Here is a 124,003-nt window from a genome sequence, read left to right on the forward strand (position 1 = left end):
ATCTTGTAAATAGTTATAGACATTTTAAGTCTCCTTCAGTTACGTTTCACATTTCTTTGTTTTATTTTTCTCTAAATTTTTCCTGCTTAAATTTATCATTTTCTTCCAGTTTTAAATATTTTCTTGGTGTCTATCTTATGTACTTACTTATTGTTGTATGCATGCATACCAGACACTTTTATTGACTGTTGTAAAATGTGAGAAAATTTTTTTAATTGCATAGAATTCTTGTTTGGTGACCCCAATCTTCATCTTCATCATGTTGGTGACACCCCCCCCCCAGCCCTTTTGTGGCAGCTTTTGTGGCCTGGGGAAGGGTCTATGGGGAACAGGAATCCCCGGAATCCACCAGAAATTGTTATATGATTCCATACAGGTGCTTAGTTGCAAAATGGTGCTACATTTTGCAACTTTTGAAGTTTTTTAATTTTCAAGCTTTTCTTCCCATTTTTTTTCCGCTACAAACAACAGCAATTTCATTATTCTTACAAATTTGTGGCAACCCTCCAAAATCTTTAAGTGACCCTAAAAGAGGCTTGTAACCCCATTTTGAATACCAGGGGTCCATCAGATACATGACAGGAGCTGTCTCCTAAGCCATTACTGCTTTCAATTTAATGCTCACATTATGCAGAGCATATACTTGAAAATTACTTGAAATGAAAGTTATGACTTTCAATGTACTGCAACTAAAGCAGATTTGTACAATGTATAAGGAGCATTGGTAGGCTTCGAAAGCTTTCTTTTCTCTCTTTTCAAGTGGCCCCCCGTAAAAAGGTTTCTCCTTTTTGCAACTTTTTTCTTCTAATTTACTATGATTTTAACGAGTTTAATCAAATAGTTTTGCATGCAAGAAGCATACATACGGGTTAAAGACTTTCAATTTACTCACAACTTATTTTGGGAAATTAAAACACAATGCATAGAAGGCATCCCGACTTTACAATTGACTCACAATTTAGCCGATATAAGAAGGATGCTAGGCATCAATGCTTCTCCAGATATATTGTGCAGTTTGCCAGAGAGACTGATCCCGAGATAAAACAGAGCACAGGCCGAAAAAGAATCGGCCAGAACGCTGACCACCGGTTCCAAGGGTCCTGGCACCTTTCCGTCGGCGAGAAGGTTGATGACGACACCGAGGAGAACCGACATCACCATCGGATTCCTGATCATGCCAAGTATCACGTGTAGCACCATCTTCAGTTTGCTCCTGTCCGGAATGTTCTGACTCTTTTCTACTTCCAAAGCTACAAATCCAAACGGGTTTAAGCAAATCAAACTCATAGGTCCAATCAGGTAGATATACTGTAACAGTTCTGGGTAGACTGGTTGGTAGATAGCAGCAACTGTAAACGCAAAGAAAATCCAATCAAGACATGGAACGATTCCAGGGTTAAATTGATCATATAGACCATGTTTATGTAAAGCCGGGGGAAGGATTTTCGGTGGTGACATTCCTGCGGGGTGGGGTGATGGGAGCTCGGGTCTCTACCGGTGACAACCAGAAATGGCCATGTTAGAGTTATTTCTCGTCCATGTATTAATCCTGCAAGCGTGTTCTCTTACACCGTACTAGCGAGCTCTCATTGAGCTATTCGAATTACAACTTCAACTGCTGCTTAAAGCAGACCAAAACGTAGTTAAGGATAACTTGGAGATTTCGGATGTGTTGCATTAACTAGTGAAAGTAAATGTTGTGTATATCAGAACAATAGATTTTGAGGCTACCCCACGCCTTGACGGGTCTGTCAATCTGAGAGGAAGGGTTTGACAAGCTTCCTGTGGAGTTTAATTCTAAGGCAGGCCAACTATGCCAAAATGGCGTGGCCCGACATTTACATCAATTACGGAGCAGACTGACCCGCACACTTCAAGTGCTCAACAATGAACAACGCCAATTGATTTGAACCTCGATGCATTACACTATACACCCAGCATTCACACATATCAGACCAGGCACTTGCTGTCACCCAACAGGAATCAGAGGTTGGTTTGATGTGCAGCACTACCATTAATGGCTGTGAAGACTCGCGCAAAAAGAAACGTCTAATGCCGGTAATCTGACCTAGTTTTCGAATGAGGTGTAACAGAAGTGTTAGACACCGCCATCGATCCCAGAAAATACACACACAACTTGCTACCGTCGGTAATTAGACACTAGTATACAGTCAGTACATACAGCTGCAGTCAATACCCACAGCACAGTGTACAAACGATACAGCGATGGACATCTCAGGTCCAGCTAAAGATAACAAGGTATCATGATTCATTACTGTCTGCATTTTGTAGCGACACAAACAAAAAGTCACTTGCAAGCAACAGAAAGTCAACTTTTGCAGATGAACGCACGCGGTTTGGGGTGAGTCTTCAATGCCTTTAATGCCCATTACTATTAAACACGCGGCAACACCAACAACCAGCTGTGGTGACATTACAAATTTACCACCATTATGGAGGCTTGGTCCTCTATCGACCCCAAGCCCTGGGTTCAATACCTTGCTCGATTTCCCGTGTGAACAGGACTATAAATAGTATTCAAAATCCTTGACTGCAGCAAGTTTTTAAGTATAGAACAATTCGTTTGGAAAGAAATTCATAATTCACTTTCAAAAAAATACCCTGTGGTTGGCCTACTGTAAGTGAAGTTGCAAGTGAAAATTATCAACATATTGCATTCTTGTGCTTAAGATTTGTGCCCTGTAGAATCATCTAGAAATGACCTTCACATGCTTTCTCTTTTATTAGTACTGTAACATCGAATTACTTAAAGGACTGGACTATGTTGATACTTGTGATCAAACTCCACTTTCCAGATGTAAAACTTTCATCACCTTTGTTAAGTACTTTGAAGTGACATAAAGAACCAAGTTATTTGATCAACACTGCAGGTTCAGAAACCACGGTTTTATTTACCTTATGTCAGGTTGCGGTACCTTTGTCAGCTAATGTCAATATTTGCTCTTCATTGTAACAGCTACTCTTTAACAAATTGACTCTTCCAAATTTAATTGCACAGCCATACCAAAAGATCATCAATTTATGCCAAAGAGCTAGATATTTTTCTTTAGACATATGCAAATGAGTCATGTTTTGTACATAAATTGGATCAATGTTATAGGATCAAGGTAAAAATAATTTAGGCTAGCCATAGAAAGTCTCCACCATCAGTGAGGTACAGTAATACATAATGATTAAGAAAATCTTCAAGAAACTTTGAAGTATCCAGATATGATTTTATCCTGGAACAAGTTTGAACAAGTCTGAAAGGGTTGGTTTACTGTGGGTAATGTACACCTAAGTAGCTGCATCTTCCCTCAAAAATATCCAGATAGGGAATATTGTTGTTTGCGAAGGATAAATGCAAAGAAATTTCTTTTGAATAGTAAATTAAATTCCATCAAATATTTACCTAATTAAATTTATGCCATACTGTGATAATAAGGCATATATATGTCAATGAAGGGAATGTATTGATCTAACTCCTGGAAGGTTAAGAGTTTATTACATGGAAACCTTAAAGTGCTATGAAAATGTGAAAATGTTCATTGCAATAACTTGGGACTTTCTTTTATTATTGCAAAATGATCAATAAAACTACGGATAAATTCCTTACTTTTGCTTTAAAGTGATCAACTGGTCATTTATTCACAAAATGACGCACTAACTACGTTTTTATAACAACAAATTTCAACAACATAACATTTTGTGGCAAAGACTGGAACAAACAAAGCACCAAATAAAGATGATGGCATTTTAAGGCAACTCACAGATAGGATACCCAAGAGCAAAATCATTGCTCTGGGTAGCAAACATGGAGAAAATTGCAGCTGTCCCTAAACGTCTTGGCATCCCGACAATAAGGGTAAGGCCAAAGACCAGGATAAACATCATCCCCTTAGCAACCAGTATGGATGTCCAGAAGAGCCAGTCCACCGAACCGAAACTCAACGTGGCGGTCTTCTGGAAGAGCAATGCTGGTAAAGCAAAGTGGCTGATATATCTTGAGAACCCTCGGCACTGAGATGCCGGGATGAAATTCCATCGGCTGGTGCCATACCCCAGCAAGATGACCACAAAGCTCTGCAGAATGGCAGGGTAGAGGTTCTCAAGGATCACCAAGGGTGCTTCTCCCGAGCTATCGGACCGGTTCTGCATTGTTGAAGCTCGATCACACTGGAGGTTCGGAAAGAGTGATCATTATTGAGAAATAGTCGACATGAGAATATTTTCAGCGCAATGATGAGAACAAACATCAACTGGATCACTATTATAAACTAGAAGTTCATTATTTGGTATCTTCCTTTCATACATACAGAGCCAAACCATCAGCCTTTGCAATTTGAGAATTAGGAATTTTGTTTGTAGGGATGGTGGAGTGCCCACACAGTCATTGCACAGAAAAATGCCAATTTCTTTCAAGTAATTGCTAGGTCATCGAAAACTCAAAATAAGTCAGTGGATCATTCATGTGTACATGCACACATGATAGATCTTTGAGAATATTTCATTTGTTGAACTTGGACCTATAGTCACTTTAAAGGACATGTTAAATATTTATAATACAAGTATACAGTAGTATTAAAGTCTATATAACTTTACAGTATACATTTAATGCACTGATGCATGACTGAGAGGTGACAGCCTCAGTTGGCAATCTATATTTGGTGTAAACTGTTATCAAATCACAGGTACTTTCAATTTATTAGGTTATGAGGTCAAATATTTTCTCTATAGAGAGTCCTGACTATTGCTATTTTATGAAGAAGCTAGATATTTCCATTACAATTAACATGAAAATCAAAGCAGGACAATTATATACCACAGTATAACAGGACTCTGGTATCCTATGGTAAAATGTGATGTGCAATTTGAGCAAATTCAGGTTTGTATGTGCATTGAACCATAGAAGGCCTATTTTCATTGAGTTTTTTTTTTTTGGTTACATATTTCACAGAAATGAGTTAAAGTTGCCGCAGTCCAAGATAACAACCTCAGCTGTATAGCCTATATGTCTCTCAAGACTTTTGTAAAATATTCTAAAACAGAGTAAGTCTTTTATCATGAACTGTGGTGTTCCAACATTTAAAATATACAAATTCACAACAATTAACATCTATCAGCAGCATTAACAGGGTACCATACATCATGTTTCCACAGGAATTTAATAATCCAAATCAGTTATTGATCAACAATTTTTAATGTGATTACCATTGATGCATAACAAAATGCACTTTTCAACTTACCAAGTGTAATGAAAACAAAGGAATCTGCCTAGAGAAGTGAATTTTGCTAAAAGCTTCATTCACAAAATATCATGTAGGCTACTTGTATTGTGGTTAAATTTAAAAATTATCCAGAGAACATTCTCTAAAGGTAGCAGTAATGAAAATTGTGTGAAATTTTGACCATATTCCTTAATATATGTCCTGTTGGCTAGTAGGCTACCTTTGTTCCTTTGTACAAAATGGTACGGTATGACTATGACATATGAGTATCGCATATGATGTCCTAGATCAATAATTGACTATCAGTCAAATGCGATTCATCCATGAGTATCCACTATACTGTATGTCTGATACTGTAGCCTCCTAACGCAATATTTTGCAATAATTAAACATGTAGGTAAGAAAACGCAGTTGAGTATATGAAACTTACCCAATGTTTGCTTTAACTTTTGCTCTTCTTCCGTCAATATGTTAGCTAAACAGACTGCAGGACATAGTGCTGATCCTGGTCAAACCCAAAACAATAAAAAATAAAAACATAAAGCGAACTTTCATAGCCAAACACTACAGTTTTAGACTTGCCTCAGCTCCTCAAATAAAACAATCGAGTTCATCGAATCAGCTGTTCAATATATGCTTTACAAAATTGAAAGCAATGATGCAGGAACGACCTTGAACTCCAGGTCACCTTATGAATAGAAAACGCAAATGGCATTGTTTTATTTCAATGTTTATATTTATAGTACGTAGGTATGCGTGGTGCATATATGTCTATGTAGCAATTAGACATGATATAGTTTCTTTCGCACTTCAAAATATCAGTTTATACAGTTAATGGCGTAGCCAAACTAGAACTGATCAGGTCAATCTATCATAGTAGTTGGTCACTGTAGTTGGTTGGTTTGCGTCTATCTTATAGCAGAGTGCTCTATGTTCGGTGGACAGAGCGGAATATAGGTTGAGACTAGTTGAGACTATAGTGGAACACTATGCATGGGCGGCGATCATGGGGGGGGGGGGGGGGACATGTCCCCCCAATATTTTAGGTGGGGATATAGTATCTAATATCCCCCCCCCTAATATTTGGTGGCATAGATTTTTTTGTGTGGCTATAAATAGACAATAATGCGTGAGATTATTTATCCAAATCATATTTGGCTGTGGCTAAAACTTCATCCAACACATATGCTGCATGAGGTAAATGACACTTCGTGGTCGTTTCTGTGACCTGTGACCGTATATAAGTTGTCACTCATGAGTATTATCATACTATCTGTACATCTCTTGTGTATGAGTGTAAGTACGTACAATCATATATATGATCCACATCGATATGGTTTCACTGGGTTCCCATTTGGCTAGCTGTTTCCTACCAGATTTCTAACCGCAGGCGCGTAGCCAACGGGACGGGCGCGAAGGGGCGACCGCCCCCCCCCCCACCCCCCGGCCACCCCCGTTTGTCTTGAGCATATTTTTTGTATTTTTTCTGATAACGCTAGTAATTTCAAAATAGAAAAATGCTTAGATGCAACTTACAAGGCCTGGGACGTGCCATTTCCAGCGATCTGGGAGGCATTTTCGGCCAAAATTTTCTTTAACGCTTCGCGCCAACATCGTGGCGCTACGCTTAGATAGTTTGGCTACAAGCTCCGTCCCTCCCTTGGCAAATTCCTCGCTACGCGCCTGTCTCACCGTGGTGTAACCGTGTCAGGCGCTAATTTGTTACTAAATATCACCAAAAAACGTCACAGACTTTCGCCGAAAGTAGTTTTTTTTTCCGAAAATGAATTAGCTAGACGGCCCGCATCCGTAATGAAATTTGGTTTGCCGATCAAAAAAGGAAAATATGGCTGTAGCAACTAGTAACCATATAGTGTTCGATGGAGGTGACAAACGCCTACAGTGGAATTACAACCTTCCTTACCGGTTTCGAGCTTCTGGACATACAATCAGCGTCCATAGCATAGTGGTTAGGGTGTCCGCATATAAAGCGGGGGCCAGGGTTCTAATCCCGGTGGAGGCTAGAACTTTTTTCACTGTTCTTGATTTTCCAACTCATTACGATTTTCATTTATATATATACATATATATATACAAAATATAACGAAGCGCGCGAACAATTTTGGGGATGAAAGTTGCTACGCGCCTGCACCAAAGCAAATGTCCCCCCCCCCCAAATATTTGACACAAATCGCCGCCCCTGAGTTACACTAGTAGTTTTTACTCAGAGTTTCATGCGTTGAGCGTTGTCTGATGATCGTTCAATGCGTGAAACTCTGAGTATAACAGCTACTAGTGTTTCACTAGTCTCAACTAGTCTCAACCTGTATGGAGGCTGGAATTTTTGTCACTGTTCTTGATTTTCCAACTCATTACGATTTCAATTATATATATATATATATATATATATATATATATATATATATATATATATATATATATATATATATACATTTGCCTTTGTCGTTTACCTCCATTTCATTAACATATACCGGGATGTCTGTTCAAAGTATCTCTTTCGAGATCCGGCTTTAGGAATCACAAGTATTTGATCTCTAGAATAAGGCAAGATATGTCACCAAAACAGAACTGGTCAGTGGCGGAGCGTCCATACAGTCAGGGGGTGGATGCCCCCCCCCCCCCTGACGGACTCAAATGGACTGCTGGCGCCCTTTTCAGCTCTTCACCACTTTTTACTTATTCTCGATTATTGACTTTTCTATTGCGCTCTTTGTCACATTTTGTTGGTGTAATTTCGCGATGACACCTATTTATTCTTCGTTTATCTGCAAATTAGCCAGGCCCGGAAAGGGTCATTTCCGGTGATCTAGGGAGTATCTTTACTCAAAAAATTTCTGTACGCTACGCACCAATTAACCTGTGGTGGCGCTCCGCTTAGATAGTGTCGAAAGCGCCCCTACAGACCATTCTCCCCCTCCTGATCAATACCCCTAGCTCCGCCATTGGAACTGGTATAAATATTGTTCGATACAGGTGACAAACGCCTACAGTGGAATTACAACCTTCCTTACCGGTTTCGAGCTTCTGGACATACAATCAGCGTCCATAGTGGTTAGGGTGTCCGCATATAAAGCGAGGGCCAGGGTTCGAAGTCCGGTGGAGGCTGGAACTTTTTTCACTGTTCTTGATTTTCCAACTCATTACGATTTAAAGTTATATATATATATATATATATATATATATATATATATATATATATATATATATATATATATATATATATCGTCTTTTTAATCAGTCGGGGAAGAATTTAGACTAATTAAGTTCCATGACAGTAATTCATTCCTAACCCTACTTAAATCAATCAGGGGAATTAAGAATTTGGTCGTGGTCTTTGAAACTATGTGCACGTAAAGGGAACGAAACAGATACTAGGCCTGCAAGTCGCTGGGAGTATTGAGACGCAGTAAATAAAAGACAAAATCAAGTAGCAGGGGCGGATCCAGGATTTTGAGAAAGGGGGGGGGGCCGACATCCCGATGGTAGCACTTTAGTGATCTGCGTCCTGGGGAGGAGTCTAGGGGGAGGGGTTGTCTCCCTCCCCCTTGGAAATTTTTGGTTAATTGTGAGTGCTTAGATGCAAAATGGTGAAACATTTCGCCAAAAACTAGAAAAACCAGAAACGTTGCAGACACGCTTTTTGTGCACATATTTTTTTTCTCGATAGACACATATTTAAGAACGCTCAACAGTGCATGTACAATGGATACACTATTATTGCGTCGATTCGTTTTTTCTTTTGCGCGAAAATTGTGACACCAGATGCACCCCAAGAAAAAACATAAAACAAGATACATTCAATGAGATAATTATGACATACTTATTAATGAAAGGGGGGTGTAGGCGGTTTTACACTATCTAACGCAACGTAGTCGCCAAGAACCTGAAGTATTTTTAAGGGAGGGCCCGATAATAAGCGGAAACGGATCACCGACCGAAAAAATATCGGAATTTGTGGACTATTTCTTGCTTCCTATTGTATTAAAACAAAGCACCTATGTGAAAGACAAAAATCACATTTTGAAAATTGTGGAAGTCACCCCGTTACCAAAAGCAGTAGCACTTGCTACACTCGATGTCGTCGCCATGTATACCAATACTCCCCAAGAGGAGGCATTAGATATATGTCAAGAAGTCTATGAAAAGGCGGAAAAAAGCGAATATGGAATAAATAAAATATCTTCCATATCCATGCGCAAACTAATTGAACTTATTTTTAACAAGAAACTGTTTCGAGTTCAATAACCAATTCTATCTACAAAAGATCGGTTGCGCCATGGGTAGCCAAGCCTCTCCGGAAATCTGAAATCTCCAAACCACGCATTTGAAAAAAATGTACTTTTGAAACATTGGCACTTAATCTCACAACACGCGGACAGGGGCGTAGCGAATTTTTTTTTTGTGGGGGGGAGGTGTGGAGGATTTGATTTTCCGACGGATCTGGAAGTGGTGACTGAAATGGGGGAGGGGTCTAAGGGGAGGGGGTGTCCCCCTCCCCTTTGGAAAAGTTTTAGTTTTGAAACGTCCTTAGATGCAATCTGGTGCATATTTTAAGTCAAATTTGGCACCGTAGAATTTCCATTTCGATATTATTTTTATGGCAGTCGGCAGAAGAAGAATTAATTGGGACCAATTATCGAACTGTGTTTTCTCTTTCACCGATCGTTGAAATAGTGAAACTTCGTGATGAAAATGTTCAGAAAACTTTCCGGTAATGAGAAATAAAAACATTCATTGATATACAAGCGAGAAACGTTAAAAATTGTGTACAATTCGTGAGCTGTGTCCTTAAGTTTTCCACGGAGAACGAATGACATCTGCGATGACGTCATTCTGAACAGAGGATAATAACAACACGTTGTCACACGATAGCACGACTCATGGGCTGCGGCCTATACGGAAGCCTTTAATTCCATTTCTTTCACTGAGTTGCCGGCGATTCTGGCACTCGTCTAGCTGAGCCTGGCTACAGTAGCTATACTGACGGCCGTGACATTATCAGTTATTTGCCGAGAGGTTTTTAACTTGCAGGCGTCGGGTGATTGGATTGGTGAATGAGTTTATCAGATGAAGAACTGGAAAATCGGAATAACCGATAAAGAAGCTCCCGTTCTCCTTTTCTCTATTCAGCTTTCCTTTTTTCTTCCCCTTCCGCTCTCTTCACCTTTTCTCCTTTTGCCGACAGACCCAAAATTTGCCGACAGCGACCAAATTATTGGGGGTGTGACACCCCCCAAGGCCCCCCTCCCCGCTCGCTACGCCCCTGCACGCGGAATTATCCAAACTGTTTCCAAAAGAACCGATTCTAGCCTACAAAAGGGCCCAAAATCTCAAAGATTTACTTGTTAACTCAAGGTTTCATACTAACGAAGAATCAGCTGACTCTCAAGGTTCACACGAAGCTCTTTAGATGCTCTTATAGCTGCACTATGAGTCCATAAAAACTCGTGCACAGAAAAAAAATGCATTTTGAGAACGAGATGCCCAGGCCGAATATAAAATATTCAAAGGCTACTACTGATGAAGCTCCTCCTATAAAGTTTGAGAGCAGAAACCGGTCTAGTTGGTCATAAGAACCTACACTAGTCTCTCCTACTATTAACAGTACACTCAATTCACCTAATAGGTGCAATTATGTTTCACCACGAGGAGCATGCTATAAGTTCATGTTCCTCGGGCCCTCCCTTAAAAATACTTCAGGAGCCGTATCTAATTAATACGTGATGTCGCGTAGGCCTGATAATTGCCTTAGTTTCAAATTTGGAATAAAAACGATCGCGTTTCAGGGAAGAGCAGCTGGATATATATTAGGCTTTTCTTTCACCAAGTTATGCCTATTAGGAATTTGAAGTACTCCCACATAAAAAAAATCGCAACTGATTTCCAAAAAGGGGGGGCCGGGGCCGGGTCGGCCCCCCCCCTGGATCCGCCCCTGAGTAGTAACGAAATCTTGTTTAAAATATGAATAGGGCCTAATTCATTGCTACGATTCAGTATAGGACTACATTATGAACATTTGATATGGATAACTGTCGTGAACAACTTCACACAGCCCCCCACCCCCCACCCTCACCAGGCCAAAGCAATGTTATTCCCGTCTTCACACAAATGCTGGGGTCTATATAAATATGACATCATCGAGCTACACGTGAATTTCGTTGCATATTTTCTGTAATGGAAATTGGATTTGCAGGTACTCAAGCTAAATTAGAGTCGAGTTCCACAAAATGGTTAGTTATATAAGCTAAGTCTTGTAAAATGCCCTCTATTAGCTATGTTGCGTCGTGGTGTAATTGGGATTACTCACTGATCTGTACACTAACAGTGGAATTACTGCAGTGTGTATCATCATTTTACAGTGTTTCTGTCAGTTTGGTCAATGATACGTTATTTGTACCGTTTGGTAGTAACGGGACTTTACATTTTACGTGTTGAGTAGATTGTGAATGGTGATAAATGATCGTTGAAAAAAATTCCAACGTGTCTTTATACGAAATTACAAATGCCAGGTGTGAAGCTGTAGTATACTGTCAATCATCAAAAAGAAAATGGGTGAACCTTAAACTAAATGCAAAAAAAAATATGTTTTTGACAGACAGATACCTTGTAACAAACGTATTGAAAATATTCATTCAAGGAGGGTTACATGAATCGAGCAATAATGGCTCTTTATAACAAATCGGTGACTCTTGTATATGCTACATCGATGGAGAACTGTTCGTCAATTTTTAAGTAGTAGAATTTGGTTTGACTGGAATAAACCAATTATATACAGGCGCGTATCCAGGGGGCGTTGGGGCCGCGCGCCCCCCGGGTAAGAAAAAGAGGAGAGAGAAAAAAGAAGAAAAAAGGAAAAAAGAGGGGGAAAAAAGAGAAGGAAGGAGAGGAAGGAAGGGAAAAGAAAAAGAAGAAAGAGAGAAAAAGGAGAAAAGGAGGGAGTAGAAGCTAAACGCCAAGACTCCGGGAAGAGAAGAGGAACAGTCATACATACAGCGCTGATCACTATTACTGTTTATACACAGGGTAGCCAGTGACGGATCGAGGATTACGGAGGGGGCGTGCGCCTCACCCTACCCCTTACACCGACAACTCCATTTTGACGTTTCCATTTTTCCTCTCTTACTAATGTATATATATATATAGTCGTCGGGGAACATGACGCATTTCGGTATTAGACCAGGATCTATATGCGAACTGCACTAGACATATGTCCTTCGATGCAACACTGCCATCAAGAGATAAAATTTTATACACTCCGGACCTGAATGCTCATTGTTACCCCAAACCTAGTACCGTAACTCTTACAATGAATCTAAAATAAATTCCGCATGCGATTGGAGAATTGAGCACGTCGCCTGTGAATATCATGTAGTGGGTCCAAGGGCGTATCATGGGCATAGGCGTACGGGACCATTTCAGTTTGGGGGGCAGAACTTTTTGTGCCCGAAAGTTCCCGTGACACTATCTGAGCGGAGCGCCACCATCGGTTGGCGCGTAGCGTACAAGAAAATTTTGGGCACACAATGCCTCTCAGATTGCCAGAAACGGCACTTCTGAGGCCTTGCAAGTTGCATCTAAACATTCTTTAATTTATAAACTCACGTTATAGAAATTTACACTTCCCGAAAAATTTGGTATATTAGAAGAAGAAAAAATGGTAACATCACTTTGAAGGGGAAAAATGGGACAGTATATTTTTTAAGCTCCTATTTAGTTACCTTATTTATTATTTTAACACAGTACTCAGCTACCTCCAGAAAAACATACATTGTTCAACGACACGTAAGCGGGATAATGTCGCTGTGTCGGGTGAGACTGCAATTTGTCTCACAAAAAAAGTATAAAATATAACAAAGAATATGATAAACCCGTACTTCTATGCTTGTAGGCACCCCCCCCCCCACCATCCATGAAAAAGAAAATGTTTCTTCTATATACACTCATGTTGGGGATATCCAGGTCAAGGGCGGCGGAAGCACTTTTAATCTGGGGGCACCTACATCAAAGGGCACTTTGCAGAAATTCGATTGGACTGATGCAGCCCTATATTTAGTACCCTTTATAACTCTTATTGTATTATCTTATTTGTGTATACACATCACTCCATCAACGCCCCCCCCCCCCCCCAAAGGAAAATATGCATACTAGCACTGCAATATTCAATACGCAAATTGGGAAACAAGGAACAAGTTTTCTCTTGAGACAAAATGAGGTGAAATCATGCTAGTTGCTAATGTAGAAATCTTCCGAATTAGACTGGTTTTTTTCTTGTTAATATCTTAACAAATTTTCCATTCGAAATAGTTTTAAGTTTGACCCACAGAAATTCATTAAAAGTCACAGGCTTAGCCAGGATTTGCAAAGTTGTATGCACGACTATCTGAGCGAGGCGCCACCATCGGTTGGCGCGGAGCGTACTATAAAAAATTTTGGTTTTACAAACCCCTCAGATGGCCGGAAACGGCCTTCCCGAGTGTTCATTATGGTTCCCTGGCCTCTTGCTAACTTGAGGCACCTCAATTTTTATATAGAAAAAAGGCACATTTTTAACCTGAGGAAAATTGGGGGCGGGGGCACGTGCCCCTGTGCCCCCCGGTTCCGCCGCCGTTGGTCCAGGTAAACAATTGACTAGTTAGAAAAAAAAATTGATCTTGCAAAAAGCGTCGTAGCCCAGATGAACTGCGCTTACGGTGGTGTTACACGGAAATATTCGGGCATAATGATGCTGAATAAAGAAAATCATGGATTGTCGGGCAAAAAATTGAAAAAGATTCGGGCAAGCTATACTGCATATTTATATTCCAGATGACAAGAAATTCGGGCAAAAGTCCTGAAAACTTCGGGCAGCCTAAAAAAAATATATATATATATATATTTTTTTTTTCTCCTCTTAGGCTGCCCGAATTTTTCAGGACTTTTGCCCGAATTTCTTGTCCTCTGGAAATTTGGGGGGGCAGTCTGCCTCCCCTGCCCCCCCGCCTCGTACGCCTATGATCATGGGCGGGTGGGGGCGGACGCATCCATCACTTCTTGAGCTTTTTCCCATCTGCATGAAAACGCGCGCCCACAACCCTACGCCCACCCCTCTAATCGCTTCCCGATGAGTTACGAAACTTAATTAATGACCTTCGCCCGTAGTACCAAGACCTTGACAAAATCCGGCAACACACCACTTCATCGATAACAAGTGACCGGGTTGTGTATTATTAGGGACGTCTAGAGGTCGTGCACTGACCTACATGGAGGGTGATTACTCCCGATTTTGCAATTTCCCAAGATCTGGCCCGAAAAATCCAGGAAATCCCAAGGGCACTGCACTGTATGGATATCTAGCAAATCTAGCGATATCTAGGGATGAAAATCCCAAGATCTTCCCTAAACTGAGGGCAGATAGAGAATCGAAGCCTTCAGTGTGTAATGAACTTGAAACTATGCGTCTTTCGAAATGAAAAGAACATGGGGCAAAGTAGCGTAATTCTATGGGCTCGGACCGTGCTGAGCCGGTGGCCCCGACCAAAAGGGGGCCCGCTATACTGATGGGGTACCTCTTTGGATAGGGAGGGCCCGTTTTACTGGGAAAGAAAAACTCACACAAGACTGAACAAGACAATATATATATATATATATTTTCACGTGATACGGAATACGGACATCATGATCATGGGCTCATTGGGTATTAATGTCTGTAGGAGCTAGTTGTGTTATTTATTATTATAATGAAAATAAAGTACATAACTGAAAACCCAATTCCAGCCAATGTTGTACTGAGTACAACATCGGGACATATGATTTTTGAAAAATTCTAAAACAATAACCCAACACCCAACAAACTTGAAACTGCGTTCATTTGAAAAAGAAGGCAGGGCTTTCATATAAATATAATAATAAAAGGTAAGAATAAAGATGCCTTCGGTGTATCTGGTAAGTATAATAAAAGCACAGGAAATTTGGCTTAGATGGAGACAAAGTTTTTACCGAAATTAGGCCTATGCTTAAGTTTGATTACTGTATTTGTACAGTAGTCTCCATTTTACTCCATACAGTATAGGGGGTGGGGGCACCTTCCCATCCCCCTTGAAAAAAAAGTTAAGCATTTGACTTTTCAATGATTTCCCCCAACCAACAGTTCTCTAGACTCTAGTTATGTTCATTGCATACGGACCCATAACGCATTACTTAAATTATTGAAAGTCAAAATCCTAAGAAATGAGATCTCAAAATAACTTGTGTAATATAATATAAATGCAACTTGAACAGGAAGTGTCTTTTCCGACGATCTAGGAGTATTTTTTTTGGCAAAAAAAATCGCCGTACGCTCCGCGCCAACTGATGGTGGTGCTCCGCTTAGATAGTATCAAGTAGTGCGTTACACCTATATTAACTACTCACCCCCCCCCCCTTGTAAACATTTCTGCGGACACCCTTGCTTGGACCTCCTGATAGGGGGCCCCTTTGGGCCAGGAGCCCCTCCAGGCTCATCGTTACGCCAATGGCCGAGCATTGCACAATAAACAGATAATAGTTATTTATTTCAGTCTCATATCAATTATTCGAATGCTTAAAGCAAACAGCAGATATCACATCATATCAGTGAGCATGAAAATGGCGTTCCGCGGGATGAACAGCCTCCAAACTGTAGATGTGTGTAGTTTTCGGTTGCGGAAATATTTGGTATTTTTTCATATTCCTTCAACGAAGTTTTATAGTAGCCGTTAAAAGAGGTTTTAATATTTGTACACCAATAAATTAACTGTGTCTGAATTTTTGAAAATTCCCTGACCACCATTCTTCATCATACTTCCCTCTAAGCGTGCTATTTTGTTCGGTCTGTTAGGGGTTGAAGGAGGTTTTTCTATATTGGTTGTCCATAGATGAAATTTTGTGCAACATTATGGGTATGTTTTGAAGTGAATTTATTCATGAGAATTGTGAATTTTCAAATTCTGAACAAATAATGGGCTTAAAACCTTGACAAGTGGGGGTATTGTGGGCCGCGACGTAGAATCACCTACAAAAAGCAATGATCCACATGAGATGCGATGAGGTCGAACATGATGTGACAATCTTCAAAAAGGTTATGGATGAAAATAAAAGTATTGGGATATTCTTGGTTTTCAGGCAAAAGTGTACATCTGGTTGGTCATTTCAAGCCTGAGAAGTGCCATTTCCGGTGATCTGGGGGTATCAAAACCAGAAATTTTCTTGTACTCTGCGCGCCAACCGATGGTGGCGCTCAGCTTAGATAGTAATTCGCGCCCCCCGGGTTAGAAAATCCTGGATACGCCCCTGATATATGACATTATTATTCAGCATTTAGAGAACTGATAATTAATTTCCTATTATTATCTATTAATATTATTATTAATATTATTGATAATATTAATATTATTATTATTATTGTTGGGACGCCCCCAACTCTTTCTTAGAAAACACAATATCCCTTACACAGTACAGACAGTTTATCATCGTGACCGAAGTAGACAAATATAAATGTGGTGAAAAGAAACTTCTGTTCGAAGTATTTTCCTTTAACAGTGGAAATCGTTAACCGATATCATGCGTTACCTTATTAATAAAATAATCACTATATATCATATCCACAGACAGGAACAAAATCGGCTGAACCGTAATCCCTTCCAGACTACTATAACTGTACCTCAGCCACACTGTCTCTCCCTTCAGTTTGTTGCTTAGGAAGAAGCAAGGACGTAGGAACCGGGGGGGGGGGGCTGGGGGCGCCAGCCCCCCAGTGGAAAATGTGGAGGGGCGGAAGTATCATTCCGCCCCCCCCCCGCTTCCCAAGTCAGAAAACCCCTTTTTCATTTCCAAATTAGAAAAAAAAATCTCATTTGGAGCACCAAATTTCATCTAAGGCCAGGTGAAAATACAATATTAAGTTTACAAAATGGAGTGGGTGTTGAAGTGTGCTATATTGCACCAAATTGCATCTGAGGCCACCTGGAAATGCAAAAAATTCCAAAGGGGAGGGGGACACCCCCTCCCCTTATACCCCTCCCCCAAGCCGGCCATCAGCCTTCAGCTCCCCCCCCACTCAAAAGTACCTTCCTACGCCACTGGGGAGAAATATATTCTGTATATGAATTCCATTTAAATTATAGTCGGCTACATAGATTCTTCCTAGACCTATACCGTATGTAACAGTGAACACTGTCCCTTTCTACATCTTCAGAATATGATGCGTGCCGGCCTGTGGACTGCGCAATATCTGGGCTCGTATCACATATTCAAGAGTCGCATTTATATCCGCCGGTCGAGAAAAGATACCGAATTATAATATACTAAAAAAAGACAGAGAAAATGAGAAAAGCATATGAACAAGAACTAACCCAATGAAATTCCACAGAATATCTGATGAACATATGGTTGCAATTACTCTTTGAAAACAATGATGCAATTTGAATATATAGATGGATTTGTGTCATTACTGATGAAAATTGGCTTAATCAAATTGTAAAGTAGCAACGTTCCAAACGCAATGAAACTAGTTTGAAAAGGTTCGTTGACTCATTGAGCTTAAATATTACGGAACAAATATATCCCTTATAACTCCTCCCGATGTGCTGGTGTCTATGCTTGCGGTCTACTCGTCAAAAGAAAAGTTTCTCTCAAATCTCGCCTCTTTTCTATTCTAGTGCCTTTATAATTTAGTACTGTATATCAATCAAAGCTCTTCCTTAAAAGTTTGAAAGGCATTCATTGATTTCTCGGTCCTGGGAAGGAACGTCACTAATATTCATGATGAAATATTTCTCTTAACGATCTAGCAGAATTTGCAGTACCCATTATGATAACCAACAAATCTGTTGTTTACGTATCTGGGCAGGTAATAGTACGTGACCGTGAAAATTTGAGTATTTGCCACATCGTGCCCTTCTTCAGCCTACAAGTTGCGAATGCATATCCGATATACCTTTATTGGTTTGTCCATGTATTATTTTAGAGCATTGAACATATACACGAGGTCTGAAAGTTTGCAACAGATGATCTGCCATGCTGTAGTAAAATAGGCCTAATGTTAACACTTACACTAGTAACATTACTATTGTGTAGGCTATTGTGTTACACCATCACTCAGTAGGCCGTAAATTGTAGTAACTTGATTATCCTACACTAATACTATACTAGTAGTAGTACTAGGCTGGACCTAGTTAAAGTAACTTAGGCTGTCAATGGTGACATAATATCCATCCACTAGTGTGGGCTGAAAATCACAGGGTAATGACACTAACCTGGGTGGTCAATATCACAGATTGCAGAAGATCCAAGTCACAGAGGCCTATCCAAACTAGTTACACCCAGTATTGAACAGCTAGGATGCAGTAAGTGAGGTAGGCCCGGCCTAGTAGCATGGTCACTTCGAAGTTCGGACACCTAAGCCTTAAATCACCCCAAAACTAAATCTTCTGGTATAAATCACATGAAAACATACTTGATATGGTGGGAGAAATTTGTTTTAGTACGATACACGGCCAAACTTTCTTTCCTGCAAACTGTTTTTACGTTGTTTTCCAAGAAGATTCTTCGTGATTGTGGAACTGGTATTTCTTTGCTAGAGTATTGCGAAGTTCGGACACGCAACCCACAGTGTGGCGCTGGTGATAAAATTGGTGGCGCAATTGCTCTTTCAGTAATTATAACAGACTTCATAGATCTTCGTCATTTTATTGACAAATATGTAAGTAATTTCTTGCACACGGGTCATTTTGGAGAGAAAATAACTGTAGCTTAGTACTTTTTGGTGAAATTTGGCTCTTCCTGTAGGTTTTCATGGTGAAATCGTGTATTTCTTAGGGTGTCCGAACTTCGCAGTATGCCGAACTTCGCAATACTGACTATACTAGTAGAATGTGTACTACCAGTACCATAATTTTACTTTGTGCATAAGAGTGTGAGATTAGCAAGTGTTATGGAGTTTCCTAGGCCTAGGCTGATTCAGTTACCCATAACCGAAGCCTGCAAGTTTGATAAGAAGGTACTATGATAAACTGAGATTTCTTGAGAATGTGAGAAGGCATGTTAACTAAAAATGGATTACAATGATTTCCCCTCAATAATATTGCAAGTATGACAATTAAATGTAGGCCTAAGACACATTTTCATATTTGCTGGAAGTTAACAGAGAGGCAAGGATCATAAAGTTGACTATTAATCTCACTGTGAAATTCATGCTATTATTACTGAAAGCAGAAACAAAAGCAGATAAACCTTATTTTGCGGTCATAGAGTTATAAATCGCACTTGTTAATGTTTGTTTGTAGAGGACTGAAATTCATTGAACTGTGGTAATACGACAGTTCTGTTTCGGAGGTGAGTGTCGATTAGTAACAATTGAGCTGAGTGCTGGTGGGATCTTTCCTGTTGAGTGTCAACTTGATTGAGAGTTTCATTAGACTTAAGTCAAACAAGAGATTCATATAGAATTTGTAATATAAAATGTGTTTAAGAAGAGATGAATACAGAGTTTGTATTATAAAATATGCATTTACCTCTCAAAAGGTAAAAGCGAAAGTACTCAAATTTTTGGCAAAAGTGTTAAAATCGGACATTTTGAATGGCTGCAGTATGTATGGTACAAGTTCCTGACCGCAGTTGGCTGCAGTATGTATGGTACAAGTTCCTGACCGCAGTTGCCTTATCTCTGTGATAAAAGGAATTAAATCTTTAAGAGTAGTAATACAATATGTTATCAATAAATTTAAATTTGTTAGTACATGTGAATGTTATATGAATATATTATGTACAGTTTTGTTCATAGTCTTTTTTTTTCCATTTCCTCATTGTAGATATACCACCGAAGTTTAATCATTCCTTCATCTGAAGAACCTAATTGTCTTCCAGTTAAACAATGTCAGATAAAATGGATGTCGAGTTCGCTGGCGATGGACGGGTAAGTAAATATGCTAATTGTCTTTGTCTTTCAACTTGTATAGGATTGTAAACTGTTGGTGGATTGATTCAAACATTTTTTCAACAGATTGAGAGAGGTAAGAGCAGGGAGGAGAAGGGAGAGAGGCAGAATGGGGGGGGGAGGGAGAAGCAGAGTGGGGGGAGGAGCAGGGGAAAGGGAAGAGCATGGAAATGGGAAGAGAATGGGGTAGGCTAATAGGCATGGGGAAATTGACTTAGAATCAATTTGCTTAGAATGAGATGAAAAAGTATGTTTTGGGCTTCTTCCAAAAGGAATTTACCATCTACCTCAAGAGTTTTTTACCAACAAGAAAAAGTTGCAAAGAAAAAGTGTTGATGTAAAGTATGACAACTCCAAAGTGGAATACACTATGTAGCGTCTCACCTTACTTTCTTTGTGTGCCGTAGAATAGTTTGTGCTTCAAGGAATTCTGTGGGAGGGTAGTAACGATCAACTTTGACTAAGATTCTGTTAATGTCATGCTTTTGTAGATAATCAGTATTTGCAACAAATGGTCTTGCATTTTGGGTCCTAACACTGAAGGAACAACTTATCCACCAGCACCCAATGTTACTGCTGTTATTACTGAAGTATTATTTTAGCAACTTTTCATGGTACATGCAGTACCTCTACTTGCACCAGGCGTTTAAAGATTGTCGATGGGTAGTGGGTTGCGTGGTAAGATAATGACTGTGTGCCATGTAAGAGCATGCTTTACCTTCAACGAGCGCAACAAAGGCTCTGTGGTGATCATGATCGATACTTGGATCCAGTTGAGGTAAATTTTTTATCTGATTGTTTTGTCGTTCAATCATTGCTTATTACAGAGGTACTGCACTGAGAGCCCTTGTGCACTACTTAAGCGTACTGGTATGATAAAATACACATTTGTTAAAAGCAACTTGTTCCTCTCTCAGGATTGATGCTCACATACTGTATTCATCAATGTCTGTATTATGGTCATTCATTTATGATATATACTGATGATTTTACTATTGTTTACTGGTGCCATACACTAGTGTTACTCACCCTCGTAGCACCAGTGTACGCATGTCAGGACCTGCAAAAAAAAATAATAATAAATAAATAAATAAAGTTCCAGAGCATTTACGGGAAACTTCAAAGACTAGAGAAATTACTTTCACCATTGGAGCCTTTGGAGATTTTATAGATCCTATGAATTAATTATTGCAATTTGAACATACAAGGCTAGTACAGTCTGATACTGTTTGCTGTTCCTGACCACCATGTACACTAAAGTTGCCCAGCACTAGGAAGGATGGTGTTGACCTGTTTAACCTGTTCTCTTAATAGTGTTACCTATGAACTGTATCTGCTGTAAGAGTTACATCAATACTATCTGCTGCCATCACTTATTAGACTGGCAGTGGTATAACACTGTAAGAGAGCTCTATTGACTGTTCTCACTAGTGCGTTTGTTGTTTATTGATAGGAGGAAGCAGAGCAGTAGATTTACAGCTCTGAATATTTAGGAAGGTGTAGTAGCACCCTCAGACTTGTTTAAAAACAACAGCATAGCTCCCACAAGTACCAGTTGGTCCACCTGCATCGTCAATGGCAGCATGAAATTGGAACAAAGATACACATCCTACATTTCAAAATTAAAGACTTTATTTGATGTTGATTGCTGCATACTGATTGATTTTTTTTAAAGGCATGAAATCTATTGTCTTGAAGTAAACTTGGCCCATGTCAGCTCTTTTCGAATGGATCATGGTCATTTATTTTTTTCTAAATGTCATTGTTTGCATCAGTTAGATTTGACCAGTTGTGTCTGGATACATTTTTATTAAGCCTGTCCAAGATGGCATGAAGATGCTGCAAAACCTCTCATTATAATATTACACAAAAAGCTAAATGATTTACATCTGCAACACTTTTTTAAAGTTTATATTATTATTTTTTACAGAACTTTAATCAAAACAGTTTTTTAAAAATTGTTGGTTTTCTTCTACCAATAATTGATTGCATTACAAGTTGGTGTCTGGCTTTTAATGATATGCGTTCATCCTCAAATCTGTTCTAGCCCCTCGTTCGTCTTCTTTGTATAAAGTTCTCCTTTATTTTCGTTTTTTCGACTTTTCTTACGTCCCTGTGCACAACGTTTGATTTCTGGTTCAACTAATGAATGAAAAAAACGATGATCGATGGTGGAAGTTTCCATGGCAACGCACATTTAAGCAGATTAAAGTTTTGTCTCAAATGTGAATGTTGCTTTTGGTTGGATTCATCAGGTAATGAGGTTGAGCATTGAATTATTACAGAGATTTGAGAAAATACAAAGAGTACTTTTTTTTTGTGGGGGGGGGGAGGGGGGGGAGACTTTTCCTTCTTAAGGAGATAAATCAGACTTTTAGGTCAGTTCCAAAGATTTCAAGCTTTGCTGAATCATCACAACGGTTGGCCAGAATGCAATGTCTCTGAAACGGCAAAGAATTTGATTTGGCTATGATGGAATTAAAAAACTAGAAACAAATCTGCTCAGTTGCATACTCTCTCCAGCCCTGGCTGGTGATTACATGACACTTCAATGCTTGAGCGCCAGTCAGCAATTAACAAGGTACTTTCCAAGGGTGTGGGGAGGCCAAGGGATGGGTGGAGGAGGGTATTATGGCATGGGAGCAGGGAACCTCTCATGACATGGTGGGAACTTGGAAGTGGCTAAAAGGCATTGAAGACTAGCCCAAAACCGCGTGCCGCGCTCTGAAAAAGTTAACTTTTCGTTGCTAGCAAGTGAAGTTTTCTTCTTGTCGCTACAAAATGCAGACAGTTATGAAATTTTATACCTTGTTATCTTTTATCTAGATCTGAGATGTCCATCGCTGCTATGTACACTGTGTTGTGGGTATTGACCGTAGCATTTATGTATTGACTGTACACTAGTGTCTAATTACCGATGGTAGCAAGCTGTGTATGTATTTTCTGGGAACGATGGTGGTGTCTAACACTTCTGTTACACCTCTGTTCGAAACTAGTTCAGATTACCGGCATGAGACATTTATTTGTGCGCGAGTCTTCACACCCTTAAACTATACCATGTACCATTCAGTGCTATATAAAAACTAACAAGGACGGAAGTTCAAATGCATTGGGCTTTTAATAATCATACATGTGATGCAAGGAAACATGACGACAAAGCTTTAAACTCGCAATATAATCTTGCGAGGCGATCGTCCTCTATCAGTCATACATACTTTTGTTTAGACTGAAAGATGAAGTTTTTCTAATAGCCAAGATTAAGAAGGAATTTTGTACCATGATTAACTGGTTCTATCTACAAGAGAGCATTCCAATGGTGTGACCTTTAAAATGTCACATGAAGATACTGTAATGTTCAACGAAGAAAACAGTCTTTTCAGGATTGTGACATTTGTGTGTATTCCGCTATGTTGGATCTGAAAACATTGCTCAGCTTTGCTTGTGTGTTATATTATTATAGTATAGTAGTATTATAGTTACATATATATGGTATTATAATGCAGTCTGACCTCCTTGATAGTACATACACAGTACAGTATACATGGAGCTATAGAATGGTGTTCTTCACTTACCTGTTTACACACTATTACTGCACTCTGATCTAACATGTGCTTTTGCACAGGAGGAACATGGAGGATTTATCCCTGCCTTAAATTTGTTTTCTGTGTTAAAATTTTCCACAAGCTAGTGGAAATAACTTCTCAATTTGAATTTTAGAGAAATTTACTATATTCTCCTGGAATCTTAGGTATTTACTGTCCACCACGAATGATGCGATAAGGCACCATACAGTACCATTGGCAGTAGGGCACAGTATTTGTGATCAGTTTGTTGCAGGTTTAACATACTTCAGATTAAAACATGCTAGTGTTCATAAAGTACATGTGTTCCAAAGTGAGCCATATATGTGGACTTCGTTCGCGATCAGCAATGTATGTCCAATATAGAATGATACTTGAATTGTATGTGGAACAAGTAAATAGACCGTGATCATTAATTGCACATACTTGGATAAGCATCTGTGCTAATTGAGATTCTTTTTTCCTTTTCTTTTTTGATCTTTTCACTTATGGTGATGTGATGGCACAATAAATATTTATATGTGCCAGTATATTTCAAGCGCATGACTTAGGTTGTGCTGAGGGAATAACAAATTTGAACGCTGACACCCACACATTCATTTCAGCCATTGATGCGGACTTAACACAGCTCGGGTTTGCTGAGACAACATGTTAGGTTGGTACAACAAAATGATGTTATTCTGGAAGAAAAGTGAGTCAGTTCTAATGCAGGCTTCACAAGATACAGTACTTCATAATTGGATAATGAAGACAGATTGATCCACCTGAAAATTTGTAAAGATGCCACCAATTTGCTTGCATATCTCCTTTCACTCTCAAAGAAAATTTTACAAATTTTAAAATTGGACAACCTTATCTTTCCGGCCCCTCATCGCAACTCTTCCCCTTGGTCCCCTCCGTGCAACCCTTTCCCTTGATCCCCTCCTTGCAACCCTTTCCCTTGGTCCCCTCAAAATCCCTTCCCCTTGGTCCCCCTCCTCACAACCCTTCCCCTTGGTCCCCTCCTTGCAACCCTTCCTCTCGGTCCCCTCCTCGCAACCCTTTCCCTCGGTCCCCTCCTCACAACCCTTTCCCTTGGTCCCACTCCTTTGGCCCTGGCTGAGAATTGGACTCCCTTCCTCTGATGTTTCTGTACTTCTGGCTAAAGCCCTGGTATATATATACATAATACATGTTCCTAGTCTAGCCAGTAGATTAAACATTTTAAGTGAGACAAACCCAACTCAAATAATAGGGGGGCACATTCCAATTGGGTGGTAATGTTGAGTCAATCTGACCAAACCATGTAGAGTAATGGTCCTACATAATTGGATACCCCTCCATATACAGTACCTAGTCCAGGGTTCCAATTGATAAGCCTTTTACTATTAAACCATCATTAACCACCTACAAACATTTGAAGTTTATGCCTCAAGTGCTTTTTAACGGTTGTAGAAGTATATATTTATATACAAATATATATATACCTTTGGTTGTTTGGCGTCTATCTTGGCGCAGAGTGCTCTATGTCCAGTGGACAGAGCGAAGTATAGGTGAGAATAAGTTGAGACTAGTGGAACACTAACAGTTGCTACCCAAGAGTTTCACGTGTTTGAGCGAGCATCAGACAACTGTATATTTATATCTATTACATCTACTATAGGTACATTTTATGTCGATGGTAGTGTACGGTTCAAATAGGATGTTGCTTTCAGAGCTCCGCACCGATGTCTCAAATTATCTTTCGGTGTTCAAATTATCGATGAAGCTTTTGATTATGTTGAAAATTAAATAAGAGAAAAATATAGATCTTTTGCTGTAATATAAAATCGAAGAAACTTGTGCAAGAGTTTTCATAGCTTCTTTAAATTTATTGGAAGTGAGCATAAAAAGTGATTTGAAACTTTCAGGTGAAAAAGTTTTGATATGAGTAAAATCTATCCATAAATTTGTAATATTAAACCTCCCACTAGAAATTCATGTCAGGTAGGTAGCATTACTTGCCAGATATATCGATTTTCAGATGTACTGTACACGTTCACAGCTGAACATAAACAATATCAAGGTTAAGAGTGTATGAATTAGTACTTAACTGCCAATGGGAGAGGTTTCTTCATACACCTTATACCACACATATATATCTATATATACTCATAACTGTGATATATGCTCCATACATAATAACTCTCATAATAACTTACCATTAATTGAAGAGCTCTTACTCCGACCTTTCCTATCATCTTGCTTCAATCTACGGGCGTGATCTTGAGAACACCCACGTTGTACCTCGCTGGCGATGCTCGGCCTCTCCATCATCGTCGCTATTCTTAGCATCGTACGCTCTCAGAGTTTGGCTGTGTTCTGCTGCTCGTATTGTGGAGGCAAATCTGCGCCCTGCAACTCGACTCCTCTTCATGTTCTTTGGTAATGTTACTTGCAGTTCTACAACGATGGCAGACAAACGAACAACGTAGCGCAAACGACTCTCACTTGGAAGCTAAGAAGCTGCTCCAGATAGAAGGTCATTTTAACAATTACGTTGGTTGTTGCCGCGACAGACTCTTAAACATTACAAATGAAATCCGATGAGGCTCATAATTAAATTCTTTGGGCATGTAATCATGGCAGGAGGTGTAATTAGATTCCACAGTTGTTCAAAAATTATGTCAAACTGTTTACTTGGGTTGGTGATAAAACCATGATAAAGACAGCATTGTGTACACAGCACACTAAAGTAACTTGTTTCTCAAATGGGGGGGAGGAGTATCGGTGTACAGATAAAAATTACAATGATATGCAGTCAACATTGCTTCTTACAGTAAGCAGTGAAGGTGAAGGAATTTTCTATTATTATAGGCTTGACAATTAAGAAACTTGCCATGAATACCATCCATAATAACACTCTTGTTTCACTTTAGCATCATGTAATTGCAACATAAACTACCAGGTCTTTTACCACCCACTCCTCCTCCACCTCCCCCTCCCCCTCCCTGACCTTAAGAATTATAACAAGTTTACCCCAATTCCTCCCTTGGTATGATACCCTGACTGTTAATAGGATTATCAGATGCAGCACCGAAAAATGTATTCAGTTAATAACTGAAAATAGTCCTCAAAGACCACACCTAGTGATGATGAATAATAATATGCATTCACCTTCACAGGTTTGCAAATGAAACATGACAAAGCATTGGCTTGAATTTTTGGGGCAGCAAAAAGAAAGAAAGAAAAGGAGATATTTACTGCAGTGCAATGTAACTGGCAAGTAGGAGCAGCTAACTTTTTCGAAACCCCACAGATTTGTTAGTTAAATTTTGGATGATTTCTTTCATCCTTGCTTACATGTCTCCAGTCAACTTAAGTATTTTCCCATCTACTACAGTAACCTTCAAAAGATTGGTAACATTATAGCACCGCATCTCCTATGACCCACCTCCAGTTCACTGCCCACTTTCCTCCTGTTTTGGGGATATCCAGTGTTGTGCTTATTATTTCTAAAGTTACATTTATAATTACAACCCATCAGAATGATGTTTAACTCCCCTCCTTCTGCACACCTTGACTCTATTGTTGCACTTTCCAAACTACATAGCCTTTAATCTGTTAAGTTATGCTTGCCTCCAAACTTAACAGATTAAAGGCTATGATTAAAGGCTAAAATTATCAACTTTTCCAGTGAACACTATTTGAAATGAAAGTTGATTGGTCAATCTTGTTAGTTACATACTGAAGAAGTTTCAGTGTGTCATATGATAGACATACTGTACTGTATAGGCCAGTACTGTATAGGCAGTATATTATCTATCAATATCTATCATTTGCATTGATTCTAGAGATATTTGTATGTATATGTTTTTCATGTTTAATACCCATCATCTTAACCGCAGCCCATTACTTCCTCGACCAAATCATTGTGAAAATTAATTCCCTCGTTTCAATCACTGCTAGTTTCCACTGGCAAACAGTGCATGTCATTAATACTAATTATGTATCAAACGTGTTCTTAAGGGATCTGTTTCCCTCCAAAGCCTGGCAGTCTTTGAAGAAGAAAAATCGGTCCCGGATGTCTACGTCAATGGTTTCGACAACAACTCAGTTGGTTTGGTAAAAACTGCAAAGTAATCTCATAGGGATTAAACATGCCATGCTGCTTTAAAGCGATGTTTACTTAAAATTTGCATACAAATAAATGCAAAGCCCGATGCTGTCATTTTCCGTTTCCTTAACGATCATTTCTCAATCAGGTTGATAGTACATGCTCTGTGAACTGTGTTGGTAACCTATTTGTGTCTAAGCACTGATAAGCCATGGAATAAATCTTGTTCGCTTAATTGACTGTATATCTATTAAGTTCTAAAAGCTATTTTTGACAGCTGACTGAAATGTGAAGGTTCATCTCCACGAGATGGCCATAATCTTGTTTATATCCGAAGACGTTTGGAAATATCGGCTCAATGGCTTTCGTAGATCCGCATATCTGACAGATTAAGATAAAGAAAGCTGCTTCTTTGATGTAATATATGTTTGGTATTTTGGGATTTGAATAGCAGACCAGTAAATCTTCAGTAGAAATTAAGAAATGAATAATTTACTCATATGTATTTATATGACATCTGAATATTAAAGATTGATATTAAACTCGAGTCTCAAAATAGCGCTATTACTGAAGGTTGTGTAAAAGAAAGTTGGCCTGACGTTTCGATCCTACGGTAGCAGGATCTTCTTCAAAGGCTAAATGAGAAGCAACAGTAACAGAAGGGACAAAAACACACACAAAATACAGACGGGTTAATGAGCATGGTGAACACAAAGAGATAGATGTAAGGGGATTAGTAGACAAGGGATGGAGAGAAGATAGAAAGAAACCAACAGGGGAAGAGGAGAGGTAGGAGATAAACAGTGTAGGGACAAAGAGAGGATTAGGGAAGGGGGTAGGGAATAAACTGGAGAAGGACAAAGACAGAAAGGTGTGGAGAAAAATGAGTAGAAGAGAGCTATGAGAAGAAGAGTGACGGGGGGGGGGGGGGGGAAACAAGGGGAGAAGGAGGGGACAGAAGAAAAAGTTAGTCATGTCCTTCCTGAATGTTGAGCCCATGAGGTTGAATGGTGCGAAGGCGTTGCATCCACAGCCTCTCTCTGCTGATTCGTACTAGGTCAGGATGGCTACCTAAGGATTCAATCCCCTGTGGGGACATGTCGTTAATGGTATGTTTGGGAAGATTAACTGAAGGTTAACAGAAAATTGGCTATTATATATGGTTCAAACGAAAAAAAAAAATTGCTGTTTTACACTGCTGGAAATTTGACAATATTTGGGTTGTGACATGTGGACAATGTGTCAAAATAATGTGAAAGACAGTCAATCAGCTGAAGACATTTTCAACTATACAGTGGGGTGGTCTCAGCTGACGAACTTTTCCATTTGTGAGTGCATTTGTTGTAACACCTAACACTTGGAAATGGTTTAATTTCTGTAACTAATGTACACACACAAGTTGAGATGACATGTATTGGCTTCCCATGAAGTGAATGAGTCGACCGACTGTCGGGTGCAACAATGTAGCAGCATGAATTTGCATTTCAGCGATATCTTTGCGAGGCTAATTCAACTACGACATCGTTCAACCGTTCTGTTCCAGTTTATAGTTCATCATCTCTTAAAAACATTGATTTACTTTGATCACTCCTCTCTTACCTGTCTCCATTCTACATATGCACTTAACCTTTCTAGCCTACAACAGTTGGTAACATTTGAGCATAGATCTCTTAAAAACATTGTTTGTCATTGGAGCTGTAGCTGATGGCTCTTCGAATCACAAAGTAGTTTGTCAAGGACCTACAGATGCGAAAGACAACCACAGCTCGCTGTTTAATTATGAATTTTAGAAAATTTTATACCACTGCAAGTTGGAAACATTTCACTCAGTACTGTCTTGGGAGTTATTAAGGAAAATAGCTCCATGATACAGTTCATAATTTAAACTCCCATAGCTAAAGTCAATATACACTTCACCACTCACGTTTTCATATCCTAAAGTGAAATTTTTAATCAATCACATTTTCCAATTTGCATTTAATATTTTTTTATTTTTTTTATTTTTTTTTATAAGACATTGAAGCTATATCATGGAGAGTGTCTGGGCAAGGAAAACTTGGCAAAGGATAGAATCACAGTTTGGAATTTCTTGTGTATTGACCTTGGTTTGAGGGGAGATATCTAGAAGGGGTGTATAAGTGTACAACTCAGGTTCAATCTTATTTTTTTGAGTAATATTTTACTTTGTTTTTGAATAATTTATTGACCAACCCCGAAAACCCTCTGACACAGGTTGATTTGATTTGTTATATATTTTTTAACAGTTTATATTGCTCTGTTGGCAATGCATTAAGTCAGGAAGATAGCCATCAGCACGTAGGGACGTTGATTAAAGTTGCCCGACAAAGGCCTCCCGGAAATTTCTTTCTCGGGAGATTGAAATGTTTTATCAGCCTCTCGATTCTAAGATTATTTCTGTCACATGTCGAATGAATTAAATCCCGAGGATATGGATTTGTTTTTCTGTTTTGCTGTTTGTTTGGAGATGAACTGTTAATGCCATCCGGGATGAATTTGAAATCACCTGTGTCTCAAAAACAACTTGTAATACCTTTCTATTCAAAATGTCTGGGAGAGATTATCACAAGGCTTTCTCTTTACTGTCCACGGGGCATTTGAATATTTCAACATGTACTGTACTGTATGTAGAGGTTGCACGGTGGCTAACAATAATTATATAGAAGAATGTTAATAACAGATAATTCTTCCCCCCTCCCTTCCACTAATCCCCCAAAAAATGTAAATACAGCCTATTTGCATCTTACTAAAATTTATTCTATCCAAATCTTTAATTCAAAGTATCATGGAAATTTTCCCAATTTCAGACAAGATCTCAAAATTGAACGAGTAAAATCCAAAATGCATCATACTATACAGTTCACCAGAAAGTCTGTATGATTCAACTTTAGTTCAATTTAAATTCTTTCATGTTGTGTTTGTTTTGGGGAATGAGAGGGGTAGGGGGAGTGACTGGGTGGAGGGGTGGGAGGAGTGCATATTGCTAACTTCAGGCAGAATTTCAGACTATGCATATTCTGTCTTTGAAATCAACTACAAATCATTCTGTGGGGAGGACAATAGTACTGTAGCGGACTAGTGTCAGTAACGTTAGTATCATAGTGCTATGACCAGTAACAGCTCATTAACTATATATTATCACAATCTCCTTCTCTATAGATGCATCTTTAGAAAAGTTGATGCCGTCAAAGTTATAGTTTGAGCTTAAACGCTTGTGAAAAAATATTGCCAGAAAATATGATGAAATTTAGTTGATGAGACATCCAGCATAAAGAATAAAATTACAATGAGGTTCCAAGGCGTGGGTATTAACGAATGTATTATACACAGACACTTGTTTGTTGGTGGAGAGCAAGAATGTATTCTGTCTCCTGTATTTACAGTACCACTAACAGGCCAGAGTTACAGTACAAAGGAATGTTTATTAATTAGCATAGTATGTAGAACTTTCCAACACATAATTAGTCTGGCACAAATATACTTAGAGGTATATATATATATATATACATATATATATACATATATATATATTCTCCTGTAGGCAGGAACTCGCGAAGAAGCCTCATTGGCTTATCAAAGCCTCAAGCTGACCGAACAGTCTCTTACATTCATATTTAACGTCCATGATTATGAATTGTAAATTGTCAACAACTCTGTAACTGGACGACATACATTAATCTTGGAGTGACTCGAACCGGGGACCTTATGATTGGAAGGCACTGGCATTAACCACTGAGCTAACACTCCATATACTTGAATATATAATAATTTAAGCATGTTACAAAGATGGAATTCATGACTGCATGAGCCACATAGATGTTCTGTGTGTATTGCCACTTTGAACATATTTTGAGTGCAGTTCTTCAAGTATGTCCCTAATAAAGATTTATTAAACCTTTACTGAATATAAGAAGACCTGATTCACGGTACTTGCATAGATCTAGCTAAAAGGATAAACCTGTTTGTGATGTGGCCTGGGGCACTTGACACAGTTTGTTACTAAAAGTAATATAGAAAATCAGATTTGTAAATGTGAAGATTTATGTCTTTGCATCCTGAGATCAATTCTAAAAGCTTCCCTCAAGTGCTTCCATCAAAAGCTTATCTTATTTTTAATGTGGTCCACTCACAAATCTCTTTCAGCTTTTCCCCGAGGACTCTCTTCAAGTGGCATACAGTACATGTACACGTATGTTACATACCAAGTTAATTGGCTGATAAAGTTATTCCGCAAATTTTTCTCCAAAGATCTGTAGTTCCCGATAACTATATGTGTTATAGAAATGTCCTGACTCTGTCAAGACATCCTTGTAGACATCCAAAGTCCAAACCGAACATTCTTAGCTTTGAGAGTCACATAATCTAAACGTTATTAAAGAAATATCTCGTTTATATAGGTTGTATATGTAAAGAACAATCTGATTGACAGATTATCAATCTCAGACAATACCCTTAAAGGATGATACATGATAGTAAAAGTAAAAGAAAAGAGTCACAAAGTCCATTGGTTTTCTGGTTGTTAAATGTCAGGAGGTACTCGCCTCTTCCTAATGTGTCGTCTTACGTAGATATCACTCACAAAGCCGTCATAATTATCTACAGCAGTGCCGGGCACGCTTCTCTTTGACGTCACTCCAGTCACGATATTTATCGACGCTTGCATGCATGTTCTTTTCTTTTCATTGTTTTACATAATTTACAAAAGTGCACTGTATGCTCTTAATTATATACATCTCAATGCATGTGACGTAAGATACCTTCAAGGACGACAGCGATGACGAAACGAACGGAAGGAAGGAATACGTACAGCGCTCGCGACGGATGGAATTTTTCCTTTTCTTGACTTGTTTGACGTCATTAGGAGCTAATTAATACAATGCTGGATTGGACGTATGTGCGACATGAGTTCACTGACGATGGATATATATTTATGTAAAATAAAAGAACATATAACATAAAGGGAAAGATGACAGGCATACTTGCACAGTAGGTGACGTGAAAAAGAGAAAAGGACGTCTTGAACGTAACAGTCGATTTGGGCAATGGAATACGACAGTCAGCTGTGTGTAATTCTTGAAATATCAAAGCGAGCTAGAGAACATTTTATGAGAGATTTGAATACCGATGGCCGATGGGCTGTTTGTATAAGTTATATGTGTTTATAGAGATGTCGTGAAACAAAAGTGATTATTATGACGAATGAAGGAAAGGTTGACCGAATGTACTTCCTGAATGGTTGGTTTGTGATTTGCGACCTAGCTAGTCCCAAAGCTCATTTATAATTATGGCTTTATTGTTGATCGATGACAGACCTGCGTATGTATATTTGTATGTACAGTATATCCATAATATTGTGAGGGTTTTCAGAGTATAATACAGAGAAACTGAAAAATTGCGAATTAACTCTGAAAATCTTGTCTCTCGATTCAAAGTTGGTCTTTGGTCGAAACCATCATGTGCGCGCATGGCCAGTAGCTTATTTCCAACACGTAAAATAACACACAACACAGACGAAGCCCCTCAAAGGGGGGCGGGGAGAGGAACAAGGGAGGCCAAAAGGGACAAAACAAGTAACAGAAACAACCGACTACATGGTAGAATAGTGTAACGGTACCATACTTAGTCAAATATAAATTCCTCATATACAGTATCAACTATAAAAAGTCTCATTGTGAATTATTTTATAAAATTATTTGAACTTGCTCCTCTTTTAGAAAATTAAGAAGTTGGGAAGGGCTTGATTTAATTGGTTATATACCAGGGAGCTGAAAGAGAGCTCCCTGGTATAAACCGTACATAGATAATGTAGGTAAGGCAGTATAGTTACCACTGTACTGTAGACTGCTGTGTATATGTATGTACAGATAAATGTTTACTCATACATAGTAATATCCATACAACCTGCAGTATGCTGCTTTGGGAGAACTTTATAATGGTATCAATTTACTTCGCTCCTCGCTTACCTGTCTCCCCACAACCTTAGCACCCTCATTCTGCCGTGCCTAGAATGTCCTGGTAACCTTATAACCATGGGTCGAGGGCAAAGCAAGAATTCCATCATCTGTGTGATCGGATATATCTACAAAAGAAGTGACGAATATTCTATTTTTCATGAGTTTGGGAACTAATCTACAGTGTAAAAGTTGAAAACTTGTTGTAGCTTGTGTCTGTCTTTCAGCTGTTCTAGTCATTGAACCTGTCTCATGTACAGTAGCCTGTTAAATTTGCAGAGTCCTAGGCAAATTCATGAAGCCCCACAGTATATATATAGGTCTACATATATATAATAAACTCAATTTATTAGGACTTGCACACCAAGCTTTAAGGCATATTAAATAAATGAAAAGCACAAAATCATGCAAAAGGCTGTATAATGCCTACTGTGAAACCCAGTGTGTGCCGTCGTAATTAAATTGATCATCCAAGCTAGGGGCCCTGGCGTATGGAGGTGTTTCAGTGAAAATCCAAGTAAATATTGTTAACTGCACAAATTGACAGACATAATTGTTGTGCCGGAAGTTTAAATCTTCAGCTTGTTGTTTTCTGAAAGGATTTGCAATGTTTTTGTGTGACACAATACTGTATATGTACTGGCTTCACTATCGGTGCATGTTTCATCCTCGGGAGGCTCGTAAAGTATCGTAGTCTTTGACATTGTGGACCAGGACGAACTATAGTGTAAATGTGTGAATATTATGGAATTATTATTAAAAAGTAGTTATATATAATACTGTACCTATATAATACCTGTATCCGTTCTACTTTTGAAATTTAATGCTTAATCACTGTGCCGACTTATATCACATCCGGTACTCCACACACTGTCTCCCCCCCCCCCCCCCCCCATATGACCCTTCTTAATCTACCATTCAGAATTCACACAAGTCTACATCCATTTTCTTCACATGAATTTTCCCTCATAATTTTCACCACAAAGTCTCCTCTACACACTTACATGTATTTTGTGTACAGACCATTCCAGAGAACTGTTAGACCTTTTGAATATAGTATGTAACTGGCCTCCTATGGAGTCCGGCCTAATCTGGACTGCTAACCTCCTCATTGTACCCACACTAGTTGAGTACATACTTACAGATAAATTAATGTATTTCTTAAAATCAGATATATCCAAGTTGGTCTTTCCCATATAGATCTATCTTTCCAAGCTATCTTTATCTGTTGTCTGGTTATAGCTAGTTTGAAGTAAACATATCGAGAATGGGCTTTTTAACAGAGCTTCATTCACTGATAAATCATCATCTTAGCTGTGAATTTATTATCTAATTTACTTTACTATTCAAGTGATTAAATGTAATTAAAACTTTATTTTCAGCCATAAATTACGAAGAAACGCAGTAGTTATCTGATTGGTAAATTTCTTCACATGCAGTTACAAAAAGAGCCTTATAGAGACAGGCTGGTGGTAGTTTGAGCATTTCTTACATCATGTATAACACAGGTATGTGTTATAGGGCTATAGTAATATTGGAATACAATACATCAGTTGTAGATCGACCAGATGTCCATCCGTTCCCAATTTTGAAATCTGATTTTTCCGAAAGGTTTGGCACCTTACCCCATTTATGATGGATGTGTATTAAATTAAGTGCACATGAAACCTCCTACCAGCTCTTTGAATCAAACCATACTGATAGTTCAAGATATATATGGTAGTGTAGGGTAGCTCTTACGAGATCCCTAAACGGACGCATCGGACTCCTCCTTTAAAGCAGCATTTTGCGTCCCTTTCTTTGGTTTTTCTTAACCTCACTGATTCCACGATGCCATAACGACATACATAACTAGCTTATCTATTCAGATCTTACTTCAAATGGTGGTATAAAAGTCGAAAAATTTACTACTTTCAACTTTGTTTTTCTCGAAGATAATTTTCCGTTCGGATCCAAATAAACCTCGCCCATAATATGAATTAAATGCTACGAACATCATTGACCAATACGTAATACAACACCATGCTTGATTTGTGTAGATTGTCCATGGCAGTTGTTCAGTTGTACTGTTAGAGTCCAGCTGGCTGGTTGTACCAAGTTACCAACTCGACGTTTGAATCTATATATAGCAACAGCTCATAACTAAACCTGCATCTCTGATTGGTTGAATTCAAACTAGTGGGTTGGGGGAACTGTATGCGATTAATATTAAATGTGTAATTTGTCGGAGGACACTTTTCTCATTATCTGCAAATGTCCTTAATTACTCGCCAATTAAAGCTTTTGGCAGGGAAAAAACTAGACTAATATCTTAGTTTGCTGTTTTGTGATTGATATATACTGTATATGGAAAAAACTTGATGGACTTGTCAAAAAGTGGAAAATGGCGACAAAACGCAAAATGCTGCTTTAATAGTCTGAGCAATTGTAGCCTCATTCAAGTAATATTTGATACTCTGTAGGTTTGATAAGCTTGTCAATAATTTGGGTCGAATACAGAACTCACTCACTCAAGCTTCTCTTATATTGACCTACTTCGTTGGACATATTGACCCTAATTACATCCTAGAGCTGCAAAGGACTCAAAAGAAAACTTTAGCTATCTCAGGTATTCAATTGATTTAATTTTATCCACTACATTGGTCACCCCTTCAGTCGGTCGGTTGGTCATCCCACGGATAGAGTTTCTAATGTTATCCTCCGTTATTATTCCAGCTGTGAGGAATAAATTACCCAATCACATTTAAGGCCAGTTAGATTGGTCCACTGGTGTAAGCAATTCATTCTTCATTTAACTGGCTGAGCTCATTTTGAAATTGGACTTTATTATATACAGTACTCAAATCAGTTTGGCAGAGAAGGAAAACATGTGAAATGCCATCCAGGGCTGTGCAGTAGAAGTAGGTCACTGAAGAAACAGTCGGTTGTACAGTGGCATTATGCATACAGTGCCAGAATCGATATGTATTTGCAGCAATTTGCATGGGGCGCGCCAATTTCTGGCAATCTTTATGCAGCAACTTTCAAGTATTTTACAGAATAAGATAAAATAAATTAAAGTAAACATTACATCATGATTTGTAGTTCACTGATTATGCACACCTGTGTTGTGTTTTCGTTTCAGTGTTTACGTGTGTGGTAGGCTTGATCAAAGAGACATCTCAGGATAATAAACAATAATCAGTAAACACGATTAAGGTCTGAATCGACTCTGATTTATTGATATTTTTCTACGTCTGCTTAGGAATATTTACTTCCCAACAACTCCCAGAACGTGACACTAGCTGGGAGAACCAGCAAAGTTCCTTCCAGAAGCTTGGATCTGGGGGTCTCTTGCCCACATCACGTGACATACACAATAATGAATAGTTATGAATCAATAACCAATCATAATAGCAATACTGAAGATTAATCTTTGATTTTACCGAGAGGCATTGGAAATCCTCTACACAACACTAGCATTGACAGCTGTGTGTCACGGCCAGAAGTTTTTCTTGTTATTATGCCTATTGGTACAGAAGTGTGTAGTAGATAATAAAGCGAAGTAACGTTCTAAATCTATCTTTCTTATAACCTGGGCTTCTGGGGAGTCTGTGGGGGTCAAAGCGGTCCACAGAGATAAAAATGGCATCTGCAAAAACCGCGGGGGAATAATTTTTCTCACCTGTGTATAAATACTGTACGTGCCCCCTTACTTGTAATCTATTTGTGCAGGTGTGGGTTTCACTATACACTCCCCCCATCCTGGATTGCGAGTTGGTGTGTCGATCCGCTAGGAGATGTGGCCTTAGGCTGCCCGCTGAGTAAGTTGTGTTATACTACTTGAGGTATATTCTTGGCCTTGTCACTTGCTAGTTATGTACTTTTCCCCCTTCCCCCCTCCTTTTTGGGCCATTTTCTACACCGCTAAGGCCATTTAGTTTTGGAGCTGTGGATGGCAACGATTTAAAAGCTTACTGTAGGTTCTAAAGCCTACTGAGTGGGGGTGTCATAATGCTCCCACCTGGAACATTGGGTTGAGAATGTTCAATTCGCACACAAAAGAAATGAAGATGAACACCAATAATAGAGTAAAAACTACATATCTAATTTATTGACAATCTCTACATAATAATCTGACAAAAGTATAAGAAAATACTGCTTCTCTCCTCCCTAGCTGCAGTCCACCCTCTTCAAAAGTTAATTACACTCTCCCTCTCACCTTCCTTTTTTCCCCCCAATCTCTCCTCCCCAACAGGTCTGGACTTGTTGATTCCAAAAATAAACCAAAGTAAAACAATGGTGTCCTTTGTGACCATGTGACACACCATGGTCTAAACAAGGATGATGTAATAGACCCATGTCAAAGGTCACTAGGTTGTTACTATGGGCAGTTGTTTATCCTCTGCCCACCAAGGAGAAAACTATGGATGCCTTTAAGTGATACATCCTTACACCCCCATACTTCAAGAGAAAAGCTGTGTCTTTTCACAAAACAATAATACACAAGTTAGGATTATTTCCATTAAAATAAAAAGGGAAATCTTTAAAGCAAATGACAACATTCATTTAATTAAAGAGTACATGTTTAATTAAAAGTATAAAATACATGAGATATCCTTCCCATAAACTAGGCCTAAGAGGCAGACAGACAGTTATAAGCAAAACAATGCGGAAATGATAATCAACATATAAATGTACTACACTCCATAATGGACACCATGACAGTTACCCATTAACAACGATAAAAACGACTATAACTGAGTCTACTTCTAGTGTTTATGAACTATAAGTACTACGATACATAACATGAAAACTCACTTTAAAACATCCTAGACAAAGCATCAGCATTAGAGTTATCTGTGCCCTTCTTATGTTGTATGGTAAAGTTATATTCTTGCAAAACTATTGACCATCGAGTAAGTCTTTTGTTATGCAACTTCATTTGGTCAAGCCAAACTAACGGTTTATGATCAGTCTGGATCAAAAAGTTTCTCCCAAACAAATAAACATACAATTTCTGCACCGCCCATACAATTGCTAGGCACTCTTTTTCTATAGTGGAATACACTTCTTCCGAACGAGATAACTTCCTGCTTATGTAAATAATAGGATGCTCCGATCCATCTTCCCCTATTTGGCTAAGTACACTCCCAATACCTCTTTCGGAAGCATCACATTGAAGAATAAAATCCTTTTCGAAATCTGGACTTTTCAGTACAGGTTTGCAAGTGATCAGTTTCTTTAATGACAAAAATGCCTGCTCACATCCCTCTGTCCATTCAATAACAGTAGGCTTACTTTTCTTTGTAAGGTCTGTAAGGGGACTGGCAATTTGAGCAAAATCCGGTATAAGTTTCCGATAATACCCGGTTAATCCAAGAAACGATCTTACATCTGTCTTAGTTAGAGGGGTAGGCCAGTTAATAATAGCTTCGACCTTACTCTCTTCTGGTCTTACTTCTCCACTACCAATTACATAACCTAGATAAGGAACTGTAGGTTCACCTATCCTACACTTATCAGGCTTTACTGCCAATCCTGATTTCTCCAATCTATTAAACACTGCCTCCAAATGACACAAGTGCTCTTCCCATGTCTTACTGAATATAACTATGTCATCAATATAGGCCTTAGCAAATTCCTCACATCCTTGCAAAACATTATCCACAAGACGTTGGAAAGTTGCAGGTGCGTTACGCATTCCAAAAGGCATGACTAGGTATTCAAAAAGACCAAAGGGAGTAATAAACGCTGACTTTTCCCTGGCTGCTTGAGATAAGGGTACTTGATAGTAACCCTTCGTCAAATCAAGAGTAGAAATAAACGGTGATCCACTTACGTCATCGATGATGTCATCGACACGTGGTATGGGATATGCGTCAAACTTGGTCACTTGATTAAGTTTTCGGTAGTCTGTACATATCCTAATTGAACCATCCTTCTTTGGAACTGAAACAATGGGCGACGCCCAAGGACTAGACGATGGTTTGATTATTCCTGCCTCTAACATTTGCTCTAGTTGTGACTTAATTTCGGCTCTTTTAGCCTGGGGCAAGCGGTATGCTTTTTGTGTAACAGGCACTTCATTAGTTACATAAACATCATGCTCAGTACTTTGAGTTCTACCTGGTACATCAGACAGTATGTCATCAAACCTCTGTAGAAGTTTTGCGACATTATTTCGTTTCTCCTCTGTTAACCTCTCTGAAATATTTACACTTTGCCAATCTTGGGTTCTGATTGGTTGATACCCTATCTCTGAATTACCATCACTATTAGAGTCACTTTCTAATACCTGAGCATATAAACAATGCCGTTCTACCCACGGACGAAGCATATTCACATGAAATATTCTGAACTGCTTTCTCTTTGTACCCGTGTCTATTTCATAATCTGTATCACTTATTTTATTAGTGATAGGGTAGGGTCCTTGCCATTCTGCTTGTAGTTTCCCAGATGCTGTGGGCAGAAACACTAGAACTTGTTGCCCAACCCCATAACATCTACTCCTAGCAATTCTATCATACCACTCTTTCTGTTGGCCTTGAGCAGCAGCAAGATTTTCTTGAACCATTGCTGTGAGCTCTCTCATACGATTTCGCATATCTAGCACATACTCTAAGATATTCTCGTTACCACACTGATCCTCTGGATTACATATCTCTTCTTTCAATACATCAAGAGGTCCCTTTACTTTTCTACCATAAAGTAACTCAAACGGACTAAATCCTGTGCTGCTTTGGGGCACTTCCCTATAAGCAAATAAAAGATAGGGGATATAACGATCCCAACTTTCCGGTTGTTGAGTAACAAATGCCCGTAACATTGATTTTAATGTACCATTAAACCTCTCAACGAGACCATTGGTTTGAGGATGGTACGGACTGGACTTCAAATGGTCTATTTCTAACAAGTTACAAACTTCTTTCATTAACTTTGAAGTGAAGTTCGTTCCCTGATCCGAAACTATCTCCTCAGGAATACCAACACGGGAGAATAATTTCACTAGTTCCTCAGCAATTGTCTCCGCTTCCTGATTTGGAATGGGAATTGCTTCTGGGTAACGGGTAGCATAGTCCACTACGACTAAAACATAACGATTACCCTTCTTAGTTCGGGGTAAGGGCCCTGCCAGATCCATGCCAATCCTTTTAAATGGTACCTGTATAATGGGTAAGGGGTTTAATGGGGCCTTTGTCACATCCCTACGCCCTGCTGTTTTTTGGCAGTTAGCACAACTTTGGAAATATTTACCAACATCACCAAAAATTCCTGGCCAATAAAAATTATTGAGGATTCGATCTCTTGTTTTCTTGCTACCTAAATGTCCTCCCATGGGAATATCATGAGCAAGTCTCAAAATAGAATCCCTATGCTTATGAGGAACTAACAACTGATGGTATTCTTGGCTACCAGTGGATTTCTTTGACTGCCACTTCCTCATTAATAAGCCATCTTTCAAATAAAAGCATACACGGTGCTTGTCAATGTCAGGATATGGTACAACCCTGTCATACAAGCTTTTGAAATTCTGTTCATTTCTTTGAAGAAGTTTTACATTTTCAGGATCATTAATTAATTTGGGACCAGAAGGGTCATTTCCATCAACTACATCCTGAATCTCATTACTTATTTCTCCCTTTTCCACATCATGAGGTTCATCAATCGGTTTACTCTTAACCCCTGTCAAGGTAACCTCCTCTATATCTGCCTTAACCTCAGATTCTAACTCTTTTTGTTTACTGCGAGTAACTACAATACACCTAGTGGTTCGTCAAACAACTCATTTCCTAACAGGACATCTTTCTGTAGGTTCCTTGAAACACCAACATTGACCCATTTGGTCAAATACTGACACTTAAGAAAAACTCTCGCAATAGGAAAATCAATCGGTTCATTTTCTACATCAAGAAGAGTAATAGACTTACCCTTAACATAATACTTTGGGTCCACGAGTCTACAATTCACAAGTGTATGGTCACATCCTGTGTCTCGCAACATAACCACTTCTCTACCATTTATCAATCCCTCACACTCATAGCGATTAACTGCCTTATTACACAACAATGCTTGTTTCTTGTTATAACCGCTCCATTGACTGCTATTGTCCTTGTTGACTCTTTGAGGGCATTGATACGCAAGGTGAGCTGTATTACCACATATGAAACAGGCTCGGTTAGCGTTCCCCTTAACACTTGAATTAATCTTAATATCAGGTGCACTCTGTTTCACAACAGGCTGTTGGTTTGATTTTGAAGCATTTTGGTTAAATCTATATCTACTCTGAGATGGACCACTATACTTAATTCCTCTCACAGATACATATTCATCTGCAAGTTTTGTTAGTTCTGTCAATCCCTTTGGCTGTTTCTCCCTTAACCAAATACCCAACTCTTTAGGAATTTGTTCCAAAGCTTGCTCTATCAGGATTAATTCCTGGAAATCAGGGGATTCCCCGGACTTAACGCCTGCTGTATCAAGCCATCTCTCCAGAAAGCTTTTCAGCCTAACACCCCACTCTTCATATGATTCGTTATTCTCCTTTGTAGAATTCCGAAATTTCTGCCTATAGGTTTCAGCGTTAAGCTGATATCTTGCCAATATGGCACGCTTTAGTTCACTATAACTATTTAAGCTTTCTACAGGTAAAGAGGTATATGCCTCTCTAGCCTTCCCAGTTAAACGAGGCGCAATGTGACAGGCCCACGAATCCTCGTGTATGTCATGAGCAATCATGAGGTGTTCAAATGCCCTCAAATAAACATCCACATCATCCCGGTCACTAAGACGGGGTATATCTAATTTAAAGGGGGTGTCTCTTATCGGTTTCCCGCCCTCTAAAGCTGATATACGCGCATTCAGCTCTCTGCGCTGATCCTGAATTAATTTCAATAACTCTAATTGAATTAAATCACTCGGAGCTGCATTAGCACCGGCAATTTCATGAGGGCCTTTGAGCAGATCCTGCATGAAATTGTTTGGTTGGGTGGGGCCCTGATCCTCACCAACCCCTAAGGACGTGAAAGCATCCTCAAGATTCGAATCGGGTACCCCCTCATTAGCTTTCGATCTCGTAAACGGACCATTGCCGCTACCAGAACTACCTCTACTGGCCATCTTAAAATATGAAAATGAAATACAGTGTAATGACTTAATATATACTCTTAAGTCTACTGCCTAATGTCTGCCTCATACACTTAAAGGGAAGGATACTCACTCTTCCGCTTATATGATGAGCCTCTCAGTCTCAGTCTTCCAGTACACCGAGTCTGCCAGACACTTCCAATTCCACAGATTAACCCTCAGCTAGATTGCCATCGACTACCAGCCACACCAGAAAGGAGCCTCACTCCGGTATCAAGAAAGCCAATGCTTATAAACCCTGCACAATTGTCCTCGACATCACGCTTGCCATACACCCGTACGAAGCACGCAATCAGGACCAAACTTCCAAGGACTACCAATACTCCACGTACAACATAACGCTAGACAAATATGTTCTTGAACGAACATGTTCAGATGTACGAGTACGTCATAAGCATGACATAATATGAACTCCCCTTCACCGTTGTGATCAAGTTCATAGTTCACAAAACGAAAGTCTCACAGACTGTACAACAAAAGTTAACACCGTTGTGATCACGTTCATAGTTCACAAAACGAAAGTCTCACAGACTGTACAAAAAAAGTTAACACCAGTCATTTAAAAAAAAATTATGACCGTGTAATGATCGAATATTTGGTGATCTATCCATGTGTGCAGTGTGTTACCGATCTCCACTGTTCCATTGTATTAACTTGCACCATAATTCGATGTTGAAGGTGCCGTTCGGCTTTACCAGTTACTCTTAACAATAAGGTTCCTGGCTGTAAATCCCAGTTAGCTGCCACCATGTCATAATGCTCCCACCTGGAACATTGGGTTGAGAATGTTCAATTCGCACACAAAAGAAATGAAGATGAACACCAATAATAGAGTAAAAACTACATATCTAATTTATTGACAATCTCTACATAATAATCTGACAAAAGTATAAGAAAATACTGCTTCTCTCCTCCCTAGCTGCAGTCCACCCTCTTCAAAAGTTAATTACACTCTCCCTCTCACCTTCCTTTTTTCCCCCCAATCTCTCCTCCCCAACAGGTCTGGACTTGTTGATTCCAAAAATAAACCAAAGTAAAACAATGGTGTCCTTTGTGACCATGTGACACACCATGGTCTAAACAAGGATGATGTAATAGACCCATGTCAAAGGTCACTAGGTTGTTACTATGGGCAGTTGTTTATCCTCTGCCCACCAAGGAGAAAACTATGGATGCCTTTAAGTGATACATCCTTACAGGGGGGTTTATAATAATGTGAGATTAGAATGAATCAATGTGTTAAAGCTCCATGCAGGATTAATTGTGTCGATGGTTGAGTATCTTTGAACAGCTTACATTGTGCATTCAGTTCAATATCTCATGGATTATAGAAGGATTATGTTTGTATATATTTCTTAAAGACTCTTGGTTTGAGCTAGTATTGATCATTACTTGGATAGGTAAGGGTAGGGAGCCATCGTATTGATTTTGATTAATAGATAGATTCTTCATTTCTCTGATAGCTAGTCTCCTATTATTGTTTATCAATTCTTCTCCTGACCTTTTTTTCCTTATCAATAATTTACATATTAAATGTATTCTGTGAGAGCTATTGTTTGACCTTGTTAGCTTAAAATAATAGCTATATATAGACTATTGTTTAACTGCATGCATGTACAGTGCCTTGCATAGATGTGACTTTCTATAGTATCCTCACCTACCTGATCACATTCTGATAATGTCAGACAATTTTTGGAAGTTTCATTATTAAATGTCGCTCAAAACATGTTACTGTCCATCATCCATAAAGGAAATTCATTATACTGTATAAGAAATTAGAGTTTGGACAGTATGATTCTAGTTGCATACTGGACTGCATAGTTCTCTGTGGTCACTATATATACTGGATATTTGCAAGTGAGAAAGTTGCTTGTTTCCATTCTAGCATCCCTCCCTCCTCACCCCCCCCCCTCCCTGCCGTAGTTGATAAATGTAGACATAGAAGTTCTTTGTGAGGAGACAGGTTAGTGAGAAAGCAACGTAAGTATCTGACGTTAGAAAAACAAAAATATCGGTATGGAAAATAAGTTAAATATTCATGTAATGTGTTTTTTGTTGATTTGACGAAAGTTTTGATTGCCAGAATAGCATCATTTATGACAAATGTTCCTGATCTGGACTTGTTATTTTACCGTCACTACTTTGTCTTTGGTAGTACTGTAGACTCATGCTTAGTTTTTAAGATAAATATATAGATGCATACTACAGTATGTAAAATAAACTCATACACACTGTTTAGAGAAAAGTCAAACTTGCCGGCAAAATGTGACTTTCCATTTTTGTGACACTGTACTATACCAAACCATGATTGATACAAGCATGTCATGATGATGCTGGCCTTGGTATTCTCCAGTAATGAATCACTCTGGAATATAGAGGGCTCTATATGCCCTTGAAACACCATTCAATACTATGGATGGATTAATTGTACACACATAGTGGCACACACACACACAAGAGTGTCATACATATAACATGTAACAGTGCCAGTCATGTACTGTTTTCATTTTTCAACTGTGAAAATCCAGGGCAGTGTTTTCAGTCTCTTCACTGTGGTGAGGTGCATACGGACAGTGTCACTGGCACTGATTGTGTGTGTACTAGGAGGCAGTTTGTTTTGATAGCTCTCACAAGTCACAGTTCTGTTGTGCAGGTTGCATTGCTACAATGCAATTTGAAAGGGCTTTTCTTGTTTCAGTACCGTCCAGAAAACAGAGTTTTGACAATGTGGAGTGGAATGTGAATTCTTTCTCGTGGATGAAAAGGTGTTTGATTTAAACTGTTTTGTTTTTTTTCATTTTGGATTGAATTTTTGTGCTCCAAGGAAAGAACATTTCAAGTTATATTTTTCTATGGTGTGGAGACCTCTGGTTTGGTCGTCGAGATATCCTGCGGAAGGGGGAAGGTGCGAGGCCTCTATAGCAATACCTGGTATTGTTTACATTCTGCCTGTATCTATAGGCTGCAGAGATATCCAGCACTTCCTCCAATAGGCTGTGCAGTAATTAGGCATATGTAGCTGCCGTTTGTCAGTGTATAGTAGTACATGTGTTTTTGTGTTTGTAAATAGACAAATTAATTGACACCGTATATCTCATGTGTGCGGATGAATGAGCTGTTAGGCATACATGTGTGTGTGTGTGCCTAGTGATTGATTGTTAAACATTAAACAGAGTACATGAATGATCAGCCTGTACATGTATGTGAGCCACAGTGTATGTTGCTTTTACTTGTATGTATACATGAATGCTACTTATATGTGGCATGCTATATGTTTGAGTGAAATAGGAAGAATCGACTGACGACTGTGCGTGTGTCTGTTTGTGTGGAATCGAAAAAATATTCGAGAAGACACTTTGAAGAATATAATTGCATTCTGGCTAGAGACTGACTTAGTTTCATTTTAGGGAGGAGGGTCACAGAAAAAATTAAATGAGCAGACAACATCTGCAAATTTAATCAGATTAAATGTAAAGTACTAACAATGTTCCCTATTAATTTGCTATAAACATTCAGGTATATAAACTGTTGTACTTCTGTAGCACAATATTAAACCTACCTATACAGTACATGCCAAAACTTGAAGCTTCATTCTGTGTAAAACATTTCAGCTACAAACCAGAGGTACTGTACTAATATATTAAGGGAAAAAAAAACAAGTTTCTGAAAAATGTATTTAAACCTGTTGTATTTAGTCTGGTCACAAAAATTATTTGCATACCAAAGTGATAAAATTGGGGGAAAAGATTTGCTAACGAAATGACACAATGCAATAATTTTTGTGCTTGGGGCACACAGACAGTAATGTTCTGTATCTAGGCAAGTGAACGCAAATGTTTTGCATTCATTTTTGTGTAAAAATATTTTATGCTTGTTCGATACTTAAATCTCCCTACAAAATGCAGACAGTGGATTAGTTTGAAGACAGGTAATGTGTTTGCAACAAATGTACAGTAGGAACAGAACGAAAAATTTACTGGTAAATCTTTTGGTGAAATTTTCCCATAGCATAATACCACCATAGAGTGGGGGGTGGGGTGGGGTGGGGAGGGGGTGAATACAAAAACAAACTACAGAATGAATGACTTTTTCTGGCTTCTGGATATGATGTATATATTCAACCTTGTACTTTATTTTTTATTAACATCCAGTATAATGACACATGTACAGTAGGGTAATAACAAGCAGTATGGTAAATCATCTACTCCAAAGTACAATGTATTATATAGTAATGACTTTGCATGACACAATTGAAGTTTATTATACTGGTAATATAGTCTGTATTCTTATGTCAGTTTGCGGTTTACGAGCTATGAAACAACACACTTGTGCATTGTCATCTGTCCGGGCATGCTGTTTAAAGGTATTAAATAGTCCCAACTGAGAACACCCGATGTGTTTGTATGGATCAATAATAATCAGTTCAAGGACATTCTTTAATATTACTCTACAGTGTTAACATAGATCACACCTTTTACAAAGCGTAACCATGAAACTTGATCTCTGTTTGAAACTTAAGTCACTGAATTGAATATGTATTCACAAATTTTTGACAGAATCTGCTGGTTGTGCATGATCGCCGTAAAATTAAGTCATGTGTATATTTCGCGGAAATGCGGCATTTGTATAGAATTTAAATCAATCACACAAAACCTGTTTTGGTGGATCACCAGGATTTTTTTGTTCCAGTCATTTAAAGGTCTTGAATGAGCTTGAAAACAGGTAAATTCTATATTGGAGACTATTGTGCCTTGGGTTGTTTTTGAATTACTAAAGTCTATACTAGAGGACTTTGTACCTTCCTGTCAGGGTGTTTTTTAGTTAAGGGAAGTACAGTAGATCATAACTCATAAGTCACATATACTGCCCTTTGTTTTACTAGCCAATTTGTGATAAATTTATGGATTTGCAACATGTCCAGAAATGATATCTAGACAACATACTAATATTTACATTTATATACGTAACAGTATATACAGTAAGTCCAAATATGTCCAAATTGACAATTGGTCTGTAAATAGTTAAATTTGTACAGGAAAATCAAGTTGACAGAGTTAAAATTAAATGTACTTTTTTAAAAGTGCTACTTATGTTGATGATATTTACTAGTTGGATACATTAATTTCATAAAATTTGATCTCTGAGATAATATCATACAATCAACAGAATTACTAGAATAGTATAGTTTATAATGATTCCACAATTAACTTGGCTGCATCACTTACCTGTCCCCTCATAGCTACTGCACTCTCATTATTACCACATGTGTCAGAGAGAGTGACCTGGTATTAGTTCATCCCTCGTAAACCCAAAAACTAGGTAAGTTTTGGACTTGAATTTACTCATTTAGTCCCTTAATAACTAACTGTGTCATTATTACATGTATAACTTCATTCCACTCTTGGGAAATTTAGTTTTAGAATGTACTTTTCTAACTTTAGCACAATACAGTAACTACTGTATTTTGTTAACTTTTATAATTGAACTAAAATGATCTGGGTGGTATTCTGTTTCCTCTTTCTTTATGAATCTACCGTTTCACCCTTTAGTTCTGCAAAAGTCTCCAAAACCGCAATGAACTGATTTGTTTATTTCAACTTTGAAAGTTATTTTTGGCTAGCTAGCTATGTTGAATTGACATGCTCTCAAGGGATTTCGCGATGCTGTCAGTGATTTCAAATTGATGGCATTGCAGCCAAGAAAAAGAATGTAAGGAAAAAAAAACTTGTTAAAATTTAATTTGAAGTCTTGCTTTGAAAAGGTCTCATGGATCTCTGTAATACATCATAGCTTTGTACAGCTCTTGTCAGTTAATAAACTCCTGCCCATACAGTATTAAAATATTGTCACAATTTGTCACATCAGAAATAGAAGAAAATGTTAAAAGATTGTAATACAGTCAGTGTATTGGCATACCAGGGTTACAAAATTCCGATTACAGTATATAAACTGTAGTATATATACCATGTATGCTGTATAAATTAAAAAAAAAAAAAAGCTGCAGCCTCAGCCATCCTCTCAATCCATCAACAAGAGACAGTGCTAAGGGATTCTGACGGATAACAAAACCTACTGTACTTAAAGTCTCAGTACCTGTTTGCCAAATTTGAAATTCGACCTTTCCAGCTTACTGCGCTAAAATTTCCGTGAAGATGGCACCGTTCTATGCAACTTTCAAATCAATATTTGTTATTTTAATTGAGATATCTGTCGTTAAAAAATTTTGAGCTGAATAAAATTCGCAAGATTTATTCACGGGTCCGTAGATTCTACAAACTTCAATCAAAATTTTCAAGCCCGCCCAATAGATCATGTGCCAGTCAAATCTCTCTTTTTTATGTTTACGACCGTTAGGCCTAGGCATATTTTCACTTTTGTGGTTAGCCTGTCTTAGGTCCCTGCTCTTGTATCTTTCTCACAGTCGTTCTGATGTTGCTTGCAAAATTGTGTCATTTCCTTCCATTGCAATGAATAAAAATGTGTTTACAGATTTTTCCTCTGTGGAATTGTAAAAAGTGGATGATACGAGTAAAGAACTGCGTTACAATCTTGGTCGGGTCGCATGTGTGGACAATTTTGTTGGTAACATTTGTGTAATGAACATGCTGACATGGGCCGTCACAGTGATTTTACGGTAAATGTTTCGGGTCCTAAGGGCCACAGAAAATAAATTTCTTTCTTTCGATTGCAATGTTCAGCTTTTCTCAATTAAACCCGCCTGGTCAGAGTGCATTTAGAATAAAAAATATTGAATCTAATTCAGAAGTTTGTTTGGCGAAATTCATCGGCAAACACGTACTGTATTGAGACTTTATACTGTATACCCTTGCAATCTCTCATATATGCATCAGTGCAGGAGATTAGTGGAAAAAGCTGCTAGGCATATAAGCATCTAGGCTTTTTATTCTGTCTGGTACTATAACATGTAGGGAAAGGATGCTAGAGGAGATCCAGGGAATGTATACATAGAAAACACTGGGGTATATTTAAATAAACAGCATGAGACCTACGACAAGAAAGCTAATTACTGTAGATAGAAGGCACACATAAATTTCGCTTAGCGACAATTTATCACTGGGATAAATTTTCATCTCGTAAAGACTCCCGCCATATGTCGACGTGTCCTCTTGTGAGAGCATATTAAAGATGAAAAGGATTTTTCGTTTAATTATTTACAATGATAAAGGAGGTACTTGACTTGAATACAAAAATGACAGTACTTAAACACTCATTTTGTAACAGACTGTTTGTGTTATGTTTCAATTTCTTTTGGGAGGATAGTAACATCTAAATTAGCTGGCTATGTATTTTGAACAGAACAGATTGAAGAGTGAATTTCTACAATATATATCTGTTATTTTTTTAATGAAGAAGCCAATTCAATACAATATCTTAAGTGTGTGATCATGCTTATGTTCAGCATTATATAGAGAGCTATAGAGAAAAAGCATGACTATTTTCTAGCATGCCTATCTTTGGTAAATATACATTTTTGGTGAAAACTTACATTTTAGTAATATTTTTTATGCCATCCATTAAGTTAAAGTATATAGCCATTGGAAGCTGTACAGTATATGTTTTATTGTTTATCGTAGAACATTGCGATGTCAAATTTAGTACTAGTTTATGGATAGAAAACAGCCAAATGCACATACGTGACCAAGCATGGAAAACTAGATGCCACTAAAACAGTTTTTAAAATGGATACAGTTGGTTAGGTGAAGTAGAAAAGGGAATTTGCATATTCATAAAGTCAATTGGAGGCATGAAGTATATGCAGTGCTGATTAGTTAATATCCAAACCAGTACGTTACTTTGGAATTTCAAGGAAATTCCAGGATTTAGTGACGTATGGATGATTCATACTTTGTATTGGCCTCAAAGATGAGGGTACGTATTTTGCAGCAGTGTCATTTACATGCCATGCTTGAGGTATTTCTGCAGTGCGAGTCAATAAGCACATTTTTGTGGAAGATATCTAAGCATGTCAGTAATTAATGTTAAGCACGCCACACACTGTACGACTCATCCCGGCCCGACTCCAAGTTGACGGTCGTTATGTGGAAAATGCTTATTCATGAAGACAAATAGTCTTATGACTGACCCTAATTTTCCAAGTAACGACGGTCATGATCAGTCGTGGATAGTGTGGCCGGCTCTAAATGTGCTGATAAAATTGAAAGACTCTGAACATAAGAGAGAACACTGTTAAATTTATTCACAGTCGTTGAAATATAAAGTTTAAAGTATGTATTGCAGTGCTGTACACGCAGTACTGTAGTCTGTTACCAGGAGAAATTTTGCGGGACTTTTAACGTTTGTTACCAGCTCTAAAAATACCTGACCGTGTTCAAGCGAGCCGAGTAACTTAAAACAGTTTGGCAGGTAGATAGTAAAGTGTGTGAATTAAGGGGAGACAGGTGAGTATCATTGTTTGTTAATTTACTGAAATCAGTATGTTTTGGGATCAACTGACGACATATATATCGTATATTATAAAAATGATTTTGATATAGCATCATGTTTATGTTTTGGGAGATGTTACCATCCCAAAATAACTCTAGCTAATAGTCCTTCCCTACAAAGTGTACAAAAAGCAGTTTATTTTGGTTTAGATTTTAATCATTAAAACTAACCAAGGGATAATAATAATATTTTGATAGTTACGAAGGCTTGCAATTGTGGTAGAAGTTGATGAGTCAGTGAGTCAACGATAAATTTTTATATGGATCACGGAATTCTGATATTATCATTGACTTGTTCCATGCACCATGCACCATCAAACAAACAGACACTAAATAATAAACAAAATCTTATTCTGTTAAAGCACCACCTTACACTTACACCACTTGATTACGTTGATTTTACATGTTGTATACTCTCTCAGCATGTACAGTATCAGTATATATGCCGTAGGCCTAAAACTTTTGCGCTCTACTACCCTTTGTATGAACTGTACACTGTTCTCATACATACAGGACTGCACTGTAATCCCCTGTTGTTGCTTTGAGATATATTGTTAATCCATGAGGACCTGCTTTAAATCAGGTGCTGTTCAAATGTAACCCTGGGTAACTAGGTGGGACGAGTGAGGTGTTGTTAGACCTTCCCCCTCCACTTTGACCTCTCTGCTTACAACATACCGTATATTTATTCCAATCTACAGTACCTAAGAAAACTTTTCTTGGGATTACCATTACAACAACTGTGAGCAATTATTAACTATGGCTTTAAACAGAGGTACCGGACCGAGTTTGTTGACATACAAGTGCTTGTTACCGTGGAAGTGTAAACTTCACCTTACCAGCATAACCTGATGCACTTTCATATGCTGTGGTACTTGAGAAATGCATAGCCAAATAATAGACCACCAGGCCGGTTAGATGAAGAACATGGCCATCTGGGGTCCATGCAGTCAATGCAGTACCCTGTACTGATAATTTACTGAAAGATTAGCAGGCATGTTTTTACTTTGTCCTTGTTTGTTTGGAGAGAGTGGGGGGGGTGGGGGGATTCCTTTTTCTTGGGAGTTGGGGGATTTTATGTAATTGAGTTCTATTGATAAACTGAAATATCTGTAATTATGTTAGCTAAGTAGTAAGTAATGTAAAATCCTTCTTGTGATGGCCTTGTACTCTAGCCATGCTTGCTTAATAATGCAAGTAATGGAAACTATACTTTAGTAGCATACTGTACTTCACTTACAGTACTTAGATAAAAAAAAAAAAAAAGCCTGAAGTGAGTAATTTTTAAATGGCTCATTACAAGGACTGTAAATGCATCTTTAGCCGGTAACAATGTGAGTTGACCTTTATATGTTTTTCGTAGTTATTTGCCTTAATATTGATTAAATGTATACTTCTCAGGTTTATTTGAACAGAAGCATTTTATTGAGTTATTGATTAGAAGTACAAATTTGAGAGCGGAAATGTGGAATGGACACATTTACTAGCACAGTTGATGAGATATTCATAGTTCTTCAAATTATCAAAGTATTGTACTGTAAATCTGCTCTAGCTTAGGTTCAATATTGTACAGTGCTATAAAGTGTTAAGAGAACTTTGTTTTACTAACTTATTCATTGACAAGACTATACAGTACAGTACAGTACAGTACGTACTGCTGCATGCAATTTAATGCTTGTGTACTGTACGTACAAAGTTTTCTCGAAGGAAATTAGAAAGTTCATTGTAACCCTTTTGCTGGAATATAGTTTTGCACACTGTGCATGGGATATTTAATATTAATTTGACTTTCATGCTCATGTTACTTTTTAAAATAGTTTCAGCAAAGGTTAGCATGATAATATTGACTTGGCTACACAATGAAAACATTTTTATCAAATTTCCCACATGATTAGAGCACAGACCCCACACACTTCTACAGTTGCATTGTAACTGCCTGGATTTCACTTTATAGGTGATACGAAAAATCTTATCTCAAAATGGATGCCGATCCTCTTTTTCCAAAATCTGTCCAAAAGATTTTTAAAGATTTTATGCTGCTAGAGACTAGAGACCTGGATTGACCTACAAATTTGGAGTAAAAGAGAAAAGTTCTGCCTAAAAAATTGCAGGTGAATTTATGCCAAATCCTGTTCAACCATCGATGTACACCTGACCCAATTTATGCTGTTTAATAGGTACAGGTAACTGGTGCAAAGAAAGTATCAACTCTGCATCGCTCTAGTCTTTCAGATCCCTTCCACTTAGGCTGTGAATCGAATGTTCCCAGATTCTGCAGTTTAGTATAAACTGTGAATCATTACCACTTTGCAGTTTATAATGCCTGCAGTTAGCTGTGTCTAGTATTATACACAGATTTAGGGTTAATAAAGTTGACTGGAATTTGATCTAATTACTGTGCACACTGATATTTATAAACTGTTAGTTGACCGGTGAACTGAGTTTGTTTGGCCGTCAAACACTGTCTTAACTATTTAAGCTGCACGTATGCAACAAAATAATTTCCCATATTTGCTATTATACTGGTCTGGAGGTAAGGTAGACTCTCTCATATTCGAACTTTGTACCATTGTAATAACGTTAGTACCAGGTGGCATTCAGTAGTTTTGAACCTAGTTAATCCATTTCACTCCATATTATGGTACTTTATATCCTACAGATTAAAGACAAAGTCAATGATAATTCCTGTGTTTAATTTAATTCAGTCCGATAGGGCAGGGTTTAGTTGATAGATCAGAACACCAGCAAAGATGTTACACGTACCTTAAACAATAGATTCATTAAGTGCGGAATTACCACTTCGTGGAATGGCTTAGTGAGTTCTACTAGTGGACTTAAGTATATGAACTATCATTTAAATTTTTATTATTTTTTTAAATTTTTTTTTGTGAAAGAGGACATCCATTCTGCTTTGAGTAAAATTAAAGTGTCGATAGATGTAGTGAAGCATGCACTGTAACTGTTGATTTGTGAGATGCAGCTGGTTAATTGTGAAAAAAGTAGATGAGAGTAGTTATATGACGTAAATGTAGAAATACCCTGCGGCCTGGCTCGATGAATGTACGTATGGAGTAAAAACAGGTTCGTGATGATAGCTTTAGTAAATTTAGGTGATTCTATTTAATGCATTGTATAAACTAATAGCTTTTGCTCTTGGCATTCCATTATATTGTTCAGTCATGTCTGTATTAAAAGTATATCATATTTTACCCTCAAACTACAGTATGTATACTGTAGTTTATGGGACATTATATTTGTGGGGGGTGGGGGATGGGGATGGGAGAATGGAAGGGAATGGTTTGTTTCAGTCAAACTCATATTGGGTTTAGAATGAACAAAACCTGTTAAGTTTTGGATAGACCAAGCAATATAGAATTCATACATAATTGGATATCCTTGCGAATTGCGATATCCTTCAGTCATATTGAGCAGAGCTATGCAGTACATCAACAACCATTGACGTCACTGTTTCCATGCAGTGGAGCGCTCATCTTTTCTTCAGAGCTATTCATCAACTCTGTAGATTTTCTTTTCCGTATATATATATATATATATATATATATATATATATATATATATTCAGTATTGAAATATAACAATTTACACCTCTTATCCTGGGTTAAAGTTGTCAGGTTTGATTTGACAATATTTAAATGTAGAAACATAACATTGAACATTAGCATATCAATTATTAAATTTGGACTTGAATAAGTACTCCAGCTAATAGAAACTGTTACCATCTTTATCATTTAAATAAAAAGTGAACCCAATGTCGAGCATTATTGCCCTATGGTACTGTAACATGCATATCAATAAGTCTGACAATGCATGAAAATGAACAATCCTATCATCCATAGCAAAAATTTGTTATAACTCAAGTGGCTCAATGATGTCATGTTTAGACTTGTTAAAGTCTTCTCTTTTGAACCATGATACATACCTTTCAAATGGAATAGAAAACAATTTCAGCTCTGTTTAAGAGAATTGTTCATTGCAAGCATATTTATATCACAGAGGCCAATGATGGATTGGATTTGGGTTTGCTTCTCTGTTTATAAAACCTAGATAGATGGTATATGGATAGTTTACTTTGCTCCTCGCTCACTTGTCTCCCCCACAACCCTTAGCACCCTCATTCTGGGTTTGCTTCTCTGTTAACACCTACAGTAGATAGATGGTATATGGATAGTTCAGTACGGTAGAAGTCTTTATTCCTTGTACCAGTCAGGTGTGGATTGTTTACATTTTCTGATGATGTTACACCTTGGTATTCTGATTTTTTTATAGACCTGTTGTATACTATGTACCAGAAGGTTTGCCTACAATAGAGTATTTTATCTAGGGCACTGTAATAATACAATGAAACAAAGATGTATCATTGGGGTATGCAGCTAGGTTTACTTGTAGCTTAACTTTGGTGTTGAAGCTCCTAGGGACAGAGGTGGTGGTTCCTTACTGTACCTGATGTAAAAGTAATCCTTACAGTGGGGTGGATTGTCCACAGAGTGCTATGGACAAATAAGGGACAAATTTAGATTCTGTACGAACTATAGAACGTTGATATTGTGTAGACCAGAAGGGAAAAAAAGCAGTGGCTTCACTCTAGCAAGCAACCCTTACAGTGAGGTGGATTGTAGACAGAGAGCTATGGACAATTAATTAAGGAACAAATTTAGCTTCTGTACAAACTATAGAACGTTGATATTGTGTAGACCAGTATAAAAAAAAGCACTGGCTTCACTCTAGCAACCAACCCTTACAGTGGGGTGGATTGTAGCTAGCTACATGGACAATTAATTAAGAGACAAATTTAGATTCTGTACAAACTATAGAACTTTGATATTGTGTAGACCAGTAAAAAAAAATAAAACACAGGCTTCACTCTATCACTCCAGGTTGGTTTTCGATAACACTTTAATATGTTGAGATACTCTCCTTAAAGAATACCAGAGACTAATCAGTTAGAGTGGCTGAAAGGACTGGCACTGTGTTCATATGATATATGGGATAATGACCTCCTCGAGGCTCGACGTCATACAAAAACACAAGCTTACAGGTTTGAGGTCTCTCACGATGAAACATGGGCCCTGTTCGTGTACATCCTTTAGCCTTGTTCACATTCGACGACAATGCAACCTGGAGGATCTGATATTGCAAGGATGATCAACTTTGTAATTATGTGAACACTGCCAACTTCAGGATCATACCCTGTAATCATGATCCCCATGTCGGGAGAATACTGATCCCACAAGGGCAATCGAGATGTCAGTGTGAACACACAGGAGATGGAGGGGAGGGGGGAGGCGGATGTTGGAAGAGGGGACAATGCGACTTGAGATCGCATAGACAAAGACCAACCAAAGTATCAAGGCAGACATAACTGTAACTGCTATAAATAGCTTCTTGATTTGTAAGCAATCTCTATAACCTTTCTTCGCCCTTGCAAATAATCCTTCTCGTTCGACGTGTATTCACCACCGGTTTCCCAAGTGTGGACAACGCTAGTTATTTCTACAGAGATCAAGTGTACTTCAGCTTTATTACCTCCCAGAGGGAAGACAAGATCCTGATCCCTCCTTGCATTTCTTAAATTTTAATGAACGAGGCTTGTGTGGCAACTTTCATTGTGATCATCTGATTTCTCTCAATGGGTTGCTTCTATCTGTTACGCTGTAATCTAAACAAGTGTAAGTCTTTAGAGATCAGGTTTGGAGCAGTTAATTCCTTCAGATGTGCTGCATCATTAAACTGTCCATAATTTAATACTGATCACTCCTCTCTTACCTGTCTCCATTTCAATGTATGCACTCCTATCTACCTAATTTAGAAAAGATAATAACAATTTAGGACTGCACCATCATCATCCCTCCCCCACCCCTCACTGACCCACTGAACAGGGTCAAATTTTGTACCCTTCCCCTTCCCCTTCCAAGTCTACCAAATTCTGAAGAATTACTAACACCCTTTATTGTGATGTTATCATGTTTCTCTTTTCAAAATGAGTAGAAAACAGGTACAGTAGTAAGTATGCTACATCCCTGTGATACTATGTACAGTAGTAAATAATATCGAAAAAATATTTCTGCCACAGTACACAAATATTAAAGTATGGGCTTATAGTTGATAATGCTCACATCTGTAAAGGTTTTTGTACAAGTGTGAAGTAAACAATCACCAAGTTTTCTGGAACTCCATAAGTTTAGCTAAGGGCAGGAAGTACAGGTAATTATGGAGGGTTACCAGGTATGCTTCCAGAGATCGATGGACCAAGCAATTTCCTTCTGGTTTCATGTTTGAAGGATTGAACAAAATAGATGAACGAGAAAAGTTTTTTCTGTCTTTTCACAGGAAGTAGTTCATAGTATTGGGACCTATAGTGTCATCATGTCATATTGTAATGTCGGTAGTAATACGTAGAAGGCAGAAAATAGGACTTTAGATAAAAATAGGACTTTTAAAGATAAAAACAGGACTTTGTTTTTGCAGTCATAAAAAAAGGAAGGACCTCGATATTTTATTGGCATGCACACTTGTCCAATTTAAAGGTACAGGAATAGAGTCGTGCTGTCAAGTGTGACCATTTCTAATTTGATTGCTAGAAATAACAACAAATCACAACGTTACATGGTTCGCAGCTAGCTGATAATGCAATGGCAATACGTAAATGCAATACAGTTTATACAAGCAACAATACAGTAAAAAGTTTTTATTATCATGGCTATGATACAATAAAGCTCATAACTCTTTGTTTTTAAGTAAACAAATAATAAAACTCTTCTTCCGTCAAGCCATAAATGTTCATATTGCACTTAAGTTTCTGACAGAGGGGTTAATTTTCTGTACTTTAGTGTCATGTTTATCTCAGGGTCCTTAGCTCCAGACAGAGCTATAAACGTGGTGAAGTGTGTCTGTCTCAGCTGCAGTGTGTGCGTCGAAAGAACGTTTGCTCAGATATGTAACGAGTGCTTGAATGTAACTGGTGAGATCATTTTACATGTACAAGTTGTTGTCGAGTGATCCTGTGTACCCCGTAGTACTGTATGTAATACTGGTATGATGCACCGTCCAGTCAACCGTCCTATTACTGCACAGCAAGGGGCAGCATTGTCATCTCGAGTATTTTGTTGACAGATTTCAGGAGGGTTCTCCATAAGAGAGAGAGAGAGAAAGCGTGAGTGAGGGGTTGAGAAAAGGAACTAAGACTGAAAGAGGAGGAGGGTGAGGGGATAATATTTGGCAGAGATACCGCAACAGATTGAACTCATGGTCTGAGGACATGACGGAAGAGGTGATTACCCCGACATACGAACTCACTTCACCCACGCATGCACTTTGCGCCATGTTGGGTACCATTGTACCTAAAACCGACTGGAGGCACATACGGAAGCGGTGAAGTTACCAAGGGAGTCTCAAAGCTCCTACGTCTGTTGATGGCCAAAATAAAAAACTGCTTTCAATGCGGAGACAGCTTCCACGACCGTGAAAATTCTGAATAATATTTGAAAAACTATCATTTTTTTGTCGTAAAAAGTACACATTGTTAATAATAATCATTATGGATAGCGAGGACGCCAAAACTTCAAAGTATGCAGAGCAGAGGAAACGCCGATTTTCAGCACCAGGTTTCCTGTCTCCTTCGTCTTTAAAGTCGCGTCTGTCTGGGCTGGCCAGAGGGCAACAAGGTCAGAGGTTAGATGAGCGGAGACAAACAGTCGTAAGTTCAACTTTATATTGTATGCAGATAAATATTGCATGTTGATAAGGTTGTCCTTCCGTAAATATTTACAGTTTAAGAATACAATTTGAGTGGTCACTAAATGATAAATCTGCAAGGTTGCAGTTCCTATCATTTAGTGGCAGCATGCAGGACAACTTGAAAAGGAACCCATGCGATGATGACTGCCTATGTATGTTCGTATGTGTGCGTTTGTTTTGTATTCTGACCGAGGACTTGAACAAAAGAATTTCAGGTCCTCGGTTGTGATTTCTAAAGAATCACCACGTCCTCGGACGAATTCTATTGTATGGGGTATTGTAAAGGTTGGGGTAGGTGGATTTGAACAATGGAAAATTCAATGGGGTCCTCGGTCTGAATGTAAAACAAGCATGTGTGTGTGTGAGTGTGTGTGTGTGTTTACTTCACTCCTCTTATCGCCAACTCCCATGTGGCACATGCTTATTATAAAAAGTACAACTTGGTTGAACATCATATTTAGTATGTAGAGAGTCTCTTCGGTGAGTACGAGAACCCTGCTAAAATTGATGGAGTTAAACAGAGGTCAAAATCCAAAATTAAAACACTAGAATTTGGTATACCTTGAATGAACTCATACTTGTTATGTATGTACAGTAAATCCAACATAGTGACTGCAAGATTTTTGCTAATTTTCATGAGGGTCAGAAGTCATTTAAGGTAATGAGTGGGTCAAACTCTTAAAACCTTGTAAACATGAACATCCCAATTTAAGCTAAAGCTTGGATATCTATTACAATTAAAAAAAAATTAAACTAGAGATTGGAGTAACGTATGCTGATTTACAATATGGAATGTTGCTCACTCGTTAATACAGGTCTACCAGAAGCAGTGTTTTGTTTTTGGAGATGAAGTCTACATAATGTTGATGATTTTGTCACCTACATCTCTGGTTTTATAGGATTGCTGGTTTGTCTTGCACAAGGGAATCTGTATATCATCATGTAGGTGTATGGAAATTTTGACACAGATTTCAAATATTTTGGCCGCGTGTCTCTCTCGCCTAACTGTGCAACACTAGATCTTATCGTCGCCGTGAAATGCAGTTTCCATGGTGATTATTCCAAAATCCAGTCTAGGGCAGCTGTAATTTTTTAAAAGGTAAAAAAAAATGTAATCTCTGTATTCAAATGCATGATAAGTTTGCGAATGGCTTCCTGGTGTCTGCTCGTTCATGCGACGAAAATATACTCGGGATGAGAAAGAACGATACTTTGCAGGCTTGAAGAGAAGAAGTTCCGTTTCCGTCCATTTATCCTCATTTCTTGGAGCACCTGCCATGGATCTCTTTAGATGGTGGCGTTGTACAGGCAAACACCTTCAATGGTGATTAATTAAGTGAAAACCAAGGTTGATAAGAGAGGACAAAATCGTCATGGTTTTGAGAGATATACTGTACAGGATTCAAAGTTGTATTTATCCTGTTGAAGTCTGCCATTTTAATCAGTGGATGATGTCCTAGAACCTCTAGCGAGTGGAAATTTTTTTACATTCCATCTGTTTTTCTTGCCTCGATTTCAATTCAAGGTGAATTTGAAAAGTTTTGTCAGTGAAGACAATGTCATTGTTAGGTCGATTTGAAAACTAACAAAATATTAGAAGCAGCGTCGACAGTTTGTGAAAAAATGTATCAAGGAAAATGAACAATGCAGTAAAATATTAAAGGACAAAAATTGAACATACGAGCACAATTTAGTGGACTGATGATGTCATAGTCAGATTAGCTGTAGCCTTACTGGTATTATGCATCTGGTATTAGAGTATATATGCTAGATCCAAAATAGAAATATTGCTTCACTAGTTTCAACGAGGTGCAGATGTTTTTGCACACAAAACGATACCATTTTCTGTACATTATGAGAAACAAATCAACCAAAACTTACAAGATTGTTATTCAAAATACCTGCATGGGTGACCATGAAATGGTAGTTTAATTCAAACCTGTTTCCAAGGTCATTTACAGCTTGGAAACTTCGCTAGATAGCTAGATCTAAGCCACAGTACATTGTATGGTGCAGTTTCAAAACAAAAAAACAACAACACTTAAACAAGAAGAACAAATATTGAATCACACTAGATAATCTACAGTAAACTACAGTAGTTTACTATTCCATAGTTGTTTTGTTCTTTGCCATATATCCTATCAACCTCCTGCCCTGATTTTATCAAGGTAGCTGCCTGCTATCATATTTACAAATTGATAGGAGCCCCTCCAGCACATTCCAACTCAGTCCTTTCTATAGCAGCAGCAACCTTGATATTTTATTCATCTCTGTGGGCCTGATTGATACCTCCTTGATCTACAAACAGAGGAGGGTTTTCAATAACATCTCCTTCTTCATCTACATACAGCCTGTACCCTGGATGGCATTTTGCCTTCATTATAGTACTTTACACTCCTGTCCATTACATAACATACCCTCTGGGTATAGTAAACCTGTCATTCTGGGTAGTTATCATGGAGAGTTATCCTCAGCTAAGGTCATTGTAAAGCTGTTTGTAAAGCTGCATGGGGGAGGAGGAGGAAACTGAAGCTTTCCAGAGAGTAATGGATGTGAAAGGGAGAGAGAACCAAAGAAAGTGATAGAGAGGTTAGGGTTGGATTGAATGCTACAGTATATATAATAATGGAATGATAATTGTAGCCTGTAGTATAGGAAATAGGTTGGTAGTTACACAGTGGCCAAGTATTGCCACCCACCCTATCCCACCCTACCCCACCGCAAAATAATAATTATAATAATTTTGACTTCGGTCAGCTTGCGGCTTTGATAAGCCAATGAGGCTTCTCCTCGCGAGTTCCTGCTTGCAGGGAGGATCTAAAATACATACAATAATAATTTATTATTATCAATGAGGTCAAACTATAAAATCCTGGAATAATTGAGTGTTCATATGTTGTGTGGCACTTTTGAAAGCTATGAATTTTATCTCTTACTTAAAGACTATGTTTCACATAAAAGTGCTAGATCTTTGCAGTAGTATAGCAAGTTTATGTGATACTTGATAAATTATTTCCTGTACATAGGCTTACATTAAATTGTCTTATATATAGTCATTTAAAGTCAAAGATAGCTATTTCAGCACTTTCCAAGTTTTTTTTTTGTTTTAATTGTGAATTTTTTGTTGTCTCAAACACTCTTGGTCTACTTTCTGTGTTATTCTCATGCAAGTTAACCAATCGACACATTCATGATTAAAAGCGAATATAAACTTTTAATAAATTGACTTAATTGGATTGTGTGGGCACGGTAAATAAAATTTCAATTCATGTCAAATTACTGTATTAACTTTCATCAAGATATAAAGTATTTACTTTGAGAGGTATTGATAAACTTTCAGACTGAGAAATTGTAACGTTACATGAAAACACTATATAAGAAAAACACTTGAGTATCATGTTTGTAACATGTGAGGGTTTATCACAAAGCTGTTTGGATTAAAGGAGAAGTAAGTCCTGGGGTTTGAAGTGAACAAAAACTATGTTCAGAAAAAAAGAATCTCAGTGGATTAGCTTTATACATCGCTTTTGAAGCGCCCTCGTTGTTGAAAGGTAACAATATGGACGCTTTACATACATAGTGTATGGGGAAAAAAGAAATCGAAAAGTCCTGAATATTTAGGGAAAGGTTTCTCTGACTGGTTATTTCACAGATAGTATAACAATATTATTCAGCAAAATGTGAATACTGCCAAACCCCAGGGGTTTTATTCTCCTTTAAAAACATTTATAGGTAAACTACATTACTCTGATATGTATAGCCTTATTCTGTAAGATGGTATGTCACTCAATGATCTTGTACAGTATTATCAAGTAACCCTATTTAATTTCCTCATCTTCTCTGTTACCAAACATGTTATTTATTTATTTTTTATAGAGCACTGAACTTTCAGCATTCCTTCAGCATTGATCCATATGTTAACAGATCTGTTTACAGTCTTTGTGCTGACTTATGGGTACTTTTCAGGCTGTCTAATAAAATGCCTTTATTGCGGCTCATCATGCTTTATAAAATGTCCATTAATAGTGTAATTAAAAAAAAGGAGAAGTTGTTTTTTGTGTGTGAGTGATTAAACCTGAATGTGTTTCAGTACTAAACTACCATCATAATATAATTATAATACTAGTAATTATAATAACGTCATTATTATTGCTGGTTGGTGTACTGATTATTTTCATTGTTTTCATTAATGAACAAATTATGTTTTAAAAACAAAAGAACTATTATATGCAAATCTCTTTTCGTGCGGGAGATACAGTAAGATAAAAGGGGGGGGGGGGTTCAGGATGACAAAATTTATGTAATGAATCAAAAAGCAATCATGATCATTTCAACCTTGTTAAGTTTCATGCACAGTGAAATTTGAGAAATTTACTGAAGCATCTTTGAGCATTTTGCTATCTCATATTAAGTGTAAATACCCAGTTTGTAAGTTCAAGTTGACAATTTTAAGAAAGAACTTGGAAGAAGTTTATACTCTTTAACGGAGAGATGCGGTACATGTACACTAAATGATGATGATGCTGTACATGACAGACTTGTTGTATGGGTACATCATGGAGTACAAGTAAAATTGACCTTTGTTTATATGAGTACACAAGGCTCTCAGCAGGAAGACTGTACATGGCACATTATTTTGCATTAGTTCTCTTTCACCGACCTCGAGTAGGAGTACAAAAAGTTCAAATTCACACAGACGATTGCTGTATAAGTGGAGGCAACTTAATTATGCTAGAATTTACAATTATAGAGCCACTAAAAGCCAGCTGGAAAGTTCTAAGGGTAAATCTACTGACATGTCTATAGAACTGTGCAGTGTATGTATTGTAATTTCAGCAGCTAAAAGCAGTAGCCGTATTGGTGTCTTGCTTATATTGCCACCACAGTGTGTAAATTTACATGAACTTTGTTTCACCCCTTGTTGTATAAGACATGTTAAATGGCATCCAGGCCTATTTTTGGATTTCAAGGTCCTCCATGTGCTATTGTGTACAGTATCTATAGTGTGTAATGGTAATGGGACTGATTGGTGTCTGACAATATATATACGCACCTGGGATATCGGTCTCTGCTCAGCAGTTGGTTTCATGCCAAGACGGAACTTGGTATAGTGTCCTTTGTATCTTTTGTTTTTCTATGTTTTTATGTGAGAAATAGGCCTATTTTTAGCGTTTCCTCTTTTCAAAGATGTCATGTCCTGGGAATTAAATATCAATTTGACTGTTCTCAGATTGCATATTGGGTGCTGCTGTACATACATCTACATTGGCTGATGGATCTTCAGTGTATATGACAGAGGGTGCCGTGTCATATCGGTCATAGTAACAGTGCCCTGGATATGGCTCTGGGTCCTATAATGTGCATGATCTATACTGTTAATACAGATCTCCAATGATTTGTATCTTTGTTAAATTGTTACTCAATCGATGCTGTAATTGGCATTTGTTTTGTCATTACATAATGGCCTGTTGATTACATTCTTAATCCTTGAGTGAAGAGCTTCCAAAAAAAAAAAAAAAAAAAAAAAAAAAAAAAAAAAAAAAAAAAAGAACCTTTTTCCACTCTTGTTCGAGTTTATTAATTTGACTATATTAATGCAGTGCTAGCCACTAGCCAGCCTGTGGTAAACTGGTTACGTACCGTAATGTTGTTTGTTTCCCATCAGATAAGACTTTTGTGCAATTAAGTACTAGATGTACAAACTCACCTTTATGTACTGTATTTGCTATTGTAGGCGGCACTGCGATCTATTCTATATTTCAGGTTTTAATGTAAGCTCCTTGCCATGGAATAATAACACAGTTATCTAGGAATTAATCTCAACATCGTACTAACAAAGTGATGGGTGTGATCAATGGTATATATATGTAGACTGTTTAGGTGATAAGACCTGTGCAGAAGACCTTTATATAAATTTCTATTCCACCTATATGAAGCTTGTAATCTGGTGATTTGCAACTTTGTGAGTTCATAGGTCCCATTGTTTACGTTATCCTGGCCCCTGTCTTGTCTCTTCAAAGTCTACTACATCAGTTTTTATAATGCCAAAAGGCCATCTGGAGGTGAGAGAGAAACCTCTGGAAGGAGTTAACGGTACAAAGTACTTTTGCTAAAAGCAGGGGAAAAAAATGTACCATTTAAAGCATTGGCTGTCTATAGTCTCTAAGGAGGTGTGGCAGTTTTTCAGTACATCTTATTGGTTGAGATGGACTTCCTTTTGACTACAACTTTATCATGTTTTATATTGTTGTTGTTATTGGTGGTGGTGGTGGTGGGCCTATATACAGTACCATAGTTTTGATACATCTGATGTTGTAAGACACATTAATCAGCAATTACAAAGTTAAGCTCCTAGGTTTCCAGTGCTGGTGTAGTGTGTATATATATCAAACTCATATTGTAAGTATAAGACTATAGAATTGATTTGATTCATGGATCTATATTTAGCAGACTTAACATTAACTCATCAACCCTCACCAACCCCCCCCCCCCCAATTGAATGCAAATTGAAACTAAAAATAGAAGTTTTCGAGAGACTTTTTCCAAGGGTTTACTTTCACCGAAATCAGTTTGCGTGATGACTAGCCACAGTAGAGGTCTGATTGTAGTCACTACCATCAAGTGTCAAGAATCACGCACCCGATAAAACTGAACAACCTGCAGTGTCGACTGCGAGAGCTTTATTTAAAATGCAATTGCCGAATAGGCTAGGTCCAAGTATGTTGCCAGTCCTTCAAAGCACACACAGCTCGGTGTAAATCTTGGGGGTAAATCTCGAGGTAACCATGTCTCTTACTGCACACATCAGTTACTATTAATACAGGCAAATGGGAGTCACCCAAAGGCAGTCATAATACAGGGCTTACTGTACGTTAGGTATGTACAGAAATCATGCAGATTATTTGATTGACGATTCTTCACCGACTTAACATCATGTGCTTTTTGTTGTTTGTCTATTGGCAGCAAAATGCAAACTGTGCCTTATTCTCCATACTGACAACCAGCAAAATCCACTGGCATTGAGCCATTTAAAAAGCTCAATTTTGTTGCTGGCTGTTTTTTTTGCCTGCTGAAAAAAAACATTAGTAAAAGTGGTACAACAAAACTTAGATATGTTTGGGGGAATGTTAGGAACAGATATAACTTGACAAGATATTGCTGAGAAACAAAAGGCAAATTTTAAGGGCCGGGGAAGCGGGGGTGGGGTGGGGGGCATTGGGACCCCACATCACAAATTGGACTACTTATTCTTCTCATTTCCTGCTAAAGCCTTGGGTGAACAATACTGCAAAGGATGTCATTTCTAGGGAAAAAAATACCCAAAGGGTGACAGTAGTAGTAGATTGCATTTTGTTTCACAGACTTTGCCTCCTGAAAGACACAGCTAATAGACTAGATATATCGATAACCATTTAAAGTTATCGAGAAGGGGGAGGATGTTTGAGTGAAGGTTGTAATAACGGGGTTCGTCTGTTCGTCTATTCCTCTGGTCGTCTATTTTAAATGGATCACAAGTTGATAAAATGTAGCTGTCATTGGCAGGTGCCTAGTAGGTGAACCTAATATAACCAGGCTATATGTTTGGATTCCCTCGAATAATTACTTTCTGTAATTGAAAATCCGAAGATTTTCAATATTGTTGACATTGCATATAAAGTTAGCACAGTGCTAACTAAATAATTTTATTGCTCAAACATATTTTATGAAAAGAAGAAAGAATGAATTACTGTTGGAGGGTTAGAAGGTGTGGTCCCCAAGTTATTCATTCACCTGGAAAGTACCTTCATTTGTCAAGGTGTTGTGTAAAAATGAGCTTCTCACAGGTGGATCATATACCCTGCACACTAATGTAAGTGTTAATTGATCAAAATGCCTGTCACCTTCAACATTTATAGACTTTGTTGCACAGGTACAGTAGGTCTGTGAATTTTCCTGATCAATGCAAAATAATTTCATGGATACTACCGACCTATATAAAAATATAAACATTTGACAGAATAAATTCCATTGTTTTGTTGAATATTAAACACCTAATAGCAAAAGCTCTGTGCAAGTGACCAGTTGTGTAGTAACCGTCATTCCAGAGATTATTTCGAACACACATATAGCTGTATGGTTGCTGCAAGATGATTAATCCACTGCTTATCGTTACTTGATTTTATTTAGGATCTGAGCTCGTTTGCGATGCCCTTCATGGAGACAGAGGAACCAGATGGTAACGGAGGGGGAAAGGCGTCCGGTTCACAAAACAGTAGTGGTTCAGGCTCGCCACAGGGAAGCACCTGGAATGTTGACGCCTCCAAAAGGTATTCCTCGCCGGGAAACCAGCTAAGGAATTCGGTACGTTTTTTTGTTGTTAAATTTCTCAAAAAAATATTAATTATTGCTTGTTCAATCATACTGGTGGATGTAGCTGACAATTTTCCTCTAAAATTTCTCTGAAATTTCATAAACGCATACATTATATTATGTATGTCTTACCTGTCTACCCTGTACAATTGCACTTTTTTTAGTATTAATTAAGCCTAATCCCCAAAAATCTTGGCCTCCTTCATCAGTTTTGCGGGTCATCCATCATGTAATAGTGTTTTAGAATCTGTTGTACATCTGTGCACCCCACCGCATTGTTCATTTACACAAGGAATGGCAAATTCTTGAAAAATTAATTATTGACATTTTCAATATTGACACCATTAATCAATTTCTCATTTTGGTAAGGATGATTTGTACAGTATTTCAGAAAATAACAGGTATGGAAAAGATGCCATAAATTTAATACAGCAATTCGCTCCTTCAGAGTAAATAGGTCGTCGATGTCTGTTCAAAAAGGGAAGTATTGTTTCCATAAATGTATCGTGTACACTGGCACAGGAGCCTCTGACATTTAATGTCAAATAAAAACACTCTTGTAAATCATGAAGTGGTTCTTTTATCTCCTCTTCTTACTGTTGAGTGTAAATTTGCTTGTGTATCTCATAAATGTGTCTTACATATCACTGTATGAAAAATGATGCCCCAAAAATTGAAGTATTTGTAAAAAAAATATCCTGGTCCATTTGATGCAGTGAATGCCATTTTATAATCAATTAAGAAAAAAGGAAGAGGGAAAAAAAGAAGGAATGTGGATTTGTTTACTCAGTAAGAATTGCTTAGGGAATGAATACTGATTATCCCCTGTATTGCTATAAGTCATCTTAGACAGTTGATAAAGTAATATTTATATTCTCCCCCCCCCCCCCACAAAAAAAATGTAGTTTTTTGACATCAGTAGATTTTAAATTTAGCAGAACAAACCACTTCATATACTACAAATTACACTTGCTTGACAATGGCATGCATACAAGTTTCAAGTTTGTTCATTTAGTTTGCAAGAAACCTTAAAGTTTGGTAAAAGGAAAGACTGTTTGGTGCACTAAGGGACAAGTATAAAAGTTACCAGTCTATTTAAGCCTTACAGGTCCTAATAGCCTAGAAATTGCCAGTAGTGGACTAAACTGTAAGGTGACCAGACTTCCACGATTTCTGGGGACAGTCCTCTGATTTCATATACACACTGTCCCTGGAATTTAAAGTGTCCCCAGATTTGATGTGCTGTCCCTGGAATATCACCGGAATATGTAAAAAATTCCCAGGGCTCAGTAATTTCAAGATTTCTTGTTTGGCCTTTGAATGGTACAAGCAGCATCAACTTAAACTGCAGATTTGTTTACAAGTTCAACAAACATAGCATTCAGTCATAACTCACAGATAAAGGTAATCCATCATTCACATTTACTGATCCAATTTAGGGGAGGGGGGAGGGGGGGAGAATTGGATTTGTAGCGTGGAAACAAATATTTTCTGGAAGTTGTGTTCTAAACTTTGGCATTTTATCATGATCATCCTTGAAACAGAGAACCAATATTAACAACAAGAGACCCACCCTCAAAATTCCACCTCTCCTTTTCAACATCAATATGGGGGAGCACAATACTGATAGAACTCATTTACAGAAATACTGCCCAACAAATATAGAGTACTTTCCTGTAGGCCATCAGGATGGGGAGGCAAGGGGAGGGGGATGGGTGGGGGAGAAGAGGTATTGGTGTGTCGATCATTTGGAGTTTTCTATTGCCATTACACTATAAGACTTTTAAATTGCTATATGAATATTTTCTTGTATTGCTCCATGTCTAACACCCATGTGTCTGTCTCTCAACAACCGCTTCTCTAACAGGGCAAACGGAGGTGGCACAGTGGTCCTTCTTCCTCCCCTACCGCGACAACACCGGGCAAGGTGATCTATAGCAGCCCTCAGCCCCGCACCAGCGGATTCACCTCGATATTAGGTTTGTACTAAATTTTTAAAGGTACAAGGTTTACAGATGGGCAATGATATATAGTCACAGAACTATTGGTTTTGCGAGAGGCTGTGAGATATTCATGAGAGGTGCATGCTGGGATGGACATGGCATAATGGTGATCAGTATAGCCGAAAAAAAATGCTTGAATGTTACATAATGGTCTCTTATTCTTAAACTTCATGAAGTCCTTTTTGCTGTCACTGTATGATGTAAGGACTTTCACTGAGACTTAAAAATTGTCAAATTTTAACAATACTGGCAATTCCTGAATGGAGAATCAAAACTTCCACCAAGGCACTTTTGAAAACTCAAGCAGATTTATGATGATAATTTATCTCTTCCAAAACTTATTATGACCTTTCATGATGATGATAAGGCAAGCGTTCCCATTCAGAACTGAACTCTGACAAATTAATCAGATCTATGCTTTTTTTGAGAAGTTTTTTGTCAAAGTTTCAAATGAAGAATGTTTTGTGGGATCATAATTGTGACTTCTAGGGTTGGTGGGGGTCTGTAATTCTCATCAAAGTATGATTTTCCACCTCATTGTGGATATAACATGGCCTCTCTGAGAAGTTATAGGGTTAGCATGATGTGTGAGAAATATACCAGATCTCACATGCTGTTGCCACTGGTGAGGCAACGTCACCTCAGGTTTGTAACATTAGACAATGTGAAAGAGTCAGTGACATTTCGAGCGAGTTGTTGACAGGTTTTTTTTTTGCGGGAGCGTTTTTCTGTGATACTAGGGACGTGGCAAGGACTTTCAGATCAAACCCAGAAAAAAACAAGCTCAGAGGTCAACAAGTAAGGTAATCTTTTAACAATATGCACAGGTATAATAATTTGTAGTGATGTGTTTATTAACATCTCCACCATATATGCAATAACATCACCATGGTCGTTTGCAGTGCGTGGGTTGGCACCATTGTTGATCAGTGTGATTTATGTAATGTATTCGTTTCCAGGGAGTCTTCTCTATCTCTCGTGGAGGGGAAAAAAAGCTAAAAAGAAGCATGAAACAGATTGCTTGGGATTTGATGTGCATGTATGTCATGTCAAACAAAAAATAGAAATAGAACAAAGTAAAATAATAATATTTGAGATATTTATGTATGCAACATGGTGGGTGGGGAGGGAAGCGATGGCATGTAAGGGGATTATTTGATAAAAGCAACCTGAATTGTTTACTGGTACAGCAGAGATAAGGATCGAGAGCTTTGAATATAAAGTTGTAGAGAGCTGATAAAAAAATTACAAAAAGCCTGCAGAGGAAAATCTGCATAGTTTATGAATAAGAATAGAGATAAGAAGAAGAATATGAATAGTTTGCTTCACAACCGAACATACTTTCCGTCAACATCAAGTTCGTGAATCAGAAACTAATGCTGCAGTCCCTTCTCTGTAGTCATCGTTGTGTGATCATGTCTACTGTCTTACTTTACCAGAGACACACATCAATTGTAATACACACATGGTAGTCTAGTAGCTTTAAGACATTAAAACTATCGACCCATGAAACGTTCGAAACTTAAAAGTCAGTCCCATCCTCAGTGAAGAAAGAAATACTTACGTCCGTGTGGAGATAGGAAGGGGAGGGGGCACAGAATGGGAACAGGGGGATGCTGGAGGGGTTAGGGGAACTTGTGTGTATTACTGTGGCTCAGATAAGAATGCAAACTAAGAACCGTGCAATTAGAGGTGATACTGAGGACAGGTTCTTGAAAAGGTCAAGTTAAGCGAGGATCACACTTGTCGTAATTTTAGAAGATTCTTTGTAACAAATACACCATCTCAAAGGTGTAAACACATGCCTTCGTTGTCACGCTCTGTTTAGAATCTGTATAGAGATGTTTTAACAAGGAGAAGGCTCAGGGATGAACTATAGTTTCTATTACATTTTAATACAAAGGCAGTGGGCTAAAAATAGCAGATTTTGCAAGGTGTTTTCAGACTTTTTTTTTTTTTTTTGTGACTGTTGGCAGACTGCCCATGGAAATAAATCTTCTTTTACAACTTGGAAAGTTAGTTTATCCTGGTAGATTTTCCATCACATTTGAGTGCATTCACTTGTCAAACCAGACATTAAAAAATGCACTGCACATAGTTACAGTGAATCTATAAAATGGAGTTGCAACTTTAGGAGACAGATATTACATATACACAAACCAGATTTGAAAATTGTTGTAGTTACTGGGTATAGTTACAATGTACATTATTATAACAATTTGTTCACGAAATGTAAAGAATAAAAATATAATATACATTAATATAAATTTTACAGCCTTGAGGATGAAAGGACATCATTTTATAAGTCTCCATAGAATTTCTCATCTTTACCAACTTAGGTCTTCTCCTCAAGTAAACAATTCCTTGATCCACCTGCTTTTATGGTGTCCCTAAGAAAAACCTTGAATGCTAAGATAGACCTACATTTAAAACTCCTGCTAAAAATTGCCAGGTAAGTTTACAATGATAAAAGCTGCAAAAAAACAAAAATTCCCAGGGTAGCAAATACTAATGTACAGGGGAAATAGTTCTGAACAGTAATGGCTAAAAAAGTGATAGATCATGCCTCTCGGGGATAAACAGGAACCTTTTTATTTCTATTCTTGAACATTTCTTACAGCAAAAAGAGTTCTAAATATAGCTCAATTGTACATAAAACCTATAGTAAATAGGGACAACAGGGTATAATAGAAAGGCCACTTAGGGGAAATGAAAAATGCAAAGTTCTGTGGACTCCTTTAGAAAACATTACTTTTTATGCAGAGTAAAAACATAACATATAGCATTGTTTGTGTTGCTAAAATTCACAATCAGATCTTAAATATAATTGTCTGTCAGCAACAAATACAGAAAATGCAGAGTGAGATATGCAAAGGCCATCTTCTCTACTAGTCTTCCATTGAGAAATGTTTTGCGATGAATCGCATCGGGCATTTATTAAAAAGAAGTGAAAACAAATGGAATTGAGCTGTGTTATTTTCGAGTTGTATACATTAAATATAGTTTATCCAGCATAACATAAGTGCACGTACTTCTCGTAACAACATCAGTGGTCATTTTAAGCTTCTTCTTCTACCGAATTATAAACCGAAAGAAATTAGAGCCAAATAATAAAGGATGTATTAATTGACTGTCGACCACTGGCCACGCAATTCACGTTACCCACAGCGATTTATGTTAAAATTCATCACAGTTTTGATTTTGAACTAAAATCCAGGGCAAACATTCTGTTAACACCTGTATGGGTATAGCAAGGTTCAAATCATGGATCATTAGAGGAGCTTGGGGTATTGTTTATTGGGATCAATTGCGTGTTTTTGTTATAAAATATGTATACAAAACATGAAAGACAACACATTCACGCTGTTTGGTGTACACCGTACGGGATAGTTGGGTTTTAGCATCCAATTTGTTTTGTTTTGGAATGAATTTTTATTTTAATACCTTTTAGTATCGATTGATTGATTTACGTTGGTTTTAGCCTTCAATTTCATCTTCTTTTAATGCTGTAGTTGCATTTGCTTGTAACTAAGTGTCATTCTGCAGGGAATTGCTTACCCTATCTCCCATAGCAACATGCTATACAAAATGGGCAAAGATGTATAACATATTTTGGTTACCTTTTTTTTTTTTTTGGTGTAAAGGCAAACTTCAGCTACACAAATTTGAACTCTTAACCTTGCCAAGTATTATATTCTATAATTAATAATATAATAATCAGCAAAATACCTCTCATTTTAATTGAAAAAATATCTCTGCATGTACATTCATTTGGTTGCTCATAATTAGAGAGTAGTTAACCCTTTAAATCCTTTAAAAGTATGTGTCTCACAAAATTATTATATTTCTTTGTTTCAGTTGCAAATCAATTATTCCTAAATTCCATCGTTTCTAGTGAGGTTTTGGGCAATCATAAGTTTATGAAAGTAACTGCAAAGTTTCTTCTTTTAACTGGTAAAACACCGCCAGGTCATAGCAAAATCAATGCAGAACGAGCTGCTTCAAATTGTTTTGAAAGTATCTATAGGTTAGTGGAGTGTAATTTGGCTTAAATACATTTACCAAAAAGCCTAAGGCATAGTTTGTGCCGTCTCCAAAATGTGTCACAAAATTGCTAAGCAATATCACTGTTGACCGTATGTTAAGGATACTTGTGTGTGCTGTCTCCATATATACGGATTCTGTCTGTCAATCTGTCTGTAGATCTATATTCTCTCTGTTTAGTTTATTCCCATTGTGTGTACATCTTGACAGTCACTCATCTGTCTGTCTGTCAGTCTGTCTGTCTGTCTGTCTGTCTATCATACCCTCTCTCTGTTCTCTTTCGTCTTCCTTCCTTTATATACTTGTCTGTCTATCTCTGGATCTGTCTTGATGTCCTAAATTTCTTCACCCATATCTATCTGAAATTGACCACAAGTATGCTATTCACACACATCCCAATTGCTAAAGCAGTGCGATGTTATTAACTGGTTTCAAACTAATTCATCCATTCCCTTACAACAACTGCACAAAATTGCTCATTAATTGTTACTACTCTGCCTCTCTGAACATTTATAGAGCGCTAACTTTATTATATTAAACCTTAACAACATTCTAGTGTCAGCAGAATGATCCATGGATATAGCTCAAAGAACCAATAGTGTTCTGGCCTTTAATTCCTTTTGTATTCTTAGATGATATAGAACGGAAAAAATAACAATAGTTGTGTATAATCTGTAATTTACATTAACTTACAAGATTCCATGTGGAATTGTGAAGTAAATGTCCAAAATTTTGAAACTTTTCAATTTTGCATTTAAAATTTCAGTCATATTGCTGACATAAAAAAATTGTCTGGGTGACGAATCTGTTGAAATTCTAATTCTCAAAATAATTTGTTACTGCAATTTAAGGTAGATTTGGTGAAAGTACCAATATAAATTTATACGAGGGTATCATAAAAGTTTGGTCATGAGCAATTTTAGTTTGAGCAATTTTAGTTAACAAGTAAATACTTGTTAAAGATTTGTAAAAATGATTGACTTGCAAATGCAGAAAGCTTTAAGTGAATCCCCCATGCAGTTTGCAAATTAAATTCAATTGGAGTTTTGAAATGATACATGTGCCACCCAGTCTGAAATAAAGGCCTGTTTGGTATTTCTTGTTGTGACAAACATATATGCTTGGTTTAATATTCATCGATTGAATTTAAACTAGAAAAAAAATTTGTACGTAGACTTATTCTCTATATGCAAATTGCAAAAAACCTTGACCTTGCCTTTGCTTCTTTCACGATTGCGACAAAATTATTCAAGTAATTGCAGTATTAAACCAGGGCTTTCATGAGCTGTGCATACTAAACACTTTGGAATGACTAGTAAAGCATGCTTCACAAAGGTGGGATGAAATGTCAAGCATCCAAGAACCCCTGCAGATATCGGTGCAAGTTTGCTTCAGGAAAGCTCTAAATATTCACCATAAAGCTTCAATACGAGCTGGACGTTGTTTTCTGTTAATGTTCTGCGTGAAGCTAGGTGCCCGAGGCCGTTGCGGCTCATATTCATCGCTAAATAATCGAGAGATCTTTTCAGATGATTTGGTTGGCCAATACTCCCAGCCCTCAGTTGTCTACAAAACAATAGACAGTTTTTCATACCCAGTGAAGGTAGAAAGCGCTTGTTTTGAGTTTTGCCCAAATATGTCAATGTTACCTAATTTTTTCCTGTAGCCTATAGGTAGTTGTGCTGGACCAATTGCACACAACTCGCACCTCTTAGCAACTTAAAATAAAAACATTAACCCCTTTCCCCCTCCCCTTATTACCATTTGTGGATGACAGCTTTGTGTATTGAGACGTGGGGTCTAATTACTGTTTTATGCCTATAGCTTCATACCGCCAGGGAGTGCTTGCCATCCTCCTTCTCCCCCACGCTCCTTTATTCAGAACCGTTACCATAGAGCTCCATATATTGTATCCAGTAGGCCTGCCATGGTCTTAATAGGCCATAAAGATGAACTGACATACGTATGATAGTTCTTGGAGACTAACAGTGATGATGATGTCATCCAGCCCTGTAGTTTGTCTTCACTGGAAACGTACACTAAGAAAACACCTGCTGTGAACAGCTGCATTAATTAGTTGAATAAACATCTGTATACATTTTGTGAAAACAGAAACCCTTTTCCACTGAGAATCTGAAATGGTTGCGTTTGAACCTTCATTACTTATATATCCGGGGTGGGTTGGGGGGGAGGTGTGTGGGGGGAGGAGGAGGTAAACTGGAAGGTTAGATGGGACCTCCCTATTTCCTTTCTTGCGAGTTTCCTGGGTGAGACCTGGTATGGACTCTATGCGGATTATCGAATCTTAGGAATGTACGGCCACAGTACACACATATGAAGGTTGGAGACTTCTGCCTCAAGTTCAGGTTTACCAGTTGTTTCACTTTGCAGGGATGTGCCCACGCTGGGCGGCCCCGCCCAGCACTAAAAATTACCGCCCAGCACTGGCTTAAAAATCGTGAATCCCGCCCAGCACTATTTTTGCATCTAAACTCCCGACATTCCTAACAATATATTCAACATAAATTGGGCCTAGCCTATGCCAAAATCATACAGACTGATAATGCATCAGTTACTCATTACGGCTCTGAATCGGTCCCTTGTAAAATCTCTTTGAAACAAACTAATAACTTTTACCAGGTACGTAATATATGTCACTAAAAAAAAAAAAATATGTAAATAGTTAGCAAACGTGTATGTGCTTAAAAAGCTACACAAATGCCAGCATTTCACATCTAAGCACCTTTTAAAAATCGAAAAATTTCTCAATTGGGAGGAAGACACCCCTCTCCCCCTTAGACCCCTCCCCCAGGAAGGCGATCAGTATACTCGGCACTCAGGAAATCCTGGGCACATCCCTGACCTTGGTATAGTCTTTGTCTTTTCCTTTCAATGTACTCATTTTATCTTCGACTGTTCCAGTCTCTGATCTTTTCCATCTCTTTTTTTCTAACCATTCCCGTCGTTCGTCCGCGTCTTTGTCTGTCAAAACGAAAATTCCTTAAAAAAAAAACGAAAAAAAAAAATTGTACCGTCCTTTTGACCATAAAGAGCAACCATGGCCAACTGATGCCAAATTCTATCCTCAAGGCTCAGGATCACCTAGGTCTGCGGGCAGTCTGGGCCTGGAGAGACTCCGAATCCAGGAATATTACACCGAACCGGAACGCAGGACACCAAGAAAGACGCTGAGCCGTCAATTTTCAGACCAAGGGGAAAGTCTTCCTGCTACATTTCATCCAGTGAGTTACTAGTTTATATTTCTCTTTTTTTTTTATTGGGGGGGGGGGAGGAGGGGGACTATTTGTCATACACACATGTGAATGCATACACAAACATACCTTTTTTTAGTTCTACTTTGCATCCTGGCTGACAGTAAATAAATCATTGTCTTAGTTGTCAAGTTGAGTGGAAAATCCAGGATGTTTTAGTTAAAGATAAACAAAACAAGCAATTAAGTAAGTAGATTAGACGTAGAAATACAAAGAAGAGGATGTATTTAAGTCCTTTGGTTTACAATGTTGTATAACATCAGTATTAAACACTTAAAAAAAAACATGTGAATGGGGGGGGGGAAGAGAGGGTGGGGGCTCTGCAGCATTTCCACAGAGGGTGCTGTCATATTTCGTCCTAATTGTGGTCAGTATTGTTTAGTAATATCTGAATTAAGGTAACATTTTAGCCCAAACAAAGACAATGCTTTACAAGACATGAGGTGTCTTCTTCAGTTAGTACGATGTGGACAGTTATTCTATGAGATTCTATTAGTGGATGTGAAGATGGTGTTAGGTAGTTGGGGTAGGGGTAGCTTTAAACTTTCAAAGTGAAGAAATTTTTCTCCCTCTGCACTCCGCCTAGTTGAACAGAATCCTGAAACAAGTTTGGTCCTAGTTAAGAGATTTATTTCGTAGCATCTGGAATTAAAGTTTAGTAAAGTTCAATTGTTGAAAGATTTATTACTTACAATCTGAGGCGATACTTTAATAGGTAGAAAAGATTTCATCTGCAAACTATTTTCGAAGGGTAGTATTAAACTAATCCCAGAATAGCTCAATGTTACCTGTGATCATTTTCATTCACTGTGTTGAGGATATATAGTAAACCAGTGCACCCTTGACAAATATGTTTCTTCTTTAAGTTTGTTTTCAAGCACTGCCCTGAAACGTTAAAATATTTGAACATACCAGATTTTACTTTTCTCTGAAAGAAATTTTTAAGAAATGTTAAATAACTTTTTGTAATTATGCAACCCATTTTGTAAAACAGATTTGCTTCAATTGACAGTTCTGTTTTCATTGTTGCTCTAAATTTTTTAGCATTTTGTAGATATCGCTGTTTCGTTTTGCAACGTATTAACCAAAAGTGAATCCTAGGCAACCAAAAAGAAGTATTCTAAGAAAATAATCATAATATCTATGCAAAAAAAGTTTTCAAAAAAGGTAGCAGAACTAACTGGCTTGGGGAATGGTGGAAGGTTTGCTGGCAGGTTGGTGGTTGGCTCACAAATTTCTTTCTGCAGCTAATAACGCCTTTCATTGCTTTACAATCTTTCAAGGAGAATGAGTGTGACCTCTAGCTTGCACAATACTCTATTGAACTATTGATACCCTAGCTAAAAATCTTTGTTTGTATTTGGAAAACTCCATAAAGTGCCCTCCTCCCTCCCCCCCCCCCCCCAAAAAAAATATGCTGACAAGATTTGTAGCCAAAAGTTTGAGAAATGTTTGAAAACCCAAATTTTATGAAGAATTTAACTTTGAATCTGTCACGTTTTGGTTTATTTCACTGCCTCAACAATAATAAATGCCATTAATTTAGATTACAGAATTTTTTGCAATGCAAACTTTCTTTGCATTCGAATTTTATTTTATCCATATATTGCAATACAAATACAAAGAGCAATTTTGTTACAGAGCAGATCAAAAACACTAATTCAATGAAGTTTGTACAAGTGTACTATCTTTGTTGTCCAATCATGCATCAAATCTTGAGAATCTATTTGATCTTTTATTGTGACGATTTTTGCTTTCAAATTATTTCGTGCAATTTAGTTGGCCATCCCAACCTCAGAATCGAGTAAAGTAGTCACACATCTTTGTTAATGGAATGCTAAACTTTTGCCTGAAAATGTTTTTGATTTATTTTACATAAATTTACATCAAACACAGCTGTATGGATGATACCTTTGGCATCTAGATCTGTTTAAGTAAGATAAAGATGGATTTGGTGGCGCTCTTTGGAAACTACTAAATTCCATTACACAGTTTTGATGTGAAGCCACACACTTCATGAGGTCATTGGTCTTTGGAGAATGGTTGATCATGTCTGGTAGGATTCATAGAACATATTTAAATATTCAGATGATAAAGTAATTGGTTATAGTTTTTCCTCACATCATTTTTAATGAGAGAAATAAATAAGACCCATAGCCAGCCTTCGTGTAAGATGACACTTTGCCTATAATTTCCGGATGTTTTTTGTTTGCTGTGCTCCTTGTTAACATTAAACGATATGAAGAGCACACATCATATTTCCTGATTTGATTGGAACTTCCATTATTCTTTTATACTAAGTTGTTCTGTGAAAGAGTGTCCCCTGTCTGAGTGCCTCTGTACAAGTACTAATGTAGGGCCTAACTTGTTATCGACAACTGATGCCGTTGTCATTTAAATATTGATCTAATTTGTGGACAATTTTTAATCCCAACTTTCCTTGCATTTGAATTCATGAGTGGACTTCAGATCCTGTGGGTGATCAATTTTGACAAACCACCCCTCCCCCACCCCCCAAAAAACAGACCCTTAAATGAAACTTGTAAGCCTTGGTAAATGTGATCTAAGTAACTATGTTTATATACATCATGCTTAGGCACAGTGTCAAACAGAAAAGCTGCATCATCCTGCTCAGCTAGAATGAATCAATATCAAACATTAAGAGCACAATCAATTTTAACCTATGCAGCATGGCTGCATGATGCTGCAGCCCTCTCAGCATTCTACTTGTGTCATGGTTCCTTAAAAGAAAGTCCATCATGTCATGAATAATAAACTCCCATCGAAGAAAATGTATTATATGACATCTTTGGAAATGTATAAAAAAAACTATTATTAGAGTACATGTATGCAGAGCCATATTCGATCAGGTAAACATTGGGAGGTGTGTCAGCCCCCCCCACCCTCCCCCCACCCTCCCCAAGCCATCTGCCCCTCCCTAGTGAGAAATATCTTTGCGATATGATTGGCTAAGAGCTACAGTGGATCATGTATCAATCAAAATCTTGTGCTATTTCGAATCAATTATGTATGGATATAAGTGTTACCCTTCTTTGAAAATAAAAACACAACTGATTTTACAATGTCATTTGAGTTTAAAATGTAACTCAGTACACTTAATATTGAGAACGGGGTTGAATCTCAAGTACTTTCGAGTACTTTCAATGATAAGCCTTTATGAGGATATAGTATGTATAGCTAAATGCTACCAGCACTTTTTGCATTGAAATGACAAATGATATATATATTTATAAATATTAAGCTCTCTAATTACTCTTTAGCTTATGGAGCTTTCCAACGGGTGGATTTGGTGTTAATAGTAACGTCCTTAAAGCCTGGCTTTTGTATGTGGTATTATAGTAGGGATAGTGGGCTTAAAAAAAAAGAGGCAGGCTAAGATGAAGTTTTCACTGGCATTTTCCTCAATTAAAGCACAGCACACATCAATTACTGTTACAGGTTAATGGGAGGAGCCCTGTCATATAAATTGCTGATAATACTTAGTAATATGTGACTAATATGAAGTATGGAACTCATATATATGCGAGTTGTTTTGGACTGATGAATGTCTAATACCCGATCCTACTGTTACTTCAGGCAAAGAAAATCAAGTGTCTTTCCTTTCTAGTGGCAATCAGAGAAATCCGTTGACATTTAGCCAGCAAATGGCTGTGAATTACCCAAATTAAAGGAATATAACAAAAAACTCTGAAGTTGAAAAATCAAAATAGAATTTATATTGGAAATGAGCTGGGCAAAAAAGAGGGGAAGAAAAATATGCAATGTATAAGCTACCAGGTTCATACTATTGGTTCGAGTTTAAAGTAATTTTTTGTCATTTGAATTGGAAAAGAGCATCATTTATATACTGTGATGTTAAGCATTGACTTTATAAGACACAAATACATAAACATAGAGCTGTCAATTATCAGACTGAATCAATGAGATGCTGAGTATCTGTAGGACGATGCTTAATAATGCAACAAACAAAAACACATTATTTTGTGCTCTTGAAACAAAAAAAACATGATTTTGTGCTCTTGAAAAAAAAGGGGGGCAAAAAGCTGGCTGGTGATGGGGGTAGTCATTAAATCAGTTTTTCGAATTGATTTTGATAAATACTTCTTCGGTTTGTTATTCGACCACAAACTTTGATAGCAATGTAGTTCATGTTAGCTTGACAAGTCAACATTTATAATAGCTTTGTGTCCAAATAATGGAGTAATAGTTCATCTCGTTGATAAATTCAAAATGATTGTAAATGCTAATTTGGGAAGTGTCTGGACAGCAGCAAAATGTGAACCAAAGTGAGCGGAATCAATTTTTGATTTCTTGCCAGAGGCCTAAGGGATCTATTATGAGATGGTGTATACATGTGTGTACGTGACACTTGCTTGAAAACACCATAACTCAAAAATATTCATGGTGGATTAAGTTCATACTTGATATGTTGATCCATCTTATGAGTACAAGAACCCCTATTCTTTTAGAACTGTGAAGTCCAATGGTCATTTGGGTCAACAGAGGTCAAAGTCTGTAACCTTTTTAAACATGATAATTCAAATATTACATCTTTGTTGAACTTCATACATGGTATGCAGATCCAGCTTGGCGAGTACAAGAACCCTGTTGAAATTGGTGGAGGTCAAAGATCATTTGCGATCAACATTTAAGTCAATAGTCTGAAAATCTTGTAAACACGATAACTCAAGAAGTGCATCTGTCTTTAAATACATATTAAGAATGTAGATTCAGCTTGGTGAGAGCAAGAACCCATATTGAAGTTGGTAGAGGTCAAAGGTCACATGAGGTCAACAGAGTCTGAAAACCTTTTAAACATGATAACTCCAAAATTAAAGCTACAAGTAATCTGTGTATCCTCCAATGCAATGAGTTTCTTTTGGTGAACATAGTTTGGTCAAATTCAGTTTAGTTTTGTGAAGGGGCTCTATAGGTCTTCAAACAAAAGGTACAGTCACCCAGGAAATGAAGTCTGCTTCAAAGAGTTCAAAGTCTTGCCTTAAACACACAGGGGAGGGGGAGGGGCACAGGGGTCCTCATCAGATTTCACCTTCTGAGCTTCCAGGGTTCAACAGGTTATCTCAAATGGTCTCAAAATTGGCCATTTTCTCTGAGATTATACTAGATGACTTTTGCTTTGGCACTAGGTATTGAAAATATTTCCCAGTGTATTAAACAATGTCATGTAACTCGCCTGCAACAATTATTAAAGGGATGGTTGGTAGCAGAGCTGATTTGCTAGCTCAAACTTGGTGAAAGAAAATGTCCTTTTCTTCATAATATCTACGTGTCTATATTTCACATAGGAAGACTGTTCTTTCTGGATATTGAAACATTTTGTAACTAATAAATCTTCTGTACTTTTAATCCTTACCAGTGAATTAACTAGTTGATGTTCACAAATGTGTGCCACAAATAAGAGCATGATAATCTCTGATCTATCCTGGTTTTCACTTTATTCTTAGACAAATGTAACCCACTTGCTCTACATAAGTCAGATGGTTATGTGGAATGTTGAGCAAATTATATATGGCAAGGAATCACAATGCTAACTTGCTTTCTGGTGTTACTTGCAATTAATAGCCTTCCATTGGTGACAAAAAATGCCTCCAATATAGATGCAATCTTGTTTTGAGTAATTTTGTCATAATCTGACCAGACTCAAAAAGTTGCTCTCAAATGTAAACAGAACCGTCTACTTTAAGTTATAATGTATTCAATTGATGAGTTTTAAAAGTGTAAGCAAAATCCACAATTCAACATTCCTAACATACCATGAGTCACTTTTATAATGAGCTATAAAAATGGCCTGAATCAACAAACATGATATAGTACTCATTAAATTTCGGTATTTCAGTTCCATCGTAGTTATTCCTAATCAAACTTTAATGCAAAACTAGGAAGAAACAGACAAACATTTGGACAGATAATCTTCATCATTGGCACAAAGTTTACCATACCTTTATAATAATCTTTCAATAACAGCCAAGCTCCTTAAAAAAAAAATGTAAAATGAAGTCGTCGATGGTAAAAAAAAATTTAAAAAATCACGCCGAAAAATTGCAGCAATGATTTCAATTTTTTTTTAGTTAATAGTGCAATGTTAGAAACTATTAGGTCTCTTAATTTTTGTTTAAAAACAGGAACTATGACTGACTATATAAACAATAACTACAAGTTGAAATGAAAGTGACATCTAATAGTACAGTATAGTCCTAGATATATGAGCTCATGGCATTTCAGCTAGGATGCTCGGCTCAAGAATTTATTACATTACACTGCTGGTACCTCGATATCTGTGTACCTTTGGCCATTCAGCGAGTACGTCTGTCAGCATAACTGCAATTAATTCACTGTGTCAGCGTTACACGTATGCAATGGCCTTAACGTACAACGGCATCGTTCGAGTAATTTCTGTCGGTAGGAGAGATTTGTGACTTTTTTTTGTACGAGGCTTTTGTCATTTCGGTTGAAGGTTTCTCGGTATTTGATCTTGGAAATAATGGCCAAGGGAAGAACCAGCTCCAGGAATGTAAGTCTGAAATGAATTCTGCAAAGGGTTAGCTTTTGTTGTTGTTGTATTCTGTGGGTTTTTTATTTTTTATTCTCAGGACTTTTTTTATATATTTTTTTCAGGTTCTCGGTCCACTGTAGTCTATGTTAAGATGCACTGATTATGCTGAGAGGCGTGTGGTGAATTGTGTGAGTCTGAAGGTCGGGATATGCATACTTATATCGTTGCTATGGTTTATAATATTAAGGATACCTTCATTACTACCTAGAAGCCTGTTAGCCGCGATAATTACTGTGATGTGTATTATCATGTTCATATCCATGTATGTGTCTTCTCTGATGAAGAATTTATGACGGCGAAATTGTTTGGAACTTGTGATTTCATCGTTCCAAAGGCACTTTGGACGTTGCATTCTATGGGTTATACGTAGACATTTTGAGATTGTCATAATTTATCGATGTGAATCATCTCTGTTGATTCGAGGATTCATCTTTGATCATTTGCATAAATAGTGATTGGTTGTAATTGTCTCTAGAGTAGAGATCTGGTGTACATTGTTGGTATGTGATTAAGATGTTACTGGTTAATTAAGGCACCTCTCTGTGTGTTCATTGTGGTGTGTTGTGTTTGATCCTACATGTAATACTAAAAAACTCATAACAGTAATAGTCCATAATAGACTTAAACATCCTCAAGTTTCGTCGCTAATATTGAAGGGAGAACTCGGAGAACCCATTTGTAATTGTTGGACAACAATTTTTTTTATCCAGTATAAAGCCAGTTCAATTTTGTCTAATTACTACGTTAATAATGCTTATTTTTTTGTGAAAGAATTAACTCTCAGCAGCTTAAAAGTGGAATGTTATTTTTTTTTTATTCATACTTAACTGTTGGGTAGGTTTGGTAACATTTACCAGACTTTTTGAAACAACTTCAAATACTGCATTTAAGCTGTGTGATAAATGCAGAAGTGGATCGGGATGGGGGTGGGGTGTGGTGCTGGGTCCCATCTGCTGATATCTCTCTGGCAACGAACATTTCTAGCTGAGGACACTTTCTTGCTCAAAGTAAGGTACATCCTGGGAAAAATTAGCACACCAGGCATTTCTTTAATTTTTCACATTTATGAAATCCTAGATTTGTCAGTCACATAAATACATATGCACTAGTTATTGGAACTTGAAAATCATGCAAAAGTCCCTTTTTTTTCAGTGAGGCTGGGAATCTATGAAATGCTTACCTTTCTAGTTTGGTGTTGCCATTTTACTACCTAATGTAAATGGATCTGCATATATATATAGAACATCACCATTCAGATTCAGTTTAATATGTAGATCAAATTGAATTCAAGATATAGATTTCCATTTTGCGACGATACAATACACAATAACAAACTATGAAAATGAAAATACAGTTGATAGTTTTGAAAGGAGGCTAAGAATAAAATGTGAATTTTTGCATTTTCCTTAAATTAATAATCGATACACGGAAACCAAATTTACACATGTTAAACAATCATTCAATCAGGAGGAGAAATAGTATTTTCTCTATTTTTAATGAAACTCTAGAGGTACTGTCGAAAGGTGGATCATACACAATGTCGTTATGCTCTCACAAACTGTCACTTTGCAAAGACCTTTCAATTTGATAACGAGTGTGATATATATTCGTATAATTGTCAGTGTGACATTTAATTTACAAAATGTTCATAAGGAATTGTAAATATAGGATCTCATTTCACTACTAAACTCCATTAAAATTAAACAAGATGAGTTCTGTACAAGCGGCATATATATCCCTCAAATTTTAAACAGTGCTGAACTTTTAAGTGCGTATCAATATTCTGCATTGCAGTATGTATATATTTGCATAAATAATATCCATTCACTTTATGCTGTAGTTTGCTACATATAATACTTCCATCTAGCTGATTTTTTTGGTTGGGGGGGGGGGCTGCTATGTTGGATACGTGAAGTTATTTGAATAGTTTTACAGATGGATAAACATACCAGCACATTACAAATCATTTTAATAAATGTCTAATTTTCAAGGAGTTATGTTTATTTTATTGCTGTTGAATTATCATCATATCTCCAGGAAGGTCGTCCTAGCTTGGGTCAAATTACATTTTAAGTTTGAAGAAATGCATGAAAATATGAAATTTAATACATTATATGCATGTAGTTGTGTGGAATGCAAACTTGATGTAAAGATACAATTTTCTTTACACACATGTTATACATGTCATATACCAGTAAAGTTAACGATTGAACCTTTTTGTCATGTGACCAGTTTTAATACTTACGCATATTGACTCGCACAGATTTTGCATTCTTCTGGTGATCCGCAATGTAGTTATGAGAATTAGCTGTATATATGTATTGCATATTTACATTTGTGTAGATAATATCTATTCACATCCACTAGTAGTATTATATAAAATGGTCTACATATATAGTAATGTTTTAGTACTAATATGAAGTGATCCACATACGTAGTGATGTGTAACATAAACTATACACAAAATTGTATTCAATAGTTTGTTGATACATCGCTGATTCCAAACAGCGGTCGAACAATTTGAATTTATTTGAAAGGGGGGGGCGCAACATCTTTGGGCAGGCCTATTATTTTGTAAAGGAGGTGTGTAACCCTGGGGTTGTGGAACTTAACTCCCCATTTAAGGGTGTATGGGAGGTCCTCTGTTAAAAAAACTAAAATTTTAAAGGGAACTAGTACATTCTGAGGGATATTTGTGCTCATAAATTAGCTCCATAAATTAAGTTCCACATGCAAGGTTGTATTTTTAAATTCTATGGAGCGTTGAAAAGGAAGGGTTTGCAGCCCCACCCCCTCGCCCTTCCAATCTTTTCTGTTGGCACTTCAAAGTACTCTTTGCCCATCAAACATTCATAAATTTGAAGCGCATTTTACAGTATATGATTATGTGTGCATATTGTAATAACTCTAAATGCTCAGAATCCTTTAGACTACAACTTAGAAATGCAGCGTTACCTATAGATACAACACTGTTCAATCATCGGGTACCCCTTTAAAGGGCCAGGACCTCCTTCTGGACTATTTCTAAAATCAATCTTTTATGCTTCCTTAAAATTTGGGTGGCAGCACTGATGACCATTTAACTACTGACCGTCACTGAATTTTTTCAGATTACTTGTCGGTGTGAAGGTAGCAAAAACCATTCTGTTTGTGTTTTTATTTGATTTTTTTTTATTCTGCTTGTGTTGTGAGATTAACAATCAAAGATTACTTCATTACAGAGGTGCTACTCTGAATCCTATGTACGCAAGAGAGGTTAGTATGATACGGCTTGAGTATATGGCGGTCAACGTTGACTATTATTAACACATCTCACTCCCACTTAAAAAGAAAAAAAAACCCATTCAGCTAACATGCATCAATCGTCCTCTTTGACCACCAAACACGTTTTTTTCTGTTCATTGTCATTTTTTTCCACCTTTAACTGCATGTGAAATTTTTCATTGTGACAGCTCATTGCTTGTACTATTCCTTTGATATCTCACGAGTCAAAGAATTGGTATCTTCCTCATCCTCCTCCTCTTGTTCCTCGTGCAAATGCCCCCTTCTTCAGGTTATCTCTCTGATGGTAAAGTATGTGCTGTGAAATGAAACAATTTTAAAAAAAAACGGGGGATGGGGGAATGGTGAACAGGTTTATCAGGAAAAGTCATCTAGCTTGAACAATTCAAAACCAGCAATTTTGGAAATTAGTGTTAAAATTATTTCACAAATGGAAATTGTAATGGAACCTCCAGGTCAGTTTTAATTGCTACAGTAAAGAGGCATGATGCAGAATGGTAACTGCAGTCTCCTGTAACCAGGGGGGAGGTAGGGCAGGTTGAGGGGGGCAGGTAGTCCTTGATGACAACAGTGTGTGTACTGGGATCCAATCATTTACACTGTCGTCGTTTTTGTATGTCTCGGGTAATATCGTCCCTTCACCTTTGGCGAAGTAAGAGGATCTCTGATAAGTTATAAACATGATTTGATGGATGCTGTGGTACCTGTATACTCCAATAGTACAAAAATGTATAAAATTGTAAATTCTTTGAATAGAGGGAGGGGGGGTATTAGTGGCTTCATTTTCTGTCTGAGTTTAGATTGTTCTGTATTCTTGACCCCTGCCTATTTTTTCTATGTTCAGAAGAAGCAGAAGGAGAGTATATTGGGAGGGGGAGAGGGGGATGGGAGTGAGCCTGGAGAGGGGAGTGAGCCTAGAGAGGGGAGTGAGCCTAGAGAGCCAACCTGGGGAGAGGGAGTGAACTTGAGGAGGGGGAATGAGTGAACCTAAGGAAAAGGCTTGAGCCTGGGGGAGGGGGTGGGGGTAAGGGAGGTGTCATAACACATTGGAACTGTGCTGTCCATCCACCTTACATCTTCACCCTGTTGCTGCTGCTGCTGTTACTGCTATATTTGCACATTGTTTTGCCACTAACACCATGCAGCCAACCAAGCATTGTTTAGAAATGACCACCACCAAGTGCTCACTCTTGTTCTCATTTTGATGCATATTTGTGACCTTTAACCTTTCTTTTCAGCCAACCTCCAACTCCATAGACAGACTGGACATTCATATTGACAGCTCAGGTAACATTGTCCTGTGAAACGCGCAACCCTAAACGCTTTGATGCCAGAAGAACATTGTATATTTTAGCTTGATTTAGAGGTTTTAGAGTAGATTGAGGAGGGGGAAAGCTATTTCTTGCAGTAGATTTATGGGACTATTCCTAAGCTGCATTAACCTTTCCAGTGTCACTCACAAAATGATTTTGGCATCAAGACATAGAGGGGGGTGATTTTAGACAGATTAGGTATTGGATTATGGAAGCTAGCTTAAGTAGAAGGTGATATATTTCAAATTCAAAGGTTGTTTCATATACAAAATTAGTGACCATGGATTTTTTTGGGGGGGGGGATGTGTTTTTTTGTAAAACACAACATCAAACAATTGAAAAACAGGAAAAAAAGGAATTTTTTTTATAGTGACTGAGCGTTTTTTTTCTTTGCATGTGGTTAGGTTATCTATAAAGAATATTTCTCGTTCGTTCGGTAGACTCAAAGCTATGCCCTCTGTTTGCATTTTAAAATTTCAACAAAACAAATTGAAATGAACAAATGGTGAAGGGGGGAAAGCACTCTGTTTCCTTTGCATGAAGTTGTTAGAAAATGTAAGAAATGTTCTTGCATATTTTACAATAAATGTCTGCATAGATCTATTAGGATTGTAAGATTTTTTTTTGTGTGTGTCGTAATCGTAACCCAGAAATGGTGAGTACGAAAAAATCTCATTCAAAACCTATTTTTATCTGTTCCAAGTCGATTTTAGCTTTATTATAAAACAAAATAGTTTTATATATAACATTTCATGCTTTTTTCGTTTTTACAGATTCCCTTCTTCTGTTCCTTCTCTTATTATTATTTTTTTAATATATGCATATTCATACATGGTGGCGCCCAATGGGAGTCTCTTCCGTTCTCTGTCATCTATATTTCCGTTTCATTTTATGTTTCATTTTTACTTTTTCTTTATCTTTTTTTGTTTAAATTCAGTAGTGGTTGATTCTTGTTATCTTCCCTATCTTGCCACCCCTGACATTTCCCCGCTTGCATCTCCAACTAATTTAATAATCTGCGTTGTAAATTTCCCAAAATTCAGTGGTCAATGAAATCACTTTTGTATCACAAGTGAAAGAGTAAAATACCACGATCACCATGAAATTTCATCTCGTCACCACTGACAACGTCGTCGTCGACGACGACGACAGCGTCAACATCTCGGAACTCGTCGAGTCTGTTTTCAGAACGTTTAGAGCATACATTTGTCTTTTGAGTTTTCATAACTACGGTGTTCCACAAAGTCAGTGTTCTGTTCCATGGTGGTAATATGAACAGTGATATTAAACGCCCAGTCAGGTGTGTATATAGATATGTACGAATTCCAAGATCTGTGATCGGCAATGGATTTCTCAGTAGGTTTTGGATCCAGTTTAGAGTGAAAAAAGTGCAAAAGTGCAAAAAGGGAAGAAAGTAAAAGGAAAAGGGAATAGAGAGATAATAAACATCATGTTATAAAAAATAAAATGTTATGTCTGGATTTTACATGCATGCATATGGTGACTAATAGTAGTTACAGTATTATGATCACAACTAGAAATATCTGACTTTCAAACTTTTGGACGGTGGGGAAATTTATCTGTCCTGAAAATTATTTACCTGTTGTGGATGACATTTATGTAGTATATACTTGCGGATAATGCCAAAGGTTCATGTTACTCCATGTGTAGAATGAGACGAAAAGACTGAACTTTCTGGGACACTGATGTAGACTCTAAAATTGTATATTTTTGAGCAATCGTTTTAAATACAGATTACAGAACTATCTTTTCATACGTGTTGAGACTTATATTAAAATACTTTGATCGTGACATCGTAGAAAGATCATATTTCAGAATCCTGTGTTAGATGACTGAAGAGTTAATGTAAAAGTTGCATCATATACTATGCACGTGAAAGTACTGTTGTACAGCAGTCTGATTGTCACGTTTAACTCTACCACGAGGGAGCGACATTTCTTCTTTTACATAAATAATCTTTGATTACATAAATAATTTACATATTTTACATAATTTACATAATTTACATAAATATTCTTTGAAGATATATTAAACCTGGCTGGTGTAGAATTGTCTAACAAGTTGTTTGAAGGACGTTTTTATTTGGGGTGGTAGGAAGGGTAATAGGTGGATCACCTTATGTGGGGGGGGAGAGGGATAACCAAAGTATAAGGGATGGAATAGACCCACTCTCCTCCATATCGATTGGTTATGATGATGTGCTGGTGACACTGTTTGTTTCATTATCGCAACCAGTGCATATCAGCATATCATAGCTGGGTCAAGTGATTCACACACAGGCAAAGGTCACATTTGTTCAAAAATAATATGGACATTACGAAAAAAAGTTAAGGAATTTAGTTTTGTCTTCATTTTTTTTTGGGGGGGGGGTGGTTTGTATTAGGATGAGTGATATCCTTGATCACCGTGGATATAAGCAACTTTCTAACGATTTAATCTCCTGTATGTCATCAAATTAAAGAGAAAAATAATACGGCAACTGTACATAAAAACTGAAGGTGTAGACGAAACCTGTCTTGAGTTCTTGCCTACAATTTTGCTTTGCACATGTTACAGTAGGAATAATAATGAAACAATTGAGCATTTAAATCTGCCAAATAAATGATGAAAAAAAAGAAAAGAAAACTTTAACGTTGTTCCTTCTGTGACATTCTACTCACAAAGTCAAATTTTCTTCTCCAATATTAGCCATCAAGATACCATTTGCTTCGTCCGTCCGCAATCTCTGTCTGCATGTTCGTTTTTTTTCCGTAAAATAAAAAACATTTTGTCTGATTTCTGTTTTACAGAGGAAGAAGAATTGACGTTTGTCAAGTTCATGAAGAATCATAAGTGCTATGAGATCATTCCCACGAGCTCCAAACTTGTGGTCTTTGATGTCACCTTACGGGTCAAAAAGGCATTCTTCGCTCTTGTGCACAACGGTGTCAGAGCCGCCCCTCTTTGGGACAGTCAAAAGCAAGATTTTGTGGGTAAGTCTGTACTTCATGGAGGGAAATTAAATACTTGTGAGATTTTAACAGTTGCTATTAACAAAGGTTTCTAAAATGTTTCGTTGGCGTTACAAACTCTTGGAAATATTGCCAATGATGATTTTGATAATGATTTTGTGAGTGATTAATCATATACAAAATAGATCGTTAAAATGCCTTCATGGTGAAAATAAAGCCTTCTAGTGAGAAAGGCAAACCAAAGTTTTGAAAGTTTTAATTATACATCATTTTTATTTGTTTAAGGGATGGAACTGAATCGTTATAAAAGTCAGATAATATAACAGAATCCCAGCAAGAAAGAGTGCTCTCTGATTGCATTCAAACCGGCACATTTTCATTCAATGATTGTATCTCATTCTCTCAAGAATCTTTATGGCAAAATAAAAACAAAAACAAAAGGGATCACAAATGTGGACACTGGGAAACAGGACTTGCACAATTATTGTATGAACATGTACCCTATGAATTTGTATCATTGGATGATGTATAGTAGCATAAATAAAACCACAGCACACTGTGGCTGTTTTCCAGGGCCAGTAAGGGACCTGATCTGGTGCTGTTACATCTGTGTCAGTGTGATACATGTCTTTCTGGCTGTACAGTTTCGCAGCGATACCATGTTAAAATATTCTAACTCTCACAGAAACTATCGCCAGAGAAGAGAAAACTGCCGAGATCTTTCGCACGATTTCCCTTCCTGTCCTAGTTTTGTCCCAATTTGAATCGACTGGACTAATCCCAGTTAATCGCTGACATTTGTTTCTCTATTTTAATTAAAATCGACTGGACCAATCTCAGTTAATTGCTGACTTTTGCTTCTCTTTTTTAATTTAAAATGGACTGGACTAATATCAGTTACATGCTGATGTTTGTTTCTCTCTTTTTATTTCAAATCGACTGGACTTATCTCAGTTAATCGCTGACGTTTGTTTCTCTATTTTAATTTAAAATCAACTGGACTAATCTCAGTTAATCGCTGACGATTGTTTCTCTATTTTAATATAAAATTGACTGGAATAATCTCAGTTACATGCTGATGTTTGTTTCTCTATTTTAATTTAAAATCGACTGCACTAATCTCAGTTAATCACTGACGTTTGTTTCTCTATTTTAATTTAAAATCAACTGGACTAATCTCAGTTAATCACTGACTTTTGTTTCTCTATTTAAATTTCAAATCAACTGGACTAATCTCAGTTAATCACTGACGTTTGTCTCTCTATTTTAAATTTAAAATCGACTGGACTAATTCCAGTTAATCGCTGACGTTTGTTTCTCTATTTTAATTTAAAATCGACTGGACTAATCTCAGTTAAATGCTGACGTTTGTTTCTCTTTTTTAATTTGAAATCGACTGGACTAATTCCAATTAATCGCTGACGTTTGTTTCTCTATTTTAATTTAAAATCGACTGGACTAATCTCAGTTAAATGCTGACGTTTGTTTCTCTTTTTTAATTTGAAATCGACTGGACTAATTCCAATTAATCGCTGACGTTTGTTTCTCTATTTTAATTTAAAATCGACTGGACTAATCTCAGTTAATTGCTGACTTTTGTTTCTCTATTTTAATTTAAATCATCTGGACTGATCTCAGTTAATCGCTGACATTTGGTTCTCTATGTTAATTTAAAATCGACTGGATCAATCTCAGTTAATGCTGATGTTTGTTTCTCTATTTTAATTTAAAATCTACTGGAATAATCTCAGTTAATCGCTGATGTTTGTGCTCTATTTTAGTCTGTTATGGCCTATGTTTGTATGATAAGTAATGCCTGTTTTCTTGTTTTTGTCACCTTGGTTCAAAATATACAATGTCTGTTCATAAACCACAAAATCAATAAATGGAGGGAGTAGGGGGTGGGGGTGGGGGAGATGGAGGGGAACATACAATTATGAGACAAGTTTACAAGCATTAGAATGATCACAAACTTGAATATTTGGAATGTTTAGGAGGATATAGGAAATAGTTATTTTGGAGGCAAAATGCAATCATAATACCTGTTTATTGTTTTTCTCTCTTTTTCACTGATATTTGTTTACAGGTATGTTAACCATCACAGACTTCATCAACATTCTTCATCATTACTATAATTCAGCCACTATCAAGATAGACCAGCTGGAAGAACACAAGATTGAAACCTGGAGAGGTTAATATCAAAGTTTACCTTCTACTTTCATCTTGCCTTTTCTTTTACTACTAATCATTGGCATAGGAAGGTACTTTTGAGTGGGGGGGCTGAAGACTGATGGCCGGCCTGGGGGAGGGGTCTAAGGATTTTTTTTGCATTTCCAGGTGGCCTCAGATGCAATTTGGTGCAATATAGCACACTTCAACACCCACTCCATTTTGTAAATAATTTTGCATTTTCACCTGGCCTTAGATGCAATTTGGTGCTCCAAATGAGATTTTTTTCTCATTTGGAAATGAAAAAGGGGTTTTCTGACTTGCAAAGCGGGGGGCGGAATGATACTTCCGCCCCCCGTAATTTTTAACTGGGGGGCTGGCGCCCCCCAGCCCCCCGGTTCCTACGCCCTTGCTACTAATATTTTTTTTACATCTTTAGTTAGAATTTAGATACAAATTGAAGAAATTCTCTGGGATTAATAATAAAATGACAATGTCTAAGTTGTTCATATCCAAATTGTGAACCTGAAAGAGAAGGAAAGAAAGTCAACGATAATGTTGAAATACTATCATTTGCACAATTTTGTGATATTATCTTAAGGGGAGGGGGAGGGGGGGGGAAGGGGTAGGGTGATTTGGGATTGTATCTCTACTTAAGGCTCATTTGGAGAGTAAGGCTACCAGGCAATCCTATATTTTGAACCTGAAAAAAATAAATAAATAAACAGAACAACAATAATATTTTGGAATGCTTCCACTTGCACATTTTTGTTTACTACGGGGGGGGGGGGGGGGGGGGGAATGGGGTGTTGTATCTCCAGATTAGGCTCATATCTGGAGTAAGGCTGCATGGGAGTTCTGTATTATCGAACAGTTCCTAGTTTCCTCTGCCAGTTTCGGTCAATTGGCATATTAACATTTTTTCACGAAAACCTAAGAATCGAACAGAGAGGGAGAAAAGAGAAAGAAAACAAAATGGAAGAATTATGCTATCAAACTGCTCAGACAGGGTTTTATGACTGTGGTTTATAGCTAAACAGCAATTTAATCTGAGCTTTAATGCCTCAAACCCTCCAGAAGGATATGACATTTATGCTGTGGTTAGGTAGACTTATTATTAGTCAACACCCACTCAGAAGTAATTTAAAAAGACCGATGAAAGACAACCTCAAAGAGAATGAGAGAAAGACCTTTTAAAATGTCACTTTTGTAACTCATTGAACCTTTTAGCAGAGTGTAGACAAGCGTGTTTAAAATGTCTCTAGAGCAGTGTCAAAAACACAAATTAATCAAAGAAATGGAATCTGACGAGTGTATTGCATGGAATATTGTCACTCTCTGTGGCAGATGAAATGTCAGATTCAGAATTTAATTATAAATATCTTTTAGTCAGAGAGAATGCAGTATCGAAGTGATATCAATGTTTACATAATGTAGAGATTGCTGTAGTGTCTTTGGTTGGTCGTGTGGGTTCATAACTTCTAGAAGTCTTGTGTGAAACAAAGATATACCTTTCATTCATAGAGAAATAGCTCTTATTTTCTAGCAATGGGATACTCTCTATTTCAGCGATTGCAGGCCTTCGATAAGACCAAACCTCAAAGTTAAGGAGACGAAAAGATGAGTTTACTGTGCGTGTATTACTGAAAAGTGAATCATCATTAAAAGTAGTAGGAAACTCGTAAGCATAAAGAGTTCTCCCTTTGTGTTTTTGGCCAGCTGTCAAAGCAGACTTCTATCAATAAGTTAAAATATAAGTCATTTCAACTTTAACACTGTAAAAAGAAGCAAACGTGGATAAATTTGTCCACATCTGTTCTAACCCACTGAATGTTTCAACCTCCTTCATGGAAGATTCTAAAGATTAGCGCAACTAATATATTGCAACGATCAAAAATCTATTCCCTACCTCTCTCCAATGACATGAAAAAACCGACATACTGAGTTCTGGCCCAAGATTATCATGAAATGAGAATAGAAAAAATGGAAATGGTTTGTGTTTGAAAGTTGCTGTAAAGCACATCTTTAGGTTTCTCTGCCTGTATCCATGGTAACTATCATACATCGTTTTTTGTCTTTTCTTCCTTTCTTCTCCAGACGTTCTAAAAGATAAGGCCAGACCGCTTGTTTTCATCGACCCTGATATGAGGTAAGTTTGATACTCAGCTTCATCACCTGTCCACGCACAGCTGGACTTTCCTCCATCCTGGCCAATGTACAACATTGAGATCACGGGTGCAGAAAGGAAACAAGAAAAGCATGGTCTTTAGCAAAGTTGTGCAAAATTAAAGACAGAGAACTTGTGTAAAATGTCCGTTTTGAATGTTCGAATGTCCATGGAGAATGTTCGAATCCATGGAGAATGTTCGGATGTCCACGGAGGATGTTCGGATGTCCAGGGAGAATGTTCGCATGTCCACGGAGAATGTTGGAATGTCCACGGAGAATGTTGGAATGTCCGTGGAGAATGTTGGAATGTCCACGGAGAATGTTGGAATGTCCGTGGAGAATGTTGGAATGTCCGTGGAGAATGTTGGAATGTCCGTGGAGAATGTTGGAATGTCCGTGGAGAACGTTGGAATGTCCGTGGAGAATGTTGGAATGTCCGTGGTGAACGTTGGAATGTCCGTGGTGAACGTTGGAATGTCCGTGGAGAACGTTGGAATGTCCGTGGAGAACGTTGGAATGTCCGTGGAGAACGTTGGAATGTCCGTGGAGAACGTTGGAATGTCCGTGGAGAATGTTCGAATGTCCGTGGAGAACGTCCATGGTGTTGTATGTTACTATTGTACAGACTACAGGGAACTCTGCTAGAAGACAAAAATATATTTACAAAGTCTAAATGTGATAGGAAAAAAAAAAATAGCCAATAAGTGGATTAATACGGTTGTAAATGAAAGGCAAACCACGACAGGAAAACAGGAAGCAGAATATTGATTGTGATCTCTGAACCTTGACACTTAACAGATCAAGCTCCTCGAAAGGAGGAAGGTGTTTGTTTCTACGCTTCACCATTTCTTCATTAATAATTCAAATAGTTCAAATTGTTGACCGTTGTGTTGCCTTAGGTTGACAAAGTAAGGACTGCTCTGCTGTTTTGGAATTACATATATATTTTTGTTCCTTCCAGTCTATTTGAAGCAGTAAAGAAATTGGTCCAAGAGAAAATACACAGGCTACCAGTCGTGGATGAGAACACAGGAAATGTTATCTACATCTTGACGCACAAACGAATCTTGAAATTTCTTGCCCTCCTGGTGAGTGTAGCGTATAAATGTGGGTAGCAGACAACACCCCTACCCGTCCCCTTCCCCTTTTTGTTACAATTGCTCTTCTGTCATAAATTTGTTAGTTATAATCAGTTGACACACAGATGTTGTCTTAACCACCCCTCCCCCTACAACCACCCCTTCCCCTACAACCACCCCTCCCCTACAACTCCCCTCCCCCTACCCTCCCCCCCAAGTCTATATCTATATAGTCTACTCTTTGATTTATTTATTTTTGCCATTCATATTCCTTGGCTTTCCAAGGCACTTGTATATTTACATCGGTAACACTATTTTTGTCTTTGTTTCATTATTTGTCATTCCCACAGAAATCCGAGATCAGAATTCCAAGTTTTCTTAAAAAGAGTTTACGGGAACTGAACATAGGGACAATGTCCAACGTAGCCACGGTAAGTGTCATCTCTGTCGGGGTGTTTAGATGGCAAACAGTAAATACTAAGGACCGATCTAGTGTCGAACTGAACAGTCCCAGAACCCGGGATCATCCCTCTGCTGTAGAACACTTGTCTCATCCCAAAGAGAACTCTATATTTGTAATCCAGCCAAGGAAGAGGGCTCCACGCTGCAGTTTTAAATCATATTTCTAGTATAAGCAACTGTGAATCAAAGATGACCTAGTTTATTACGGGTACCCTTATCATATCTGACGAAAGAAGGACAAGATGTCACATGTCTGAGGGAGGGGTTTAGGTTGAGGGATTCACCATCCCCCCCCACCCCCTTTACCAAGGTTTTAAACAGAGTACCTTCATGAAAATGATAACAGATTTGAAGTTAAAGAGATCGGTGTCAATGTAAGAGTAGAATGCGGAGGAACTTTAACTCTAGTGACAGTTTTTACATATCTTTGTTCAAATTAGAGCTAGCAATATGGCTAATGTCAGGACAATTTTTTTAGAAAGAATTACCTAAAAAAGCAAATGTTTCTGTTATATACCTAATTTGGTCAGTCCATGCAGGTGCTCAAGTAAACTCAATAAGAGTAGGCATGTCTGGGGAAATTTGGACGAAGGGTATCCCAGTATAAACATGACATATATATATATATATGTAGTGCTATTTACATACAGAAAGTATAAATCAGTGTATGCCTGAGTATTGTACAATACTACTGTGAAAAAAGAAGAAATAAACTGTTACCTGTGATGCTGGTCAGATCTGGATCAAATGGAACCACAAATCATTTAAATATACCCTCATGAATTTTCATCAGTTTCACGATGGATTCCATCCTGATATCGTAGAAAATGGGCCTTCTAAGCTGGCAGAGCAAAACATGCTGTGAATATTCCCCTTATCACTTTAAATTTTAAAAAAAAATCTTAAGAAAGAGTTTCATGGGTTTGAAAGAAATGTCTGATTGGAAAAGATTGCTTTTATTTTATTTGAAATAGTTTGGTGAATTGCATGAGTGGTCTGTTGTGTATGCAGAACCTGTGTTTGCTCAGGATCTATCAATGTCTGCAATGTAAATCCGGGAAGAAATTAGGATTTGGGTTCAACATACAGCTCCTGATTAAATTTGTAGTGTACACATAACTCTTCGTTTTCTTCGTTTTCATTCGAAATGTATATCAGTTTATAATATATGTATGGTGCATTTAATACTGTGCAACAATTTATCCTCTGATGCAGATCTGATCCGCGTATGATCCAGATCAGATCCGGATCAGTCTTACAGATGACACATATTCTGAATGTCATTCGGATCACTATGATCCCACAGCTTTCAATACTGTGCAACAGTTTTCCTCTGATGCAGATCTGATCCGGATCAGATCCAGATCAGATCCGGATCAACCTTACAGATGACACATGTTCTGAATGTCATTCGGATCACAATGATCCCACAGCTTTCAATACTGTGCAACAGTTTTCCTCTGATGCAGATCTGATCCGCGTATGATCCGGATCAGATCCGGATCAGTCTTACAGATGACACATATTCTGAATGTCATTCGGATCACAATGATCCCACAGCTTTCAATACTGTGCAACAGTTTTCCTCTGATGCAGATCTGATCCGGATCAGATCCAGATCAGATCCGGATCAACCTTACAGATGACACATGTTCTGAATGTCATTCGGATCACAATGATCCCACAGCTTTCAATACTGTGCAACAGTTTTCCTCTGATGCAGATCTGATCCGCATATGATCCGGATCAACCTTACAGATGACACATATTCTGAATTTCATTCGGATCACAATGATCCCACATGATATTGTCAAAGTTTGAATGAGATTGCTTGACTGCTAGTCTCCAGTTTATTTTACATATTTTGAAATAGTTGTGGTGAATTGGTGATAAGTTCATTGTGAGATTAGTTAGAGTCACTCAGAGATCAGAGATTCAAGAGATCACAATCAATATTCGGAGTGTTAGCTCAGTGGTTAACACCGGTGCCTTTCAATCATAAGGTCCTGAGTTCGAGTCACTCCAAGATTAATGTATGTCGTCGTCCAGTTACAGAGTTGTTGACAATTGATAATCATGGACGATAAAATATGAATCTAAGAGGCTGACTTCGGTCAGCTTGCGGCTTTAATAATGATGGCTTCTTCGCGAGTTCCTGCTTGCAGGAGGATGTAAAATACATACATTAGCACAGGTTCTGAAACACTGTTGCCAGAGCTAGGGACAATACAATTTGTGAAGTTTCTTTCTTAGTGAAATCTCTTGGAAGCTTATTCTGTCTCTGGATAATACCAAATGATCCTGGCGATTATTGGCCTCTAAGGGATTCAAGATTTTGTCAGAAGCTCAAAGCGTTTTCATCATCATTACCATATATATGAAAGAGGTGCTTAGGGCATTTATTGGGTGATGCATTACTGGAAGGGGCCCAACTTGAATAGGGAGGGGTTAATCTTGAGACGAACGAGCTTGAGATGGATGTCTCTTTCAACATGAAATGAAAAATACATGAAACTACCGCGAGACAAATTTTTTGAAGGAAAAGTTGCAAAAGATCTGCATCAATGTGTAAAACCCCAAAAAATTGTATTTTGAGACTTTTGTGTTTCACTTGTTAAAACTTTGGTTGAGGTTTTGAGACTTTTTTCTTTTTTTTAAAAAGGAAATCTCATATGTTACCCTTGTAAGTTGGAGTATGACAGGTGTGCTGACAAGGAAATAAGATATTGTATCATGGAAACCAGCAATTGACAGAACTAAGCCAGCCAAAACCAACGTCCTCGGAGCAAATTTGACTACTTTTAAAATTTTGTGTACATCATGACGTCTTTCTTGTTTCTGTTACACCAAAGTTTGTGGTCATCCTCACAGCAGAGGAGAAGCAAGAGTCTTAGTTCAATACTTACAGTGTACAATACTCCAGCTCATTCTTGTTGCAAAAATGTCTCATATCCTCAGTGACTTTGAGTTTATAGCACATCGATTGCTCTGTAAATATTCCAAGTGCATCTCCTTTCAAAGATGAACACATGAGAACATTTGATGTAAGGAAATTAAGTCTCTCGCAGAGGGATTGCCCTGTATGACTTCAAGGACCAAAGATGGATCGACTAGAGAAGTAGCTGAATAGTTTATCAAGAAAGAATGTTTTGATCTCCGTTTTAATCATCTTCAAATACGTATATCTTGAGTTAGGAGAAAGACTTGTCTTCTACATCATAGGCGAACCAAACTTCTACTGGTTTTCTTAAGTCATGTACACTATTCTTCTGTTAATGGACATAGCGACTGTAACTGTTTCCGTGACTGTCTTTTAATAATTAAAAACCAAAGAAAAACCTCCTCTCGACTTCAAGGACTAAATGTTGCCAAATGTTGTACTGTATGTAAATAGATTAGAGACTGAAAGCTGCTCTTAAATCAGTCTACTCGATTTCATTCTTCCGATACTTACAGCTGTATTGGAAAACGTATTCTTGAAAATATCCCACGGTCCACCGATAAATTGTCTCATAAGCCATTCTAGGATAGCAACTTACAGAGAAGACGTAGTGACCTCAAGAATAATTTATGCTATATAGCCTAAAAATGGTCACCAAGTTTCCAAAATTTAGAATGCATTTTCAGCCTTTCTAATAACAACTAGGAATACCTTTTTCCATAGTTTTCATACTTTTTCTGACATTATTGGAGTTGAGAAGTTTCCATAGTGAGAGAGGTCTCTGGTTCAAATCCCGTTCTAGCCATTAACATCTTCTCTCTTTTCCATTGTCTTAAATTTCCCAGACAGTTTTCATTATTTATTTACTTAAGTTTCCATAGTGACATAAAAAGAACCAGAGAGACACTAATCACTGAAAATTGAGACTGTCATGCTATGTTATGCTATGTCACGCTATGCTAACTTGTGTTTATTTTATAGCAGGGTTTTCCTAACTTTATCCCCCCACGAATCCCCTGTGTATATCAGAGTTGTCGCCGAACCCCCAATAGTTTGACACGATTTGAGTCATTATTATATACTATAATACGCATAAAAGTGCTTCATAAAAGATCAAGTTCAGAGTGTAATATTGTACTGTCATGCATACACCAACTTCACCAAAGTCATGCGGCCTGTGTCTGTTTCATAATTCAGTTATTTATCACATGCATGGTACGGTACTACTATGGCAACATATGCGTATGGAACGCAAAAAGAGTTTGTCGATAGGTACGACTTTTGTACATTAGGTAAATTATATGATATCAGATTTTAGTTCAACAAAAAGTACTCTAGTTTTGACATTCAGAAACGTCTCACGAACCCCTGGGATGGACTCACATACCCCCTGGGGTTCATGCATCCCAGTTAGGGAACCCCTGCTTTACAGTATGTAGTCTCTTTTATAAAAGGGAAACCACCGTGATATGATGTTGTTTTGATTAGTTCTGGCTGAAGTCTGTCATACCGCTGGGACAATACCTGTCTATTTAAAACCCATCGGTCCTTACAAGTGACCGAAGAGAAAGCTACACAGGAACTGGTTTAGCTGTTAACCTCAAGCAGTGGACGAAAACAAGGAAGGGAAGAGGCACTTGTGGAAGAGAGGAATATAAATTTGACAACGAGTCAGTCATACTCTTCTGTTTTTTTTTTTCATTTTCAGGCTAGTCCAACCACACCGCTAATTAAAGCGCTGAAGCTATTTCAAGAGAGGCGAGTCTCCGCTCTTCCGATCGTGGACGAAAACAACAAGATTGTAGACATTTACGCCAAGTTTGACGTTATTGTGAGTACCCTTTGTTCAGGATCTCCCCCAAAATGATTGATGTCTAAAATCGATAAAATCCATAAGATGGATCCGTCTCCACCCCAATATTCCTATTTGTCGTCTACGGGCGTGCATGCAAAAAAATGGCACAAAAAAAAAACCTGCTATACATAATTTTATATAACATTTTATTAATTTGAGACAATTGAATGTGTAGCATCTCACCCACTTACAACTAGTTTAACTGACCAAGGTTTATTTATTTATTAACAAGTTTTCGTTGCTAAATATAATGTTTTTGACTCAAAAGCAGCTCCGTAAATGATAAACACACAAATTATTGCTTCAGTTCACTCAAATTGTGTGTCCTAGTTTCCCTGTTTCTCTGGATGTCACACTATTCTTGTAAATCATTTCTTTTGAAGTTTTCCCTCTCTCAACAAGTTGTATAATCAATGACTTGCTTAACATTTACCATGAATCATGATTCAAGAAGTAGACAGATCAGAAAGAGGATCACATTTGGAGAAGTGGAGGGGGGGAGGAGAATTTGGTGTGTTTGGCCCTAGAAGGGTTGTTCTATTGTATTAAAGGATTCAGTTGCATGAAATAATAGCTATTAAGAATGTCTTGTTTTTTGCATATATTTTTTAATCTATCACTTTTCTTTTTTGTTGTCGATCCTTCCTAAAGGACAGTTCTTGCTGTCATATCATTATTTAATACTAACATTGAGAGTAATTTATTCATGATCAGAACGATGGAAACGGATATCCTATTACACTTTATAGCTATTTTGTTGTGGATTCTTTAATAGTTTCTGGATCGGTCAGTCACATTAAGAGGTCTCCATCAATTCTGATTCAATCAGTTCCGTTCCAACCATCAACCACTCCTTTCACAATCTCGTTCTTCTGTCCGTCTCATATATAGAATCTAGCGGCTGAGAAAACCTACAACAACCTTGACATTACAGTTGAAGAGGCTCTGAAATTCAGACAGACTTACTTTGAAGGGGTCTCCACTTGCAAAGCAGACGAAACCCTAGAGGTCATCATGGACAGGATAATCAAAGCTGGGGTAAGAAACGACAGGGAAACCAAAACACATTTGACATATTTCTGAAGGATTGTGCAAATGGAAAACATTCTGATATATCGTGGGCAGTAATTGTAAATAACCGTAAATCTTTCAGTCAGCTAGATCTGTTGTACATCTATCCCAAGACTAGAACACAAACACAACAGATGTAGCTAGGTCAACACCTACAAGTGTAGGGATTGTTATTGAAATTTGTCACTGACATCTGGTAGGGCTAACGACCAAATTTAAAACACCTCAAAAGGTGGTGAAGGAATACTCATTGTATTTGTCCAAATCAGTATAAAATTGCAGCTCACTATCAGGAAAGGAGTTGGATATGGTTAGAGTGAAGATCAGATACAGTTCAAGTAAAGTGGGATATGTTCAGATAGAAGTGGGACTTGGTTAGAGCAAAGTGGAATATGGATATAGCAACATGAGTACAGTCAGAGGGAAGTGGGGTATCATTAGAGCAAATCGCCATATGGTGGGGGGAAAATGAGATATGGTTAGTGCAGAGTGGTATATGTTCAGAGAGAAGTGGGACATGGTTAGAGCAAAATGGGATATAGATGTACCAATATTAGTACAGTTAGAGTGAAGTGGGGTATCATTAGAGCAAATCGCCATAAGGTGGGGGCAAAATGAGATATGGTTAGTGCAGAGTGGGATATGGATTCAGCAAGAGGAGATACTCTTAAAGTGTAAAGGGATATTGTCAGATCAGAGTGGGATAGGGTTAGAGCAAATTGCAGTATGGTAAGGGCAATGTCTGAGGGTGTTGGGGGGGGGGGTGGAGACTCAGACCAAAGCAATGCTTTATAGGTGAACAGTAACAATATCATCAAAATCCAAATGTTTAAAAGGTGTACATGTTTTCCAAATAATTCATTGGGTATTTACAAATAGTGTCAGTGAATGGCACCGACTGGTGCATTTAGTGTGTAACATGTACTTCATTTCTAGAAAACATAACAAGACTGGTTGAACACCTCTACCATTGAATAAAACTGCATCTGTCTTTTAAGACTGTTTGAACAATTTTCAGTACTATTGGAAAGTTTCGTGGACACTCGTAAGTGCCATTGATACTTTGATAATTTATTAGTATATTATTCTATTTAATTTTTAGTATTTTATTTAATTTTTAGTATTTTACTTGATTTTTAGTATTTTATGTTATATTTAGTATTTCATTCTACTTAATTTTTAGTATTTTGTTATTAGATTTTATTTTAATTTTTAGTATTTTATTTAATTTTTTAGTATTTTATTTTTAGTCTTTATTATATTTGAATTTTAGTAAATATTATATTTGAAGTTTATATTTAGTATTATATTTTATTTTATGTTATTTTTAGTATTTTACTTTATTTTTAGTATTTTATTTTATTAGATTTTATTTTATTTTTAGTGTTTTATTTTTAGTGTTTTATTTGAGTTCCCTCAAAGGTATTCAAAGACTTTTCATTTTCTCTCAGGTTCACCGTTTGGTCATGGTCGATGACGAGGACCACGTGGTCGGAGTCGTGTCTCTCTCCGATCTGCTCAACAGTCTAGTACTTAAACCTGCAGGTTAGTGCCAGTTATGAAATACACCTTTGTGTCTCGTTTGTAATTGACGTCCGTCATTAATTTGTAAAAAATCTAGAAACTAGATATCTACATAATAATAATATAGTTCATTAGCTTGCCAAGTTCTACATCAAATGTCGGTTTTAGAGAAACTTCTGATTTCTGAACCAATGTGGAAAAGTCCCCGAACCAACAAGATTGTCATAATAGTCAAACATATTCATCAGCTAAACGATGATAGTAAATATTTCAAATGACACTTAAATCTAGGAGAGTTTTTCCAGTTGGATCAACCAAGATATGTCAATGGAGAAAACATTTAATACATTTGAAGACAATAGTGCAATAAAAGCTGCTTCATGTTATGTTATATTCCATCATTTGTATTATCTGTTTATGCCTTTAACAAATTTAAATTTTGCTATTCTTTAATTTATTGTAATAATGCATCTCTACTTTCCCCTCCCCCCCCCGGCCCCCTCCACTTCATCTCTCCCATGCAAAGACCACAGGGAATCACACAGTAGTAAATCAAATAAGCTTGATGTTGTGCAGTTTGTAAATTTCCAAGTTACTCTGAGCTTCCCTAAGTATCCAACACAACCTTTCATGACAAAATAGATAATACGTTCCTTTGGGCAAAACGTGCTTGGTAAATGTCAATGTCGCCAAAAGTCATGATTCGTCGTGTGCAGCCTTTGATAATTGTCATTTCATGATCTGGTCCAAGAACTTGAGGTCTTTGTCCTCAACTGCATAAAGACCAATTTCAGTTTAAAGGAACAAGTCATGTTATTGCAGGTGTGATACCTTGGATTACAAAGACAATAACTCAAAAGTATGTGGTGGTTGTACTTTATGCATGGTAGGTTTATACATTGATAGTTAGTAAAAGAAACCTAGTTTTTGGGTGGAGGGGGCGAGGGGAGCTGGTCAATTGAGGTCAACCGAGGTCAAAGTCTGAAATCCCTCTCAATATGATAACGCCAAAAGTATTTGGTGGTTGTACTTAATGCATGGTATGTTCATACATTGATAGTTAGTAAAAGAAACCTACTGTTTTTTGGGGGGGGGGGGGAGGGGAGCTGGTTGTTTGTGGTCAACAGAGGTCAAAGTCAGAAATCCTTATCAATATGATAACTCCAAAGTCCACAAGTATGTGCTGGTTGTACTTTATACATGGCAGGTTCATACATTGATAGTTAGTAAAAGAAACCTAGTTTCTTGTTTGGGGGGGGGGGGAGGGGAGCTGGTCATATGAGGTCAACAGAGGTCAAAGTCTGAAATCCTTATCAATATGATAACTCCAAAGTCCAAAAGTATGAGGTGGTTGTACTTTATGCATGGTAGGTTCATACATTGATTGTTAGTAAAAGAAACCTAGTTTTTTTGGGGGGGGGGGTCAAAGTCTGAAAACCTGCTCAATATGAAAGCTCCAAATGTAAAGCATGGACTATATCCTACTGTGGCAAAGAGTCACAAAGCCCTTTTGGCTTTCTGAGTTTCACTTGGATCAACATCGAGCGGTATGAATTTATTCTTATATCTCATCCTTCAGGTGAAGATGGTCGCACGTCCAGTTCAAGTTAGATCAGCTGGTTATCTCATCAAGAGAGGAATCGCTCAGGACGGAGAATACTTCCCACCATCCTCGCACAACTGCTGCTTAAATAAAGCCTTGCAATGGATATAATCTATGGACTGTGAGATACCTCAACTCTTCTCGGAGGCGTCGTACCACCAACTCACGAAATACAGAGTGGTCTGCCGGAAGTATCATTCGTAAGGCTTCAAAATGTAGTCGTTTCGCTTAGGTCTGCTGCAGTCATTTCATATTTACTTGTGTTTTTTGTTGCTTTTAAACTGTAAAAAATGGAAAGCCCAAGATTTGTCCAATGAGCTTTAGCTCATTTCAAGACTTTTCCCTTTTTTGTCAAATTTGACTTTGCATTGAACCTCTCGGGTGGGTTTACAGTTTCAGCGTCGTTTTTGTGCAAAGGGAAAACTGGCCAAAACAGCACAATATTTACTCTAGACCTCCTGATGGGTCTGACATTTTCAGTGAGGCATGTATTTAGCCATTAAACTAATCTTCCTCAACCTGACAGTATAGGTGAGGTATGTAGCTGTATAATTAAACTAATCTTCCTCAACCTGACAGTATCAGTGAGGTATGTAGCTGTATAATTAAGCTAATCTTCCTCAACCTGACAGTATCAGTGAGGTATGTAGCTGTATAATTAAACTAATCTTCCTCAACCTGACAGTATCAGTGAGGTATAAAGCTGTATAAGTTTAACTATTAAACTAATCTTCCTCAACCTGACAGTATCAGTGAGGTATGTAGCTGTATAATTAAACTAATCTTCTTCAACCTGACAGTATCAGTGAGGTATATAGCTGTATAAGTTTAACTATTAAACTAATCTTCCTCAACCTGACAGTATCAGTGAGGTATGTAGCTGTATAAGTTTAGCCGTTAAACTAATCCTCAACCTGACAGTATCAGTGAGGTATGTAGCTGTATAATTAAACTAATCATCCTCAACTTGACAGTATCAGTGAGGTATGTAGCTGTTTAAGTTTAACTAATCTTCCTCAACCTGACAGTATCAGTGAGGTATGTAGCTGTATAAGTTTAGCCGTTAAACTAATCATCCTCAACTTGACAGTATCAGTGAGGTATATAGCTGTATAATTAAACTAATCATCCTCAACCTGACAGTATCGGTGTGGTATGTAGCTGTATAATTAAACTAATCTTCCTCAACCTGACAGTATCAGTGAGGTATGTAGCTGTATAAGTTTAGCCGTTAAACTAATCATCCTCAACTTGACAGTATCAGTGAGGTATATAGCTGGTTAAGTTTAACTAATCTTCCTCAACCTGACAGTATCAGTGAGGTATGTAGCTGTATACGTTTAGCCATTAAACTAATCATCCTCAACTTGACAGTATCAGTGAGGTATATAGCTGTATAATTGAACTAATCATCCTCAGCCTGACAGTATCAGTGAGGTATATAGCTGGTTAAGTTTAACTAATCTTCCTCAACTTGACAGTATCGGTGTGGTATGTAGCTGGTCAAGTTTAACTAATCATCCTCAACCTGACAGTATCAGTGAGGTATGTAGCTGTATAAGTTTAGCCATTAAACTAATCATCCTCAACTTGACAGTATCAGTGAGGTATATAGCTGTATAATTGAACTAATCATCCTCAGCCTGACAGTATCAGTGAGGTATATAGCTGGTTAAGTTTAACTAATCTTCCTCAACCTGACAGTATCAGTGAGGTATGTAGCTGTATACGTTTAGCCATTAAACTAATCATCCTCAACTTGACAGTATCAGTGAGGTATATAGCTGTATAATTAAACTAATCATCCTCAGCCTGACAGTATCAGTGAGGTATATAGCTGGTTAAGTTTAACTAATCTTCCTCAACTTGACAGTATCGGTGTGGTATGTAGCTGGTCAAGTTTAACTAATCATCCTCAACCTGACAGTATCAGTGAGGTATGTAGCTGTATAAGTTTAACCGTTAAACTAATCATCCTCAACTTGACAGTATCAGTGCGGTATATAGCTGTATAATTAAACTAATCATCCTCAAGCTGATAGTATCGGTGCGGTATGTAGCTGGTTAAGTTTAACTAATCTTCCTCAACCTGACAGTATCAGTGAGGTATGTAGCTGTTTAAGTTTAACTAATCTTCCTCAACTTGACAGTTTTGTTTATACTTTTGGATCCAAAAATCTCGTTACGATGTGTTTTGTTAGCTGGACTAGTGAATGGTTGCAGTGCAATGGATGATGTCAAAAATTTCCAAATTTACATATTATGAGTACTTACTGTCTTATTCACAAGAGACTCAAACTAACATGAAAAAGTGTCTGGATGTTGTCAAAATGTTTAAGATCAAAATAGAAATTGTTCGGTTCCTAGCTCAGAACCCTTCATTGGGTGACAGAAATATGTAGGAGGAATTCTTCATTTCTTGTTCAAATGCAATCTTATATTTGGGGGAAATTCTCTGTATTGTTGGTTGTTGGATACCCATATGTTATAGAGCAGTGTTTCTGTTAACCTAACAGTGACATTGGTACAATATTTTACTTAACAGTGATGTTTGGCTCCACTGTGAAAATTTCAAGGGAAAAGTGAAGGACAATAAAGGAATGTAAAATCTGTGAGATCACAAATAGGGATAAAAATATGTTATTTTCAAGTTAAAATAAAGATGATATGTGGTTTGGTGTATCCTGCCAGAAATTGTGACGTGTATTCAAACTTGAATAAGCTATTTACTATCACCCTCAAAGCAATATAACCCCCACCTGCCCCCCCCCACTCTCCACGTTTTATTCCTTATGTTGTAACTTTAAACTCTCCTGGAAGGACCACCATCTCCAGGAAAGGACATTTGCAACAGTTTTAAATCTTAAATAATACTATAGAATGTATATTTCAGATATGGTGCCCTTTAAAGTTATATAATATTCCAACACTTTGCTAAATTATGAAGATTTTTAGGAAGAAACACTAAACAGCGAGTATCCACTTGGGACTTGTCTGATAGAGCTTGCCACTCACTGTTTCAGTTGAGTCAGTATTCTGGTCGCTGTCAAGTAGAATGAAAAATATATAAAAATTGTACTATTCTTTGTCATTGACGTTTAGTTTTGTATGTGAGCAATCGTGACGAAACGGACTCTTTTATATTCAACAATAGTTGCTTCTCTCTGTAACAAAAAATATCTTTCTGGCAATTATAATGTGTCATATTATTTGTTCATCTCATCTCCCAACCTCTTCTTTCCTGGCCTGACTATCCTCTGTAAGCATTTTGTCCTGTTCAAGTATCTAAGTTGGATAAAGTCTATTTTTATCAAGAACCTTACCTGCCTTTGAAGAAGTGTCTTGAAAAAGTTTTGAATTATCTTCTGCTGTTTTCTTTTTTCTTTCCATTTCCAATACGTAATGCCTGTTTTTCTGTTTTCATTTGTTTATTAAGGCTTCAGAAGTAAATCATTGTTGTATAGATATTATTCATGTGGACAGGGTTTAAATCGGGGAAAAATGTGGATAATTATCACTAAATCGGGGAAGGTTTTCAGTAGGTCCACAAAGTCAACACAGAGAGTTTGTTTTTATAATAGTTCAAATAAAACCATTACCTGATTGAAATTGATGGTGTAGCAAAAGAGAAAAAAATTGTTTTATGGAAAATGTAGACACAAAATTTAAACTGAGTTTGGTGAAAGTCCAAAAGTCATGATCCTTGCTCACAAATTACATGATAAAAGCCTACATTTACATACAATTTAGTATGATGTAATATGAGACTTTACTAAATTGAATTATATATTTTGTTGTTTATATCAGTGCTGTTTGAAAAGTAAAGATCATTTTGAAACATTTATGCATCTGTAGCAGTTACTGTAGCTTTCACACGTTTGTTCAGGCTGTTAGAAAACAGCAGAAAATCTAATCAGAACCAAGCCAGAAGAGTGGTATAGCATATTTAAATTTCAGAATGGCAAACTGACAAAAAAAAGAAGGGAAAAAAAAACGGTATTGAGATTTCTAAGTTTTGATGTAATGTGTTTTCAATATCCTTACAACAGATTGTATTTTTTTTCCATATAAGGTCACCGTGACAGTTATGTTGGTCCCTTCCCTCCAGGAGTTTTTCTGGGTGATGGTTTTCCTAAAAAAAATTCTTTTGCTTTTTTTTTCTGGCAATCAACTCAATTTGTGATCAATAATTGGATACAGAGAGGGATTGATTTTTTTTTTTAACTTTTACTAACATGAGATTGTTGTCTTGTGATCCTCCTCTTCAAACCATCTTAATTAACTGAGCTTGTATCTAGCTGTGAAAACTGAGCAAGTATACCCACTGACATAGATGCCTGAGAGAGGCCTCCCATCAATCAATCAATCCATCAATGACATTTATAGAGTGCCAATTTGATAGAAACGCTCTAAGGGGCCAAAGCACAATTTGCTTCGTATGTGCTGATCCTGTAATGGGTGGATTTGCTGGAGATTCTTGAATGTTGCATACTGACTGTTCTCTCTATATTCTGTGTAAAAGTAAGTTGGCCTGACGTTTCGATCCTAGCAGGATCTTCTTCAAAGGCTAAATGAGAAGTAATAGTAACAGAAGGGACAAAAACACGTACAGAATACAGACAGGTTAATGAGCATGGTGAACACAATGAGATAGATGTAAGAGGATTAGTAAACAAGGCATGGAGAGAAGAAAGAAAGAAACCAACAGGGGAAGAGGAAAGGTAGGAGATAAACAGTGGAGGGACAAAGAGAGGATTAAGGGAAGGAGGTAGGGAATAAACTGGAGAAGGACAAAGACAGAAAGGTGTGGAGAAAAAAGGGTGGAAGAGAGCAATGAGAGGAGAAGTGAATATTCTGGCAGTCTATTCCATATCTGAGGAGCATAAATAGAAAAATGGAGAAAAGGCCTTATTTTTATGTCAGTGTTTGAAAGAGACCAGGTTAAGAGTTATAGAAAGGGGTGGGGGGGGGTGAAAGAGATTGAAAGAGCAAGAGTGAACAGTGTGAGCAAGGGAAGGGATTTTAATTTGATGGTAGGGGAGGGGGAAGGGTAGTTAGTAGATGGAGCATTTTAAGTTGACATGGGGTAACCCAAAAGTTCCAAGTAGTTTGGGAATAAAAGTACAGGAAAATATCTCACTTCTTTCATGCATCTCCCACGTGAGCTCTACTTTTTATAACAAATGCTCATCGGTTTAAATGTCTCTACAGAACATTCATGTTATTACCAATACTGCCAAAGTTCAGTATGTTCTGCAAAATGGGGTTTAATGTCTTTATTTGGTAAGATAGCGCCTGATTTAACAGTAATGAACTAACTATTAAGCTAAGTATTAAAGCCTATGTAAATATAAATTGTAAATACTAAAAAAAGTGAGAAAAAAAATAGTATCCCGTAACACCGTCAAGCAATCCCCAGCAAGCAAGCAAGCAAGTATAAAAAAAATTATTGTTTACATTGCTTTGTTTATATGTTAGTTTATATGTTTATTTGTGAATTATAAATAGATGTAGGTTATCGAAACAACTCATAACATATAGAGAAATGAGTAAACCCACGGTTCAAGTTGTCTTTTATGAAGGGAAAAAACAAACAAATTTTGATTAAAACAAATTAAACACTCTGTCTTGCTAGCTCTGTCATATTGGTGGAAGGATTAACATTAATTTTGAGGCTTGACAGGAGAAGGGTCATGGTAAATACATTCCCCCTCCCTGGGGCCTGGGTAGTATGGGGTACAGCCAAATGTATTCTCATTTATACTATTATACTGAAGGAAACATGATAACTCCTAAAAGGAGGTCCAGTGACATCACTGTCCCGGGCCCTGATCTGGTCCTTTGTCCTCGTTCTTTTCAAAGGGAAAAGACGAACTGATATTTACACCAACACAGTAGTGGCTTAAAGCCGTTGCTAAGGAAGTCAAAGGTCAAGGGTTGTGAGGGTTACCTACAATCAATAGCTATAACTGTTTAGGACAGAGTCACCGAAGGCACCAGGAACCTTCGTACCATCTTTTTACCCTATTCTTTGTAACTTTTGTTATCTTTCGACACTAGTAATTTTCTATAAAAAGCATGCTTTATGTAAATGGTAATTTAATATGACAAAATATGCCAAAAGGTATTAGACCTTATGATGAGCTAAACTAAGTATGTCAACAACACAACAACTTCCTTAATAATTTTGTCAAGCTTCTATGAGAGGTGTTTGTTTTGTTGTTTATTTCTGTGGGGGAGGGGGGGGCCCTCAAAAACATTATTACAAAATTATTTTAAAGATATAGGATATAGTTTTTCTGTTTTGTTTCTTAATTTGGATAGATATCTTCCTTATTTAGCTTCTTTCTTTAAAAAGTAAAATTGGCTTTTTTTTTTTCTATCTCAAGAAAACAATAAATTTTATCTGAAATATATTTTACTTTCCAGTTAACTTTGTTATGTTCTGCAAGGACATTATAAACCTTGAATACGTTGAGAATTAATAATTGGATCAGTGTCTTAATGGGAATGTCTTGGGCACAAGTCTAGTGTTATTTTAATTTGTCTATGGAGTCATGTGATATTTGCAAAAGGTACTTCAACTTTTTATATCTACATCAAGTAAAAAAAATGCCCGTTCGAGGCGGGGAAGGGGGTGGGGAGGGGAACAAATTAAGAATACTGGTAACTGTCCAACAACTGTCCTTTGAAAGGAAATAAAACTAAAGTTCTTTTGTAAATTTTGTTGCCATCCCTCAGCATGTACAATGTATGTTAGTTATGATTGATCTTTGACATATATTAAAGAAATGCATATATATGAGCATTTGTGACTGTTTTACAACAAACGTCTCTAATTCATATTCTCCATTTTTCTGACTGGTCAGAAGAGTTTATCTGTTTCCTCTATAAGTTATGTTTGGTTTTTTAGTTGGTTTTATGGATTTATGAAAGAATAATTTTCACTTGCCAAATGATTTCTTTCTTCCCGTTGTTGCTGATATGCAGAATCATGATATCGAATCAATATAAATATAGAAGATAAAATCATTATTATGAACTTACCCTTATTTGTGTGTTCAAATTATGTGCTGTTTTTTTTTTGCTTCTGTTGTCTTACTTACAAAGACTCATGGTTCTACAGAAATTTGACAATGGTAACTTCCAGAAAATCATTGATATCAAAAGAAGTCACAGTTTACAACTTATAATCTCCCAATTTGATACACTAACTTCCCCATTAAAACACTATAGCTTCCCCGCGAAAACGTTGATATCCTAAAGATATGTTGTATTGGCCCCAAATATGCTAGATATTCAAATATGGTCGGTCACCTTTGGTCAAAATTCTTAAACTTATTTTATTCCAACCTTCGAGGAAGTTTTCCTCACTGGGATATTCAGTCATCTCGTGTTCCTTAAAAATGTCTGAGAACAATTTGGAGAGTAAAAGACCTCCAGGAAAGTACTTTTTGCAATTATAGCGTGCAATAATTTGGGGCCTATACTGACTACCTTTAAATATTAAAACTCCCACATTAAAAATATTCCAAAACATTCAAACTACCATGCTAAATGTTAAACGTTTTTTTTTTTTAATGGTCATTAATCGCTTTCATGCTCACGTTAAAACGCCAGACGGAAACCACTTCAAAATATTTAAAAAGCTGTTGAACAGTGAAGATTAACGATTGGTAATTGCTAGTAGAGGAAATATGGAACTTTGAGCTTTCTTGAGATGTATGTCACCTGCCCTACACGGCAATTTCTCAATCAGAAGCTGGACTATTCTAAACAGCTTCATTTCTATCCAAGAATTGGTCGCAATACTTTTATCAGTATTCATCAATATTCACGGAAAATAGGCAGTTGTACATTTTCAAATCGAAATTTTACGAACACAAAAGTTATGTCATTGATATGAAACAATGTTAGAGCATGGAAGTAGGTATAAAAACCACGGTGAGGTTTATAGAGGAAACTGGACTACAATGTTTAGGTTGATAGAGGCTACCATGGTTAGGTTGATAGAGGAGACTGAATTAACATGGTTAGGTTGATAAAGGTGACTGATCTACCCTGGTTAGGTTGATAAAGGAGACTGAATTAACATGGTTAGGTTAATAGAGGCGACTGATCTGCCATGGTTAGGTTGATAGAAGAAGCTGGACTACCATGGTTAGGTTATAAGAGGAGACTGATCTATCATGGTTAGTTTGATAGAGGAGACTGATCTGCCATGGTTAGGTTGATAGAGGAGACTGATCTGCCATGGTTCGGTTGATAGAAGAAGCTGGACTTCCATGGTTAGGTTATAAGAGGAGACTGATCTATCATGGTAAGTTTGATAGAGGAGACTGATCTGCCATGGTTAGGTTAATAGAGGAGACTGATCTGCCATGGTTAGGTTGATAGAGGAGACTGATCTACCATGGTTCGGTTGATAGAGAAGACTGTACTATCTTGGTTAGGTTGATAGAGGAAATTGGACTTCCCTGGTTAGGTTGATAGAATAGACTGAACTCTGCAGCGTATCTCACACTGCCCATCTGTCTCTATATAAAGTTTAAGAATTTTGAACATTTAATTATCATGACGTAACGAATCAATATATTTATAGAATGATTGTTTGACAGAAATTTGACCGCTTAAAGATTAAATGAATAGTAAGTCCGGTCTAGCTGTCAGTTCTTTTCGTAATCCCGGTTGTTGTATAAACTTTAATAGGCTTATTCTAGCTAAAAATGTTATTTTCATTTCATATGCAATACGTATAGCCCCAAAAGATGAAATATAACGTGTTTTTTGCAGCACGGCAACGTTAAGATTGTTTTCATAACAATATTTGTGCTGCATTTAACTGCATTTTGACCTAACGATGACTCTCTCAAGATCGATGGCTAATAATAACTAGGGCTTCCAGAGACTTGGACGTATATGAGTCACGCTTGTTTTAAAGGGATGTACCTTAAAGTATTGATAATATATGCCTGTACTGTTGGAAGTCAATTTTAGTATTCTGAAACGGTTCTGTTATAGTTTGCTATATAGTTGATCTCGTTAGGTAGACTACTGTGCAATAGGAATTCGTGACCCTGTTTATTTTATATATTCATTTATTGATTTATTTGCCTTGTTACAATATGGCTGTGTTACTGTACGCAAAAATCAATATCCCGACCTGTCATGTTTAATCACGAAGATATGAGTTTTGCTTATATATGGTGAAATATTATTAATGTATCTGACAAGCTTAGCAGCAGCCTCATCATAACCAATGATCTGAAAATGTCTGATTTCTTTGAATTGTACAGATAAACAAATCCCCGACGAATTAACATTACGGACCGAATCATTTTGTTGAAACCTTGAATTCAGAGTGCAGTTACAACTAGACGACTATTCCATACTTAGGAACACATTAACATGAATATTACAAAGGATATTTTTTATTTTTTTACAAGAACCGTAATCGCCATGATGACATCACCTGCCCTTGAGAACATTGTTTTGATGGATATTGTTTATAAATAGATCTAAAGGTTTATTATTATTATTATAATTATTATTATCACGAACCAGGAACTGGCCATCCATTTTCTGGAGTAATTAAGGGTTTATCTGACAAAAACAAACTAACTCACCTTCAATCAACCATATATAAAATAAGGAACACGGTTTTGAGGAGATGTTTTCACCAAAATAATGTGGAAGATTGTGTCCCTTCCATATGTATAACATTGTCTGCGAAAGGTTTGTTCCTTCACAGCAAGAAGTTTTGAGTTTGGTCAGATATTTGTTCTTCCAAGTGCAATGAGTGCTTCCTTAAATAAGATTGCAATTAACCAAACTAAAACATCCCTCTAGATTTTGTTTTGCACCAAATGAATGATATTGAGTGATTAATTAATGCGTTTGGTTCACTCCTCAACATTTCGTCAGCCTGACACTTTTAATAGAAGAAATGTAACGCAAGTAAAAGCAAATTTCAAAATTTTTCAAAATTTGACAACTTGTAAGAGAACCTTAACGAAGCAAACTGGATGAGTTACCTTGAAGAAAAGTCACTCAAGATAGATCCTAGGCATGAAAAATATATAGGACCTTACTGGTCCACTCTTAACCCCAGTCCCCTTAAAGATCTGCTTTATTGGCTCCTATTATAGCACCACCTGGTACCTGAGATCTTGACCTATCATGGCACTTGCAAATTTCCATATCATGACCGTTTAGATTTTGAGCTAGAAGAGGAGCAAGTTAAGCATACTGAGCCCCCATCCTTCCATCTGCTCGCTCGGAGTAATATCAACATTTAACCAAAGATTTCAAATAGGTTTTTATTACCTTCGATCCTCCCTATTTTCATACCATCTGTACTTAAAATTATGCTCTTTCACATACAGGCAGAACATGATGGTAACTGATAATATACTTAAACAAGCATTACATTAAGTACTTTTACCTCTTTTCTCCGACGATGGTTAACCTTTCGAGCGGATATACACTACTCTAATTGTGGTGCGGTACCAGTATACAAGAAAACATATGTGCTAGGGCGTTGCAGACTAATTGGTAAAAAGAGGTCATTTTACGACCAAGGCAGGTTGATTACGCAATCTCAAGAAACTTTTCCATGATAGCGTGCTATAGTTGGGGTCTATACAGCAGACATTTAAAGTCGAGATTGTGAGCGTATGTGATCATGACGATACGGATAACTTATCTATGAGTTTATACTTAAGTGTTTAACTTGCATTGAAAATATTTATAAATATCCACCTCAAAAGGCTGTTTTAATGCTCAGACGTTCTCTTTACGTCAAGTATATGCCAATAACCTCCCCAGTATATTGCTGCTATCTTGTTTCCTGACCAAACTGATGCCTTTTGTTGATGGCATGCAGGTGCATATCCTTGTGTCGATGTTCTTCTCTAGCGTCTCGTGACCTTTTCGTATAAATTTTAAACAGATCGACTTTCGTCATGTTTTGATCACTGTTTACCAACCCAGGAGTCAACAATACAGAACGGAAAGTGACGTGTTGCACCAAGTTTTAGCTTTGAAGTTGTCGTGGTTTAACAAAATGTTTTCAGAGTTTGGTCATGTTGTCCTCAAATGACGTTTGACCTCCTCTGAAAACAATAGGGTTCTTTAAGTCGATAAGATGGATCCATGCATGTAAAATACATGAAGTCATCCGGGTTTAAACTTTTACATTGATTGTGGTTACAAGGTTTAAAGTAAAATATTGTGTGTGCAGTGCAAACAATCCTATTGCATTTTGTTCTAAAGTATAGCGCAATCGGTTCACGTGTATGATTATGTGTGGATATTAGCTAGCATACCACAATAATAATAATAATAATGCACATCCGCCTGCAAGGTTAGTAGAACTAGTAAAGGGACTTTTGTTTTTCCCTTTTTGTAGTTATCATCATTATTCTGTATGCTTGGATATTTGAAGTTTGTAGAATATGAATTTAACTAATTGATTGCGTAAATATCAGGAGGCCAGGTGTGATTTAGGCTCTTTATAGAAATTTGTGTGAAGCAGATTACCCAATGAGAGCTCACATATGTTGATGGGAAATTCTATGCTAACTTTCACCTCTTCCAGCACAAAAGCTAAACTGCCATTTTTGGGTTAATTTGCGAGTGCCAAGATTATGGAACCACAAAAGATTCAACAGTGAACGATGACAATAAAACCCATAACATGATAGTCCAAGCCACCGGCTATCATGTAGAAGGGGAGGACACGTGGGCTGAAAACTTCAGTATATGCTCTAGAAACCTCCGAGAGTAACGAATTCACTGTGTAAAGCATTTATTCAGAGTAATTGCATATGGGAACGACATCTGACTTCAACGCGGACAAACCCAGGCTTGCATTGTCGGAATCATGTGGCTATAACCATGGGCATCAGCAGGTTTCAGAAAGTGAGGGGGACACTATACTATCTAAGCGGAGCGCCACCATTAGTTGGCGCGTAGCGTACCAGAAAATTTTGGGTACATAAGACCCCCTAGATCGCAGAAGACGGCCTTCCTGAGTCGTTTTTAGTTACATCAGAACCAGATCTGTGAGGAGAAATTTTGTCTCACAAAACTAAATTCCGACAGAAAGTACTGGTAGAAAGATGCCGTTCTGACACCAAGGGAGACGAATTACACAGCGTCCATCTCAAACGAAATATTTTCGGTAGTTTGGTATCATATAATACCCTGCATACAGGCAGAATACTGTCTGTAGGGCCAAAAATATATGATATTACCTTCCTGGTGGGGTCTTCGACTTGTTTTCAAGTTGAAATGCGTCGTTTTCTCTGATTCACAGTGTAGGGTAAGGGGAATTCCATTTCTGGCGAGAAGGGGTGCTTCCACAAAACACTCTAAAACATCGTTCAAACATCGCACAAACTTTTATCAGAGGTCTCGGACGAAGCGGGGAGGGTGAATATCAGAGGAAGGGGGATAAAGGGCCAAGCACTGTTCTAATTTCCAGTGCAATTTATTGATAATGATTCTTAAGTTAGATTCTACTTGAATCAGCTCAGCAATTGTGATAGAAAATCGCGCATATGCATGTGATTTTTTTAATAACTGCTCTGAAAAGTGGGGGGGACAAATGATATGATATCCCCTCCACTTTTGAAAGTGGGGGGACATGTCCCCCCCGTCCCCCACCTGTTGACGCCCATGGCTATAACAAACTCCAGCGTAATCAGTAAATAGGATGGAAACATCCGTAAACTATAATGTTCACTTCGAAAGTTCATAACGAGCTGAGTATTTGATTAGGGTCAAGTTCCCTCATGCGTCTATAAGGCGTCTATAAGGCAACTGGAGACAGTAACGTGGTTATCAGTGCTTCCATTCACTCATTATTCCTTCTGGGTATTTTCTTTGAATATATATGTTCATGCTTTCAAACTAGTGCAAGAAAAAAATGGTTACACAGCCTAAACACGTACTCGACTCGGTTGTTATTGATAACTAATTTGTCGCCTATACTGACCAATCAAATCGCGAGTTAAATATAAAGCATGTCCGTATAATTATCGATAATGTTCTCGTGCACAATTTCATTAATTATACTGCTAGCTTGTCTTCGTTTCATCTTGAGAAAATTACTTTTTTTTCCAGAGCGTTGCATGTTATGCATGCTTTGTGATTGGAGCCACATAGTGAACGGTGGGTAAGGGTTGGATTGTGGGTGAAGTGATGTTCAATATGATTATGTAAAGGATTGCGTTGCCATGTGTATTATTATGCATTGGGTGAACGGTGATATCTCCGTGCTCCTTTGCTATTGGTCACATATGCTCAATTACAATAACATTGTTGAACTGGTCACGTGATTGGAAATGTTGGTTGATGTATTCTATGAGTTATCCAAAGCCTTATTGAGAACTTTATCAAAATACATGCCCAGGCACTTTTTCAACCAGAGGGCTGCCGATTTAATTCTGCTCACTGGTTCAAGGATAATCAGTCTGAAATATATATATATATATATATATATATATATATATATATATATATATATATATATATATATATATATATTACTCTGTTAAACCGAACTATCATCATTGATCTAAATATAAGAAATAACTTCCACTGATGATCAACTTCCCCGAACAGATGAGCAAAAAAATCTTATTCCATTTGGGAAATATCACAGCGCTAATGTTCCTTCACATACAAGGCGACGACTTGATCAAGTCTAATTATGACATCATTGAGCCACATGTTCAGTTTTGTCTTTGTTTTATTAGAATTCTTATTTCCTGTAATGGAGATGGGGTTTGCGAATGTTAAATCTAAAATATAATATGATCTGACAGTGGCATTGAGTTCACTGTCAACATTGTTTACATTCTGACTTGAGTATATGAAAAGGAACATATAAAGAGAAAGTGAAAAGGATTTTCATCCTTACGTCACTATGGCATATCAAGGTTACAAAATGACAGCCCCCCTCCACCCTCGGGCATGAAATGTACACTAGGATATCTCCCTGACTAGGCAAGATCTTTCTTAGATGTTTTAGGAAGCTGTTCATCACAATCACAAACGAAACTATGAAATTAATGAGTACACCTATACCATGGCGCGTACACCTAAATTATAGACCTAATTTATCAACTAAATATGCATCAGAATGCACGATTTCACATCTAATTGTTTTCACTCTTTCGGTTTCAACGACCTCAGAATCACAACCCACCCCCCCCCCTCACCCTCATTGTTAAATTCTTTGGTCATTCTGGATACAAATTCAATGTCCACATGTCAGAAACAAATAGTTTGATCGTTATACTATGTTGAATGATCCTATGTTGAATGTTGCTATCTATATAGAACCTTCAGCACACCCATCATCACACGTATTTTATTTAAAGAAACGATTCATTAGGCTCTCTTACAGCAGATAAACTAGAAAGCGTAAAACTTGTCAGCTATCTTCAAACATGTTAACTATGTATCAGTGTCTCCTATCGAGTTTCTGACCTCACTAATACACTTCATCGTTTATATGGTTAACTCCGTCAAATATTTGGGATTAATTCGGAGCGGATGATATCTCTGAGCAATTGCCAGCACGGTAATATTTGGAATCCATATAAGTGGTAACCTTCAAATGTATGTATGTATGTATATTAGATCCTCCTGCAAGCAGGAACTCGCGAAGAAGCCTCATAGGCTTATCAAAGCCGCAAGCTGACCGAAGTCAGTCTCTTACATTCATATTTAACGTCCATAATTATGAATTGTTAATTGTCAACAACTCTGTAACTGGACGACAAATCGATTATAGCAACCATATGTGGTGACGTGTACTCCATATAGAGTACGCCACCATGAAGGTACAGTAACCTGGCAATATTTGTTACTGTTCCGTCGGTATAGTTTATTTGGTGATGTGCTCGATATAGAGTATACATCACTTGAAAACTGCAACATCAGTACCCATAGGCTGTATCACGGTGTGTATGGTGTGGTGTACTCCCTAAACAGTGTACTTGGCGCCTCCTAGTATACAGTAAAACCATATTGGTTATCTCTAGTCAATTTAGTACCCTATATGGCAATACGCCAACTAAAACAGTAAAATCAGTACTGATTACTGTAGCCTACATTTAAATTAATAGTATCCATATATCCTGGCGTTCTCTATATAGAGAACTGCACCTATATACTAGGATGGTAATGTTATACAGTGGCGTAGGAAGGTACTTTTGAGTGGGGGGGCTGAAGACTGATGGCCGGCCTGGGGGAGGGGTCTAAGGGGAGGGGGTGTCCCCTCCCCTTTGGAATTTTTTTGCATTTCCAGGTGGCCTCAGATGCAATTTGGTGCAATATAGCACACTTCAACCCACCCACTCCATTTTGTATATAATTTTGCATCTTCAACTGGCCTTAGATGCAATTTGGTGCTCCAAATGAGATTTTTTACTCATTTGGAAATGAAAAAGGGGTTTTCTGACTTGCGAAGCGGGGGGGGGGGGCGGAATGATACTTCCGCCCCTCCACATTTTTCACTGGGGGGGGGGGGGCTGGCGCCCCCCCCCCCCCAGCCCCCCCCCCCCCCCCCCCCGGTTCCTACGCCCTTGATGTTATACATTTGATCTTTAAATCGATATATCACCGATAAATGGTGACGCACTTCATATGGATTATACGGTACGCTACAGTAAGTAAGAATCAATACCGTAATAATTACCTTCAAAACGATACATATAGCAAGCATAATATTTACTGGCGTTCTCCATATAGAGTACGCTACTACGTAAACTTGTCAAATCCATATGTCTGCAGTTCCTTTAAATCGATATAGCATCTATATGTGGCTTGCAGTACGGTAAAAACAAAACAGGAAAATAATGGACTCTCGTGTATAGTAAAGGTCTGCATAGTTTTTGGACGGACAATTGCAGGTGCCGGCCATGTTTCATCAATGTTTCACCAATCCAGAAATAGATGGCTTTTACCTAATCTAATCATGTACAAAGCTTGAGAGTCCTCCTTAGTTTAACAACTTCGTAGTCCGCTTTTTAGGCCCGTCATATTGAAACAAAACGATCGAAAAACGAGCAGCTGATCCAATTTTGTTACATTATTTTTACCTTTTCTCTGTTTTTTCGTTCACTCGCTTTTTTCTTTCTGTTTTCTCTTTGTGTGCCTTGTTTGTATTTACGGCTACGCAGGTGCTTAAACTAGAATACGGTTTCGTTTCAATAAAAGCTTGTATCATTAACCATATTCCACTTTTTTCACACCGTAGAACTGCGTATTATTTTACTCCAAGCTACATATATATGTCGGTTAACTGAAAAGTTAGTAATGCGAAGAGCGCTTAATTTTCCTATTGACGCTAACTTGTTTTGAGCAAATTATGCTTGTAGATAATTTTTAGTGAAAAATGAAATCAGAAAATTGGCCCAGGTCCCCGATACCAATGAGGTACATTTTAATCGAAGGAAAGGAATGTTCATGACACCTTTGAAATATAAACCGGTTCCATTCCCTACAAAGGTCATATCGTATACATTTCGAGCGCCCTCTAATTCACCAGTTACAGTCACGTTTAGTTTGGCCCACGGCGGTGAAGAACCAGTCATCCCCGTTTCCCAAAAGCAGGTACTCTTCAATGAGCAAACATATCAACATTCATAAATGGGAAATCCCAGACTTTATCTTATTCATTCAAAACCGGTCGCTTTTCCGTGAAATCAGGACGCATCAGTCATGTAAATGGTATCGTACGATATTTGGTGGTAATTTCTTTGGTCAGTACATGATATGTTAACAATGTAGTTTAGGAAGCAAGTATTTGCTCTATTGTTAAACAGTAAAACATATTTATATTGCGGTGCGATCAGGAGGCAACCAGGGAGGGGAGGGATGGGACGGAGAAGAGGAACGATGGGAGTGAAATAAACCGTACAATGTCTGTGTCCTTAAAACATTTTGATTTCATGGAAAAGCGACCATAGACGGTTCTGAATGATTACGATAAAATCTGGGATTTCCCATTTATGAATGTTGAAATGTTTGCTCATTGCTCATTGGTTTGCTCATTGGAGGGTATACATGCTTTTGGGAAACGGGGATGACTGGTTTTTGGAATCGCAAATGATTTCGAGTTGGTTAGAATCATGTTTGATCTCTAGAGTAGGGCAAATATGTCACAAAAAACAGAACTAGTATTGTTCGATACAGGTGACAAACGCCTACAGTGGAATTACGACCTTCCTTACCGGTTTCGAACCTCTCGACATACAATCAGTGTACATAGCCTAGTTGGTTAGGATGTCCGCATATAAAGCGGGAGGCCCGGGTTCGAATCCCGGTGGAGGCTGGAAGTTTTTTCACTGTACTGGATTTTCCAACTCACTACGATATATATATATATATATATATATATATATATATATATATATATATATATATATATATATATATATACTGTTCACGTGACCAGTGTCTCGATAATGACTTGAGCGACATCAAACGGCTCGGTGGTAGGGAAGGATCGCGTAAGGAAATAAGTAATTCGAATCAAGACCCTGGCGATATGTCCCATAGGTTTCTACTGGACATAACGCATAACTGAAAACTCCGATGGTAGTACCTTGAATTAGGGGTATATTTTCAGTCGCATAGGCCTACATTGTAACACTTTTCATAAACAGAAAATATTCCACACTGTAAGTTGAAAATCAAGGAAAGTGAGATTGGGTTAACTGAATATAAAATTTTTGGATTTGGCTGACTTTTATGCTTCCTGGGAATGGACCATGATTGGAGGTCTATGATCATGTTATCACGCCCAGATGCTTGTTCAAAAGCTTTACTTACATATTATAATCTTCTTGTACTTGTTTGGTAAGTTTCTGAAGTTATCGAACTATTGAATGTAAATTCTCCTGAAACCACAAATTGAAGCAAACTTTGGCGGGATTAAAGCTCTTGTAAATTGTTGGCGTTGTGTGGTAATTACAATTCAGGGACGGCGAGGCCCATTTGAAAGAGGAAGGTGTGATTTCTCGAACATTGCCCTGTGTGAAGTCTAATGACAAAAGATCACGAAGGCGGGTTACAGCGACAGTATACTAGTAGTATCGTACGTCTTTTTGCGTAACCTTTTGGTGGTGGTGGT

The 124,003-nt window shown here is 37.5% G+C and overlaps 3 protein-coding genes across 13 annotated transcripts in view; 2 read left to right on the forward strand and 1 right to left on the reverse strand.

Moving 5' to 3' along the window:
- Nucleotides 1-5,988, reverse strand: part of LOC139959069 (lysosomal cholesterol signaling protein-like) — a 22,523-nt gene extending 16,535 nt beyond the window's left edge. The window contains exons 1-3 of the mRNA XM_071956630.1: nt 5,659-5,988; nt 3,771-4,176; nt 956-1,349 (exon numbers count right to left, since the gene is read on the reverse strand). Coding sequence (XP_071812731.1) covers nt 956-1,349; nt 3,771-4,158 — 782 coding nt within the window. The 5' untranslated portion in view covers nt 4,159-4,176; nt 5,659-5,988. The remainder of the gene's footprint in view (nt 1-955; nt 1,350-3,770; nt 4,177-5,658) is intronic.
- Nucleotides 5,989-18,044: 12,056 nt separating this feature from the next.
- LOC139959078 (5'-AMP-activated protein kinase subunit gamma-1-like) lies at nt 18,045-112,884 on the forward strand. 11 transcript variants are annotated; one of them, XR_011789960.1, is made up of 17 exons: nt 45,482-45,860; nt 58,526-59,108; nt 67,316-67,489; nt 69,366-69,477; nt 76,597-76,787; nt 87,933-87,981; nt 90,818-91,000; nt 93,066-93,170; nt 95,246-95,297; nt 96,279-96,405; nt 96,747-96,827; nt 101,508-101,630; nt 102,546-102,692; nt 104,177-104,270; nt 105,829-106,836; nt 106,953-107,005; nt 107,121-112,884. XR_011789960.1 is itself a non-coding variant. In XM_071956646.1 (15 exons), exons 2-15 carry the CDS (start codon nt 20,116-20,118, stop codon nt 105,858-105,860), a joined length of 1,512 nt encoding a protein of 503 aa, XP_071812747.1. In that variant the 5' UTR covers nt 18,045-18,188; nt 20,054-20,115; the 3' UTR covers nt 105,861-112,884. The 11 variants fall into 11 exon arrangements, 8 of the variants coding, with proteins under 8 accessions (XP_071812747.1, XP_071812741.1, XP_071812742.1 ...); XR_011789958.1 differs by having other exon boundaries at nt 105,829-107,005; XR_011789959.1 differs by having other exon boundaries at nt 106,953-112,884.
- Nucleotides 95,304-96,254, forward strand: LOC139959086 (uncharacterized). The gene has a single exon (XM_071956661.1). The coding sequence runs from the start codon at nt 95,471-95,473 to the stop codon at nt 95,960-95,962; it is 492 nt and encodes a 163-aa protein (XP_071812762.1). The 5' UTR covers nt 95,304-95,470; the 3' UTR covers nt 95,963-96,254.
- Nucleotides 112,885-124,003: the final 11,119 nt, after the last annotated feature.

Source organism: Apostichopus japonicus, chromosome 18, assembly GCF_037975245.1.
Source record: "Apostichopus japonicus isolate 1M-3 chromosome 18, ASM3797524v1, whole genome shotgun sequence".
Lineage (NCBI taxonomy): Eukaryota > Metazoa > Echinodermata > Holothuroidea > Aspidochirotida > Stichopodidae > Apostichopus > Apostichopus japonicus.

What these genes read in the sequence shown, in the direction of transcription:
- LOC139959086 (XM_071956661.1), top strand. Translation starts at nt 95,471, where the DNA reads ATGTTCGAATGTCCATGGAGAATGTTCGAATCCATGGAGAATGTTCGG.
- LOC139959078 (XM_071956640.1), top strand. Translation starts at nt 58,950, where the DNA reads ATGGATAGCGAGGACGCCAAAACTTCAAAGTATGCAGAGCAGAGGAAA. An exon ending in CAATGTCCAACGTAGCCACG is followed by an intron (nt 96,828 to 101,507) that starts GTAAGTGTCATC and finishes TTTCATTTTCAG; the next exon opens with GCTAGTCCAACCACACCGCT. An exon ending in ACAGGATAATCAAAGCTGGG is followed by an intron (nt 102,693 to 104,176) that starts GTAAGAAACGAC and finishes ATTTTCTCTCAG; the next exon opens with GTTCACCGTTTGGTCATGGT.